General features: G+C 43.0%; 2 non-coding genes across 2 annotated transcripts; both read left to right on the top strand.

The window, feature by feature from the left end:
* Window positions 1-125,102: 125,102 nt before the first annotated feature.
* Trnal-caa lies at window positions 125,103-125,177 on the top strand. The gene has a single exon. It is a non-coding gene; the product is annotated as a tRNA-Leu (tRNA).
* Window positions 125,178-125,704: 527 nt separating this feature from the next.
* Trnas-uga lies at window positions 125,705-125,779 on the top strand. Its single transcript has one exon. It is a non-coding gene; the product is annotated as a tRNA-Ser (tRNA).
* Window positions 125,780-144,179: the final 18,400 nt, after the last annotated feature.

Here is a 144,179-nt window from a genome sequence, read left to right as displayed (position 1 = left end):
AGTACTGCATCGGACGAGATTTGAAAACCTAACAGCTTAAGACAAGGTGATATGCACGACAGAGGTTCCTGCTAAAACATTGATCACAAGTTATTAAGAGTGAAAAGGTAAGCACATTGTACATAACAGAGGTGGGATGGGGCGGTGAAAAATAGATGGGAATGACAATGAAAGATGCAGGAAACTGAAACGGAGTGAAGCAAAGAGTAGTTACAGTGATAGAAAGCTGGATGGCGAGAACCAAGGACACGTTGTAGAGTTAGTTCTCACCTACGGAGTCCTGAGATATTGGTGTCTGGGGGAGGAATCCAGGTGGTGAAACAGGCGCTGGTGTCACGAATGTCACGTTGTAGACCATGCTCTGCAACAGGATATTGTGAGTTACCAGTATATACCCTCAGCCTATGCCCATTCATCCGTGATGGTAGTCATGCCTATGTAGAAGGCTAAATAGTGTTTACGCAGTAGCTGGAATATGACTTGTATCTTTTCGCAGCTGGCTCTCCCTTTGATAGAATATGTTTTGCCAGTTACAGGGCTATTATAGGAGGACACACTCTTGTTAACTCGAGATCAATGTTTTAGCAGTAATCTCTGTCTTGTATATTACCCTATCTTCCACCTTTAAGCTCCCTGAATGCGGTCCCCAACATTCCTTCTAACCTTGTACTGTAAGTCTCCTCTGACCCGCAGTTCTGGGTGACTTTCCCAAACTCTAACCCTTTTCCCCCTTTTCCTAGACCTGTCCAGTCCTTTTCCTTAACCCTTCTTTCTTCTGTTTCAACCCTTTTACCTGCAGAAGGAGCCACTGGCTCCGAAAGCTTGCCAATCACAACAGTTTCTATGTGTGTTCTGCCGCTGCTTCGTGAGTCGATTCTTTTATCTATCCTATTAAATAATTTTATCAATGATTGTTTGATTTCGTTGTTACAAAACTGACAGTTGATGTTAGTTGACTTCGTTTGGCCGTGAACATCCACTTTGAATGTTCGTCTCTACTCTTTATGTTCTCTTTCATTTTTCCATTATGAGTTAGTTTGTCCTTGGTTAAAATGGCTCTGAGCACTACAGGACTCAACTTCTGAGGTCATCAGTGTCCTAGAACTTAGAACTACTTAAACCTAACTAACCTAAGGACATGCCCGAGGCAGGATTCGAACCTGCGACCGTAGCAGTCTCGCGGTTCCAGACTGCACCGCCTAGAACCGCACGGCCACTTCAGCCGGCTACTTTGTCCTCAAGGTAGCAGAATTCTTTCAGTTCGTCTTGATCCTCGTCTACAATTCTTACAAGTTGAACACTGATCTGATTTCTGCTAGACACTATTAATTTAATCTTTCTTTGGTTTAGTCTTAATTCATAGAGTCTACCCATTAGATTGTTCATTCTACTCAACATCTCCTACTGTTACCTCTGACTTCCATTGAGAACAGCAATGACATCAGCTATTCCTGTCACTGATAACCTTTCAACATGAATTTTAATTCCATTTCTGAACCCCATTTTTAATTCCGTCATTGCTTCTTCGATGTACAGATTGAATCGTAGGGGCGATTAGATGTATGTCTTTTACCTTTCCTAATCTAATCTGTTTGTTACTGGTCTTCCTACTTTATCCTCTTGTTTGATGTACAAATTGCACGTAACCCTTCTTTCCCTAGAGGTTACACCCATTTTCCTTAGAGTTTCGGAAATCCTGCAACATTTTAAATTATCGTACGATTTTTGTCTAACTACAAATCCTACGGACATGCCCGATTTTCCTTAAGTCTCGCTTTAATCATCAATCGCCAACTGATAAGTTCTTCGCTGATGCCTTTATCTTTCCTAAAACAAAATTGATCGTCATCTAGCACTTCCTCAATCTACTTTCTCCTCTTATACACATATTCTTGTCAGCAATTTGATTGTGAGAGCTCTTTAGGTAATTGTGCGGATGTCCTCGCACTTATGTGCCCTTGAACATACAGAACTATGTGAATGATATTTTCAAGAGATACTAATTGTTTATCTGGAGAACCAATTTGAATTATAATTTGGCTTCCAAATTTTCGACATTCCTAAGAACTCTTCCATATGCCTTCCACATCATTTGATCGCGAATCTTCCTAACACCTGTTTGTTTCTGTGGGCTGCAGAGCTAGGCATCTCGACGACCGCTGCTTCCCGTGAAGTCTCACGAGGCCACCTGAGGACAGAGCAGCGTCGACCTGACCCCCACAGGCAAAAGCGACTCCCGCCGCTGAACACCACAGACCGCCCTACACTATGCTGCGTGTGGTGTGGTGTCAGTGGTAGCCACAGATCTCAACCCAGGTCACATCGGTCTGTCTGTGATGGCTGGTGAACTTCTCAGCACTCTGTTGTCTCCACCCCAACCCGTGGCTATACATTCTGCAGTCGTTGCCCTACAGCCAGATGCCAGTGTAATGTGTCGGTACGATGCTCTCAAGTCCATCATGCCGATGATTCGTTTTTTTTACAAAGTCATTAAGATGCACTTTCTTTGGACTTTCTCTTTTGCGATTTGCGCTGAGTAATTCCAATAGCATTAGGAACAGAACAAACATCGTGTACACACATCATTCTCCATCTGTAGCAATGTCTTTTTTGTACTGAAAATAGGCTCGCATAAGAACGAAATGCCAAAAATCTGGCACAGGCATAAAAATAATGCAGTATTTTTCTTAAAGACGTTGTGTCTGCCATTAACTGTAACATTATTTGTTTTCACGACTACATTTTCGATCCTATGCCCTTTATACAGTATACAGCAATAACCGAAAAGTGAAGTGCAGATGGCATGTATAGAACGCCACTATTCTCCCATACATGAGGCAGTTATATTACAAAAAATGCTAAAAACAGCACATCACTTGCTTCGGGCCACTGAAGGTGTCAAAATTTACAAATCTTCTGACGTGTGTATATCTCACTGTTGTCTCTGTATGTTGAGTCTCCTAACTGCGAGTGTACATCAACTTTAGATGAGCGTAAGGATCATACTTATGGCATAAGGTAAATTTATTGTTCCTGATGTTAACTTCACTAACATGAATCTCCTCAAATCACTGTTCATGTTGTTTCTACGACAACTGAGGCGGTTGGTGGGGAACATATTCACATGTCGTTTCTTCTTTGCCCTTAGCAGTGATTGTACATGCCACAGTAAACGTTTTATACCAGAGTATCTTAATATCGTGTTTACATTTGTTAACAAAATTTGGCATTCTGTTTCTGATACAAGCATTTGGTGTAAAGAAATAAGATAAGACATTTCTTTATTGTGATAGTGCGTAATTGTACGTATGGTATCCATCGTCAAAGGCTTACAGTAGCTTGGCTGCTCATAAAACATGGCAGTAATAATCATATATATATATATATATATATATATATATATATATATATATATATATATATAATTTTACATGTGTATTCTTTTTACCACATTAACATCACAAAAGTATAAATCGCATTCACAACAACTTTCGTACATGAATTGATCCGGTGGACAAATAAAAAGAAAAAGGAGTACAAAACGTGAGATAAAAACATGTGATGGGATACTTGTCACAAATTACAGAACATTATGTGTATAATCATGTAATTGTAAAATGTACTGTTAATATGTAAGGTACTGTACCAGTACAAATGTAGTCATACATTTCCATGGTCCTTAGAACGTTTAGGCCGAGAATGGCTTTTTCAGCTACACTTGCAAAACACCTTATTCATTTTTTTACTGAATTATTCAAATATATTACTTACATTAAAATAAATACACCCTAATTATAAAAACGTGTATGAGTGGACATAGTTCTTCCTCATTTCCATACATATCATACAACTCACGGGGAACATCGTAAAGGCTACTCATATTATAAAACCAGCATAGACACGATCCTGTGCAAACCGTTACGTCCTATGCTTGTCAGTAAGTCAAAGTCAAATAGCCAAACTATGCATTCTCATTTATGTTACTTTCTATTATTAGCACGTAAAACTGACTGGAATTTATCTCGAGGTCTCTTATTTCTTAAATCTGTCTTATTGTTGGGCAAGCTGTGTGGGTGATTTTTGAAATAGTTGTATATTTCCACTTCTTCAGGTGTTTTGATACTTCTACCATTAGGTTAATTTTTATTACTGGATCTACGTTAGGTGATGGTACTCCTCTCTCTTTGCTTGATGTGCTCTTTAAATTTGTCGCTGGAATATGAGCTTTGTAACGTCCGGTCAAGATGTCCGTGCTGTAACTCATATGATTACTGACATTGTATATTGATCTAGTTTCAAAAGGTAAATGCTACCTGCATACACTGTGTGGGGGCAGAAAGTGAAAGCTGTGCTTCTACAGAAATCTGATCCACTGGCTTGTTCACCAGTCCATCGTCTCCCGTCTTGTGCAGAACTGCAGGCCCAGGCGGCTGTTTTCCGGGAACGACTCTCCAGCTACTGGCGGGACTTGGCGCAGCTGCTCTCACTCGGTGCGACGCACGCCTCACAGCTGTTGGTTCCCCTCGCATTCGAACGTATGGTAAGTGGAGTTTTTTCCTCCTCTTATAATCTGTATTATACGTACAGGGGGTCAGAAAATGACACACACCACCTGGTCAGTTCTTGGAGACTGTTTCCCAGTTTACCATCTTCACACTGTAGCTATCTTTGGCTCTCCATTTCTAATACTAACCATCTGGAAGAGTTCTGCACCAACCTCTACTTCTGTGAGCCTTGTGGAGCTATGATACAGGGAGGCTAAGCTCGGAATAGCTGGAGATCGTAGAAAATCGTCTGTATCTTTCTTTTCTCGTATTTGCTAGCTACTTCTTTAACACATTCAGATAACTTTGCATCCAATCCTGTTTTACAAGCTGAAGCATGTTAGCTTCATACTTGGTGGAGAGTGGTCTAGAGTCTCAGTGTCGCATTTCAAGTCTCCATCAGCATCTTTTCTTCCTAAGAATCTCTACTCCATATGGAAGGCCTATAAAATTACTTCTCTCAACATGGAGGTTCGTCAGCTTCAAATCTCGTAATGAACCCGTATACGTACCACATAATTTATACAGTTCGTTACAACTGCTCAAACTCTTCCCACCTTAAAATTCACGTGACCATTTCCCACGACTCCATGACAAGACGATAGCGCAGCTGACACTTGTGGCTCGACGCCATTGGTGGCCCCCTGTGCTCACCACTGCCAGCCAGCACTGTCCGTGTGACACGGCAATGTCCGAGCCGCCGCAGCCACAGAGGACGCGCGTCAATAACGAAAACCTGCAGTTGGGGTCCACCAGTTAGCGCGTGTTGCGTCTGCGAGTGGCTTTGTTAAAGGCACTATGCTACTACAGTCACAAGCGGAATATCAGGTGAATGCGTCAAGGCCAATGAAAATCTGTGCCAGACTAACCTGAAACCGGATGCTGCTTTCTGAGAGCATTCATCTCAGTCGTTAGCCTTTCTGCACGTGTCTCGTGGCCTAACTCGAACCATTATCGAGTCTGAATTCTCTGTCTATGATTTATGAACACTACCACCAGTGATTTTCCCACTACCGAGAATAACAGTTATGTGGTCTCAACACATACACTGGACTCGCATTCGGGAGGACGACGGTTCAATCCCGTGTCCGGCCATTCTGATTTAGGGCACGGCCGACTTCCTTCCCCATCCTTCCCTAATCCGATGAGACCGATGACCTCGCTGTCTGGTCTCCTTCCCCAAACAACCCAACCTTAACACATAGAATGGCCACTGTGCATTATGACTGTTTGGATTGTGACAGTAGTATACATGGAAAGCAAAAGGACGCAGTATGATCTGTGTCTTTGTGTAACTTTTTGTGACGTATGTAGCAACGTGCCAATCCCTAAAGTATCGTGTGAGCCTCATTTTGGATCCTTTGAGAAGAGAATTAGGGGATACCTGTTTTAGTGACCTGAGAAGGTTCTGGGTAGATTAAATCTTTTTTCTATAAATATTACGGATGTTTGCGGGATGGTAATTTCAACGATTGATGGTAGCGGGTTCCGTATTTAAGAATGGTTTCTGCCGACATCGTATCATGTCCTGTCATTGCATCTTGTTTTCGTTACCATAATCCAAGCATTTCACTGCAGCAAAGGCAATTTACCTGATACGTATCCAATATTTTGTAGAGTTAGTACCTCACAGCTTCCGAGAATGTTTAAAGGACGACTTCTTTATTACATTTGCGGTGCAGCTACGCTTCGTTGATCATACACTGCACGTGCTTAGGAAAAATGTAATTGCGAAAAGTTATTCCGTGAAACCAATGTTGTACAGATAGTTCCGATTTAAAGACACACTTTGCTTTCTGAATGAAACTTAAGTCTTCAGACAGCTGCAGCAGTCTTGAGGTATTCGTATTCGAGATAATTCCTCTCGTGGTTCTTCACTACAGCCCTGCAGAGTAGTACGGCAAAGCGTGCTGTGGCCCAGGTAGCGACGCAGCTTACGATTTTGACCCTGTGCCCCTGGTAACTGGGCTCTCACATAATACTGTGTACAAATATGTATGTATGTATGTATGTTCAGAATAGTTCAAATGGCTCTGAGCACTAAACTTCTGAGGTCATCAGTCCCCTAGAACTTAGAACTACTTAAACCTAACTAACCTAAGGACATCACACTCATCCATGCCAGAGGCAGGATTCGAACCTGCGACCGTAGCAGTCGCGCGGTTCCAGACTGAAGCGCTTAGAACTGCTCGGCCACACCAGCCGGCATAGATTAGGTCTAGATGGCAGAAAGCGCAATGGCGCCATGGCAAGGACGACGGATTCAACGTATTGGAAGGTGCCGATTCAAAAGTGTGCACCACCTTCCAATTCACTGCTCCTGCACAACGAGGGAAATTCTGAATTTTATTTTTCGTTTTCTATACTGCTTATCGACGTACGGGTAAGAGCCGACTGCAGCCACGTGTCACCACTGCAGTGAGTATGGGTTTGTCCGTACGCCGGGCCACCTACTGTGTGGACTCGGCCCGTGTCGCTCGCTGGCCTCCCTCGCCCTGTGTTGTTGTGACGCCCACAGCCGGGCTGTCGGAAGTGGGAAGCGGCTCAGACCACAAATGGGATGTTAGCTGTCCGCTGACCGCTAACCGCACGCTGTCACAGCGAGGACGTGACGCACGTTCCACACACACACACACACACACGTAAACGCGTGCAGTATTCCTGGCGCACATCCGCAAAGCTCTACTTACGCAAATACGAATTGGAGGCGATAAATCGCGATCCCGCCTAGAACCGGTCGGCCATGTATGTATGTACGTAAATTTAAAAAATATTGTATTCGAAAAGGATTTCTTTTTTCTCTGGCTCCTGCCATCAATATAAAACTGATAAAGGAGGTATTTCATTCAAAAAATATGAAAAAGAAGAACAACTGTATTGTGAAAACAACTGAAAGCTTTTTAATTTCCATTTTTTCTCGTATTTGGTATATAAGTAACAGTTTTGTTATTTCGTAATTGATTCATTACAATATACACATTCTTTTGTGAATAAGGTAATTTTTTAATTTCCAATGTCTATTAAACACTTATTAGTAACTCAGAGAGAGACAGAGACAGAGACAGAGAGAGAGAGAGAGAGAGAGAGAGAGAGAGAAGTTTTCAGTGTGTACATACTTAGAACAGCAAAAGCAATGGCAGCTCAAAAACAATATATACACACACACACACACACACACACACACACACACACACACACACACGCACCATAAACATATAAAATACTTTCTTTACACGGATGCATATTGTACATGTTCCACACGAAATATATGTCTCTCTCTCTCTCTCTCTCTCTTTCTCTCTCTCTCTCTCTCTCACACACACACACGCACACACACATGGACGCACGCAGTGTGCAATGAAACATTCATAATCTCAAACATGCAGTCAGAACTGTGACAAACAGCTCATCAAACTATTCCACACACACCCAGTCAAGTGGAACACCTTTTTACCTTTTCACTAACAAATAAACCCACCCAGACACATCAGTAAATAGTCTGGGTGCAGCAGATTTCCACACCTATGCCCCCCGATGAACCACTTGTGATCGTGATCGGACACCCCTGCTTCCAGCTGGAATTGCAGTATATACCTCAGTATATAACCTCGGTCGAAAGGTCTCCTGATAAGCATTTGTGGCGCATCGCCAATGCCCTAGAGGAGGCACCTGTTGAAGTCCCTCAACGTGAAAGTCTTTCAGGCTGTGCAAATCACCGTGTTTGTCATGCAGACTTGTGGGATAGTCCAGCTCTACCTCTAGGACATATCCCTCAACAGCATCAGCAGCCACATATTTGATCTCTTTCCTCAGTCTGGTGATTTCCCCTTTGGACATCGATGAGAGCCCTTGAAAAGGGAGACTTTGTTGCATGGTTTGCCTGTAGAGACAGTTTACATCCAGGTAAAGGATAAAACTGAAATCGTCAGACAACCTGTACTCCCCCTCGATTATTTGCAAGTTATTTGCCTTGGCATACCTGCGCACACATTGGCAAAGTCACTCGTGGACCGCATGTTCCAGGAAGACATGCATCTCAACGTTGGTCAAGAAGTGGCTGCTGGCTTGTGTCTTTCTTAACATGGTATCCCACGAAATCTCAGCCATATGCTACAAAACTTCTCGAAGATGTTGCCGGTCAGATGTACATTCGTGTTCATCATTTTACATGTTCTGATAAATCAAAGATGCCGAAGTCCTGCTGTTCATTCACCAATTGCCCGTTCTTTCCATTCATTATGGAAATGCCTCTTAGTTTACTAGAGAATCCAGATATTCGTATGGAAAGACCCCTTCTCCGTCACAAGTTGAAACTCTTGAAACTCAACATCATCGAGATAAGTGGCTCCCTTTGCTAAGAATATCTCCAGGACGCGTTGGTTCAGCAAATTTCTGAAGCGACGTGAGCATGAAGCGTTGTGAATCCAGGATGTGGTGTGATCCTCTTTGAAGCGGCATGTATTTGTCAACGGTGTCAGCAATGACACTGATCTTATCATCCTACAACCCAGACTCGTCAAAGTGCTGAACTAGAAAGTGGGCATCATGCTCAATGAAATTGTGGAAAAGATGGCTGTGTGCTGTGGTAGTTAGTACTTGAAGTTACACGGGTTATCAGCTGCACTCTGGGACTTCCCCGTTACGTGGCAACTGTCTCTACAGGGAGCTTCCTCACCTCTGTCCAGTCACAGTCCCCAGATATAACGATCAGCTGCCTGCTTGTACAGTGCATCATGCTCCTTCACATTGGTCATGAGGACGTTTTCACTATAAATGTTATAAACATCCTATACAAGACTTTCAAGCTCAGTGAGCAACCATCTCGCACGATTCCCTTGACATAAGATTTTAATTTTAGAGTTATACGTGCACAGAACTTGATGGGTAGCCACATGTCACAATCATCATTTTGTGGCAGTGATACGGGAGGCAGAGGCACCACGTTCACACTGTACCACAGGAGCTAGGAGGCGCTCTAAATCGACGTAAATAACGAAGGGACAGAAGTGTTGGTGAGAGACATTCTTAAACTTCTAGAACCGTTTATCCTTGATAAGCATTTCCACACATATTGTTTCCTGGCTCTAGCAGTCAATCAGGTCTTTCAAGATACACGCTCTTGGTAAACGAGACATCCACAGCAAAAATGTCTTGCACCTTTTCTGTTTTCATTTCAGAGGAACCTAGGTGGGACATGCATTTGATCCAGACGCTGTGTTGCTTATCGCCTTCAGAGATTAGTAGCAGGTCTACACTTTTTGGATGTTTCTCAGCTAATATGGACAAGAAGAAGGGACCACCTAATTTACGCTTGACTTCTTTGTCGATGTGCCACACAGTGTGTTAATGTTTGTCTTCTCCTTATGGCTTTCGAACATCCGGCCATATACGAGAAATTAGATCGTCAGTGGATATCTGGTGTTTGTTGTGTATCTGTATGCCCTATATTTTTTGGTTAATTTCTATCACTAGTGAGAAGCAACCATGGAAAACAATTTAAATTCCTCTCGTCATGATTCTGGGCATTAGGACATGCTTTTGGTTAGCAGTATATACTTTTGAAGAGAGTTGTAACTGGACCCCACAATAAATTGATCAAAATCTTATGAACATAAATCAAGGCAGAGCATACAGCTGAGTGTCTTACGGGACTCCCTTTCCTGCACCTCAGAAAAGTGACTCAGTATGACCACTCTGGTATCGACTCATCCCATGATGTCACGACAGCTCTCCCCCTAACTTGGACAATGCTCTTCCCCTCAACAACATGTCGAACTCCTAATAACTCTGCACACAAGAAGGAGAAAGAGACGCAGTTGATAAGTATCTAAGGAAGGAGAAATAAAAATGCGTATTCGTACAATAATAATAATAATAAATTCTGAGTACTTACAGGCAAAACTGTTGTTGTGTTCATTACTGGAATACACTTCCAGCAACTCATCATCAGTGGGCATGTTTGTCATTCAGGGCATATCCCACATGGGTACTAGAGGAGCTGTATGACGTCGGTAGGTGAATGTGTCTGAAAGAATATGGACAAACCCAAACGAAAACACAGGTGCAAAAGAACTAGTAGCTGGTAGTTGTGTCAGAACACCGATATTCGCATTGAGAACATCTACAAATTAGAGCATCTCAAAAATAACAAACAAACCATTTAATACTGTAGAATAAGCGATATATGCCTCTGAACAAACGAAGTCGTTCCCCAGAGATCATCATCATCGTCATCATCATTATCAGCTGCTGGGTTCAGATCCCACAGCGAGTAACGCCTGCTCACACCTAGAAAAGAAGAAGTGGAACCCATAAGAATCACTTACACTACTAGCCATTAAAATTGCTACACCAAGAAGAAATGCAGATGATAAACAGGTATTCATTGGACAAATATATTATTCTAGAACTGACAGTGATTACATTTTCATGGAATTTCGGTGCGTAGATCCTGAGAAATCAGTACCCAGAACAACCACCTCTGGCCGTAATAACGGCCTTCATACGTTCTGGGCATTGAGTCAAACAGAGCTTTGATGGCGTGTACAGGTACAGCTGCCCATGCAGCCTCAACAATATACGACTGTTAATCAAGAGTAGTGACTGGCGTATTGTGAAGAGCCAGTTGCTCGGCCACCATTGACCAGACGTTTTCGATTGGTAGGAGATCTGGAGAATGTGCTGGCCAGGGCAGCAGTCGAACATTTTCTGTATCCAGAAAGGCCTGTATCCAGGACCTGCAACATGCGGTCAGGAATTGTCCTGCTGAAATGTAGGATTTCGCAGGAATCGAATGAAGGTAGAGCCACGGGTCGTAAGACATCTGCAATGTAACGTCCACTGTTCAAAGTGCCGTCATTGCGAACAAGAGGTGACCGAGACGTGTAACCAATGGCACCCCATACCATCACGCCGGGTGATACGCCAGTATGGCGATGACGAATACGCGCTTCCAATGTGCGTTCACCACGATGTCGCCAAACACGAATGCGACCATCATGATGCTGTAAGCAGAACCTGGATTCATCCGAAAAAATGACGTTTTGCCATTTGTGGACCCAGGTTCGTCGTTGACTACACCATAGCAGGCGCTCCTGTCTGTGATGCAGCGTCAAGAGTAACCGCAGCCACGGTCTCAGAGCTGATAGTCCATGCTGCTGCAAACGTCATCGAACTGTTCGTGCAGATGATTGTTGTCTTGCAAACGTCCCCATCTGGACATGGCTGCACGATCCATTACAGCCATGCGGATAAGATGCCTGTCATCTCGACTGCTAGTGATACGAGGCCGTTGGGATCCAGCACGGCGTTCCGTAGTACCTTCCTGAACCCAACGTTTCAATAGTCTGCTAACAGTCATTGGATCTCGACCAAAGCGAGCAGCAATGTCGCGATACGATAAACCGCAATCGCGATAGGCTACAATCGGACCATAATCAAAGTCGGAAACGTGATGGTGCGCATTTCTCCTCCTTACACGAGGCATCACAACAACGTTTCACCAGGCAACGCCGGTCAACTGCTGTTTGCGTATGAGAAATCGGTTGGAAACTTTCCTCATGTCAGCACGTTGTAGGTGTCGCCACCGGCGCCAACATTCTGTGAATGCTCTGAAAAGCTAATCATTTGCAATTCATCACGCTTCTTCTCTCCCCACTAACATTACTTACACATAGCGCAATGCGACACTGCCCAGCGTGTTGGTACACATTTGAACACGCCTCTCTCAACTTGCAACTGCTCTCATTACTTACCAAGCGTGGACGCAAGGCAGCACAAACGGGTTTATTTCTCGTAAGAAAAGAACATCCACATATTAAACGAGTGGGATTGTGCTGTGAGAGAAATGCGCGAAATGGAATATGCTGGCTGCAAGTAGCTGCTGATCGGGTACGTTTTGAGCGACACATTGCAGAAACTTGGGAAATCATCTCGACAGTTCTCCAAAAAGAGTGTAGATGTCACCTGGTAAATAAATACAGGTCACAAAAGAACTGTAAAAAATGAGCTCGGGAGTATCTAAACAAGTACAAAACTTTTATTAAGAAAATAATATTTGCACATATCTGCAACACAAGTAAATCCGTTTTTATCTCCACCACCGTACACTTGCCTAAGGTGTCTGACTGACATACAGTTGAATGATTCCAAATTCAGGATGGCAGTGTTCTTGAAAATATCCCACATTCATACCACCACCTCACGACCTTTGACTGCACGACGCTCTCTCTGTGATCACAGAGTGATGTCAGCATATCCTCATAGGTAATTCCTGTATCGTGGCGGCTACTGCGATAGTGGAATCGAGTCAATCACGCTACTGTCTTCCAAGACATGTCACACTTCGTTTTTCTGAGCAGCTCGGCAGAAGTGACATCTGTGTAGAAACTTGTCGAAACACAGACTGAGTCGATGCGTGTGACAACAGCTACATCTTTAATCATCTTTAAACATGAAGCGGCCGCACTCGTCGTGGAGGCCTCGCCCGTGAGCAACAATGTTGTACCAGGAGGCGGGCAGCTTGGACCCTGGCAAGCAGGTCTTCAGCTGTATGTACAGCTGTTTTGTACATAACCTCAGAGAATGAAGTCGAGGGTTGTAAGATCCAGCGATCGGAATGGCCATCAGAGAAGACCCCCCTTTCCAGTCCTACAATGAGCGTGAGTATTCTTCAGGTGCTTGGTGCTTGCAAACATTAACATCAAAGTGGAATGGTCTTGGATAATGCCCTAAAATACCTTGACTGAGAATCTTTGCTCTTGGCCTCCGATATGGGTGGCGTGGGTGTTGTCCTCATTCTAGATCTGCCTGTTTGGCTTTTGAAAACAACATCACGGATGAATGAGGCCTCATCCACAGACAATACAAACTGTATGAAATTGGACAGTACAGCGCCGTGAACGATACTGGATTGACACAAGCAGACACAGGGCTCAAAATCCGTTCGTCCCAGTGCTTGCACATTTCATCTTTGATTACTCATTGTGCACTGTATACACCAACACACCTCACCATGAACACGACACAAGCTATCTAATGCAATGGACAGCTGACAGCAGGGTCAGTGGTGTGCTTGCGGCACAGGTTAATGCGCCACTGCGATGCTTGAGTGCTACGAGCCTAGTTGTGCACAGTAGGTCCGTTTGGTGGTCAGGTGTGTACACTGTTTATCAGCTGCTACTGTTCGAGTGCACAACGGACACCCGAGATCTTTGCAAGGGTGTGAAGAACTGCAGGCATCATTGCAATACATGCATTCATTCAGACTGACAGTCGTTGCTTTCAAGAATTGCTATGAGCTACATTGTTGTTAGGTGGTGTATGCTGTGTATGCCCTTAACACAATAAATATGCACTTTCGAGTATTGGTTCCCTACCTCAATATAATCTATTGCGGAACCACTGTCACCTGTTTCAGTGTGACCCAAAAGGATTGGGGACCCCACGTACAGAGGACAAGAGTAGTTCCGTCCCACTTCCCTCAGACACTCCCGACGGCACCCATATCTGTGATGAGCACTCACCTTCCAGAACAACATACTGTATGATGCTAGGGTAGATAGAAGAAAGGAAAACAGAATGGGCAAGTGCGAGAGGGACTCACGCACTAAGGGTTCTGTACAAGCTCCCCATCCTGGGAATCGAGATTCCCAATGATTTTTGCCTGTTATCGACACTTTGTAACTTTACTGGCAAGATACTGGCCCCAGGAATACCAAGATCGATTCAGAAATTCTACTTTATTTCCTCAGCCCAAACAAACAAAAACAAGCAAGCAGAGGACTTTAGTTTACATATGTAGGGAGAGAAGATTTAATAACACATTTCTGTTTACGTACTAAATCATGAATACAACATACATTTTATGTTTGGATGCAGTAATGTTCGTATGTTATACTTTCAACAGGTCATGAATACAATGTATGTCCAAATCGAAAACGACATTTTTATGTGATATAATTAAAAGTTAACAAGTTTCAGATTTTTTGCTTTATTTGTACCGGAAAACTTAGTTGTTGCCAAATCTCGTGATTCCAAGTCAATGGAGGGCACCCTATAGGTTTCGATGAGTGAGTTTTCGATTATAAAACACGAGACAGAAACGGCCGTCCGTATCTGTTGACTGGAGTGAGTTATAAGCTTACAGTTTTTACGCCGCCAAGGGTCAATATACCTTTGTATGTGACATAATTTGAACATGATACCCAGAACGTATCCAGAGAAAAAGATTCCTAACAGATGGACAGACAAATAGACAAACTGATAAAAAATAATACGAAAAATATTTTCTAGAGTTATATACTTACCAATTACGGATTTTAAGATTTTTTTCCTTTATTTGCACTGTGAAATCTGGCTTCTTCCTAAATGTCATGATTCTAAATCAACAGGGAGCACCTTATAGATTTTTGTGAATGATTTTTCAAGTATGAAAATATGTAATTTAAATGGCCATATCTTTATTGCAGTGACTTAGAAGCCTACAATTTGTACAACGCCAAAGGAACATAGACGTTGATACGTGACACAAATGTGAACTTCGTACCCGAAAATGGTCCAGAGAAAATGATCTTAACACTCGGACAGTCAATACATTCCTTCAAATGTGCAATATTCGAGACGTGTTCAGATACAGACGACACCGTGTTAGATGACGAGCAACAAACGCAAATTTTCGGCAATAGCGATCAGCCAGGCAACAGACTAACGCTACAACATTTTGAGTCAAACTGACATTTCGTGTGTGCACCATTAACTCAGATAATGTTTCAGATATGGAGTGGCTAATGTCTATCGTTGCGTTTGTAGAAGGTCATAACATGTGTTCAGGATTCTCATAGCGTAGGTAACGAGTAGGATTTTGACGTATTTGTCAAGTGTGGCCATTCTATTTTCGAAAATCGTTCAATAGTTTGAATAGAATCTCCTCAGAGTTCCAGCCACACCATGTGGCTTTACACGTAGGAACTCGACGCTGCTGGCAGCTCCAGAACATTTCAGTTGGATACATCGTCAAGCGAGTATACATTCATACATTCAGACGTCTGTAATGTCAAATACCAAGAAATATCTGCACCTATCTTATCGGATGTCACAGTTTGAGAAATGTATTTATTTAATAAAACCCCACTAGGCATCTGCTGTGCATTAATGTTTTTATGCCTGTACAAAACTGAATGTACTAGACTCATTCGCTGGCAGTAATTTCAGTGTCATGTAATAGTGCTACATGTAACTTTATATTAAGACAGGCTGCTGCTTGTGGATGTTATGAAAGTAATTTGAACTATTTTCTGTGTGTCTCAGGGTAACCACGCAAGTGATCAGCAACTCCACGGTTGGATTAAGGACATGGAACGTGTGAAAGACATGCTGCGCACGAAATTAACCGGATGGGTACAGGACTTGCAATTAGCCAGCAAACAGGTGGAGCACTACGAGGTGGAAGAAGACAAGGACAGGCCAGGGCAATTGATACTCTGGTATAAACCAGTGTACACTCAAATTTCTGTCGTACTCACTATGGTTTTTTGGAGTTTATCTCACTTTTATCCATTAAAGTATTCATTAAAGTTATAGAAAACACAGGGATCATTTAATTCAGAATGGAGTATAGAACTAGCACTAATAGACAGTAGTGAAGGACATGGTTACAGAAACTTCGTGATTTACAAAGTTTTTTGACTCCGCTTAGCCTTCGATTTTTTGATTCGTATTGTGTCTTAAAATGTGCCACGTATTACGTAACAGACCAGCGGAGAAAACTGACACAATAAACGATGTTACTGCATTTACTAGAGGAAGTATTGATGGTTACAGACACTTCCGAAGTTTTCATAATTTGTGGAAACAATGATGTGGAACCTGACACGAAAAGTGAGCGTGTCCTCGTCTTATTCGGGACACACACAAAAAAAAAAAAAACACTTCGGGAGAAATTACGGTAATACCGTGTATTAGCGACTCTAGTCCAGATACTGGCATCCAGTCGGTGAGGAAAAGAGGCCACAAGTCATGTTCATCTCAATAGATGGAGGAAAAATTTAAGCAGCGATGAGGGAAGGAAGCGGATAGCCATCGTTCTTTTATTTTGTCCTGTGGTTGGTGTGTTTAAATCAGTCCGTAGCATAGAGCGTAAATACTGGAGGTTGCGAGCGGGAGGAAAGCGGAATAGTCTCTCGAGTGGTTGACATATGGGGCCGTGGAATGGAGTAGTGTAGGAGATATGTTGGCACTATGGAGGGTGACCAGGTGGCTTCCTGTGTGGGAATGGGTAAGCTCCCAGCAGACACCCCAGGTCTTGTGGCGGTGTTGTTGGACTCTTTCAGGTGGTTTATTGTGAGGTAGATATGGAGGTGGAGAACATGGATTAGGATGGACAATTAGACTCAGTCGTGATTACTATCAATAGGATGAAAGAGTTCTGCAGTTATATCTGCAGAGGTCGGTAGGATAGTCACTTTGGGATGAGTGTGTCTGGGAAATGGACTAGGTCTTCTGAAACAGAGGTGTTCAACCGACATCGACAGTTAAGTTCATCATGAGAATTGATGTGGGTAAACAGCTGTGGAGAGGCAGTGGTCAGTGTGAGGAACGAAATTATGTGCTATAGGATGATGACAGAGACAAGCAGTAGGACAGATCACGGTCAGGGTGGTAAAATACACACTGAGGATAAAGTATTATGCAGGATGATTGAACATGATTTGTAGCCACCTGGAGCTGTTTTTGAGGAACGGTATTGATACTCCACAATGTTTATTGTGTGGGGATTTTTGATTTGCTACTCCACATCTGTCATCAGAACTGTGAGTGGGTTACTGGTTGACTGTGTACGGACACATGCAGATAGTGTGACGGGATAAAAATATCGATATTGTGTCAGGCAGTGGGAATGAAGGTAACAGTGGTTGGGAAGGTGAACTGAAAATCGTAGATGGGTAGATTTCAAGACAGGGATGCACTACACAAAGGAAGCAGCTAATCGGATAGCAGAGTACTTGTGGAGTGCACGTGGGGGGTTTCAGACTAGCCAGTAGTTTGAGGTACTCTCATGAACACTCGCCAGTTGGTACACATTTAGGGAAATCAGATAGCTTTCAGAGTAAAGTCAGTTCCACTCTGAAACTTTTATCAGTCAACTGTCGAAGTATTTGTAACATAGTTCCCAAATTTACTCTCCTCCGTGAACGTTCTCAGCCTCAAATTATTCTTGAATTGAGACCCAAAATAAAAAAACTCTGAGATATTTAGCGAGTCTTGGAATGTTTATCGGAAAGACATATTCGACGCCGTAGGAGGGGAAGTGTTCATTGCAGTTGACAAAAAATATTGTCTTCACTGAAGTTGAATTTGAGTGCAATAGTGAAGTTACGTGGTCGCACATAACAGGACTAGGTGAAACCATATCAGTCATGTGGAGCCATTCAAAGAAGGTAAACAGTCAGCATTGCATAAATATCCAGATCACGCGACACTAGCTGGCGGTGACCTTAACCTACCGAGTATAGACTGGGACGTCTATGGATTCACTGCAGGTCGTGCAGACAGACAGTCTTGTGAAGGACTTTTGAACACGTTTTCCCAAAACTGTGTTGAGCAGCTAGTTCGTCAGCCAGCACAAACAGGCAGGACCTTATCGATGGTGTCAGCATAGAGATGGGGATTAGTGATCATGATGTCATCATAGCGACTATGGATACGAAAGTCAGTAAATCAGTCGAGAACGCTAGGAGAGTTGATATGCAGTTGTCAGCGTCTCACTTAGACAGTAAAATACAATCATTTAATTCCAGAATTATGTCCATAGAGGAATTATGGCCAAAGTTTAAAAAGATTGTAAATCGTGATCCGGAAAAGTATGCGCCTACTAAGTGGATCAAGGGCGGAAAAGACTCATCGTGCTTTAATAACAAAATTCGGAAAATGCTGAAGAACGAAAGCCTGTTACATTCTGGGTTCAAAAGAGAACGCGCAAATGAGGACAGCAAGATTTGTACAGATTCGTGCGTCTGTGAAAAGATCTGTGCGCGAAGCACAGCTACCATCGGAGAACCGGAAAAAGTTTTGCTCCTCTGCAAAATCGTTAAGCGGATCTAACGCTTCTATTCAGTCACACGTTGACCAGTCTGCTTTGGCGGTAGAATATTCCAAAAGGAAGGCCGAAGTTAAAAATTCCTCTTTGAAGAAATCGTTCACGCAGGAGAATGGTACAAACGTGCTGTCGCTTGACCGTCGAACAGAGTCCCGTGTGGAAATCATAGTAATGAGTATCGCTGGCGTAGAGAAACAGCTGAAACAGTTGAAAATAAATAAGTGGCAATGCCTAGGTGGAATGCTTGCATTTACCGCGAATCTTGCGATCAGCGCTAAGAACCAAGCGAATGGAAAAATGTGCAAGTGACTCTAGTGTATAATGAAGGTAAAAGAACGGACCCACAAAATTACAAATCAATATCCCTAACACTTGTTTGCTGCAGAATGCTTGAACATATTCTCAGTTCGATCAACTTTCTTCAGACTAAGGAGCTTATGTGCACAAATCAACACGGTTTTCGTAAGCATCGCTTCTGTGAAGCTCACCTTTTCCGTTTCTCGCATGATGCACTGAGAGCTATGGATGAAGGGCAACAGGCAGATTCCATATTTCTAGATTTCTCGAAAGCATTTGTCACGGTGTCCCATTGCGGGGTGATAACGGAAGAACGAGCATATGGAATAAGTTGAGTGACTGCAGGTTGACACAAGATGACAAAATTTCTAGTTGGTGTGATGAATGGCAGGTGGCTCTTGCTGTAGATGAAAGCGGATGAGTAGCAAAAACGAACCCGTAATATCCGGATACGGCAGTCCAAGTGTCCTGCTTACCACAGTCACTTCGTTGAAATATCTGGACGTAATGTTGCGAAGCGAGATGAAATTGATAAACGTGTGAGGATTCTGGTAGGAAAGGCGAACGGTCTACTTGGGTTTATTGGGAGAGTTTTGTGAAAGTGTGGTTCGTATGTAAGGGAGACCCTGTGTAGGACGCCAGAGCGACTTCTTGTTCAGCATTGCTCGAGTGTTTGGGATCTGCACCAGGTCGGATTGAAAGAAGACATCGAAACCATTCAGAGGAAGCAGGTAGATTTCTTACCGGAGTTTCGATCAGCATGCAAGTGTCACGTATATGCTTCGGGAGCTCAGCAAGGAATTGTTGGAGGGAAGAAGACACTCATTTGGAAGAAAACAGCTGAGAAAGTTTAGAGAATCGGCACTTGAACCTGGCTGCAGAACGATCCTAATGACGCCAGCATACATTTCTGGTAGGGACCACGAAGACAAGATACGGGGAACTACTTAAACCTAACTAACCTAAGGACATCACACACATCCATGCCAGAGGCAGGATTCGAACCTGCGACCGTAGCAGCTGCGCGGTTCCAGACTGAGGCGCCTAGAACCGCTCGGCCACACCGGCAGTATGTTCACCTCCTTGCTCCACTTAAATACTTTCTTTGGTCGCCTTATGAAATGAACGGTTCCATTGCGCTAAAAACAGCCCTTTCCCGAAATTCTTTGCCAAAAAAATCTCAGTATAATGATTATTCAGATCATTGTTAGTATGCATCTACTTCCTGGACCTGTGGCATGCAAACGATAAACATTATCACGGCACGGGTCCTGAGTCCCAGCTTGTCAGTGGAGTAGGTGTGGTACTGTAGCTCCAAGCAGAACAGCGTGCTGGTGTACGTAGCGTGGAAATGATTTGCGAGCCTTAGCACCATGGCACCACTTGTCTTACGGGAGGGACAGCTTTCCGGTCAAACTGGGGACCCAGACATCGCACGGAACTCGTTATGATGCAGCTTCATGCTTTAATTGCAACGTCGTTGTCAAGTAATAGTGATAACCAAGGACCATACTACAAGGAGTACAGGGAGTACGGATTGTTCTACATTCTATCTGTCAGTATGGAAACTTTTCATCGTTGATGGGCTATAGGGAATGCAGTCGTAGATTAATCACGAAAAAAATTGTCTCATACCCGATTCTGAGGGCTCCATTCTCATCATAAGGTGTACCTGACACAGATGCATCGAATCGATGTACGGAACACTGATATTAGGACAAAGTTTTACGGCCAACAATTTCTGTATGATAATCTCCACTGCCAAACGAGAGACCCGCGCCAACCAATCACGAAGCGAGACGGAGCGAATGCTTCAGAGCCAAGTAAGCAAACATTTTTATGCAATATTACGTCAGCAGACATGTACTTCCGCACGTCAAGCATACTAGTGTGAGATGGTGGGATGCACACTGCCGGATGTAAGCAGAAACATTATAAAAATGCCACAACTGATAAGGGTATAATGAGTAAAACGAAAGACCTATTGTGAAATAAAAACAGATGTTTGGTATTTGCAAACACGGATTTGAAATAGCTTTAGTCATCGTATCGCGCTGTCCTTAGCCGTTGGATTAGGTGAAAGGGACTGAATAAGTGGACCTGCTTGGCGGTACATTCACGTTTGTCCACTGAACTCATCTTCCTGTGTCATACTGTCTTTACGGAAAATTATCGCAGATGTCACATCACCTAATGCAGATAGGAAACTCGCTGGCAGGTCAGAGCCGTGTGTCGGATCCCCGACGTTTCAAGTGACTGCACTCTCCACTGCAGAGTGAGGATTCGCCCAGGAAGCAACTCCCGAGGCCTCTGGTCACTGCAGTGCCCATCCTTCCGGGAGCGCTGGTCCCGCCAGCCGTGCAGGGGAGCTTCTGTGACGGCTGGAAGGCAGCGGCTGAGGCACTGGCGGAAGTAAGGCTGTGACGCCGGCTCTCGGTTCCTGCCTGCCTAGCTCGATGTCTATTTTTATAAGGATGTCATATTCGCTATTGACTATAAAAATTGTTTTACAATTGCAGTTTCGGCGTTTTGAGCCATTTTCAAGTGGTAATGTGGAAGATTTTGCTTCAGCTCATGACAGACATGTCTACATGTCAGCGTCTAAAATCATCTATAATTAATTTGAACAAGTCATTCATATCCTTAACATAAATATCACATGTTCACTCTCTTGCAATGCATACAAAATTCTTCTTTAAAGAAAAGAGGTATTCTGCGGCAAGCGCTGCAGTTCTGCTGTTTGATGTGTCTGAAACCACTGAAAACGATATAGCAGCACAGAACAGAGTGGATGACCTGCAAGAAATAGTTATAATCGGTGTCTCACTCAAGTGCTCTGAAATCTAAAGATGAAATCTCGATGCGCTAAAATGCTAAAAAGACCAATGGATTTGCGATTGTTTGCTGTGTTACAATGCATCCTTTAAAGGATGAGAAAGTTCCAGGTTTGTGTCCCAGTCTGGCACACAGTACTTATCTGCCAGGAAGTTTCTAATCCACTGCTGAGTGGAAATCCGTTCTGGATACTTTTAGCCGCGCGGGATTTATCCGAGCGGTCTCAGGCGCTGCAGTCATGGGGTGCGCGGCTGGTCCCGGCGGAGGTTCGAGCCCTCCATCGGGCATGGGTGTGTGTGTGTGTGTGTGTCCTTAGCATAATGTAGGTGAAGTAGTGTGTAAGCTTAGGGACTGATGACCTTAGCAGTTAAGTCCCGTAAGATTTCACACACATTTTTGGATACTTGTACGCTCTTGCATAAACTATACATTATAGGTTTTTAACTTTTAACCTGGCAGCTTGTGTGCTACAGGCGGCCGCTGTTGAGTGAACGCCTGCTGCGCTATCAGCCGTGGGGCCTCTCCTCTGACGACGACTTCAGTGCGCTGTGCAAGGAGCGGCAGCCAGAGGCCTCGCAAATGTTCAGCCTCGCTGACGAACTGTACGTCCTTTATCGTGTCTCCTGGTACACTACAGCTGAGTACATCGATTCATTCTACGATTACTATTTCAAGATTGTAGGTAAGTTTAATACTGGGACCTGGCCACTTCACGGTTATGCGCTGACAACTGTTCAGTTCTTCGAGGAATGAGATTCAAATATCTTTCTGAATTTGTAGTTTTAGATCTTGCGTGATTTTGTACGCCACGCAAGATAATCTCTGGTGCTCTTTCCAAAGGCAGTTTTTAGATTCCTCGGCAACTCTCCGTCTGGATCTATGACAAGCTAACTACTTCATTTTGATGTATTATTGACTTCTTCATTATGCAGGGACTAAAAAAAGACTACGTACACAAAATTTTGGATTTTTTACAGAAGATTAAAAAGAACAAATTTTATGTGACACAAATGCCACAGGTGTGATGTTTTAGAGACGTTACTGAATTGCCAGCTGGGCGCTAACACACTCGAAACAAGTGGGCGTCTCACAAATAATGTTTGCAGCCTCAGCCTAACAGGCAACCACCTCGCCTGGGGTGTCTGCCAGTGTCTGTACACTGAACAACTCGTCTCCCTCCCGTAGGAGGCCCGCAACACCTCTAAAACAGTGCCCATCCCACAGCACTTTGAACAGCGTCTCTGAACGCCAGTGCGGATAAGACCTTCATACGTGTGCGACACGTGCCTCATATAAAAAAGTGTTCCTTTTTATCTTCTATAAACACTCTAAAATTCTGCACATGTAGTTTTCTTTTCAGACCTAGTCTAAGGCTTTTTAAAAATGGCGAATGGTCTCTGCAACATAACGGCTACAGAGGAGCTAATTTTCTGTCAATACTGTAACTCGTGTAGTGATCTAAATTTCTCATGTGTGATCCTAGCACGATACTGTTCGTATTTACTAATTTTCTTTGACGAACAATATTTCTATTTGTAACTGAACAGTTAATTGTATGAGGTACATTGTTAATATTATCCTTAGATGTGTTAATACTATGAACTGTAGTAGGACTGAGGAAACACAGCTATCGCACCTGTCTGCTAAACAACTCTATTTGTTCGAATCACTATATTTTTTTAATTTATTATTTTATTCTCGTTGCTGGACTTTATCTCTTACTCGATCATCTATCTATGGTGCACCAGACATGAAACGAGTTGTAATCGTTCATTTCTCTCTTTGTAACTGCCTGATAGCTTCTTGTTCGGCAGGGAGTAACTCCATTTAAATGAGAGGAAAGGAGGACGGTGGGCTTGTGCTCTCTCGGCGGAAAAATTATTTATGCCTGCCGTTGTGACTCTTCACCGCTTCAGGCAATCGAACTTGCAGGGTTTTCATTGGTAGTAAGCCAACAAATTAAGAAACTAAGGTGGTCGAAAAGGGTTACAACAGATAAGGAAGTAAGTTATCATAAGAATATCCGTATATTAGAACCAGGAACTGTAATACTGAGAAAAAAGGCCTTTCCAAAATTTCGGCTGTCGCCGATAATTAACTGCAGATAACCATAACAATAATACTTGCACATAAAAGGAAATACGCATTGTTACCAAGTTACCAAACAAGCAGATTCTTACCCCATCTGTTGCTAGACTGAGCTGCACTCTGCAGCATGTCTATAATCATGACTGAAACTGTTATGGACACTGAGAACAAACGTGTGAGCTGTAGTTGATGTTTCAATTCCTCACGAGTGGCGACAAGAATGAGCAGCGACATTACAGAGTTGTGGACCACTAGCTGTTTGTCTGGAAGCTAACTTTAAGCCCGACATTGAAGATATCTTCAGAGGCCGGCCGTTGTGGCCGTACGGTTCTAGGCGCTTCAGTCTGGAACCGCGTGACCGCTACGGTCGCAGGTTCGAATCCTGCCTCGGGCATGGATGTGTGTGATGTCCTTAGGTTAGTTAGGTTTAAGTAGTTCTAACTTCTAGGGGACTGATGACCTCAGATATTAAGTCCCATCGTGCTCAGAGCCATTTTATCTTCAGGGGAAAGTGGTCGTGATAATCCAGAGAGATCGGAGAGGTCGTGGCAGTTCGGTCGAGATAGGGGGGGGAGGGGGAGGGAAAGAAGAAACTGGTGCGAATCTCTTCTGAGCACGTCGCGATGTTGGAGGTGGCTTGCGACATCCAGCAGGCTGCTACAACGGCCCTGTCTGAAAGAGTTGCCATCGCCACTATTAAAACCGTGGTGCTTTACTGTCGGCTGTTTTACGCATCACTGTCCAGCAGAACTAGATGCTTGCCCACAACAGACCAACGTATCAGGAACTGAGCCCTGATCTGTTGCCGCTGCCATTGTGTAAAATCACCTAAATCGCAAATCCAAGCCCACAGATCTCACAAATACTTCCAGTGTGACGACTATCTGACCCACTATCGCAGAACCACCTGACCTATCCCAGTTACAAACAAGACCACCCATCAGTAGGACGAAAAACCCGTCCAAGTTGCAAATTTTTATTTTTTATTCGATCGATGACTTGTTTCGGACCGAGACCCATTTTCAAATCACCATAACATAGCCGAAAATGGCATTTACGAAGATGTCAATAACGTGCAATGAATATTTACAGCGCATACAGATAACTCATCGAATGAACAAAAACTTGGAACGTTTTTTCGTTCACTGATTACCAGGAGTTGCTGACCCAAACTACTGCATCATACTCGGAGTTCGTAAAACCACCCATGTTAACTGTGCCCAAATGTGCAATCCTTACACAACTGCATCATCTACACAGCCTCAACTCGAATGATCTCATAAGTATAAAGTAAACGCATTATTCACGACACTAAACTTACATTCCGCATCCCAACAACTACATGCATTGCATCCTCACCATCAAAGATATTGAGTTCAGATCCACAGTTTTCTAACCGTCAGTCGAGCTCACCGTCATCATCCCAACAGTTTCTTGTGTCGCATCCCTAATATGAAAGACATCCAGTTTGGAACCACAGTTTTCCACAACATTGAATCTTTTTCAACGTCCACATATCGTCCAACAGATGACGATAACAGTCACAGTCACCTTCCATTTTAACATCCAAGTCACCTATTCCAAAAAGCAATCCAACTTTATCTTCAGCCACACCAAAACATCAGCTTAAAACCTATACCTAACCTTGTTTCGCGACATAAGACATCAAGACAAAGCAGCAGCATAGCATTCAATCCATATGTCTGTTCCATCAGCTCCAACGAGATCTTCATCACTGACATCTTATCTCAACGCTACAACTATACTTTAATGAAAATTGTTACAGTCACGTAACACAGTCCCAGTCATTCTACACTCTACAAGGCACAGATAATTGATACAACATACAATCAGATGGTACTACCAATGGGTGCTTGTGAGACATCCTGATACCAGCACCTCAGTCTGCAGATCAGAAACCCTGGGATTGGTGTTACACATGAACAAAAACACTGCCACATTTTCCATAAACTGAACAATCTAGTGAAAAAGGATTCGTTCTCCTCTCATCCATAACAACCACACGTTACCAAACAACCTCAACAAGCCAGACTCAGTGCTTCATATCTTAAAGATATACTCACTGTATCTAATGACTGCTCGACAATTCGGGACATACAATGTCACATAAATATGACCACCATATCTTTTGGTATCAGTTTAAAATACCTTTCTATAACGCCACAAAACGAATTAAATATAGCATTTACAACACAAGACTATAAAGCCACACATTTTGTGAGCGTGCGGGTTGGTGTTATTCTGTCATTCTGCGCAACAGATTAATCTTAGATGTACCCTTTACCCTTTGGCCCCTGCGAGATGCAATTTCCACCCCCACACTACTACAGAAGTCAGACAGACACTCCTAACGTTCTAGGGCGCTGAAGACCTTGCTGTCGTGCGCCCACCAAACCCTTCTACTACAACTACCCTAACGTTCTAAAGAGAAATGCCTGAAAAACTTTCAGCAATAAATACCTTCTGGAATCGTCCACTGTAAGGAAATGACACAAAAATTCACAAAATTTCATACGTAACTAGTGGGATACTTGGGTACTGGAGTAGTGCTAGTTAGTGTAAGAAAAACATGAAAGTGACGAAAACTATTATTTATTTTGCAAAAATTCTGAGATATCACAATAGCACTTTTAGTTATGAATTGAACACGTTATTTGCAGGTTCTTTTCAGAATGTGAAGTTACCTCTTAAGGATAGGATTCGCTAATGAAATTTCTATACAAAGTTTAAGATTGTTATTGACTTGGCAAAATGGCTGAGAGCCGCACCTACTCAACTTGAATAATTATCGGTTAGAATGTTGCTAGGTACAGTCGAGGCTGTCACGTGTGATACGCAGTGAAGGGTACTGTTGTGGAGGAAATGTGGGGGTCGCAAGAGCTGTAGCTGTGATGACTGCTGTCTGCGCCGCTCGCTGCCGACAAATAAGATAACTCTAGTTCTATCTGGATTGACCTTCGCCAATCAAACTATCCCTACGCCTTGATGAAGTCAAGGACTCCTATTCGCCCCTAGCCTAACTATTGACGTGGTACACCGGTCAGATAACCAGTCCACTGCAATGCCACTCAAAAATTCGCTCGTAGGCGTTTAACTATTACTCAGTCCATTCATACCGCACAATAAGTGTGGCAGCCAACACAGTGAACAACGCTTAATCGCAAGGACTCAATATACAGTTGCACTTCGATTCGCTCTCGACAGAGGTGCTCTCCCAGTGAAGTACTGTGGAGAGACTTGTTCCTCGCTCTTTGAGTACATGTAAGAGCGCGCACGCTCTCGTTACGTGTTCTCGCTCCAAGAGCGACAACAGAACGGCCCCTCTGCACGCCAGACGTGAAGCGGTATATCTTTCGATCTCTTCCATTACTCCTTCAGCTCAAGGCGTCAGAAATATCGTCTGCCAATGAGCATTGCTCTTCTAAAACGGAAATCTGTAGTATCGGTGTTTGGCGTTTGCTGTCTCACTGTGAAAATCTCTGAAACTGCGTCCTATGTGTAAAGAATGCGTAGGCTAACCGCTCCCACATAATGTAGCGGAATTTGCTTTTAAGCCAAAGACGGGGTCGTCCTTTCACTCGGGCAAACGCTGTCTGCTCTACAGGCGGTCACCGGCTGACGTAGATAGCTTGGGACCGGCCTCCTGGGGTGCAGTTGCCTCTCTCGAGCTAAAAGCTCCTGTGACCGTCGTGTCTAGAATGTATGTGTGTACGCCTGCCTCGAGTATTTCAACCACGGTGCGCACTTGCGATTTATTAGTTATTTGCATATCGTTTACATGAATTCATACAATACTGACTTTATCTTATCGAGTTTGGGCTCGAATGAAGCGTCTTGATGTGCAGAATATGATTGTGAGGGCGGTATATATAAGCAATGAAGGAGACCACGACGTCTTACAATTTCAGGAAATTGTTATGAGAGGCTGCTCATGACTCCATTACTTTCGACCTTCTTAAAAAAAAAAAGAAAGCTCTTATTTCCTACTACCTATAGTCAGTTTGTGTGATATCATACTGTATGCAAGTTTATTTTCCACAGCTCACCTATGATTTAAGGGTAGTGTCTTTGTATACTAATCAAAACGTCATGGAACCCAGGTTCGAACCTCGCTACTGCTTAAATTTAGAATAAAAGATAATCAGTAATGATGGATGGGCGGATAGAGCTTCAAGGCACTTTTTTCCCCTGCTCCTAAAACCCTGAAGAGTCAGCAGTGCTCAAAGGCATGACAATGCAGAAGGTAATGGGAACCACTGGTGTCTGTCCACAGGACATGTGGCCTATAATTGAAAAGTGGTATGATGACTGCTCCATTAGCGAAATATTCCGCACTAGTCGCACATTCGGATCTCTGGGAGGAAACTGGCAAGTGCCAGGTGTCCCAATGAATAATGTTTCCTGTATAGCTCCTTGTCTGGCACACCATGCTTCTTTTGTTACTGTAAATCTTACTCAACAGCATATCTCCATCTGCCTCGATAACTTAACTTCTTGGTGTAGCCTCTGCTATATCAAAAAAACTTTTGTTAAAAACCCAATATTATTACAATAAATACCACCAACCATTTCTCTCTCCCTAACTTCCACCATGGTACACATAAACATGACTGTGTGGTGGTACTCTCTTCAAAGGTCAGCTGGTTCGAATCCAGGTGATGGAAGAAATTTGCATTGCTGGTATTTCCCCAGTAATGGAAGGCGGAATTGAAGCATAAAGTTTCTCATCACCAGACCTCGTTTCAGTGTTCTACTTTACATTACCTCTCCTCAGTGTATCGTGATACACTGATGACGCCTGTGACACTGTTGAAAGTGACATGTGGTGTCGACGATAATCGCCTGCAGCAAATCGTCAATCGATCGCAGAGATGCTGTAGACCTAAGTAGCACCGCCTCCGCCTATCAGAAAGAAGTAGTAAGCCACTCCTCCTGTAGCTTCGAGGCGCCACACACGACAAGTATTTCCAGCTCTGCCAGTGCCTGGTACGAGCTCTGCCAGAGTCCATCCTGAGTTCTGTTCTGTCTACGAGGGTATCAACAGTTCCATGACGACTGCAGAGAAGCGACGAATTTCTGCCTTCAGAGTGCAGTGTCGGCGTAACGTCACTCAGTCAAGCCTAGGCCAAGCATGCACGTACAGAGAGTCGATGGCCAACAACAGACACATATTTGGCACAACTGTAGTAAATGTTCAGTGCTCATCATGTGCAGACTTGGACTGTAATGCCGCTCAGTGTTTTCAGCAGCTCCTGTGTATCTGAACCCCAATTAATACCACACGTGCTCCAGCAGTCACAGTCGCGAGGAGCTAAAAATAAGTTTATCGCTTTCCAAGCATTGACTGTTTCATTTATGTACTTGTAAATTTATTAAAAGCATGACACAACAACATGTGTGTCGGATGTGGACGTTAAGTTCCTAACGCATCCATTACAGTCATGTACATTCAATAGATAACTTCGAGTCACAGTTCTCTCACAATGCAAGGACAGTGCCCAATTACGTGCGGTAAGATAAGCGCTCGCAGTACGGCCGCGGATCTGTTGCTCCATTTCTCTCTGCTGACATGGGCAGAGGACTCTCACTTTCTTATACCTTGGAATAATCACGGAACCCCAGCCTACAACAAACTCAAATTAAGAAAACAGCAAACTCGACAATGTGGGGATTCCATCATCCAGCCACTGAACGAGGCGATGCTGTGGTAAGCTGGTGGCTACAAACTTGATTTACGACCACATTTAGTTTCTCCGTGATGTCCCTACACAGCGTAAGGTGAATGACACGACGGTTCCTATGGATGGATGCAGCTGTCCTGCTTCCCTGTTCTTCCCTATTCTGGGTTATGCTCTAATAGCTGTTTCACCAACAGGACGTTAACCCCTGATCTTGTTTCTTCCTTCGTCTTTCCAAAAACCTTAATTTCCCCAGTGTTACTTCCGCCAATATAGCTTGGATCTCAGCACTCTCAAAAATTTAACATTCGTTACCGTCTTAGAACACCTTGCACTCTGTATCATCTTTCCCGTCTCAGACGCAACCTCTACCAGCTGATTAGATTGCCCTCTCTTCTGAGGTTCCTCAAACTTTGTCACAAATTGCAAACGTTCCATAAACGTGGGAAACAAAAGCAATTTTTCTCACCTATCCTCTGGATACCTAGGCTTCTGGTGCGCCTATACCAAAATGTCATACCCATCCTTCACTTGCCCGCCCCTTCTGTATCCTATTCGAGCGGAACTTCAGCTGGCTGGTTCTTCCTGTTCCAGAATAGTATGTAGACACTTACTCCTCCAACCAGCTATAATCCTATAGTCTACGCCTCTTCAATATGTAGATGATCCCGCTTCCAGCCTCCTGACCACTGTCATCCCTCCCTCACACCTCCCACTACCCTCATCAACTTGTCAATCATACTTCCCAGCCCACTCCAACACCTTGAATACCTACACCCTTTCTTTCCGGCACCTGCATCATACTGTATTACCCTCGTAGTAGTTATTGGGAACTGACTGCCAGTGACTTGCCAGAAGCACGAGCCTTATCTTCACCATAGCACCACCATCAGCTTCAATGTACATGTGTTTATGTAGAGACGCTATGGCTTTTATTTTTTTGAAACCTATCATTTTATTCATTCTCCCCAAAAAGCAGCAAAGTGTCCGAACCTTGCGCACCACACGATAATGTGGTGGGAATAGAATGAATAACAAAGAAAATGGAGTGTTTACGACAAAGTCGTGCATTCGGCTTTTCACGGAATGTGCCTGTGTATAAGAATCTTTCAGAACTTATTCGTCTTACTCGGTGTACATTTGCGCTCAACACTCCAATGGGGTATACATTGGATGACGTGTAGCATATCAGTATCACTCCTTTGATTTGTACTCTGAACAGGAATAGTGCTCGAGGACAACGACCATCAGGACTTCTCAGAGTGCAGTAGGTAAAGCCGTCATCAAGCTGAAGCCTGGTTTGGTCACCACAGTGCTTCGCGAGCCACTGTCATACTGCAGGTTGTCGTCACTCGCCGTCTTCCTACTTCTGAACTAACTTACCCAGTTAATAATTGTGGGACACAGTTAATTATTGGGTCTCTGAACAATTCTACAGTTCCATCATTTTCGTTTTCCATAAATCAATGTCAGAGGTGAAAGAAGGGATAAGTGACAGAAGGAATCTCGGGAGCAATGCCTGAACCCCAAATCTCTGGAGTTGTAATCCCACATTCATCCACTCAGCAGCTGAGGCATATATGTCCCAATTGCATTTATTGCTGCATTATTATCATTGCACTAGGTACAAGTGAGACGAAGTAATTACATTTTTCTGCGTGTTTTTGAATGTATGCAAACAGAGTATTAACAGTAAATCATTCATTGTGGTAAAGGTACTTCCAAAATCGTCAGTCACTGTATTTTGCTGTGCTTTTTCTCGACAATCTCGTGCTAACGAAACAAACTGGTGACAAATATGCTCCATCACTTTTTTTTACGCTGCGTGATGGGGTCACTAACTTCACAGAGGAAAGTGAAATATCACAAAGACGAGAATTCAGCCTGCATCCTATTTCTTTGTACAGGACGCCTATGGAGTTATGTCGAAAGAGTATATTCTATATGGACGTAGTTAGATATATAAAAAAATAATACGTATCCAACGGATCAGTGTATGGATGATCACACCTTCCTCAGGTATCTATGTCTCTCGCTGTCCCCCTTGCTTTATTGCGGATCGTTCTAGTAATTCTGCTTAGAAAGACTTCCTCAACACTTGTGTCAATTTTCCATTAACCTTTTAACGTTGAGCCAAATGAGGCTTAATTATTCTTCATATTCAGTTATTTGCGTGGTAAGATCAAAAGTTGGTCATGATTTCAAAAGGTTGTTGAGGTGGTAATGTTGGGATTTCGTGATAACCATTTTAATGTGGCTTTGAATGCTGAAGAAACAAATACAATCCGAGAATAAGTTGTTCATTAAGAAACCCACACATCTGAACAACAAAACGAGACTCAAGCTCCTTCCTTCTACAACCACACAAGATCCGTAATTGCCTTGTCATGGAGCTGAGATACTGAAAACTTCTGTTGTACAGAGAACTGGAAGTTCCCATTCATGTAAGCTTCAAAAGAATGTGATCCTAACAGGTATTCTGATCACACAATGGCCCACATAATGTGAGGTAGGTTCCTTTCCAACTCTTGCTGATAATGGGTACTTTCCTTAGACAAGAAAACAATTTTTTCCTGATCAAACAGTGGTATATGGCACATTTATACGTAAACAACACTCTTGAGCGAGACATGGCAGAAGTCGCCACAACAAAGTACGGTAGGTTACAAATCGTTGCTCCACACCATTGTCAGATGATTCAGTAACAAACATGGGCCTAAATCCTTTCGTATTCATTTTTTTTTTCGATATGGTCGTGCATTGTTGAACAAGATGCTTGAAGTCGAACTGCTCTTTTGCAAATGGTTTTCATTGGAGACTACTCATCTGATTGAGAGTGGGTGACACACGTTCCTGTCACTTTTTATTGCTTCCAATATGTGGTCTGAGGCAGCCTGAAAATACAGGACATTTATCTCAATTAGGCATGGCTACTTTACGAGGGGGACTGAGGCAAATGGTCTCATCATGCGTTACATAGTTCTTCCTATCTGCGGATGTTCGTGCACCCACGAATCGGCCACTAAACTCTCCTTTACAAGACGGATTCGGAACTATTCTTCAGTGCAGTACTATCAATAAAACCTATTTACTTCCTCATTTTTACTATGTCAAGACCGATACAAGGACTTCTTGGACACCCTGTAGATGAAATAGACGTGCATAGTAACATGATATCTGTCTTTGTTAATACTCTTACTTTGTGTTGACATGCCGCCCTACATAGTTCTGGGTAACTGAACCTGGGTAATGTGGGTAAACAACGCCCAGGCTCCTCATCCAGAGAAGACTTTGGATTCAGCTGCCTGCAGTGTACGGCCACCACCTACTTGCTGTCGTTTTCTTGCAGACGAGGAGTGGCAGCTGGAGGACAGAAGCCACGATACGCTCTCCGTGAACACTGACTGCGTGCAGCTGTTGGTGAACGCCCTGGACCACCCCACGTGTCCGCTGGAAGACCTGCCACTGGAAGCCGTGAAGCAGCGCGAGCAGTGCCGCGAGCAGCTGTGGGACGACGTGGTGCAGAGGTCGCCCCACATACCCGTCACCAGCTACCTGGCCTACACGCAGAGGATAAACGTCAACCTCTGTCTGCTGGCCTGGATGGCGGTCAACTCGTACGGCATTTGTCAGGACGTCCCGTTTAGTATGATACAGTCCGTACACGATGCTCGCTGCTATTTCGATAGTCCTGATGATCAATCATGTCTGCAGTCGAACGCTACAGACGCCATCTGCTCTGTTTCCAGAGCTATTCTGTTGCTAAAGTGTCGCAACTTTTCCTCCATCAGGACTTCCCATGATTGTACTTCCGCAGTGGGATTAAACCGTAATAGTAGCAATGGACTGTATCAAAAGCTAACAGAAGAAACACTGAACTACAAAAACAGTTTAACCAACGCCACATTGAAATACAAGGATTTCAAAATAGACGGCTTGAAGCCTTTAGAAATCTCATTTATACTGCAAAATATCATTTTCCGTTTTTCGACAGCCGGAGTATACTTGTACCTTCCCCAGTTACGTAACTTGCCTGGAAAGATATTCTTGTCCTTTCAGATCACGTGCATAATTCAGATCCTGTGTTCTGAGGTCGTGTATCGTATGGCAGGCGTCCCTGACTTACCTACAGCAGTGCTGATAGACAGCGCCCTCACACTTCTCAGCTGTATCTGGCTGAACTCATTCTGCTACCACATGTATGCTTGTGTTCGCCATCTCAGGCTTCCTGACCAGCTGCTACCTGCTGAAGTAAGACAGTTATTCCGTCGTGAGGTGCTGTGTGTGTTTATACCGTGGAGTATATTATGTGTGGCAGCTGTTGCTTTGGAAAAGACGAGTAAACATTACCTGATCAACAGTCGTATAGTATTCCTTGCAGGGATATCAGTGTCTGTGGCATTCAACTTGGTTTGTCTCGGACTGATTGGATACATGTACCTACGTAATCGGTGCTCCATGCGGCAACTCAAAATTGTTGATAACAAGAAATTTGCCTCAAAGAAGCAATGCCTTTTTATGTCAGTTAAAGCCATTATTTTAAGCGGAATAGGAATTATTATTAGAATTGGGTTCCACCAAGCTCAGGGAATAGCGCAGTTAGTGTACTATATACATCTAGCTACGATGGTGCAAGGACCAGTGCTCTTCGTATGTTTCGTTTGCAATGGAACGACGCTCCCCATACTAAAGAACAGGATACTTCTTTGGTGGAACCCAACCAACATCCCTGCAGGTCTAGAGCTGTGTTCGGCAGCCGAGAGGAATCTGGCCAGGAGAAACAATGAACAGTCTCCCTTTTCAGAATCCTCGCTGTAGCCTCCTTCAGTATTTTTCGCAAATAACTGTCTCCACACCACACTGCATTAAACCCAGCAATAAAAATGTACTCTACCTGGTATGACAATATCAAATGTCATTAAATCTGATATCGTACAGCCAGTACTTCTCTTTCCTAACGTCTCCTTCATTTATAACTGTGTGGTTATTTGTGAGTGGTAGCCCCTGTCTACCTATTCTAATGCACTGAGACTACTTACTAAAATTGTTGGGAATTGCTTTGTGTATACAATAGGCTGCGTCAATCACACGGCCTGTGATATATAGAAGGAAAACGCAGCACGTTGTCGGAGGAATTCCCGTTCGTCAGTGTCATCTACCGTGGCGATGGTGCATTTCTGGACACATGTTCGTAGGACGTTTTTTCTCCGTTTTCCTTCGAGGATCTGTGTTTGCAGTTTGTCGGTTTTATTAATGTATAATGTATGATATTAGTATATAACATTATGTCTGAAACGAGGAAATTTTCCATATGTGTGTGAAAGATGTACTTTTACACGATTTGTAATTCATGTACCATGACAAGAGACATTCAGATACTTATACAATCAAAAGAGAGGGGCCAATGACTGAAGTGGTGTGTGCATGAAAGTGTAAATGGGTTTGTTGAGCATATTAGTGGTTCGATTACATAGAGTGGCTCAAACAGGTATAGTAATAAAGTAACACATGACTTGTTGTGTGAAATGTGGCTTGAAGTGAACGCAAAGTGTCGAATGGCAGAGTTATATGATATTAGTTTTATTGGGTTTGTGAGACAAGACGGTGATTTGTTAAGCTAGTGGTTTGTAAGGGTACTATGGCAGATGTTAAACGTTAATGTTCCATGTGCCACTCTTGAGCAAGGAAGGACATTACTTAAAGGCGTATTTACAGAAACAGTACTGTGGAAGGATAAACTTGCGCCAGTACTGTGAGTCCTGGAAAACATGTGCCATAGTAGCTTCACTAGAAGCACACAGTACGCCGAAATTGTTGTGATTCGTAATCAATAGACCTCCCATTTGTTCAAATAAAACCTGAGTGAGCAAAGTAAAGGAGTGTCTGTTTGAATTTAGTATCCAGCCCATCTGAAAATCCTGTGATAAATAGTACTACGTGGAGTGATTTTCGTGAATTTTGCACTTAGCAGGCACCCGCAGTGTTAACCGCGATTTTCGTACTGGACGCAGTGGAACCAGAGGCCGCAGCGCCACGAGGGAGGCAGGTGCCGGGTGCAGCCCGCCAGGCCGCAGGGGGGCGCCGGCAGCTCAATATTTTGTAAAACCGTTTGACGAAGATTTGCAGGCCGTGCGCCTCGATTCTGTCAGCGCAGCGCCAAGCCAACCCTGGCCCGCTTTGCGTGACGTCACGAGAGCGCGCCGCGGCCTCCTCTTTAGGTGGTGGTGGCCAGAGCCAACACGGGGCGCACTGGGGGCGCTTAGCGGCCCACCCAGACAAGCGTCCTGCACCACCGGTACACGCGTAAAGTCGGTCCGACACAGTGGTCGCCAGCCGAGCCTCGACCCGCTGGAAAGTATCGAACCTCATCGCTCGAAAGCCAGTAGTTAACGGCCCTCATGCTACCTACTTACCCCCAGGCAGGATCCCGAGTTCCGACCGCAGTACTGGGAACATTCACAGCCAGGTCCAGGAAATTACTTTCGACTGGCTGCACGAAATACACAGTTCAAACTCAACAGGAAGATGGTCACTCAAAAAACATTACTCCCAGATTTGGATAACAAACAGAGATTATCGCTATCCAATTACCCCAACCAAGTCAGTCACTTTGAGTCGGAGCACCACTGCCACTTAGCTAACATCACAGAGTTTTCACTGAGCTACAATTCGCCGTAAACGCCCACACTAATTACTATGCAACATTCGCAGATAACGGCAGGAAAGTTCTTAAGCGGTAATGGATGCGCGCAAACGAGAACGCGTTTGGAAACTCGAGAACACTGTGCATCGGGACACAGAACTCCGCTCCAGAGAGCCCGCGACCCGCCACGTCGGTCACACGGGTGCCGACGGCCAGCTTTCGATTCCCCAAACTCCGAGCCTCTCCACGAAATCCTTCTACACGTGGGCCTTTCAGTCAATCAGGAGCAGCAGAGGGCTGGAAGCCCCACCACTGGCCACTCCCTGCTGCTGCTTACAGCCGCTGCTGTCACGTTCTGGTCTTCAAAAAGGCGAAGTAGCGAGGTGATATGGGTGGTCAGGGAATCACCTGTTACAACCCTTTCACTCCTGGGGTATCAAGCATTAACTTCTGCAACCGATATACCTATTAAGGGCTCTCCTCTGATATATCTGGAGACAAGCATTCTCGCAGCCGAAACTGCTTGAACTGTTGTTACATGTACGTAGATGTTCGACAGCACACGTGTTACTCAGACAATGTTCCCTGCAAAGTGCATCATGCGTAACTCGCGCCACTGTCGTCAAACGCAGCATTGTCAAAGCGATTCAGACTTGGGATCGGCAGTCTGCACAACCGCCACACTTTGAGACAGGGACGACCAACTCGCATCTGCCGAGGCTAAAGGCACAGAACTCAACGCTGACTGCGAGCGTTCTCAAGCAGGGCGTGGGGACTATGGATCGTCCTGTTTCCGATATGCAACAACAGTTTTCAGCGCACCAGACTGAAGTAGAGAACTCTGTTTCCACCAGATCTCCAGAAACGCAACGCTACGCGAACTAGCCGAAAACCCGGACAAGAAACCCCAAGTAAACAGCCAAAGCCGCCACAAACACGATACGCCAATTACAAAAAGTTTACACTCATCCAAATACATCTCACGAAGAACAAGGTTTACAACTGGTTGGATGCAGATGGAATTAAAGCACATCTAACACAACTTATGGCACTTTAGCAAACCCTGCAATAAACTATACACTAAGAAGGTGGCAATGAAACCGCCAAATCGTTGTAACCTGCACTAAAACAGTTGCCTGGTTCACCAAGTCGTTCACAAAAAAAATCCGAAAAAATCTGCCAACATCACAACACACCCATCAGATTTCGAAACCCAAGAGAACAGTTTGAGTTACTTACCGATCTGAAGCAACAGTAACAGAAATCACACTGCACGCCAAATACTAAGCAAAAGAGAACCCACACAGACTCACGCTCGCCTTTGTGATAACCAATTTTGACCGTGATACAACAAACGAAAAAACTGAAGGGGACCTAAAGGTACCGGGAAACTAAATCAAAGTTCCCTGCTATTCCTTCCAGTCATCTATAGTTACAAAGAACCAACTAACAAGCTACTTGTTCACCATTTCAGAATGCACTGTGTACCTCACAAGCCTGGACTATTTAAACACTACCTCCTCAATAACAGCAACGTCCATATCGCAAAACTTTCCAACAAGCCACGGAAAGATGCGATACAAATTGAAATGAGAAGAACGGAGTCGAGCACATCCAATTTTTAATTGCAAAATAGACCCGAAACAAGAAGCACCAAAATGCAGGAGCTGCAACACTGATAACGTTAATAGTGATGAGAGTTGCAAAGAAAGACCAAAACAGCCTATCTCAGCAAACAAAACTGAAAACATTAAGCGCATTCATGAAACTATCACGGTCTTCGTCCAAGAATGTCACGAAAACAATCAAACGGAAAACATACTCCGAGTCTTCACTACAGCGCTTCCCAACCTGATATTTGTAGGAAGGGAAATAATAACAGCAGCTTCTAAAAAGCTCCTACTACGTTCTTTGGCGAACACGGATGCACGTCTATATCGCCATATTGATAGACAAGGAGGCCTATGCCCAACCTAGCCTGAGACACCAGGAAACAAGAATTAATCTTCACATTCAAGCCTAAGAAAGATATTGCCACTATCTGCATTGTCAACACACTGCGTTTCTGCTCTAAAAACAAACTCCCTAAAGGCATAGTAAGAGAAGAAGAAGTTGGTATTATAGTCGCAGCACATACCTCATGAGCAGGTAGAGAAATCAATCTAGATAACTGTATCTGTCACGCAAACCAGACCATAGTAGAAGCTGAGATAGATGCTTCAGAGGCTTTCATATAAAACACCACAACGATGTATCCTGCCGCGGTACTGCCAACTGATCTCGTGAATTATATACTCTCATTTTGCCCAGCTAAAGGAACAGGAGACTCAGTGCTAGATCTGCGATATTTGCTGAAAAATTGAACAAGAAAGATATTAAACTTGTAGCCATTTTGAATCACGCAAGACTCAGAAATGATCGCCGCCTTTTATCAATCACTATCGCACTTCTATCTTAGAACATATATTACGTATAACATAGCCACCCAGATTCTGAAGCTACACTGAATTTGGCGACTGCATAGCTAACGAATACCTCACATTTATTCTGCTGTGAACCACAAAAACTAGGAAAAAACTTAAAACGATCATAAACTCACGAAATCGGATAGTCGAAAAATTCAGATTGATACGTTTTAACACAAAACCTAACGAATCAACTATTCAAACCACTCCTTAACACTCCTGACGTACATAAGAAACAAACTTAAACAGTAGGGAAATTCTGTAGACCATACAGAACTAACCAAATGGGTATGCTACGATTGGCTTCAACGTTTTCAATGACCTAATAAGAAGAGAAACCCACCAAATGATGCGCGAGGTAATCACAAGAATTAGGTCCCACAATAGCAGCAGTTTTTGGAAAAAAGTTCCAACAGGTCATAGCACACCATTTGCGAACAGCCATCCTTAATAGCTGATGAGAATGTCATTCATTACTGACGACGTCAAAAAAGTTCCTCAAAGTGCTACAAAAACATTCACGGTCATCCACGGTATCCAAAATTCGATGAAACCGACGAAGAAATAATACTCGAAAATCCGAATGCAACCGCTTAACATCCACTACTTTATAAGATTGACGAATATGAAATGGAAAGAAAGCAGCTCAGAGACTGGAGGCACTGGAAGATAACAAAATAAATCACTCCTTTCACAAGACACCTGCCTCAAACACATCAGACGTTTCTTCATCGCGGCCATAAAACTGAAAATAGTCTCTCTAAAATAGAAGCAAGATAAAATCAAGATGATTTCCCAACCCGAAAGGCCAAAAAACAACACCAAATCATAGGTTACCGTGCTCTCAGTGACAGGGAAAGCTTTCGAGACAGACCAAAGTTATTCAAGGAATAGAGCAACATAATCGCACAAGAACAAGCCGGATTCAGCGGCAACCACAGCACAGGTGACCCGGTCCCAGGACTGAGCAGCAGAGCGACGCAGGCTGAAAGTAACACGGCGGGCGCGACGCCAGCACGCTTTCTCGTGGACGGCGAACGCGCCTTCCATTGGTTGTGGCATGCTGGGCTGCTCTTTGAAACGTTACTTTTGAACTTCCAATGCCAAAGTGTGCAGCTTACTAAAAACGTTGCTGGAAACAGGTAAGTACAAGCGCTGCTTGGTGATCACCATTCGACAAATATTATGCCAGCCGCAGAGACGCCACGTGGGACAGTCACGTCTCCACTGCTACACATCAACAACACGGCTGACATCGCTAAAGATCGAGGAACGAAAGAAGAGCCCTGTACACAGATGACACTGCCTACTGTTGTCAGGGCCCGACATGTGGCAGAATTAACGAGCAGGTCAGCCCCTTCACAAACAAGCAGGAATCATCGATAAGCAAGTCGAGTAGATTAAAATACAGTGGATCCACGAAATCTATCCTTCATCGCCAACCTGTGATTTTCAACTTCCCCTACTTTAAATAAATATGCATTCCTCACGTTATCTTCAGAGGTACTCTGACAGTCAGTTATAAACAATGAAGAAATACGCCAACTGGAAAATAAGATGTTATAACACAGAGAGATGTTGTTGCGCCCCTCAGTGTCAAGACTGGTATTAAAAATAGCTCTCCATTCTACTGTATAACTTGTAGGCCTCTTCATCTCCAAGTACATACTGCAGCCCTCATCCCTCCCAATCTCCTTACTGTATTCACCACTTGGTCTACGATTTTCACCCACACTTCACTTCAAAACTAAATTGGTTACCTGTCGACGTCTCGGAACGTGTCCTACCAACCGCCCCTCCATTTGGTCAGGTTGCGCCTCGCATGTTCCCACGTTTCTCGGGAATCAAAACTTATCTTCCCTGAGGTCAGCGTCTACCAGTTTTTTCATTCTTCCGTAAAGAATTTGTGTTAGTATTTTAGAACGATGAGTTATTAAATCGATAGTTCAGTAATTTTCACACCTACCAGCAACTGCTTTCTTTGGAATTGATAACATTACATTCTTCTTAAGGTCTGTGGGTACTTCGCCTGTCTCATACGCCGGGCACAACAGGTGGGAGAGCACCGCCGTGGCCGGCTCTCCCGAGGCTGCCTGTAATCCTGCCACAAGACTGTTTACTCCTTGGGCCTCTTTTCGACTTAGAATTTTCAGAACACTGTCAAATTTTATCTCGCACAGTTACATCTTCCACCTCATTTACATCCATGACCACTTCCCTATCTGTAATATTACCTTCAGTATGATATATATATCTGACATAACTACATTAGCAAAAAAACAAACCTATCTGATGTCATGACAGCATAAATTCTAAATATGATGTAGCTATGCTATTGACTATACAAAGACATAGACCACTACACCATTCAGAAGGACTCCAGTTTCTTCTATATAACATGGCACTTACCTCTGACTTACACGGTTATGTTACAAATCCCTTCGTATCATACTAGAGATTAGTTCCTAAGCATTAGTCTTAAAGACTACTAGTACAATGTAACAGGACACAAAATGCCATAACGATCGACAAACAATCGCAGGTGATGCTTTTTTAAAGGAAGGTTTTAACCCACTCATAAGGCGAATGCCAGGACTCAGCTGTAAGAATAACATCGTCCTCCAATCCACCAGGATTACACGCTGCGTCCAAACCAAATAAGAGCCTCAGATTAAAGATGAACACTGTCACCACATCATTAAGCACATTTCCGTTCAAAGAGTAACACGTTTGCTAGGGCACATTGCTGCTTGTACTAAACTTAAATATTTTCATTTTCACCTCTCCCCTGTCAACAGTGACTGTAATTTGGATCAGCAACTCAGAAACAGACATTCTTTAACAAAGTCAGTCTGAAGTAGTCGACGAATGATCTTGACATTAATCACATTTTATTAAGACCTGACTTATCAGGAGCTGCATTAAGTGATCTTATGTATTTCTAAAACATTAAAACTTAATTACGAAACCTTTTAATTTTCTTGATCGCAAAAACACATTGCTTTACCATTCATTACACGTTTTGGTTGCCAATCAACCATTGTTAGCTTGTAAAAGAAACAATAAACAGGGAATTGCCTTAGATTTAACCAAATTTAAGGAAGTTACGTAGAATTGCGTAATGATATGCCAATCATGGTAAATGCAATGTGGCTATGAATTCTGTAGGCTTGAACGCCATCATCTAATAGCATATCTTGGAACTGTGTAAGTAATTGGAAAGTACCTATCGGGTGAATGTGAATAGTAAACTGTTTTCAGATATTAAAGAAATAAGCAAATAGAAATAATGAAAACATACCATGCTGACTAATGAACCACATTTTCCATAGACTGTTGGTTACACCAACGAAGTTACAGAGTGCAACTCTCAACATATAGTAACAATCGAAACACACTCTTTCGTTAAGAATAAAGGCGCTAGCCCAGCTTAAGAAGCGAAAGTAATTTAAGAAAGAGACACTGTATCTAGTTACTTATATCGGAAATGAGTATGAGCAGAAATTAGTAAGTGTAGCTGCCTTTTTGGCCCTATCAGCTGTTCTCGACCCTGCTTGGTGAGAAGCACTTCTTTAGAAATTCACGATTGTGTCGTCAATTTAAGGACTTACTTAACAACATGCTCAGCAATAGAGCATTTCATATCCATTCTCACAATGACAGATGCAGGGTACGTAAACCAAATGATAGTTTACTTCAAATGTCTGTTCTGAGTCCACTACCACTTTGGTCTGTACATGCACAGCTTACCAAAAGTCTTCAAAAAAATTGATTTATGTTGATGGCATTTGCTTGGTGGCTCAGAGCCTCAACGTTTCTGATACTGAAACCTCTTTAGCCACAGATATGGAAGTCTTAGATGTATACATCAAGAAATAGTGGCTCCACCTAAATCCACAGAAAATAATTGTATCTACATTACATCTATGCAGAAGACAGTCAGAGTGCACACCAGAAGACAGATTCAGAGACCAAGTCTCGTTGTACTGCATTACACCATAATACACAGGAACAGCGCTAGATAGAACTCTTGACTTACAAGTAGCACCTAAAGTCAAAACGAGAAAGAACAGTCTTCAAAAATTTGGTGGTATCTTATGGGGAGCTAATGCTCGTGTTTTGAGATCCTTAGCTCTAACCCTATCATAAGTGCTCTGTTGCTGAAGATTACTGTTCGACCAGGATCAATAGTGCTCATACTAACAAGATAGATGTCCAACTGAATCAGGTATTATGGGATGTATTCAGAGTACAATCGCTCTAAGACTTCCTGTTCTCAGCATCATCCTACCCCCAGCTCTAAGAAACCAGCTCTCCTAAAGGTCTGGAAGAACATTCTGAAGAATCCTCAGCTGGCCAGTCATCGAGATGCTCCACAGGCAGAACATCAACAATTGAAATCAAGGAAACCCTCATCATGCACAGCAGAGAACCTCGTTGTGTCCTCTTTGATTGTCAACCATTTACGGAAAATTCAGTGGAATCCGTCATCAATAGTCAACAAGCATCTAGTCAAGGACCCATTCATGCAGACAGGATTCGATCTCCCCAGACATCAGTAGAGGATCTTGAAATGGATTAGCAGTGGAGAAGGCTGATGTGCTTATCTCAAGCATGGGGTGAATGTTCTATTTACAGACAATTCAATGACGCTTTCTAAATATTCCAGTTTCAATGGCCTCAGTATTATGATAACAGAAACAGGGTCACATGTTGCAGCACGCTTGAGGCAGCTGCATGTCCTGCCCGCTGCTGTGACGTCACATGATGATCAAATCTAATGCTAATTCCAGAGATCTCTTTATCCTCACACGTGCTGATTCGATTATGTGCATGCTTAATCATCAGGATATGTAATTACCCAGGGGCTGTCTTCTGGATCCTGAGGTGTATGTCATAATTTCATCAAATAATTACAAATGATTTATCAGTTATGCTTCTCCCATGGTCTTGGTCTCTGTATCCTGAAGTGAACTGGACTGTGGATACTGAAATAGTACTTACCGACGAGAGTCGTGGCACAGTGTCATTTTCACTATGTCTTCACTGCTTAGAAAGTGTGTTAACTGCCCTGTCGTCGTGCTATGTAATTTTTGTATGTTATTGCACTAAGTCTTGGGATTTCGAGGTCATCTATACAGCTCTATGATATTATCAGTTCATTTCAGAATGCTACTATTTACCAGTACATACATGTTAGCTTATTGTAAAGGATGAGCCAGGCAATAGGAGATTTTACTTTATTATATGAGCCTCCAACCAGTAACTTCATTTTTCCATTGCGGCCAAGCCACGGCCGGCAGCGTTAGCTGCCTGTAAATTCTTTCGTCCCACGGTTTAGTAACAGGAAGTCAGCACCGATGAAGGGCACCTTGTTCACGCGCCTCTCTCATGTGCTGACGAGGTAACGCCGCCCCAGGCGTCGCTTAGCCGGCAACGCTCTGGAAAGTTCCATGCCGCCCGCACGGTTTGCTCGGTCCTGACCAATCACGGTGGAGGAAGCCGCGTGGTGCGTCGAATATACCCGGCCGCCCGTCGCCGGGCCCGCTCTCTTGTATTCTTGCTCACCCGCGAGTCGGATGCGCGCCCTGTAGCATTGAACATCTCCCGCTTCTCCCGGTGCTGCGGCACTGTGGACTTAGTTTTGGCAGACAACCACTTTCGGTAGCTTCGCGAACAATGTTCGCCAAATTGCAAGCTCTGGCTCACCCTCACCTCCCTAGGCCTATGTAGCCCCTTTCATCATGCTTTAGCCAATAAATGGCCTTTCTCTAAAAATTACTCTATTATTCCATAACGCCCACCGCCTGCCCATACCCGCCATCCTGTACAACTGGTGTCAGAAGTGGGATCCGTTCCCGTAGTGACTTTGTCGCTACACTAAATTTCTCCCGGCAAGACGCCGTACACTTCGCGCATGGAATGCGCCAACCGGCCGCCACGTTTGCTCCACGTGGGCCGTGGCTGCTCCACTAAACACGCACAGGGCGCGCGCTGCATCGAGGCAGCCCACGCTAGTCAGCCACGTGCGCTGGACGCCGCCGCGCTGCCCGCTGCTTGAGTTGGAGGGGCCTGCGCTGCGCTGCGCGACAGGGCCGGGGCACCGTCATCCGCCGTCGCCGCGCCGCCCACCGTCGCCCGCCGCTGTCAACGACGCGCCAGGGGCCTGCCGCCATCGCCGACCGGCCGAGCCAGCGCCGTCCGCCGCCAACACATTTGCCGCCGCCCACGGGTCCGGACGCCGTCGCCGCCGCCCGCCGACCACCGCTCGCCGCCACTGCACCATGCCGTCGCCGCCACCAATGCGTCGCACCATCGCCATCACCATGTAAGTCGCCGCGATGCTTACAACTATATCTTCGACGATCTTCCGCCACTGGATGGAGAATCTTTGTGGCCGTCCTTTTTTTGTAACAATCATTACTTTTTTCTGGTCACTAGCGTCCCATAAAATTGTAAACATGCCGATAGGGACACGAGCGACGGAACGGGATACCCCCGTAGATGCATCTGTCTCGCAAGACCCGCTCGAGGCCATAAATGCACAAATGCGCCAGTTATTCGCACAAAATCAGGAGCTACTTGAGCAAAACCGCGTCTTGAAACAGACGCTGGAAGCTAGTGCGCGAACTTCCATACCTGTGGCTAGCTCCACCCCTGTAACAGATGCTCAAACAGAGGCAACTAACACTAATTCTGTCTCTAATACAAACGCCACAATTTCTGCTAACATGGCGACTGTAAGCAATTTTCCTGCGGCTGATTTCATTCCCACCTTTTCTGGGAAGTCCCACGAAAATGTAGCTATGTTCTTACAAAATATTCGTGATGTGGGTCGCACGTGTGCCTGGCCGGATGATCTATTGGTCAATGTAGCCAGACTCAAGTTGACAGGGGAAGCCCGAATGTTCATAGAAACAGTGGACGAATTGCGTGACACGCACGAATTTGAAGTATTGGCCCGCGGATTGACTACGCGTTATTCCGATACCAGAGGTACCGCATATTACAGAGATCAATTATCAACCCTTAGGCAGAAGCCTAATGAGGATTTTGATGCCTTTGCAGATCGCATACGAGCAGTGTCTTGTCGTACCTACAAGCTAGGTGAAAATGCCAGTGAAAACAGAATTTTGCGCTCAGAAGCCGAAGCGCGTGCAATTGATGCATTTGTCCGCGGTATTGACCCCCGCATCGGAGGAGAAGTCAAAGCAGCCTCCCCCACTTCTCTGTTTGAAGCTGTTCGTTTGGCAATGCTTCGCGAAGAGGTGTTGCGTTTTTGCGCTGCCGCCCCGCGCCCATCGGACCCAGTACCGGTCCCAGCAAAAGAAGTATTTTGTCAGCGTTGTGGGAAGCCTAACCATACGGCAATGCGCTGTCGCGCGCCGTATTGCACTATTTGCCAGACAGTAGGTCATGCTAATAATGTTTGCTCCACAAAGTCACCATTTTCAAATCAGATGCGCGGCCACCGCCGCAACGCGGGGTCGAATCAGGGAAACGCTTGGGGGGCAGGTTCCGCCACCCACCCGCGCCCCCGACAAAAATAATACACCCGGTTAGGACCGAAAAATGTAAAGAGGTGGAACACGTTAGTCTATTTGGCGTACTCAGGAACAAATCAGTTAGAATTTTAGTTGATACTGGTGCTCAAGTTAGTGTATTGTTTGTGGAGAAAAATGATCGAAGGGTGTTACAGCCACCCCGGTACAATATCAGTGGCCTTGGAGAGGAAGTAATTGTCCCTGCAGGTTCGTGTGTAGTGAATCTGCAAATAGACGGTGGTAAATACAGTCAGAGGATGGAGGTAGTGAGGCTAAAGAAGGGTGAATTTGACATCATACTAGGGAATGACTTCCTGCACCGTTATCAGGGGATAGTGGATTATCGAACGCGAACTGTGCAGTTCGGCGAAGCAATTCACCGATTTGGCAGTGCGCACCCCCGTCAGACGCGAGGGAGCTGCGAAAGGCGCCGTTCACAGTCTCCCATAAAACCGCAGATGTGGGCGATAAAAACCACTGACCCTGTGAGGATAAAAGGCGGAAGTGGAAAGATTCTCTGGATAGATGTCAAAAATCAAGAACAGCCTAATACAGACATTCTGGTTGACCCGCTCACCCAGAATGATGTTTTAGATCGTCAGTCAGTACATATAAAGAGAAGTATCTGCCGACCGGAAAGGAGACAGAAGGGTTTTGCGATACCAGTAAGTATAGATAATTTTGGTGTAGAAGATGTTGTGATACCGAAGGGTACTATTGTTGCCAGTGGTCAGGAAATTTTTGAGGAAATAACAGGAGCTGAGAAGCAGCGAAATAAAGATAAGAAAGGAAGGAAAGGAAAGAAATGTTCAGTTAGAGAAGTGCGATATGTCGCGTCGACGATAAGGAGTCAGTTAGCAGAGAAGTTAGGTCATTTAAACAGTGAGGAGAAAAGGATGTTGCAGCCGGTATTAGAGGAATTTTCGTGGTTGTTTGAAGAGAGGCAGTTTCTACCGGCTACGGATTTGGTTCAGCACGAAATTCCGACCGGAGAAGCTCGGCCAATTGCACAAAAACCTTACCGTATACCATATCATTTGCAGTCTGTAGTTGAAGATACGATTCAGCAGCAATTAGCTGCAGGAATCATACAACCCTCCTCGAGTGCGTGGGCGTCTCCCGTGGTCGTTGTGCCAAAGAAATCAGTAAATGGGGAGAAAGCCTATCGCCTATGTGTCGATATGCGGGCAGTAAATCGGGTAACGACACCAGACACATATCCGTTACCGCGCATTGATGAAACATTGGACCGATTGGGCAACTGTAAGTATTTTACCACCCTTGATTTGCGTTCTGGGTACCATCAGATCCCTGTTGCACCCCAGGACCGCCATAAAACTGCTTTTGTTGTACCTACAGGATTGTATGAATTTGTAAGGATGCCATTTGGATTGAGAAACGCCCCTGCCACTTTTCAAAGATTTGCAGACTTGCTGCTGCGTGGGTTGAAACCTACAACCTGCTTGGTGTATTTAGATGACATTATTATTTTTTCTAAAACGATAAAAGAACATGCAGAAACACTGAGGGACGTTTTGCAAAGGTTAAAAGGAGCTCATTTGAGTGTAAAATTAGAAAAGTGTGCTTTCGCCCAGTCACAAGTACAATATTTAGGTCATATAATAAGTGGAGAAGGTGTCAAACCGGACCCCCGTTTGACCACCGCAGTAAAGGAATTCCCAACACCGACAAATGTCAAAGAACTACAGTCATTTTTAGGCCTTGCAAACTACTACAGACGTTTCGTGAATAATTATGCCACCCTTGCTAAGCCCCTGACTAATTTATTGAAAAAAGGAGTTAGTTTTATTTGGACCAAAGAATGTGATAAAGCTATGCAACAAATTCAACATGTTTTAACTAGAGCCCCTGTACTAGCGTACCCGGATTTTGAAAAACCATTCATACTGTCAGTGGACGCCTCAGATTATGCTGTAGGAGCCATCCTGTCACAAGAGATAGATGGCGAAGAACGACCAATTGGTTATGCGTCTCGACAGCTTAATAAAGCAGAGTCAAATTACAGCACAACTGAGAAGGAACTACTAGCACTCATGTTTGGTGTAACTTATTTCCGATGTTATTTGTATGGGAGAAAATTCACTGTCATCACTGATCACGCCGCGTTACAGTGGATGTTGAGCTTAAAAGACCCTAGTAGTAGGCTAACTCGTTGGGCTTTGAAATTGAGCGAATTTGAGTATGAGGTGAAACACAAACCGGGCAAGTTACATCAGAACGCCGACGCATTAAGCCGAAAGGTCAGAGTGATCGTAGCTAATGACGTTTCTATTGAAGAATTAAGGGAGGCACAGCAAAGAGACGTCGAATGTCAGAAATATGTGGCTTTGCCTGAATTTTCCGTTGAAGATGGAATTTTATATCGAAAGACCCACTTGGGTAAACAGACAGTAATCCCGAAAGAATTACGTTCCAAGATTATCGCACAGTGTCACGATAGCCTGCAGGCATGTCATAACGGCCTTCGCGCCACAAACTGCCGAATAGCCGCCCGTTATTTCTGGGCAGGAAGACGGAAAGACGTGCAAAAGTACATACAAAATTGTCTACCTTGTGTTAAGAGGTCCTTACCACCTCGAACGAAAGTGCCTTTACAGCAGGTACCAGAAGCCACTTATCCCTGGGCAGTAGTAGCAGCAGATATTGTCGGTCATTTCCCTGTGAGCCCCCAAAATAATCGGTATATTCTGTCCCTTATAGATCATTTCTCTAGGTTCTTGATTCTCATTCCTATACCAGATATGTCCGCTGAAACAGTAGCGCGTGCTTTTGTCACCCATTTAGTGTTACCATACGGAAGCCCTGAAGCTGTACTCACAGACCAGGGTACGAATTTCATGTCTGCGGTATTTACCGAAGTTTGTCGGTTACTGCGAATTAAAAAGTGGCGAACGACACCGTTCCACCCAAAAGCAAACGGTCGCCTGGAACGAGTCCACCGCACCGTTATGCGCATGCTGTCTTACTATGTTAATAAACATCACTCTGACTGGGACAAGTATGTTCAATACGTCACGTCAGCATATAACAGCCGTGTCCATGAAGCTACAGGGTACTCACCTTATGAAGCAGTATATGGCCGCCCTATGAATTCGCCTTTTGAAATTGACAAACTGCCCCCTGGAATTAAATCCAAAGATGTGAAAGGTCTAGCTCGACGTCTAAAATCCATTTGGAAAAAAGTAAGAGGGAACAATGCCCGAGCCACCGCCCAACAGTTAAAGAGAAGTAATCAAAAAGCAACAATGCCTGAGTACAAGGTAGGAGACCTAGTTATGTTGAGCAATCCAGTAGTAAAAAAGGGAAGAACCAAAAAGTTTACACCTACTTATGAAGGACCGTACCGTATCATCCGGCTTACTTCACCAGTAAATGCGGAAATTCAGTTAGCGGAACGCACAGTGATCGTTCATTCTGACAGATTGAAACAGTATAAAGGACCCGAGCCACCCCCACCTAACAGTGAAACTGGGCCTATTACGCCAGTAGTTCCACCCAAAAAAGCAAGAAAGAAGGTAATACAACCGCCTAGACAGCAACGTAGATATGCTCTAAGGTCAAACCCCTATGATTTGCGTTCCTGAAAGTAGGTCTGGAATGGTATGTAAACAGTTGGCAAAGTCCTGCATGCAGCAAGAGAATTAATTGACGGAAAACACCGTAGTTACTATACATTTAATTAAATTGTGCATGTTAGTTATAAGTAGACATAAGAATTGGCAACTGTTGGTAACTGGTAATAGAATTTATGACGTCACATGTTAATGGAAGTGACTGAAGTTATGTGATCATTTTGTCTTGTCATTTAACGTCTCCAGTCATGTTATCGTAGCGGTCGAGAATTAAAACCACAAACATTCTTTAATCATGGAATTAAGGGGAAAGTTGTTCTTGTCAAAAGAACACGTAGAGAAAGACTCAGTTAATCTTGTATATTTCAAAGGGATTCACATTTCACTTGTTAATTTAGTGAATAGTGCACGAACACAGGTATTAAAGCTTTACCATAAAAACATGATACTAATACGCCTTCGTAACTGCCAGTAGATCAGTGACTACATGCAGCCGTCTACCTGTACTTTGAAAGACGCCCTATTACCTGTATGTTTTGCTAAATGATCACACAACGATAATAACAAGAATAAATACGTCCAAGTTAAACAACAAATAGGCTACTCTAAAGTAAAAGGAGTCTTCCTGAAGTGCTATTTTATTGATTTCATGATGCGATGTTGAACAGACAACGAGGTAAGTTTTTTGGTACCATGTATTTCTGTATATTAAATGCCACGGAAGGAGTGCGTAAATACCTCCACTGTGGTCTACAGCTGTTCACATGCGCCGAGTCCCGCCCCTCCCTGTCAGCTGGCGACGCGGCCCCCTCCCCTCCCCATCCACCGGCCTGCCGAGAGAGCGGCCATTGCAGATCCCCCTTCCCCACCCACCGCCTCTGTCCTTGGTGCGTGCAGCATCTGCACCTCTCCCCTCGCCCCACCTCACCCCAATACCTACGCCCTGCAGGCCACGTGCCTCAGCCACGCTACACATTCGTACATTCGTACGTTGCAGTTTAAACAGCAAACCTAAAGGGATAGTTATAGAAATAAAATCACCAGCTTAATATTGCCCTACAGATTTTATTAGTCTTATCTAAAGACGGGAATCTATGTGTATTGTCTATTTAAATTTTCAGTATGGAACAAAAATCGTGAGAGAGAACTTTTCCTGGTACGCATTGTCTAAGCCATCAGGATTAGAAAACATCGGAATTTCAGATCGATCTCCGGCTATGTTGTATGACCACCACGGTTAATAAACGGATCTATATGGCGTCAAGAAAGCCGGCACTTGCCGCTATATCTGTCCTGTAAACGACCGCTGTGTGGGAAACGCGTTAGCCAAGGAGTTGGGTTTGGAATGCCATCGCAAAATACAGTTTATCTAGAAGCCTAACACCTGCCAGTTACCTAAATTTTAGAAGAACAGAGTGTTTAAGTAAAAGAATTGGAACCCGGTAGTTTTGTGACCTCTAGCGATTGAAGTTATTAGAGTCCCTTAGAAAAGAACATCCTCCATGCATAACTGTCGTGAACAACATAAGATAACTCTGGAAGGAAATTTTGTGACTGTACCGAGAGGTTAACTCCACGCGTAGTAAGAGGACGGACCCAGCATGAACGCCAGTTATGCTGCCGAGCCAGTGAAACCGGACGCAGCCGTAGTATCAGCTGTGCTGTCAGCAACTTACAATCTCACGAGCGCGACGCGTGTCGCACCTTAGCACCTCAAGCTGCACTGAATCTCAACACAGAAATTCTTAACCATTATATAACGAACCCTTTGAATAACCTTGCGCACATTTTCAATAGTAAGGAACATACTTTGCTCCCTACACACTCTTTATATGACAGATGAACTCTAATTTTATTAAAAACCAAAGCACCGACAGGTAAGTCATATCGACGTCTTCGAGATGCAACTAGCTTCGTCGAGCCGCCAATATTGATTATATGGAAGCAGGTAAGTGAGAGAATGAACAAAAGGAACAACCAATACACACCGGAACGATTGGTTGGGTGACTGATGATCGTCAATATTTGCAAATACAAATCAACACAGGAAACGGTTTATCGCACGTTTAATAATTTTTGGGCTGTTCATTGAAGGAGACATAAAATCATTTTTCATCAGAATCTTGTTACAGGAAGTATTAACGTGACATTACACTATTCCACAGCATTACACATAACATTGCCATGACTTAACGACAGTTTTCTTCTAGGTAAAAGTACCAAACACTATTAGTTGGTATGAAGACACAAACGAGAGCATAAAGGAATACCAAGGGATGCTTACATTCATTTTGCTACGAAATGTAACTGGAGAGTAAGGAAGTTTTGTTTGAAGGAAATAATATTTTAAACTTTTGCTTTTGTTACGGTTTTGCCACCGCTTATATCACTATGACGAGTTGCCAATTACTTATGTCAAATTGCTTGTGTCTAATTGATTACGTCCAATTACATATGTCTAATTACTTGTGTCCAATTACTTAAGTCCATGTATTATCTTATTGTTGTTCATTTTGACTGTTTTATTACTAACTATTTAGAGAATTTTGCTAAAGTTTTGCCAGCACCAGTAATTTAGTATTTGTATCAGCCTAGTGTTTCCATGTGTCGCTGTGTTACTATACTGATGAGGATAATAATTTTGTAGGATTTCAAGCATGCTAGAGTAAGTTCCCGAGTACTGCCAATTATCTGGTTAATAATAATGATGTCTTAGGTGGTAAATTGTTTTAGAAGAGTAGTTTAGGATGTAACCATGCCTTATTTTGATTTGTATTTGAATGTTTATCTGGAGGGACATACCACATGCACCACCCGCAAGGGCACGTACCTTACGTGACGCGGCTGGCACCCGCGCGGTCCCTTAGCTGTCTGTGTCGTTCCTTCACTTTTCCGTTTCGCGGCACAGTCCATCCTACTCACTTTGATCTGTCAACTTTCAACAGACACAATACTATTCAGCCCAGACTTTGATCTTCCATCTCGAAGAAGAGTTCACGAGAACAGTGTTCCGTGCTCTCTGACGACAGCTGATCAGGCAACATCAGACGCTTACTGCGTCTAGCCCGCAGCTAAACGCCAGTAAGCGGAAATCTCTGTTCAAAACCTTGAGCCTTCTTTGTTTCCCCATTTTATTTTCCGAAGGAATACCGACTATTGAAGTAGTAGCATTTAACTGTATGACGTGTCCCAGGACACTGCGATACAAGCAAGGATAGACGGAGTTTTAAGCAACCAGCTGGGCCCGAGGAGGCCAGCACTACGGAGTTACGAAGACGACGAATTTGGTCGCCAGTAAAGTTTTTTTTATGTGAGAGAAGTCGAGTTTGAAGAAGAAGAAGAAGTATGAAGTAGCTATCTTGGAGTCGCAGAATTGTCATTTACACAGTTAAGGAGGCGATAACGTCGTGTCAACGATGCGCCGCGCACTATACCTTCATGAAGGAAAAGTCCTTCAGAAATTACGCTCAACTTAGTTGATTCTAATTTAAATCCTTACACTTTCTGTTCCCACTACGGAAATCTCTAAATTCTCGTCGAGTTTTGTTCTTCTCGCCTCATTAGAAACAGCGATGACATCCAACGACACAATCTACGCCCCACCTGCACAAAACTGGTGTCACTTTTCTTTGTCAATCTTACTTGATATGTTCAGCAAAAATGTTGATGCATGAGAAACTTCTCATAATGTGAACGTTATTATACGTAGAGAGTCAGCCCAAAGAGGCACTTACTTTGTTTAGCGATATGGAATATGCAGCAAAATAACATGATATTTGAGTGCTTCGTTTTTATATTTTCATGTTTGAGTAAGAATTATGTTTGGGCTCAAATGGATTTCATAGGAACTTGGTTACGAACCAACTTACTGATGCATAATGTAATTTTAAACAGAACCCACTGTAACAGCTCATCTAGCTTTATGTCACGCGTAATCCCACTTCTATTTTGTTGCATTTGACAGTCGGCATTTGACAGTCATAGACCCCTCAGCTGCCGCGTGCAGCCCTGACGACGCGCTGGCTTTTGAAGTTATCTGCCGAGCGCCTTTCTGACGTAGCCTCCGCGCAGGTCTTTAGCAAACGGTTCCCGTTGGAACACCACTTATAACCTTTCATGCCACCACGCCTTACTTAGTATTCGCACCCCTTTAATTATGTTTTTTATACCTGAAAGCTCATTCATGATTCCCTTGTCAGCTAACGTTCAAGTTTTACCTAAAAAATCAAATAATCACATCCTAACGTCAATTGATGATTTGCTAAAACATGAAAAAGGACAAATTTCTTACGTTCGCCTGTTGGCACTTAAATGAATGGTAAACAGCCACAAACTAAACTCAACAATAAAGAGAAAACAAGAACCTATCAGGCATGTGCCCTCCCTTAGTTTTAAGAGTGCAATACTAATATTGGAGAAACTAGTGTAGTGTAGTGAAGTGTTCCCTTAGTGATAACTCCCTTTTCAACATGTGTTTTGAAACATGTGGACCTCCCCTCATACCCCCCTGCGCTGAGTTCCAGTGCACGGACCTGGCCACGGCCACGCCCCCTACCCGCCGGCAGCCTGTGCGCTGCCCGCTGAGGACAACACCCCACGCCGCCTCGTGCCACTCGCCCTCGCCGTGACTCATCAGTGGTGATGTGTTTATATTTTCAACTTATTCCAACAAAAGAAAAAAAAGACATTTTTACTTCAACTTAGCAACAAGAACACTTGACATGTTTGTCTAATTCACACTGCTATGTTTTGTTCTAATTTTGTTTTGATATTTTATGATGTTTTGATATTCTATGATGATTTGATGTCTTATGATGATTCTTGCATGCACACAATATTGTTGATGTAAGTCCCCTTGCGACCCTTAGGAGGTCTTTAGAGTCTCTATACCCTCCCATAGACTAAGACCCCTGCCGTCTTCCGTGAGGGCCATTCTTAATCAAGTAATGTTTACTTTGCTTTACAAGCTAAATTTGTTTACATTCAAATAATAATTACATTGAGCGAATTCACATACGTTCTCCGCTCCCACGGAAGGGGGAGAAATGTAAAGGATGAGCCAGACAATAGGAGATTTTACTTTATTATATGAGCCTCCAACTAGTAACTTCATTACTCCATTACGGCCAAGCCACGGCCGGCAGTGTTAGCGGCCTGTAAATTCTTTCGTCCCACGGTCTAGTAACAGGAAGTCAGCACCGAGAAAGGGCACCTTGTTCACGCGCCTCTCTCGTGTGCTGACGAGGTAACGCCGTCCCAGGCGTCGCTTAGCAGGCAACGCTCTGGAAAGTTCCATGCCGCCCGCACGGTTTGCTCGGTCCTGACCAATCAGGGTGGAGGAAGCCGCGTGGTGCGTCGAATATACCCGGCCGCTCGTCGCCGGGCCCGCTCTCTTGCATTCTTGCTCACCCGCGAGTCGGATGCGCGCCCTGTGGCACTGAACATCTCCCGCTTCTCCCGGTGCTGCGGCACTGTGGACTTAGTTTTGGCAGACAACCACTTTCGGTAGCTTCGCGAACAATGTTCGCCAAATTGTAAGCTCTGGCTCACCCTCACCTCCCTAGGCCTATGTAGCCCCTTTCATCATGCTTTAGCCAATAAATGGCCTTTCTCTAAAAATTACTCTATTATTCCATAACGCCCACCGCCTGCCCATACCCGCCATCCTGTACAGACGAAATTGTTCTGGAGGGCAATGTCTATTAATGTAATTAGATCACTCCTCGAGAAAGGAATTGGGAAGATTTTGATTTGCCATATGGTGAGTAGAGTCTACTGTTGCATTGTGGTGTTGTAAGGAAATATCACTCTCTTCTGACTAACAAGTGACATTTTCAGATTCATACAGTAGCAATGTGTACTGGAGCGATGCTGAGCCCACAACAATGAATGTGATGAGCAGGAACAAGAAGACGCTGGTTGTGCTGTTGAGAAGCATGGAGGCTGACTCATCACTGAGTGTAGACTTTGTCCCAGATCAGGGGTTGTATGAGATGTGAGGATAATCCAGTCTCAGTATTAAGAGCTGTCCACAATACAGTTTGCTTTGTCTGCTTGTAAATGTGAAAATGACTAAACACATGAACTGTTGGCCAGTATGAACCTTCACTTGGATAGTAAGTGTTTCTATATATGGTTATGGGCAGTTCTGATTTTGTCTCCTTGAAGGCAGTTTCTGATCAGAAGTTCAAAACTTTATCCTTATCTTGAGTGAATTTGTTTTGTTATCTGGCAGTAGCAAACTCTTTTCACTGACTTGGGCAGCTGCCTGAATACTACTTTACCACTTTGAATTCAGACTTAACAGGATCTAACATCGTAGAACCAGAACACCTTCATTTTGTCCTCTTTATAGAGCATACAAGAACACGTTCTCAGAGATGCAGAGGTGTTTTGTGACGTTCTCAATTTTCTACCAGTTAATAAATTTAGACTTGTTTCAGGGACTGGTATTAATGATGGCAGTGTATTACTACAGGTTGCAATAGAAACTCCTAATCTAGAGGTTCTAAATGTTCCTCAAAGCTGTAATTAATTCAGCCTGGTGTGAAATTACCAGTTTACATTATATACTTTCTAAACTGTCCTCTCAATGTAACTTGTATCTTAGATGTTGCTCACTCAGCATTGTAAAATTTTCCCCTACATAATGCTACACTATTAGTGATTTGCATTCTTTTGATTACTAGTTATGTCAGAGGTATGAATCAACAGGATTTGTATTATTGCCAGGACATTCCTTTTTGGAAAGGACACACACAGCATTAAAGTTGTTAATGTATTTTATGTGCTTGCTGTGACAATGTTATAGTGCTCTCAATCATAAGTGCAATAATGGCCTAACATACTAGTCTGCTATAAATGTCCATTTGGATTTATATGCTTGGCAATGACACAGGCAACTTAAAACCTTACTAGCTTTATGTTTGTTCTGCAGATTGCAACCGGAGTGTGTGATGGTTTTTTTTAGCCTGTATTCTTACCTCTGGGGTTTGTGCAATTGTTTCAAATACAGCAACTGTGGCTTTACTATACCAGTTTGCCCCCTACAGTGTAAAAATACGTAGCACTTGGTGTATAGTACTCACTAAAATAGCAATGCTGTTGTTTGTTCATGTACAACACATGAGAATAAAACCTAACACTCAGCTGTAGGTTTAGAGATGATGTGCCCTCATCTGGCATTTCGTGTTTAAATAAACAGGCTACTTGTCCTTGATTAAAGTAAGATGTGTGAAATCCCATCTACAGTCCTCATCTGACTCAAAATTTAAAACTTAGGTTAGCAGTACACTGTTGAAGCCCAACACACTAACACTGCTCATTCATGAATGTCCTTACTTCAGAAGAGTGTGTGTCCATCAATCACTCCACATCACATGATTTAAGAGGGCTGATTAATAGACAGACTAATTTTGTTCACAGATGTTTATTACTCCATTCAAATGGTAGCATCTTTTCCAAAGTACTTCCCTCCTACTGAAATGCACTATTCATAGCATCTCTGCCAGTGCTCAAACACACAGTGCAGACCATTTTTTGTCAGGTCCTTGAGAATCCTCACTTCTTAAGCATTGCTCACTTCTTCAGAGCTGCTTAGAGTTCTGAAATAAAAAGTCTCAAAGTTTTGCCTTCAGTGAAAGGAATTAAAAAGAAAATCACAGGGTGCAAGACTGCGGCTATAATGTGGATGCAGCACACAGGTAATGTTGAACTGAACCAGAAACTGCAAGACTCGATCTGTGACATGAGGCTGCACATTGTCATGAAGTTGTCATCCAGTCTGAGAAACTTCTGGTCTTTTCTTGCAGTGTTCTCCATCAGTTCAGCCAATACTGATGTGCAGTATGCTGCTGTAACAGTATTGTGATGGACCTGCATGCTGGTAAATCATTGCAGAACTTCCCTGCTATCTTTTGGTGTTCGAAAACTGAGCAATTTCCACAGTGCGCTGGCTCATTTCCCTTAAAGATCGTAATGATGCATCCAAAATATGACTCGTCACCAGTGATATTAGATTCCAAACACAGATCCTCTCCATCAGCAAAGAGATGCAGCACCTCATGGCCTACCTCTACTGACACAGCATTTTGTTTGAAGACATGACACCCAACAGGTACAAGCATGGGTCATAGGGATATGATCCTGCACAATTGTGAAGACACTGCTATATGAAATTTTTAACACTGCTTTGAGTTTACATAATGTTACCTGCTGATCCTTATGGGCAACTGCAGCAGAACCAAAAACATTGATCCCGGATTTTTTAACAAAGACAAGGTGGCCTTAAAGTTCTTCAACTATTTAAACACTACTTTGAAATATGGCACAACTTTGACTGCAACTGTTACACTACTCTGTGCATTTACACTGTAAGCTTTCTGGAGCTTGTGTATGTGTTGGTGGCTGTAGGTTTAAGCAAACACAGAATTTTATTGCTCCATGTTGCTCCTCCTTCATTGTTTGGTGTGTGTGAAATGCAAAGAGTGTCCACAAAATAGAGCATTACTACCAACTTCCTGTTGAGTGTGTGCTGCCACCTATGCGGCCTTATACATAAAACTCTGCTCTTTCCAATTCATGATACAGACTGAAAAGTCACAGAAGCAACAGGAAAGAACGTCTTTGTGTAACAGACCTTGTAGAAAAGTCATAACTGTTGTATGCCAAGTAGAGCAACTGATGTAGCACTCTGCATTAAAGGAAAATATAAAGTGCTGGAAGTCTCTAAAACCTATTTTGTGAACAGAGTGTTGCAGAACTGTCTTGTGTAGATTGACCATGATACTAAACTTCAGCTTGAACCCATTACCTGATTTGGGTTATGTGGTTTCATCCACACAAAGAGAAATTGTACAGATTCCTAATGATAGTTTTCCACCTGTATTTTGTGGAATGGAGGTATTGGTGAGCAATCTGTAGCATGTGCTATTGTATTGTTATTCAACTGTCTGTTTTGGTATATTTTGAAATGTAGATGCCAAATGATTTGGCAGGCAATGACTGAAAAAATTTGAAGCAGACTGCCTTAAATGATTTGTAGGTTTTAAAGTTTTTAGAGTTTACTAGCTTTTGGTGAGAATGCTGAACATGCTATAAAAATAAGAAATTGACTTTAATAACATGGACTGTCTGGTGTTCTGATGCAGGTAGATATTCATGGCATTTGGTTCATTTTCACATGTGGACATGGTCAAAATCCTGGTGGACAGTTCTGGACAGCAGGCCCACGTGCTGAGGGAAGTGTCGGGGCCCTACGTGTCTCTGTGGTAAGACAGCAGCCTGGACCGAGTCTTTGTGGCAGATATGGGGATGAACACCATAGGAAGTCTTGCCTCTGATTGTAATAATTGCTAAACTGTTATTTTAGCTGCATATATTACTCATGAAACTATTCTGCATGTGCAAAATGTTTTCCACTACTTACAGCATTCGGTTGCAGTGACCAGTATGTAGAACGGTAATAGACTTGGATGCTGTGTTGAAATTACTGGTTATTTGTTCATCAGTGAGGTTTGTTTTGCCTAATTCAAAGCATCTTCAGATTTTCTGATATGTTTTAAGTTATGGATACCAGTAAAACATCACCATGAAGAAAATTTATTTTTGTTGATTTTGTATCATACATATCTTGCTTATCAACATCAGCCAATCTGAAAATGCCTGGAATTAAGCAAGCTGTGAGTCACTGATGAATAAAGAAACAGTAATTTCAGCATCACAGCCAAGACTGCTTTCTTCTCTTGTTCTACTGTGTAAAACTGAGCATATCTTAACTGTAAATTTTGTGCATTGAGTCTAGGTGTTTTTGTGACTGAACTTCAGTCACATCTACACCCATGCTCTGCAAACCATTGCTAGTAAATGCAGGGTAGAAAGTATGCCTAATTGTTCAACTTTAGCTACTTCCTGTAGCATTTTGATGCAGTGTTTGGATGGATGATTACTTAAGCACCTCTGCACATATTGTAATAAATAATCCAGTTCTTGTGGCCATCATTGGAGAAATACGTAGAGGACTGTGATGCATTCTTCAATTTGTCAGCACTCATTCTTGAAATTTCTTAATCAGGGTTTGTGGGATAGCTGGCTTCTCAAAGATCTTCCAGTTTTTCATCATCTTTGAGATGCTCTTGGGTGATAAAAGTAAACCTGTAACTGTTCATGCTGCCCTTCTTTGTGTTATGTTAATATCCTGCTAGTGCTGTTTAGTATGGGCCCCACACATTTGAACAATATCATAGAATGTTTCTCAAGTGTTCATAAGCAGTCATTTAAGGGACAGGGCCAGTTTCAAGATACAGGGAAAGCAGTGTGTGTTAATACTATTCCATGTCCAAAAAAGTATACTGTATACTGCAATGGTTAGATAAAAATGCTGTATATTCAGTGCTGTATATCTAGTGCTTTTGATACTTGTGTCTCTCATTGTTATGCTTGACAAGGTTGGAAAAAATCTGTTACTCTGAAAGTCGTACACTGTGATGCGATTGTTAGTGTTGCCTTAATGTTGCACTGAGTAGAACTTAACTGTTCCTCATAATGAGATGTTTGATATGGCAATGTCTGGGCATATGGTGTTCATTTTAATGCAGCTGGAGAGACAATCCATTGGCCTTAAAATTGTTGCATGCAGAAACTCTTGTACATGAATAGTGAAGTCTGCTGCTGTAATGGTGACCCATGGCTCCCTTGTCTTTGACCTGAGGTGTCAACAATGTTTCCACCATATCCGAAAAAATGTTTTCTTAATGTAGACTTAAAAAGTCAAAGTATAGTGACATCCTGGTCCATATAATATGAAATGAGTTCCTTTGTGACCCTTGCACATAATGAAGGTTGTTCTTGGGTATGGAAATGTCATTTCTTCTGTATGAGCTGCAACAGGTCACACACCTGTCAGAAAATAACACTATGGAGCAATGCACAGATTTTGTACATTATTCCAATAAAGCACTGAAGGCTGCAACTTGCTGCTCTCAGGTAATTAAAACACATTTCCGTATCATTAAACTTTCAAATATTTATTGTCACTTGCATTGTTAACCTCAGTACTGGTTCAGCTGACATATTACAGATACATTTCATTGACAACTGCTATCACTGCTCAAGCAACTGAGCAGTTGTTTGCTCTCCCATGTCTGGCACGTGAGTTGTTTGACACTGCCTGAAACAAAGGCAGGTTTATCCAAATGGAGTAGGGGTTTTTTCATGTGGTCCTACTAAAGGAGTATCTATAAGCATCTCTCAGTTGCCCTTTCTGTAAGAACTGATGCACTCACACTCATGGCATTCCTAAAGAATGTTACTGTATCGGCTCAGTGTAAATGTGTTGGGTTCATAACTGAAACAGTGAAATAACCCACATTGCAATAAAGCCAAAAATGCTTCTCCTAGACTTCAGTGTGGATATACCTGTGAAAGAACTATTTACTTGCACATTTGTAAAATTTCAGTAGTGGACAGGGACTTAAGATATGCTTAAATTGATGTCATGTAAGTCATATGTATTGTAGTGGCTGGGAAGGTTTGTGTGCACTTTCCATGTGACAACAGGTGGACGGCTGCAGTAAAGAACCAGTAGTATCAGGCTCTGGGACTGTGGTTCATCTGTCTAAAGACTTCTCAAGGGCCTACATGCAGTGAGCACAAGCTTTCTGATACCAGGGAACTTGGACCCTTCATACAAAGAAAGCTGTGCTCAGACCTGCACCATTTACTAATGTTAACTTAGTGCTGTGTTCCTAACAAAAATAGGACGTGCCTAAAGATCCTGTTACTTGAAGTATCACTCACTGCTGCACATGTGGATTAGCCTTTTAGTATTGCCTATTCTTGGCATGCCTGTTTTCATCCTTACTTTGATGTAATTTTTGTAATTCCATATATGTAGCAGAGGTCCCACAACTGAAATAAACATCAGAGTAGATCGCAAAAAAGTTAATTAAGCAGTGGTGTCAAAACTGTATGGAAGGCTCTTTCTCTGATGTCCTACAGGAAGTATATCACCTCGATGTTGGTTACATTTGAAAGTTCTCAAAATTTCCTGATGTTCTTGCCCTTCTAGCAGTGGGCTTGCAATGTCACAGGGCCATTTCTTAATGTACAAAATATTCATATATTTCATGTAGGATTTGAAATTTTTCATTTGAAATTAGCCTTTGCTTCATTGTCTCTAATGCTCTGACAAAATTGTTTCCTGTTAATTTAGGAAGTCATTTTTCTTGATAATCTTCTAGAAACCAACGAAATGTTTTTGAAATGCTCTTCTGAAATAACTTTCTCTGACTCCTTCATTTGAGCACCTGGCATTTCCTTAAATTGTTCAATGGCTTCTATTGACCTCATAATTGGCCTATATTATGGAATACAGCAATGTCCTTTCAGAGGTACTGAGAAAATACTAATCTACAAAAAACACCAGAAAGAAGTGCATTGTTGCACAGAAACTTGGGGTTTTATAGTGTTTTCTGCAAGCTGTTTAACTCTTCCCCCATACTTCATTTTTACTCACCTCACTTGAACATCTGTTCAAATTTATTCATAGTGACATTTTCAAACTACTGATAATGCTACATTTGAATTTAAATTATTTTTGATATACTGTGAAAAATTTTCCACATTGCTAGATTTCTTGTTTTTAGATTCTTATAGTGCATTGAGAAGCAATAATTTTCCTATGTTCAATAATTGCTTTTCCCAAAAACTACATAGTCATAATTTTTATCTACAGTGTTCAAATACTAAAATGCAGTTATTTCCACAATCCATTAAAACAGTTTTGGAGGCTTTGTTTTTATGTTTATTAAATGCATACTTCTATTTAACTAACCAAGTTTAAAGCATACTTTCTCTAAACTTTCTGGGTGATTTTCAGAATTGTGCACACTGTTCTCCCATAAAACAGTACCTACATTTCTTAGTTGTACAGTTCGGAGTTAAACTTCTTTACCTACAGTATCTTGGACCCTCTAAGTCTGTTATCTTCTATTTAATAGCTAAAATGTAGTAGACGAGTATTTTGCATATTTATAGTTTTTGTAATTCTTGCACCTATAAATAAGGATCATGCAGAAAGTATAAGTCACCACACAGTTGTCAATATACAAATCTATCAGAGTTGGGACCTAACAATGAACTTACATACAATCTGTTTCTTCCTGTAATTTGTCAGTGCCCTAGAATGAAATAGCAAACATTTAGTGTTCAGAGAGTTTTAAGCTGGTATTCACTATGCAATCTATCTAAGCCTTATAATGCCTGTGTCAACACTTTAAAAACCATGTTAAGCATCTCAGATCATGTGAAGTGCTGATCTTTGGTATTTTAGCTGGAAAGTACTCTACACAATCCAGTCTTAGGATTAAAGCGCTGATGAATGAAAGTGGACTTGTGATAAGCCACTGGATGGTCAACAAACCTCTCAAGTAACTAAAAAGTTTCAAGATTAACAACAAGAACTACAAAATGTGAAAAGTTAGCGATATTACAACATGAAGCAGAAACATTCTGCAGTATCCATGAATTTTAAGAAATTATCTTACTAGGATCATTTTGTATAATTTTCCAGAACACTGAAACTTATGCATGTACATTCCTCTTACCTGTAATATTCAACACAGAGTAGTTTCCACTTTTCCAGTATGTAGACAGATGATAGTGTCCTGTGTAGTGTCATAGATGCATTTAAACATTTGCTAAGTCTCAGCCAAGTTGTTATATCAAAGTCCACTGTTAATTTTTAAAGTTATCCTTAGAATCAACACTTTGTGTTTAGTGTACTTAAAAAAACTGCCTGGGCTCATGGCTTTTGCCTGTTAGTGGCTACTACACTTTGCACACTTGCTAAATGCTGCAACTTCTCCTGGAAATCCCCATAAAAATGAAGCAAAACATATACCACATGTGTAAATTTCCAGTATAAAGAAAGCACAAAACTGTATTTCTGTGATGAAAACCATAGCTGATACAACAAGTAACTATAAAACCTGCAACTCAATGATATTTGTATTAAAAATGTAAACAAAATGTATTTTATTATCAAATTTCATTAAAATTAGAAAAGGAATTGGTTCAAAGACTGTCTACTACTTTTGGACCTTCTGTTTAAGAATTAAGTCGCTTAGCTGTTGCGACATGCTAGGTATTTGACGTACATATTTGCTTCTGTAATATATGGTCAAAAGTGAATTTCTTCTGTTCCTGTTCAAAATCTCTCACTCTCTGTGGAAATATTTAAGTGAAAAATGATTTAAAGTAAAGTCTGTAGAAGATTGCCCATCTGGCTTTCTTTTGTTGTAATGGTGCACAAGCAGCCATTGCTAAATATTTAATTAGATATTAAAAATTGGATTCACCCTAAAGTTAACATTATAAATACTTTAAATATTGATAATTTTCAAGCATAAATGTAAACGATATTTGTGAGCATGCAGAATATATGAATATATATGTAATAAATATCCTTTATGTTTTTCCCCAACAATCCTGACCACATTTTACATTAAAATCAAAACATCTTAATATGAAAGAGGGGGCAAATAATAAGCCTCTGTTTTATGATGGGATTTATGGAACAGTGTTAAAGTAAATGAATGGAATGAATACTGCACAAGCTCCAGTAAGTAACATGATCGACGAAAATTCATGACAACTCACTGCTTCCTGACACTAATGTTGCATTCTCTAATACTGTAATCTAACTTCACTCTTACCTGATATTTAAGCTATAAGAAGACATCAGTAAAATAAAAACATTTCCTGCTTCTGTACACTGATATTACATCCTTAACTACGGAACATTAAATGTCAGGTGTTAGTCATCTACAATGATATTTTGCAGTAAGTAGTTGAGATATTTATTTTTAGTCATTGTGTCTTCCATTTGCCGTATTTACAATCTGATTAACAGCTTTAATCATTATTCATGGCATGGAAGGATGGGATGAGTATTGTTTCAATTTTCTTGTCAGTAAAGAGGTAGTTACTGAAGCAAACAGATCTGTTTACTTCTGTGATTCTGTGTGTAACTTCCCTGTTTTCAGTCCTGATGTATTACTTTTTAAGTGATAAGTGTATAAAATGTCCTCATGATTGAAAGGTGTCATTTTTCAGTATGAAACAGTATAGCATATGATTTCAGTGAGTTAGTCTCAGCTGCAGAAAACTGATGGCACAGTTCAAAGAATGTGAAACTGGTAACAGTACACTTGCACCATATACAAACTGTACCACCCAAACAGGTGGTGTTGAAGATACAAGCTAATCATATTAAATAATTCCTTGATATTTAGAGTCTCAAAATATCTGCATATCCCATTCGTTTCAACAACAGTACACACATAATTTCTGACAAAATGTGAGTGGGTGTGCAAAGACAACAAGCTGGAGTGTTCAGTGTGGAAAGACATGCAGAATGTAAGAATGAGTAAATCTTAGGAAGTGTCCATCTCTAAAGAGTAGTGTATTTTGGTTGGTCCAATCTGTGGAAGTAAACAAGCTCAGTTGACACCACTGATTAAATTCATAAACATAGGAATTCCAAAGTCCATTTAACTGCATTAAGACAAAGAAAAAAGAATGTTGTAAAGGACCTTGTAGCTGAACAGCAGAAAGAAATTTTTTAAGAGTACAAGAAATGTTTCACACAGCACATTTTGTAGCTAAAGTTTTAACCATGTTTGGTCTTCCAAAACCTTGTAGATTTGCAAATTGAAAATAGTCTCCAAGTGGGAAAAGCACTATTGGCTCCACAGTTTACTATGCAGAGACTGCATTGCAGAAACTGAGGAGGAAGTTCTGTTCACAATATCAAAGAATTCCAATATGTGACAATGTACATAATTCCCTGAACTTCAGAAAAGATAGGCAGAAAGAATAGACCCTGAACTTCTAAAATTTCTCTCTAAGTATGGTTTCTCTTTCAGGTATTTCAATGACAACTGGAGCATGTAGTGATGGTTTTAGCGTAATGCTAGACAAAAATTTTAGTGTTTCATAATTATTTAAGCACAAGTACAACAAGCTATTCAAATGGCATTGTGCCAGTCCATTGAATTGATTAAAACAAGAAATTTCCTGTAAATATTGTGTACGTGTTATTGACAAAATCAGAAAAGGAAAAATTAAATTGTTGCCAAAAGTGCCATAAAAAATAGTAAGATGGTCCCACCTTGCTCTTACAGTTTCTGTTAACAGCATGTGACATCTGCACGAGTATAAAAACTTACATTATGAAACCCAAATAGGAATGCATAATTGACATGGAAATTACACAGACTTAGCAGCATTCTGGTTGTGAATTGCATGATTCATCCTTCATTTGCCATTGCTGTTAAGCACAAACATTAAAAAACAAATGTGTGGATTTACACAAAAAATAAATCTAATAATCTTTAGTTTCCTCGAGATTCTCTGAAAGATTTTATCAACTATGCATAGTTTTGTACAGTAAATCCTTCTGATCTTAGTTGAATTGTCTCAAAGGGTGATGCTGTAAGGCAGCATAGAGTGAAAGTTTGCTATCAGTCAGATTTCTGGCCCAAGGAATATTTAGTGGGGAAGGGCACAAGTTCCACTCGTAGAAGCACATTATAGTGGAGTGTGAACATCTGCAGGTCTTCAAGAAGCTCTCAAGGTCAATGACATCAGTAACTGCTTTGGGGCAGGATCTGTTGTGGGCTATCCATGGCAAGTGCAGCTTGTATAGGGACAACAAATTCGATGGTGCTTCCAAAGTGGAGAAGATTGACCTTAGTAAGTGTGCCATGTAGTGGATGCCGGTGTAACATTTTATCTTGCCATGGCTGTAACAAGTTTCATTGACACAGACATAGTAGTTCCAGAGAAAAATGTATTTAAAGCTAAAAGGGTCATACTTTTGGATAAAATGGGTTTAAAATTTCTGATAAAATACGTTCAGCCTACATTCAAAGTTGAAACTTGCCAGGTCAATAGCTGTCACTGTTGTGGATTTCTGTATCACCGGCCACTGTGGTTGAGCAGTTCTAGGCACTTCAGTCCGGAACCACTCTGCTCCTACGGTTGCAGATTCGAATTCTGCCTCGGGCACGGATGTGTGTGATATCCTTGGGTTAGTTAGGTTTAAGTAGTTCTAAGTCTAGGGGACTGATGACCTCAGATGTTAATTCCCGTAGTGCTTAAAGCCATTACAACCATTTCTGTATCCTCCAGCTTAAATTTGGAGATATTCTTCAAAATTCTGGTTTTAGCATTTTGAGGGCACTTTCCTCAGCTTCCTGCACCTTCAGCTGATCAAATGACATATGCATTTGTGATGTTCACCCCAGGTTCTATGCCCATACTTGCGAAACCTTTCAGCTTGCTGTCTAACCCCATTGTTGAAACACATCACTGCAGCCATGATACCAGATTTTTTGGGTCTGAGGCCCACAAACACTGTTACAGGCAAGCATTCCCAGACACAGTTATTGAAACTTTCATTGGGAATGAGTTCTCCCACACTTACTATTATCAAGCAAGTTTTTGTTAGCCACGTATCTATGATAGGTTTTATAACATTTGCTATTGACACTGGTTAGTGGGTGTTTCTGTCCGTATTCACTGGCAGTTACGCTAGTTCTCTTATACGTGGCAACTAGGGGCCTCTGGACAGAGAGAATGACAGAGGTCCTCTGTTAACAGCAGCAGGAACTGCTGTAAACTTCAGTTAGCATGAAATATGGGCCCCTCACAAGACTTCATGCATGTGTATGATTTACAAAAACACTACATTCTTGGTACAATTTATTGTAATAATAATTATAATAACTAAACATCATATGACTTATTGATGGCTAAGCATGGAATATACTTCTGTTAAAACTTGCAGTACCCTGTTTCAGGATAACAGTGCACTGAAAAATTCAGAAATGTCATGATTATTGCTAAATGTCATTAATAATATATCAATTTAAGCATTCAAAAGGTGCTATGATAACACAGGAAACTAATATCACATGATGAGGTGCTAACATAATGCATAATGTTGTATTCATGAAGTTGATGTAGGTTCTTTTCCCGTTACATGAAAATATTTTATTCTTCGAGTTAAAACGTTCTGGGCCTTTATTAGGAATGTACTAAAGTATGTTCTGCAATATTAAATGTTATTTGTCTGTCCATCTTATTTGAGAAAAGGTGATGAAATAAATATTTGGCAATTTCAGAGTGTGGGGTTAGGTTGGAACCTCAGGACAAAAATGACACTGAGCACTACGGGACTTAATATCTGAGGTCATCAGTCCCCTAGACTTAGAACTACCTAAACCTACTAATCTAAGGACATCACACACATCCATGCCCGATTCAGGATTCAAACCTGTGATGGTAGCAGCAGCGCGGTTCTGGACTGAAGCACCTAAAACTGCCCGGCCACAATGGCCTGCACCTGAGCACAGTTTAAATTGGAGCGAGTGAAGAAGAATACAAGTTTTATTGCTTTTTCTTAGTTAATATGAAGTAGATCAGAGCTCCTGCAGTTGTCAGTATTGAGTGTGATGTCATATTTGCAGAAAGTCTTTTGAAACGAGTGCTACCTTATTTCGAATCCTAAGAGTAAAACAAAATCAGTGCTGTAATGCTTCTCAGGTGTTATCTACACTCACTTAGCACCAGGGTGACCAACTTGCAAAGCAGGGCTCAAGGAACAGACATTCACATATTCTGGTTCAGGAATGAATGGGGTATAACTAAACATGATGAATAAATTTATTTTTTCAGTTTTCTATTTTATGGATCCCTTAATTGTGGTTATTTTCACATAAAGTTCGGTGGATGCTATTCTTGAAACTGTCATCTTGTTTGCACAACTCATTTATCTGGCATATTCAAAGATGAAATCCCATACAAACAATTTTACTGTATCCTCACTGGTCAGTGAGTATTTATGAAAAACTGTAGAGTTATAGATTTGTATTGTTTCTAACTGCATAGAAACTGTAATCTTGCTTCCTCAGTGGCGTTAATAGTGTACAACCTACTTTTTGGCAGAGTTGTTGCTTCCATTTTTGGGCACAACACTTTGATGGTTTCTGGGAGATTGGTTGTTTTGTGTACTTGCCACCTGGACTCCAACTAGACTGAACTATTGAACAGACGATACAGTCAAAAGCAAGAATACCTGAGAAAGAAGAGACAGAGACTGTGAAGTTCAAATTAAATTTCCCAGAAACTTTACTTGGTGTAAGAAGAACACAATAAACAGATGTATGTTGGCTCATCTGTAGATACCTGAAAATATCTGAGAAAATGACAGTTGTAGACGTAATTTAGATGTCATTAAGCACACTTGTCTGAGCCACAGTAGTGACACAGTAGCGAGTACTGCAGCCTGTTTTGCACCCTGTGATCAAAATCAGATTTTTTTCTTTACTTCTTCATTTCTCCCCATGTCCATGAGATGTTCCCAAATGTGATAACCATTTGCGTAGTAAAAGAGTTACATTAATTGTAAAATTACAACTGGGTTTGTGTCACGAATTTATTATACAGGGTGCTCATTATAAGTGATGACATTGAAATATCTCGAACTACATATTGGATCAAAAAAGTTACAATTCCAGTTTGTTTGAGAAGGAACATCCATCAATACCACACTTGATCTGCCACCCTTTGGCATGTGGGTGGCAGGGACCAACTTTGCAATAAACTGGGGTTCCCACTGAATATTTCAGATTAAGATTCTAAAGCAAAATCTACATACATTTTGTTTCAAGCAATTTCTTCATTTTCCCACTGACAGTGATATAACTGAACGGATAAAAATGTGTACAGCCACAATTTATATCATGCTACTCAGTGGCCCTTGGATTTTCGATGGCTCATAGGGCTCGACCTTGATGCTGTAGGTTTAGGAGACTTCTAATTGGAAACCCCATTCTCAGCATTGTATTCCTCAGACATAATGAACAAAGGACTACTTGATGCACCTCCATGGCTGTGTAGCAAACTAAGACATATTGTAACAGGCAGTAACAACCAGTTACTCAGTTTTCACTGAGAAGTTTCAAACAATTTTCTTCTTCCTCAAATTCATTCACCAGACAAACATGGCCAATGCTGTTTCAGTATACACTGAAACATATTTGTGGAGTAAACTTATGTGGGTGAGAGTAGATAAATAGAAAACAAAACTACAAGTAAGTGGGGTTTCAAACATAGGGCACAAAGTGTGAAGCTGTGATGCTAGCCACTGTGCCACCGCTTCAGTTGTATTACTTATGCACTAAAAGGCACATAAAGTTCCTGAAACTTTGACTGTTGTTTACTCGAAACAGTAGAGTGTCTACAGGTAAGTAAAGTGTTCGCTTATTTTGACCCCTCTTCAACTGAATGAAGTTTCTGGGAAATCTGGGCATGGCACTTGCTATGTTCCCCTCATTAGGTAGAAGCTATCCTTTGTAATAGTGATGAACTAGGTCTTCAAAATCTGGATGCATATTACATTTCATGTGAATGTTGCATCTCATAGCTGTGGCAGACTGCCTGAACAGGTAAGGAAAGGTGCGAGGAACACCAGTGATATATCTGACTAAAACAGAGCAAAACAGCTGTCACCAGGCACTGCCTCAAATATAATTGTGAAATGAAATATGAAACTAGTATGCTGGTGTGAACAGTCATAAGAACAGCATACTTTATATATTGAAATAAAGACATCAGAAAACCTATTACACTAGACAGGGAGATCCATTTAAATAATGCTTGGTATATGGCAATCAGTGCCCATAACATTTTCCAGAGTTATAAATTCTGAATTTGCAGTTGACAGGATTAAAAAAAAACATATCCATCAAATGGTATAGTATGGTTCAGGAGTGTAACTCGGCTACAAGTAAGTGAGAGACTAAACAATACTTCAGTCTGGTTCAAGCAGTGAGAACACAACAGCAAAACTCTGAGCACCTGAAAGACAACTAGGTCTATCAATGAAATACTGTGCGCAAAATGGAAGCACAATTAATCATAAAAAATTGGTACCTAGAAACATATTTGCTCAATTTTGTTTTGCTTACTTTGTTTTACTCACATTTTGTCAGTTGTGGCTTCCTCTTACCAACAAATTTAATGACACTGTCATCACAGGTGCTCACTGAGCAAGTTTTGGCATTGCTCGCTGTGCTTTTACTGTGTCAAATGGAATGTGGCTGTCTGTAAGTGTTCCAGTTCCAGCTATGCCCAGGTTCATGGTTTGCTTTGTTGAGTAATACATTAGAGCTAATTATACTTAATTGTCCGAATGATACGCAGAAATTATTTTCATGTCTCCCCTTTTTGTTTGGAAGTGCACTTGGCTGTGATAATAAAACTTGTGGCTTTCTTGATTAACACATGCTATACTGATATCAAAATATCAGGTTGAAAACTCTATCAGGATTGATACACTTCCACCAACAAAAATAATGTTCAATTCTGAAAGTTGGTGAGGTGGAACTAAAGTCTTACAAACTTAACCAGCCCTGTGTTCTTGTTTGAATCTAGGGTTTCCAAAGTAAAATGTTGGTTTGAAAGTCTTATCAGGAAGACAAATGCAGAAATCCAATTATCGTATAAACAGATAGATAAAAAATTGACTCACCAAGCAGTGGCAGGGGAACACACACACACAAGGATTTACTTTTACAAGCTTTTGGAGCCAGTGGCTCCTTCTTCAGGCAGAAGGGTTGAAGGGGAAGGAAGAAGGGTGAAGGAAAAGTACTGGAGAGGTTTATAGAAGGGGTATAGTTCAGAAAAGTCACCCAGTACCCAAGGTGAGGGGAGATACATTGGACAGGATGAAAAGGAAATACTTAATGTTGGGGACTGCAACGGACAAGACTCGAAAACCTGAGAGCTTAAAGATGGAAGACAGGGTAATATGCAGACAGATTACTGCTTAATCATCATCCATGACTTAATAAGACTAAAAAGTCAACTGCAATGTACGTAACAGAGGTGGAGAGGGCAGTGAAAAAATGACGGGTCAGACAACGAAAGGTGTAGAAAACTAAAATGGAGTGAAGCAAAGAGCAGTTACAGTGAAAAAATGCTGAGACAGAAGAAATTAACATAAATTAAGGCCCGGCAGGTGATGAGAACCAAGTACATCTGCAGAGTTCTGAGAAACTGATGTCTGGAGGAAGAATTCAGATGGTGCGTGTGGTGAAGCAGGTCCCCAGATCACGAATGTCATGTTGTAGAGCATGCTCTGCAACAGGATATTGTAAGTTGCCAGTATACACCTATGCCCATTCATCGTAATTGATAATTTGGTGGTAGTCTTGCTGATGTAGAAGACATTGTTTACTTAACAGCTGGTATATGACATGTTTCTCAGGTGGCTCTCCCTTTGATAGTGTATGCTTTGCCTTGCCTTGTCTTGAGAAGAAAAGGCTTTCTGATTACGAGATGTGCTGATGTTGTATGCTTGGCTAAACCAGTGTAACGAGTTCTATATGGGGGGTACGCTTAATAACAGGTGGGTCACTCAGGCTCATGCACTCTCAGTGCTCCGTGACGTGTGATCCAGTAGCCAGTACTGAGAGAGAATTGCAGACAGAAAAACAATTTCTCACATCTCTCATTTTGTTCAATTCTAAGTATCTTATTTGCAGGGAACAAGATGTTTTGCAAGAATTAGTAACTGAAATATTCGAAAGGAAAACATGAATCACTAATATCACTGACAACAACATTTTTAATACACAAACATAACTGTACTGTTTGTAACTCATAGTTATTGCTTAAGCATGTGGCTACAGTGCATATTTTGCACACTACTCTAGGTCACACATACTGAGATAATATAGTGAGGCCAGTGACGAAAGTTAACTTAGGATGCTGATACAGGAAACTTCACTCAAAGTTGCTATACGGGGGTCACTCCAAAAGAAATGCACCCCATTTTTTTAATATCCATCTTTTATTCTACATGTTTGAAAGTTTTACATTGTGTAGATACATCCTTTAGCAACAATATTTTCTTTTCTCCACATTATTTCCATCCCTATCAACTGCCTTGCACCATCTTGGAACCAGCACCTGTATACCCGCACAGTTAAATTCTGGACCAACCTGTTAGAGCCACTGTTTGGCAGCGTGCATGAGGGAGTCATCATCTTCAAACCTTGTTCCATGAAGAGAGTCTTCCACTTTCCCAAAGACATGATAGTCACATGGAGCCAGATCAGGACTGTAAGGCAGGTGTTTCAGTGTTTTCCCTCCCAGTTTTGTGATCACTTCCACAGTTTTTTGACTGACGTGGTCGTGCATTGTTGTGCAACAGCAAAACATGCTGCTTTTGCCGATGTGGTCAAACATGACTCAATCAAGCTTGAAGTTTCTTTAGTGTCATCACATATGCACCAAAATTTATGGTGGTTCCACTCGGCATGATGTCCACAAGCAAGAGTCCTTTGGAATCGAGAAATACCATAGCCATAATTTTTCCAGCAGAAGGTGTGGTTTTGAATTTTTTTTTCTTAGTTGAATTTGCATGATGCCACTCCATTGATTGCCTCTTCATCTCTGGTGAAAAATGATGGAGTCATGTTTCATCACCTGTCACAATTCTTCCAAGAAATTCATCTCCACCATTCTCGTACTGTTCCAAAAGTTCACTGCATACCATTTTTCTTGTTTCTTTGTGATCCACTGTCAATGTCCTGGGAACCCACCTGGCACAAACCTTTTTTAACGCCAACACTTTCAGTATTCTGCAAACACTTCCTTCCCCTATCCCAACATAGCATGACAATTCGTTCACTGTGATGTGTCTGTCAGCAGTCGCCAATTCATTAATTCTCTGCACACTGTCTGGAGTGTGTGTAGTACGAGGCCTGCCGCTGCGAGGACAATCCTCAATATTGCTGTGCCCGCTTTCATCACGGCTAACTGTACTGCGATTGACAGCAGCATCTCTGTACGCCTTTTTCAACCTCTTGTGGATGTTTCCCACTGTCTCGTTTTCACAGCACAGGAATTCTATGACAGCACGTTTCTTCTGACGTACGTCAAGTGTAGCAGCCATCTTGAAGACATTCTGTGACGGCGCCACTCACGGGAACAGGTTGAACTGAGTTTGAAAACAAGCAAGAAACTTTCACACATGCAGAATGAAAACTGTAATTTTACAAAAATAGTGTGCATTTCTTTTGGAGTGACCCTTGTAGCTGGCACAGTCCAGAGATTTCTTTTATCCAAGCACACTTCATAACACTGTACTCGGCTAATTTATCCAAAAATCTAATGTAGTTGAATGTTTTCATTCTGACATGCATATATTTTCTTTTTGATTTTCCAAAATCTTTGTTGTATGTGAGCTGCAAAGGATGCCATTTTGCATTCACAATGTGAAGTATTTTCTGCACAAAAAGAAGCAAAAATAATTTATAACTCTGAGACTATAGCAAATCTCTCTGGTGACAAAAGTAAGTCCGTTTGTCAATAGTACACTGCTAATTTTGCATCAATGCGACATATCCCTGCTGTAATTCCTAACACAATTTCAGTGTTTTAGAAATTGAGTGAGCTGCATCATTGTAGGTGTTTTGAGGCATTATGAGTAACATCTTGGACAAACCTTGCTTCAGGATTGTGATCTTACTGATTCGGCAAGTATTCTTCATATGAACTATCATCACCAAATCATTTCCTTTTCCAAAATTCACGTGAAATAAAATTCTCAATTTCTCCCACAGCTTTTTATCCAATGGAAGCACCAAGGGTCAGGAGTATATTTTTCACATTGCCAGTCAGCAGACGTGGATAAAGCTGCACACATTGCAAGAGAGTTTTACAGGTCAATTAAGTTCTTCAGAAACATGTTGTTGTTGTGGTGGTCTTCAGTGCAGAAACTGGTTTGATGCAGCTTTCCATGCTACTCTATCCTGTGCAAGCTTCTTCATCTTCAAGTAATTAGTGCAACCTACATCATTCTGAATCTGCTTAGCCTATTCATCTCTTGGTCCCTCTCTATGATTTTCACCCTTGATGCTCAGATTGTGTCCTATCAATAGAGTTCTTCTCCTAATCAAGTTGTGCCACAAATTCCTCTTCTCCCCAAGTCCGTTCAGTCCCTCCCTGTTAGTTACATGATCTACCCATCCAATCTTCATCATTCTTCTGTAGCACCACATGTCAAAAGCTCTTCTTGTCCACAGTATTTATCATCCATGTTTAATTTTCACACATGGCTACACTCCATACAAAAACTTTCAGAAATGACTTCCTGACATTTAAATATATACTCAATGTTAACAAATTTCTCTTCTTCAGAAACAGTTTCCTTGACATAGCGGGTTTACATATTATACCCTCTCTACTTTGACTATCATCAGTTATTTTGCTCCCCAAATAGCAAAACTTGCCTACTACTTTAAGTTTCTCATTTCCTACTTTAATTCCCTCAGCATCACCTCATTTAATTCAACTACATTCCATTATCCTCGTTTTGCTTTTGTTGATGTTCACCTTATATCCTCCTGTGAAGCCACTGTCCATTCCATTCAACTGCTCTTCCAAGTGCTTTGCCATCCCTGACAGAATTACAATGTCATCAGCAAACCTCAGTTTTTATTTATTCTCCATAGATTTTAATTCCTACTCCAAATTTTTCTTTTGTTTCCTTTAGTACTTGCTCAATATACAGACTAAATAACATCAGATATAGGCTACAACCCTGTCTCACTCAATTCTCAACCTCTGCTTCCCTTTCATGTTCCTTGACTCTTATAACTGCCATTTGGTTTCTGTGCAAACTGTAAATAGCCTTTTGCTCCCTGTATTTTACCCCTGCCGCCTCCAAAATTTGAAAGAGAGTACTCCAGTCAACATTGTCGAAAGCTATCTCAAAGTCTACAAATGACAGAAGCATAGGTAGGATCAGTATTGCCTCACATGTTCTATCATTTGTACCAAATCCAGACTGATCTTCCCCGAGGTCAGCTTCTACGAGTTTTTCCATTCGTCTGTAATGAATTCACGTCAGTATTTTGCAGTTGTGACCTATTAAACTGATAGTTCAGTAATTTTCACGCCTGTCAACACCTGCTCTTATTGGGATTGGAATTTTTATATTCTTCTGAAAATCTGTGGGATTTCACCTGTCTCATACATCTTGCTCACCAGATGGTAGAGTTTTGTCACGGACCACTGTCTATTCCCAGGGTCTTGTTTTAACTTAGATCTTTCAGTGCTCTGACAAATTCTTCATGTAGTATCATATCCCCCACTTCATCTTCACCTACATCCTCTTCATCTTCCATAATATTGTCCTCAAGTACATCACCCTTTTATAGACCCTCTACATACTCTTACCACCTTTCAGCTTTCCATTCTTTGCTTAGGACTGGTTTTCCATCTGAGCTCTTGATATTCATACAGGTGGTTCTCTTTCCTCCGAAAATCTCTTTATTTTTTCTGTAGGCAGTATCTATCTCAGCCCCTAGTGATATATATTTCCACATCCTTGCATTTGTCCTTTAGCCATCCCTGCTTAGCCATTTGGCACTGTATCTCATTTTTGAGTCGTTTGCATTCCTTTTTACCTGCTTCATTTACTGCATTTTTATATTTTCTTCTTTCATCAATTAACTTCAATATCTCCTCTGTTACCCGAGGATTTCTACTAGCCCTCACCTTTTTACCTCATTGATCCTCTGCAGCCTTCACTATTTCTTCTCTCAAAGCTACCCATTCTTCTTCTACTGTATTTCTTTGCCCTGTTTTTGTCAATTGTTCCAATGCTCTCCCTGAAACTCTCTCCAACCTCTGGTTCTTTCAGCTTACTGAGGTCCCATCTCCTTAAGTTCTTATCTTTTTGCAGTTTCTTAGTTTTAATCTACAGTTCATAACCAATAAATTGTGGTCAGTCCACATCTGCCCCTGGAAATGTCTTACAGTTTAAAATGTGGTTCCTAAATCTCTGTCTTGCCATTCGATAATCTATCTGAAACCTGTCAGTATCTCCACACCTCTTCCATGTATACAACATTCTTTCAAGGTTCTTAAACCAAGTGTTAGCAATGATTAAGTTATGCTTTGTGCAAAATTCTACCAGGCAACTTCCTCTTTCAGTCCCATACTTCACCCCCCCCCCCCCTCCTCCCCAAGTCTATATTCACCTACTACTTTCCCTTCTCTTACTTTTCCTTCTATTGAATGACTCCCCCATGACTATTAAATGTTTGACTCCTCTCACTATGTGAATAATCTCTTTTATCTCATCATACATTTCTTCAATCTCTTTGTCATCAACAGAGCTAGTTGGCACATAAACTTGTACTACTGTGGTAGGCGTGGGCTTCATACCTATCTTGGCTTGAATAATGCATTCACTATGCTGTTTGTAGTAGCTTGTGCATGCTCCTATTTTTTTCTTCATTATTAAATCTACTCCTGCATTACCTCTATTTGATTTTGTATTTATAACCGTGTATCTACCTGACCAAAAGTCTTGTGCCTCCTGTCACCTAACTTCACTAATTCCCACTATACATCACAGTAACCTATCCATTTCCCTTTTTAAATATTCTAATCTACCTGCCCTATTAAGAAATCTGACATTCCATGCTCTGATCCATAGAACACGAGTTTTCTTTCTCCTGATGACATCCTCCTGAGTAGTCCCCTCCCGGAGGTCCAAATGGGGGACTATTTTACCTCTGGAATATTTTACCCAATAGGACACCATCATACAGTAAAGCTGCATGCACTTGGGAATAATTATGGCTGTAGTTTCCCCTTGCTTTCAGCCATTCACAGTACCAGCACAGTGAGGCTGTTTTGGTTGATGTTACAAGGCCAGATCAGTCAATCATACAGACTGTTTCCCCTGCAACTACTGAAAAAACTGCTGCCTATCTTCGGGAACCACATGTTTGTCTGACCTCTCAACAGATACCCCTACATGGTGGTTGCACCTACGGAATGGCTATCAGTATCGCTGAGGCACACAAGCCTCCCCACCAATGGTCAGGTCCATGGTTCATGGGGGGCAGGAACAGATATATACCATGAATGTATGGCATTAAAGATAAAAATAGTAATACAGTTTTTCCAAGTACAGCTGATGTGGAACTCTGGGTGAAGTAGGCCTACTTTGAGGACATTTTAAATGTTAAAGCTGGAAGTACAGTAATGGATCGACAACATAAATTACAAAATGTAGATTCCTTAGATCCACAACTACAATGGAGGAGACGTCAGATGTGATGAAAATATTAGAAACAACCAAGCTCCAGAAGGGAGGAGATTCACTTGTGAAGCAAATACACAAACTTGTGACCAACAATTTTAATGAAGAAAGAATGCCAGCTCCGTTGAAAGAAGGGGTCATAGTATCACTCCATAAAAAGGTCAATAAACAAAAATGGACACATTATAGATGAATCTTATTAATTATTACAGCTTAAAAAGTGTTCCTCAAAATTCTGCAGAAAATACTGCAACCATATTTAAAAGAGGTAACAGATGACACACAAGTGGGACTTCGAGAAGATCGATCCACCACTGATCGCATATTTATAACATAAGAGTCCATATGAAAATATTGAATTCTTGAAGTCAACTGAAATGATTGCAGCCTCATTGCCACGGAAAGAGGTAGCATAACCAGTACTATCATTGTTTGCAAGAACCGCATCATACACGTTCGTTCCAGGAACAGCACAGTTTTGGTAAGGACTAACGGCAATCTCCATAAATCCGCTTCAAGCGCCTGGAATAGCAGCGACCTGAAATTGTGTACTCTGCATTTAATGAGGTGATAGGCCGCCAGGTGGCGCTCCTAACAGTAGCTGTTCCTTCTGGTATTAATACAACAAGGAGACTCCAGTAGCTCTTAACAAACACCGATGCCCTCGTGCAGCTAGTTGGCTATCGCAGCAAAAGTGCCTTTTAAAATATCAAAGAACTTCACATAAAAGTGTCGTAGCCCAGAGACTTGCCCCTAGGGCTAGCTTTAATCACGTCGGACACACCGTCCACTGTAAACAATTGATTCAAAAGTAATCTCCCGTTCCTCGTTAATTCACGTGTAATTTCTCGTAAAAAGGAGTGAAGGGCAGCGTCATGCAGAGGCCTGCGCTGAAAAAGCGTCGGAAAGTGGTGGAAAAATTCTGTCTGGAAGTCCTGTTTATTTCTCGTTTTACGCCGGCGTTCGTAATCCATTCCTTTACAGAAAGTTTGCCGCTCCGTAATCGCTCCCATTTTAAATGATACATGGATAGTGGCTCAGTCAGCGTAGGATCGAAACGCCTGCTACGTATCATTCAACGGCAGGCCGCTGTGGCCGAGAGGTCCTAGGCACTTCAGTCTGGAACCGCGCTGCTGCTATGGTCGCAGGTTCGAATCCTGCCCAGTGTATGGAAGTATGTGAAGTCCTTAGGTTAGTTAGGTTTAACTAGTTCTTAGTCTAGGGGTCTGATGACCTCATATGTTGAGTCCCATAGTGCTTTGAACCATTTGAACTTTCCGACACAATGTGTTCAAAATTTTTCACTTAATTCGTCGTAAGGCCGGGAGGAGTTCTGGACGGTCGGTAACTTTGAAAGTGAAATGTTTTAAAAAGTATTGATAAAATGCAACCGTCGACTTTTACCAGTGGCCTCTGTCACGACTGTAACTGATTAAAAGATTCCGTACGGCAGGTCTGGCACGGGAGAGCCACCATTCAAGTTCAGAAGGCGCTTGTAAACGGCCCTGCCGCAGTTCTTGCCAAGTTGAACGCGCGTGTTCCACGAGGCATGTGTCGCCTGTAATGCTTGTGTTTAACTTCCATATCGAATGTTTGCGTTTAGGACGTGCATACGGGACGTGTAAGGTACACAAATAGCCACAATGATTCGAAAAGATGGTCCGAATGATTTCCGCCTGGACGTTTTGAGCCATTAATTCCGTTGAAATGTAAATTCTATCCAGTCTACTGTGTCCACCATGATAAAATTGCGTCAACCCTCTGTCGTTTGGATGAAAAACACTCCACATATCGATAAGGCGATAAATGTCAAAGTTTGCAGTTCAGAACACTTATTGGTTCGTGGTTCCTGATCTTCATCACGTAACACGCAGTTACAATCACCGCTAACGATCATTTTACGGCACTTTCTATAGAATAGTTGACACAGGTCACCACTAAAAAAAGAACTCCTCAAAACGTTTGCTCTCCGTTCCAGAAGGAGCCAAACATCCATGAACAGCGCCTATTACGCGGAGGGGGTCCGACAGCCGATCAGTTCCAGTCATTCCACCAGGAAGGAGGTACATAGTTAGTGTTGTCTGTAGTTCAACCATGCCTAGACGGCCAATACCGCTGTTCGATCGCGTGCGCATTGTTTCTTTGTGCCTGGAAGGCCTCTCAACAAGGGAAGTGTCCAGGTGTCTCAGAGTGAACCAAAGCGACGTTGTTTGGACACGGAGGAGGTACAGAGAGACGGGAACTGTAGATGGCGCCACGCTCACGCCGCCCGAGGGCTGCTACTGCAGTGAATGACCGCTACCTACGGATTATGGCTCGGAGGAACCCTGACAGCAACGCTAGCATCCTGAATAATACTTTTCGTGCAGCCACAGGACGTCGTGTTACGACTCAAACTGTGCGCAATAGGCCGCATGGTGCGCCACTTCACTCCCGACGTCCACGGCGAGATCCATCTTTGCAACCACGACACCACGCAGCGCGCGACAGATTGGCCGAGGACATGCCGAATGGATCTCTCAGGATTGGCATCACGTTCTCTTCACCGATGAGTGTCACCTTCAACCATACAATCGTCGGAGACGTGTTTGGAGGCATCCCGGTCAGGCTGAACGTCTTAGACGCACTGTCCAGCGAGTGCACCAAGCTGGAGGTTCCCTGCTGTTTTGGGGTGGCATTATGTGGGGCCGACGTACGCCGCTGGTGGTCCTGGAAGGTGCTATAACGGCTGTACGACACGTGAACGCCATCCTTCGACCGATATTGAAACCGTATCGGCAGTATATTGGCGAGGCATTCGTCTTCACGGACGACAATTCGCGCCCCCATCGTGCACATCTTGTGAATGACTTCCTTCAGGATAACGACATCGCTCGACTAGAGTGGCCCTATATAACATGCCTGGGATAAACTGAAAATGGCTTGTTATGGACGACCTGACCCACCAACCACTCTGAGGGATCTACGCCAAATCGCCGTTGAGGAGTGGGACAATCTGGACCAACAGTGCCTTAATGCACTTGTGAATAATATGCCACGACAAATACAGGCATGCATCAATGCAAGAGGACGTGCTACTGGGTATTAGAGGTACCGGCGTGTACAGCAAACTGGACCACCACCTCTGAAGGGCTCGCTGTATGGTGGTACAACATGCAATGTCTGGTTATCATGAGCAACAAAAAGGGCGAAAATGATGTTTATGTTGATTTGTATTCCAATTTTCTGTACGGGTTCCGGAGATCTCGGAACTGAGGTGAGGCAAAACTTTTTCTGATGTGTGTGTGTATATACATGTTGAACAATTAACAATGATGGACATACTGCACATTCATCTATCTACACTCCCAATCTTGTGTAAGGTACTCGCAAAGTAGTGCAGGGGTGGTTCAATGGTGACACAGAAACTGGGAAGCAGGCTGCTGCCTTATTGAAATCATGCAAAAACCTGTAAAACTGGTTGCACTATCAACTGTGGTGATTATTACAGCAAATCGACAGCGTCTTTTCTATCCAATCCCTCCAATTGTGCACTATTCATTACCACATGATGATTGACTGACATCACTTGTTTGAGATAGAGCGAGAGTCTTAGTGGGAGCAGCAGCCTGTGATCACGTACATGACATCAGTATGACGCATCAACTGAAATGGGACACCTAGACATCTGCTGCCACATCACTGTGAAAGATGGCTTTAAATGTAGAGGTCATCAGTCAGTCAGCTGTTTGGAAATGCTCCATAATGCCACAAAACAAAATAGGCGATGTCTTCCACATATTTTTTTGTCAATAAGAAACACCGCCTCTGTCTTTTATTTCAATCATCCTGAGTGTATTGTGGAAGCAGCAGAAGCACAATTTACACCATGCGATGTCCAGTTTTCTGCGGGAGCCGATGGATCGAGATGTGTTAATGTCAGTTTAGCATCTACCATAGACATGGAAATTGTGGTGGAAAAAAACAAAGTGATGGCTGTGTATGTAGCTGTATTCATCCATGGCTTGGATGTGATACAGCGGGGAAAAACCAACGACACAGGGACCCTGTCTTGTGATTGGCAGTCCGAGGGACACGGTCCCCCTGCAGTACAGGTGACGAAACTTTACACATAACCTCGGTCATGAGCCACCTGCTACAATGAGCCAACACCTGTATGTTTAGTAGGATCGCCACGTATGATCAGTGCCAGCACCAGAAGACGGGGACAAGGTGTAAGAGTCCACGACTAAGGAGTTTATTGCTAGCGCACTCTAGCAGATGTAATTTTGATGGACTGCTCACGCGCTGCCTGCGATATGTAAGCTGTAAGAGAATCTCAGAGCAGAGGGCAGTGTGGGCAGTATGGGTGAGTGGCAGCCGGCAGTCGTGTGTATCGAGTTGGTGGGACCGGTCGTGGGGGGCGATGGCAGTGCCTGAGCGATGTAGTATAAGGTAAAAGCAGCCGCATGCATTTGTCGTTTCTTACAAATAAATTTGTACTACTGTTATATCAAGTCCCATGTAAATGTTTTTAAAAATCTTTTAATAATAATCTTTCTTATAAAATTAACTTTTGACAATCATTCATCTGAACTTAAAGAATTTACTAATTTCTCCAAACCATGGTCATCCCGATTATCGTAAAGAAAAATCAGTTGTTTCTTTTTGTACATGACAAATCTAGCGGCCAGCATTGCACTGGGCTGTGCCAGAAAAATTTATTATAGGAGCAGATATATACGCGTTATCCGGCGACTTCGTTGAGGTAAGAATTTTCAATTTATTCAGAATGATTTTTCAGGGTCATGACGCAGCATTGCTGACGTTCGGATTTACCAGTTTATGTTCACAGTCAGTTGATTAATGACAGGTATATAAGAGCCATAATTATATTGAGAGGTTAGTCATCTTTATTATTGGTAGGTTATGGAACTTGTGTATGGGGAGGTTACACTGAATTGTGAATGTTATAACTATATTTTAACTGTTGGGAGGTTACAGCGGTAATATATAATCGAGTTCTCTAATGATTGACATTAGTGGAGTTTTTATAGGTCATAGTTTTTCTGTTGGATGGTACATAATAATGAGGTGGAAGACAATGTGTGCGTGACAGACATGAATGCACCCTCAGAGATTATTTATTTATTTATTGTCAAATTATAGACCTGTTACCTGATGTTTAAAACAGGTCGTACATCTTACAATTTTTGTTCTTCATCTTTTTACAGTTTTCTCTCCTTTTGTTTTATCTACAACATTTACAAAGAATGATACTTTTCAAAATAACAATAATTTAAGGTTGAAATATAAATAAAATTTTGTTGTTTTTTAAGAAGAATATAAAAAGAAGATAGAATAGATGAGAGATTTGGTAGTACCATCACCGAATGTGACTGACGGTGAATACCTCGGAATGGTTCTTCGAGCCGTTGACCGCCAGTCACACACACACACACACACACACACACACAAACAAATGGTTATTAGTAGAGAAATAATGTTGCTTATCCTTATTTATTACTAATCCTATGTATTAACTACCTTAGGTGCCCATCCATGTACAGCATTTAGTGTTTTCTTGGCTAGATTGCCAGCACTTTTGCTTATTAACTGTCACATTTCAGCTTCCTCCTCCTGTTCCTCCTCGTTGTCACTATTTTCGTTGTCACTGTGGGTATCGCTGTCCATCCTCTGGGGATTGCTGTTACGCTGCACACAGGCATGTCTGTGATGTCGTGTCTGCATATACTCTTCATGTGTTGTTTTTGAAATACTGTTTGTCAGTGCGTTTAATTGTGCCCACTGTTCTTCGTCTCTTATTGCTGTGTATATATCTATGTCTGTATCTGTGTAATCTAAGTGTAGTGTATGTCTATTGTTCGCGTATTGCCCGCAGAAAAAGACAGTGTGTTCTGGGGAACCTTCTTCCCCGTATGTGCATATAGGTGTCTGCCTCAGACTCACGCGGTTTAAGTGCGTGGGATAAGGTCCGTGTGCGGTTAAGAAATGTACCACACCGCGGCTGGAATCGATATGTCTCATTCTCAACCGCTCCTTTATGTCAGGGAGAAAGTCGTGCAGTCTACGTCCCTTATCACTTGCATCCCATTCACCTTGCCATGTATCCAAACGGCAACTTCTAAGGTGATGTATCGTCTCTATGGGCACACCGGTTATTGTGTGTACCTTACCTGGTCTCCCCACCTTTACCCAGTACCTCGCAGCTCTGTATTTGATCTATGGGGCATATTCCGAGCACCACACACAGTGAATCCGCTGAGGTGGTACCGAAGGCTCCAGACAGCCTAAGTAGGACACTTCTCTGCCCTCGTCTGACGGATGCTTTATTGATGACCACGTTCAGCCTATGTGCCCACGTGCTAGCTGCAAAGCTGAGTACTGATTCGAAGAGTGCACGGTGGTATGTACGTATGACTGGTAGAGGTAGTCTGTACTGTTTTGAATTTAGCCTCGCCAGTTTGTGTAGTATTTTTTCTGCTTTGTCTGTTGTTAGCCTTATGTGTTCATGCAAATTCAATTTTTCATGTATGTGTACCCCAAGATAGCGCGTAATGCGTGCTCATTTGATGTTTGTGTCCCCAATTTTAAGCGAAGAATTCCTTTGGAGTGATCCTTTCAGTAAAGTATATGTTGTTTTGTTTTCGGCTATCCTGAGTTTGTTGTTGTGACACCACTGAGTAATTGTTTGTAGTATTCCACTGGCTTTCTCTTCTAACTGGGCTCTGTTGTATGCAGTGACTACAACTAATACGTCATCTGCATAGGCGACAATTCCGTCTGAGCTGTCATCCCCATCCAGAAGTTGTAGGATGGGCTCGATTGTTATGTCCCAGAAGATGGGGCCGCAGCTCGACCCTTGAGGAGAGCCTTCGGTAATTCTTTTAATTTCTTTCCGGCTGTCCATCTGGCATTCGACCACTCGGTCTTTACAGTAGTCTACAGTGATAGCGGTACCTCCAAATGTCTTAGCCTCTGAAACAGTGCTGGCCACCAAAGATTATCAAATGCTCTGGCAATGTCAATCATTATTGCCATGGCGTATTTCTGTTTTGTGGTGTTAACTATGTGCAGCACCTGGTCGATGGCATCATCTATTGATCTGCCAGATCTGAAGTCGAATACCCCTGGGAGCTCTGTGTGTTTGCAAGCGCTTACACAGTAGCTTCTTCTGAATCAGGCATATTGGCCTGTAAGTCTTTGGATCTGAAGGATCCCTGTCCGCTGATTTCTTAATAATGACTGCTTTGGAGGTTTTCCATACTGTGGGTACCCTGCCCAGCCGTAAGGCACCGTTCAGTAACGTTGTTAGGTAAGTGGTGATCTGCGGTGCTAGTTTTTTCAGTGTTTCCGAGTGGATACCATCTGGTCCAGGTGCTTTTTTGTTTTTGAGCTCTGAGATTGCTAGCGCAACCTCTTCTTGCGCAAAAGGACAGGTGACAGTTGCAGCATAGTATGGCGTGTGTAGGTTTTCTCTTAGTGTTGCATGGTATTGTGTGTCTGTATCGATAACGTCGTAAGGGAGCAGTTTATACAGCAGAAACTCCGCTGTATTCCTCCATCCCCTCGTCATCGTGCCGTCATCCTGCCGTAGCGTTCCCAGAACTAGTGGCGTTTTTATCTTCTCTGTCAGTATTTTGTATGGTTCCCGCCATATATTTTGCTCTGTTTGTGTTGTTACAAATAGCTCCCATTGTTGTCAACGCGTGTCGTATAGGGTCAGTTTCCGTTACCAACTTTAAGCCCATATAAACAAGTACTCGTCAGCATTCAATTTCTTCTTCCTTCTAGTAGTCAATACAAATGGCATACTGGGAACAAGTGTACCATATGGAACTTTAGCTAAGAGTCCTATTGTCTCAGCTATACTCCATGTTTTCCAGGCTAATATATTAGCATCTGGAAACGCTTCAAGGCCACCATAATCACAGTGATTGCCCCACACTACAGCAAGTGTACACGTACTACCTCCAAACTGAGCTTGTACATCACATGTGAAGTTCAGGCGGAGTCCTCGAAACACATTCGGACCTCCAATCAGTTGTTGCTTATGAACTGTCCAGACAAGTCAATATCAATTGCCTTCAATGCACGACACACAGGAACGCTGTGCCGCAAGCGACGTCGCCATGCACGTCGCCGAGGCATTGCTGTGGCACGTTAATACAAGTGAACGTAGCAAGCCAACGCCCAGTGAGACCCAGAGCTATGCGTCCGCGCTCCTCGACGTTCGCAGAGCGAATGACGCTCCGCACTGCGGCACAGCTGCAGCCGGCGCGCAGACGCCGGAAGTCGCGATAAGGCGCGCCGACTTATCAGTTATGGCGCAACCGACCGGAAGTGAGTTTTCAAGCAACACGCTCCTAGTAATACTAGGAAGCGTGTTGCGCGGATTTGAATGCCCGCCACGATTCGTACTGCGCGCCACAGGCTACCCAGTCAATCAGAAGCCGCGAGGCAGCCGGCGGCCAAGTCTGCTTCAAGTCATGCCTATATGCTTCAAGTCTTATTCGTCTGTCCCTATCTGCTATCGCCCTTTGATATAATTTTCGTTTGCGTCTTGCATCTTGTTTGAGTCTCGTGAGTTCGTTGGTCCATGGTACTGGTGAGCAATTTGTGTTCTTTGCTGTCGGTATTGAAGTGTTTTGTGCATGTTGTATTACCTGTGTCAACTTGTGTGCTCTATAATCGATACTTCCATTGATGTTTTCTAGATCGTGTCGTTGGATAATTTCCGTTAATTTGTTCCAGTCTGCTTTGTGCAACAGCAAGTGTCTGGTGTGTGATTTTGTCATTGTGTTCTGAGTGTGAGTTAGTGTGTATGTTATGACATTATGATCACTACTGGTTATGTTGTCGTGTGCAGTCCAGTTTGTTACGTATGTCATTGCTGCATTATTTGCCAGCGTGAAGTCGATATTACTGCTCGTACCATCGAACCCCGATAGATGTACATCTCCTGCAGATTGCAGTATCTGTATGTAGTTTGGAGACACACCTCAATGCACTGGCAAAATCCTTGTCCTTCTTCCACACCCTGTATGATGTGGAGTCTTCCTAATTTTCCCACCATGGAGCACCACCGTAACTGCTCGTACTATCTCTCTTACCGTCTCGTGTTGCAGAGGCAAGCTTCCTTTGGCGCTGGCCTTACACATTGTACCTGGCCGGTGCAGCTACCCCAACATCCTTGCTTTTCCACCGAGTGGTCAGAACGCACACATTGACGCAGCTCTCCGTGTTTCTGCAGGGGATGCAGAAGGTCTTCAATATAGCGCTGTCCAGCTTCCATTTGGACGATCAGTTGGATGAAGCTGCAGACACTGAGGAGCAGCTACAGGAGGCAGAGGGGCTGTCTGGGAAACGGCGCTGGGGGTCCTCCTTAGCAGAAGGGTTCGGAAAAGGTGACTCATTTCCAGATATGAGAGTGGCACGACTATGATCCACCACTGACTGTAATCATTAAAGGGATGCAAAGCAAGTATGTGGTCGGCTCATTCCAAATCGCAGTCAGCATTTCTACCAGAAGGCTCAACGCTGTCAGCGACTCCTGTGTGTGCTTGTAGACCGAGGACCGCTTTCTGTGCAGCGTGACGGTAACGTAGTCATTGTGACCGTGTTTTCAACGGCACAGTCCTTACACGAAATGTGTGTTCTGGGCTGTAGAGTCCCTCTGTGGTCAGCTTCATACCTCGCTTCTCAGTAGTGTTCCTCAGAAAGAGCACCGCCTTCCCTCCACGGATTCCCATTTGACCTACCTGCTGAGTGTAATCCGACTGCTGAAAAAAATATTACTCGCCATGAAAAGTGACTCTCATGCTCAATTTAACTAGGTAGCCTATCAATTTTATATCAGTGACATGCTGCCTATTGAGTAGAAGAGAAGGCTAGGGCATCATCGAATGATCATTGATGGGCGTTTATTTTTTACGTTGTGGCAAAACCTTTTGTTCAAATGTTTGTGAAATCTTACGGGACTTAATTGCTAAGGTCATCAGTCCCTAAGCTTACACACTACTTAACCTAAATTATCCTAAGGACAAACACACGCACCCATGCCCGAGGGAGGACTCGAACCTCCGCCGGGACAAGCCGCACAGTCCATGACTACAGCGCCCGAGACCGCTCGGCTAATCTCGCGCTCAATGCCTTTTAATGAAAATTGAATCTACCACCTACAAAGGACGAGACAAGCTCTCGCAATTTGTTTCGTAAATGGTAGTATGACGTACTCTCGCACTGGTAAAACTGGAGTTGCCATAGTGTGCAAAACATCTACAACCTCTTGAATTATAGCTTCTTGTTCTCGAACATAAAATGATGGTTTTTTTTTCGACATGTGAGCCAATATTGTGAAAGATTGTACTCTCTGACGTGTCTAAAATGTCTCTGCGCATCTGATCAAGAGCAGACGGCCGGGACACTTCGCTTCAGCTTCGCACCTCAGGGCAAAGTTATGTATTACTCTTGTTGCTAAAGTAAAGGTGATTTTAATTCACACTGCAGCACCGAGAGATTTTCACCTTTTCCTGCGCCTACCCGCACGTACAAGCATCAGTTTGTTTACATTGGAAAATGTCGAACACAGACAACGATGCGCTTGCTGTTACAGCCCTTTTGCTTGTTTTACGGAAAAAAACAAAAGAGGAAACGCGATATGTGGAGTAAAGAGTGGCTTGAGAAACGAAACTCGTGTTCTCATACAAATTTACCGAGTGAATTGGAGGTGTATCCTCGTGATTGGCACAATCACCTCAGGATGAATGAGGAAACGTATTTGAATCGTTTGTCCCTCGCCTTTGATTAAGATGCAGGACACAGTCATGAGGGAGGCTATAACACCACACGAAAGGCTAACAGCAAAATTACGATTTCTCGCGACAGGAAGGAGTTATGGAGGCCTCAAATACACGTCTGTAATTTCACCACAAGCACCAAGTGTGATAGTGCCTGAAACCTGCCGTGCTATTCATGAGGTGTTCAAAAGTAATTTCTTAAAGGTTAGTGAAACACTCGTTTTCTCATTATGAAGTTTTTCTCTGACCACTGAACGTATTTTTGATTTATGTACTTCAACTTCTTGGAGGCAATACCTTATTGAGCCCAAAGTGTTTACAGTCCCTACTCTATAAATATTGTAGTACTTATTCACGCCAAATTACTGCACATGTTTTGGACTTGAAAACATTTCATATGCTAGAAAACTGTTTTCCATTAGTACATTCGTGGCAACAATATATCAGTTAGCTATCTCCGTACCTCTTGCTTTTGTTTCGAATGGTTGTTGCCGTACCATACAGCATAGTTTTATTTTATGGGCGTTCGACGACAGTGCAGCTGTTCTCTGTACCTCTTGCTTCACTTTGAAATGGTTGTTGTAGTAGCGAACTGCATTACTTCATTTGGTAGGCCTTTGATGACAGTGAATTCAACTGGAAAGTTGCAGATCATTCACTGCAAATATCTTGGCATTTCAAAGCGAAACTCGAATACTGAAATAATACTGTACGTCATTACTTATTACTAACGCTCGTTTTTCTTTTGACACTGCCTGCAGTTACGCAAATCGTTACATATAGGAAAAATAATGTTTTAAGGCTGGGTTATAGCTAATCAGAAGGACAACGTAACTTTCTAAAATTGTTAAAATTTACATTTTACTCTAAAAGCACAGATGAACTTCAATTCAATGAATGGTATTTTATTTTAATTTTTTCTAGTACAAAATGAATAACTTTACATATTAAATGTCACTGGCATTACTGACAAATGATGGAAGTGACTCTGAACCGCTTCCGCCCACTGTCGCACAGTAATCGCTGCACGGCAGAAAGTGGAGTCTGCGCTCGCCACGCTGGCTGGGCGGCCGGGCTTCAACTGGCCCATTTCAGCCGCGAACAGCGAACCATTTGTAATTTTTTTTCTGCCACCAGTCTTTGTTTGTGGTCCAATACGTCCCTCACTTTAGCAGCAACCGATTTCCCAAGAACTTCATCGCGGTCCTCATCTTTCTTTTCTTTTTGTCTTTGGAAATGTTCGCTAATAACTCCCAGAACAAGGTACCCCTTGTTTTACTATTTGGTCTACTCTGTTTACTTTTTGAAAGAAAAACTTCTGGTGACCCTCCATTACTAGTAGATGGGACAGTGAAAATTTCATGTCGCTGTGAGTGAGGTAGAGGCTCTACTTGCACTTCCAACTCTTCCTCCATGTGCTGTCATATGGGGAGTGGTACTGTTGTAATTTCATTCTGCAAATAATACTGAACACTCATGAACATTGAAAATGGAAAGAAGTAGCTACATTACACAAAATAATCTTTTCTATAAAACAGTAAGGAACAATGCATGCAGTGTTGGAAATCAAACGAGATTACAGCTATAATGTAAATATAGTAATAGGGGCAAATATTACCTTCATGTATACAAGTATGTTTCATGTGAGGGTAGGTGAGGGTGGGGGAGAGGTCACGCAGATGTCTTTATGGTCACAAAAAAATTTAACAGATGTAAGAATACTATACAGTACTTTTCATAATAATGTAATTTTAAGCTAACATGTTTAAAATTGGGGTTTTACATTTTTCCGGTTCCTGAAAGAGTGGATCAACGGGCCAGTATTGCAAAGGATTTTGAAAGAAGGTGGAATTTTCCACATTGTCTTGGAAGTGTAGATGGAAAGCGTGTAGAGATTGTACCTCCAGCAGGAAGTGGATCATTTTATTTCATTTACAAACATACACACAGTATGGTCCTACTTGCAATAGCAGATGTAAATTAGAGATTTATTCCATTCGATTTTGGCACAAATGGCTGAATATCTGATGGCGGTGTTCTTCGGAATACTGAATTTTTTAGGAGACTACAAACTAACACCCTCAAAATTCCAAAAGAGAAAAAAAGTTGCGAACAGTTCACGAAAACTACCATATGTATTTGTAGGGGATGATGCATTTCCTTTCAGGCTCATATGCTGAAACCATTCCAGCAGAGTGACTTTAACTGCACGGAAAAGAAAATTTACAACTACAGATTATGCAAAGCTCGGCCCATTGTTGAGAATGTATTTGGGATCTTGGCAGCACGCTTTAGGATTTTCCACACAGCTATTAATTTGGAAGTCGGGCGTGTCGATAAGGTGGTAATAGCAACTGTTGCTTTACATAATTATTTAATGACTACTGTGATTCACACTTATGTCCCATGTGATTCTCTTGATTTGGAGGATTAGATTAGGTTAGATTAGTACTTGTTCCATAGATCATGAATACGTCACTTTGTAATGATGTGGAACATTTCAGATTAATAAAAGGTGTCTATACAAGATATTACATTAGACAAAATATTACATGACACTCAATATTTTTAATTTTTTTGTGGGGGTTGGGGAAATTACCCACTTACTATATCCAAAAACTCATCTAATGAGTATAAGGATTTGCCATTAATAAATGCTTTTAATTTCCTTTTAAATGCTATATGGCTATCTGTCAGACTTTTGATGCTATTAGGTAAGTGGCCAAAGACTTTTGTGGCAGCACAATTTACCCCCTTCTGAGCCAAAGTTAGATTTAACCTTGAGTAGTGAAGATCATCCTATCTCCTAGTGTTGTAGCCATGTACACTGCTATTACTTATGAATTTGTTCAGATTGTTAACAACAAATTTCATAAGTGAATATATATATTTTGAGGCTACAGTGAAGATCTCTAGCTCTTTAAATAAGTGTCTGCAGGATGATCTCCAGCAATTATTCTGATTGCACGCTTTTGTGAAATGAACACTCTTTTACTCAATGATGAGTTACCCCAGAATATGATGCCATATGAAAGCAGAGAATGAAAATAGGCGTGGTAAGCCAATTTACTCAGATCTCCAAAATTTGCAATGACCCTAACAGCATAAGTAGCTGCACTCAAACGTTGCAGCAGATCGTCAGTGTGTTTTTTCCAGTTCAACCCCTCATCAGTATATACACCTAGAAAGTTTTAATATTGTACCTTAGCTACCGATTTCTGATCGAAGTCTACATTTATTAATGGGATCATTCCATGTAGTGTGTGGAACTGTATATGCTGTGTTTTGTCAAAGTTAAATGAGAGCCCATTTGCAGAGAACCACTTAATGATTTTCTGAAAAACGTCGTTTACAATTTAACCAGTTAATTCTTGTCTGTTAGGTTTGATAGCTATACTTGTATCATCGGCAAAAAGTACCAGCTTTGCATTTTCGTGAATATAGAATGGCAAGTCATTAATATATATTAGGAACAGCAGAGGACCCAAGACCGAACCTTGCAGCACCCCATTCTCGATTGTTCCCCAGTTTAAGAAATCACCAGTTTTTTTGCATATTAAGCGAACTGTTTATTTCAACTTTCTACACTCTTCCAGTTAGGTATGATTTAAACCATTTGAGCACTGTCCCATTCGTAACACAGTACTTGAGCTTATCTAGAAGTATTCCATGATTTACACAATCAAAAGCCTTTGATAGATCATAAAAAATCCCAACGAGTGACTTCCGGTTACTAAGAGCATTTAATATTTCATTAGTGAAAGTATATATAGCATTTTACATTGAAAAACCAAACTGACATTTTGTTGAAACTTTATTTTTACAAAGGTGTGAAGCTAATCTACAATACATTACTTTTTCAAGAATTTTGGATAAGGCAGTCAGAAGAGAGATTGGGCAGTATTTGTTGACATCAGATGTATCCCCTTTCTTTGCAGTGGTTTAACAATGGCACACTACAGTCTATCTGGGAAAATACCCTGCTTCAGAGAGCTATAACATATGTGGCTAAGAATCCCACTTATTTCTCGGGAACAAGCTTTTATTATCCTGCTGGAAATGTCATCAATTCCACGTGAGCTTTTATTCTTGAGAGAGTTTATCATCTTCCTAATTTCAGAAGGAGAGATGGGTGGAATTTTAATTGTATCAAATGGTGTGGGTAAGGTCTGTTCCATTAACTGCCTTGCTTCTTCTAATGAACATTTAGATCCTATTTTCTCTACAACATTTAAAAACGTTCATAACGTTTTCGACTTCCAGCTTGTTTATCATGTTTCCATTGGCTAAGATGGTGATGCCGTCATCCTGTACTCTAGGTTGCCCTGTCTCCCTTGTAATAATATTCCAAATTGTTTTGATTTTGTTATCAGAGGTATTAATCTCAGACATGATGCACATGCTTCTGGACTTTTTAATAACCTTTCTTAATGTAGCACAGTAGTTTTTATATTTGGTTGTTTCTAGGTGATTACTCTTTCTTGTTGTTAGATACAGTTCCCTTTTGTGGTTACAAGATATTTTTATTCGTTTAGTAAGCCAAAGTTTTTTGCATGGTTTCTTATAATTAGATTTAACTACTTTCTTGGGGAAACAGTTTTCAAATTCTCTTACAAGTGTATCATGAAATAAGTTATATTTTAAATTAGCATCGGGTTCCTTGCACACCTCAGGACATAGAACATGGCTTGTTCCATAATGGCTTCAGATGAGAGGAATCCAGTATGCTACCGTTGCAAAGGTCTACTGTGGGATACATTCCACTTGATGCGAAATATGTGAGAGTGAAATTTATGAACTACTTTGTGAATGAGGGTCAAGTTGCTTGGCAACATAATTTTGTGCATTAGCAGTAAAGAAAAATGTAAAAGAAAACAATGAGTATTGCAGTACAGTGCAAAGAAATAAAAGCATAGGCATAAATCTTAATTGTAACAGTGCTACCGTAACTAAATACCACTACCAACAAGCTGTGCGTGGCTCGTGTTCGCGCCATATCTCACTTGACCTGTTTTTCCTGTACTACCGCCTCGTTATGTTAATTTCAGTTACTGGCGTGACTGAGTTGCCGCCTTGCCTGACCGCGAGCGGCAGCAGCGGCGCTTACCGACACAAGCCCTGGCGTATTATCTCGGCTGGCTGCCGTTACTTGCCGGGGCTAGTTGGGGTCTGCCGGCGAGTTGGGGGGCGCCAGCTGCGCAGTCGGGAGCTGGCAGTCTGCGACTCGGGAGCTGGGTGGGGGCGCGACAGCAGGCAGGTGCGGCCAGCCGTGACCCCAGGACCCGAGTGCGGACCGCCCGGGCCGGCCATCGGTCGGTCGGTCGGTCCCCTCGTCGGACGACGTGTCCGACGACCGGCGGTCGGTTACGGGTTGGCTGTGTGTGCCGACCCGTGATTGGTCCTCGTCCTTGCACTGCCACTGCTGGTAGCACTGTCTAGTTCTGTGATTCTAGCCGATTTTTAAATTAACGTTGTTGGCACATAACACCTTCAGCATTTTGAAAGTTTTAATGCTGTCGAATGTTAGGTGTTGGGCCTTCAGCCGATTTTGAGTTTGAGTTGTTTTGCTTTTAAGGCATTCAGCCTAGTTGAAAAATCTACTTCACATAAGGCCTTGGTAAAAATAATTTTTTTTAAGTTTTATCGAATTTTAAGTGTTGGGCCTTCAGCCATTTGAATTTAACTTGTTTGGTCTTGAAGTCTCTTGATTCTTTGGGCCTTCAGCCTAACTAAAGAACCTTTACTATTACTCTTGCCCTTTAAATTTCTCTTTCAGTTGAGTTGCCCAATTTAGATATTAAAAAAACAATTCCTTAGCCTCAAGTGTTGGGCTTTCAGCCCACTTGAAGTCAAATTGTTTCAGCTGAAAATCTCAAATTCGTTGGGCCTTCAGCCTGAATAAACTATTGTAACATGAGGCTTGCCTTTTAAATTTATGATCATGTTAGCGTTTTAAGTTATTGCCCTTCAGCTGTTTTTGAAATTAAAACGGCTGTCAGCCGGTACTTGACTCCCAAAATTTACAGCTGTGTGTGTTAAGAAAATTTTTTGTTGTGCTCTTGTAATGTTTGATCAAACAACAATAAAGTTGCATGTTCGAGTGTAGCTGACAGCCGCTTCTTTTGGCCCCTTTCCACAACTGGAACCACCTGTCCTGTGCTGCGGGTTAAGCAGAGCGTTCCACAGCCTGTCTCACTCATCTCTATTCCTCGTAAATTACTCGAAGGGCATCTCGGTGTCTCTTGTTCATTTAAGGAGCTGGAAAGATCAAAGTACCACAGGACAGGCCCGTAGACGTGGTCTGCTGTAGCCCCTCATTTGTAAGTGCTGCCACGTTTCCTTTCTTCTCGTCTGTAATTCGTTCGTAATGTATTAATCTTCTTAACAACAGTATCTTCAGTTGCTGATGGCTCTGTTTCTTTGTACTTTGTGAGAAGCACCTCGTATGTCGCGTCTCTCTTCGTTTTATTGTGATGTTCTTTACTTCTTATATTCCATAAACGTGAGTGTCTTTCGTGGCACCTAATAAATTCCTCCGTCATTTCCCGCACTGACATCAGAATGAAGAAGAAAACGACGCAAAATCTAAATAAACGCGCGCTCTCCACAGCCTGGGTCCGAATGACAGACGCGTGCATGCCCAACCCTCCCTACTCTCGGCACACACGAGCAACCACGGACACGCTTGCAGGCTCACACAACCACGCGTAATCGAAATTCGGTCAAGCGTCAAGCTGCTTGTGCAAGCCCGACGCTTGCGCTAATTTCCCCTGCACACGGCCAAGTTAGCTTGCCCCGAGTGTGGTTGTCAAACATGCAGTAGCGTGCGTGGGGGGGGGGGGGCTCTACAGAGACGCTCGACAGACCCGAGCATTTTACGGCAAGAGTCGGAAGACATACCACTTCACCCCCTCACACGTCTCGCCAAATGAGCACACCGAAAAATTCGAGGAGTTAAGAGCCAATACTACCGACCATCATTATTCCAGCAACCCTTCTGTAATTTTGTAATCATACAGTGAACGATATTCCTGTATATGTATTCGCAATACGTTACAGTTTTTCGTGTTGAGGGTCCGCTGCGACTCCCTGCACCAAACTCTGGATCCTGTGCAGGCCCTCCTGCATCCTGCTAAGGTTTTCTACTGTCGCCACAACAGCAAAAGCCTGACGGAACTTCTGACGTCATCTACTACGTCATATATATACAGGGTGGTCTATTGACAGTGACCGGACCAAATATCTCACGAAATACGCCTCAAACGAAAAAACTACAAACAACGAAACACGTCTACCTTGAAGGGGCAAACCAGATGACGCTATGGTTGGCCTGGTAGATGGCGCTGCCATAGGTCAAACGGATGTCAACTGCGTCTTTTTTTTAAATAGGAACCCCCATTTTTATTACATATTCGTGCAGTACGTAAAGAAATGTGAATGTTTTAGTTGGACCACTTTTTTCGCTTTGTGGTAGATAGCACTGTAATAGTCACAAACATATGGCTCACAATTTTAGATGAACAATTGGTAACAGGTACGTTTTTTAAATTAAAATACAGAACGCAGGTACGTTTCAACATTTCATTTCCGTTGTTCCAATGTGATACATGTTCCTTTGTAAACTTATCATTTCAGAGAACACATGCTGTTACAGCGTGATTACCTGTAAATACCACATTAATGCAATAAATGCTCAAAATGGTGTCCGTCAACCTCAATGCATTTCGCAATACGTGTAACGACATTCCTCTCAACAGCGAGTAGTTCGCCTTCTTAATGTTAGCACATGCATTGACAATTCGCTGACACAAGTTCTCAGGCGTTGTCGGTGGATCACGATAGCAAATATCCTTCAACTTTCCCCACAAAAAGAAATGCGGGGACGTCAGATCCGCTGAACGTGCGGGCCATGGTATGGTGCTTCGACGACCAATCCACCTGTCGTGAAATATATATCCTATTCAATACCGCTTCAACCACACGCGAGGTATGGAATGCCTTTCGTAAGACAACGAAAAATTTTGGATGAAAAGTAGATACTTTTGTCCCATAGTGGGCAATGATTTTGGAAGAAGGCTTAGAGATGCGAATCGCGCCGATTTCTGGAACAACTTTATGATGTCCACTAGTTAAATAAGGCGGATGGCTCAGTTTTGAAGAGGAGATACGGATTACAATTCTTTATTCGTTTCACATAGTGATCAAGAAAACTAACAAGGGAATGTTCCAATAAGACAAGTCGAAACCTAGCCCTCACATTTTTTACACAGGAAGAAGGCAACGAAAGAAATGCACTTTGAAAATATTAGCTGCTAAGAGGCACTGCAAATATTTAGAAAAATCGTTGAAAATCGCCAAATGCGTTGCGCGCCAGGCAGCGATAGAAATGTACACCCATACTGATGCTGTAGCAGCTGCGCATGCGCAACACAGCCGACATCGGCGGTACATTTATAAACAGGAAACACGACACAACCCGACTGTAATTTGTAAAGGACATCTCAGGTAACCTTTCCTTGATAGTTTTTCAGACACTATAGTACACTGTTACTATTCTCTGGAATTAGCCAGTCAAGAAAAATTTATTACAAATTATCAGTTCCACTTTGCAGTATTGGGAGCTACTGACAATACAGATGAAGCTGATTTAATATTTAGTGCGCTTTCGTAAGGCATGCCTACTAACGGAACGTTTTTTTCTTCCTGTTTCACAATAATGTGGATTCGAATTAACGTTCTCCATTTAGCAATGATGAAATATGAACAACGTGGCTTCCAGCCGAAATCACCTACTTCTCCTGAGGATGTGCATATTTGTCATTTGCTAGTTGATTTCCTTGACATTCATTCGAATGATGTCGACATTTCGTTTGAAACTGTGGATACGTCAGAAGAAATACGAAATAACGGTGACGATTCCGTGAACTGTGGTTGGGACGACGTCTGCAGTGCCAGTAACAGTTGTGAAGGAGAATACCTCCCAAGTCTGAAAACAACACACGTACTGCAACAGCTTTCAGCGACAAAGAGAAAGCAGCGAAGTATAGATTAGACGAAGGACGGGGAAACGCTCGAAGTTACTCAGTGTGCGAAGGCGTTTCCGTTTCGTACAATCGCAGTGTGAACGGTAGAAGTGGAAGAAGGAATTACAGGAAGTGAGGAATGTGCGCCAAACGGAGGCCCGAAACCAGCTGAGTGGAAAAACTGTCGGGGAGATGGAGGACTGGCCGTGGGAGGCTGTGCGCCGTCAGCGACGGAGGTGTGCGGGGCTGCAGCCGGCTCTGGGCCTTTGTCCGGCCGGCTACGCAGCTTCCACACAAAGGATGGGGCCCCTCCACGCCCACACCAACGTGGTGACCAAACCAAAAGTTCTACTGTCACCTCTGTAAACATGTTAGTTTTTGAATCAGGCGTCACAGGATGCGGGCTGCGATGTTATCCATGCGTCTGAGTAAGGCTACTCATTAACATGGTCCTTCAGGAGATAGAAGTGGTCGAAAAGGGTAGCGGTTGTAAGGGCAGAGGAAAAAAAGTGTCAAGGCAAGAGCCAAGGGAAAAAAACCTCTGCGACAGTAGGACGGGTAGTAAGGGCAGTAGCGGCTTGCTAGCTGCGACAGAGCATGCAAGGTGCGGTTATGTTAGTTCGACGCAGCTTCCTGAAGTCGCACAGAACAGGAGGCCGCAGAGCCGCCGAGTTTACGTCACGTGACCGTGTGGAGCAGCTGCCAGTGGCGGGCAGTGCTGCACTGGAATTCGCGGCTGACTTGGAGGCAAAACCTGCCGCCGTCGCCGCAACTGGCGTTTATAGCGCTGATCAGTCGGGTTTGGTGAGAGAACTGCGTGCGCCCCGCTGTTTATCGTGTCGGGGTGGAAAAGAGATGGAGGCGGCTGCCCACTCAGTGAATGCAGTGACACATTCTTGTGCGATAATGCCGGTGGTAAGTGCGGGTGGTTTACTGTGTCTGCAGCTGTACATCTGTCTGCGAGAACCGCAACACAAATTAGGGACCAAAAATAGAAAATGAACTGTCAAGTGGGAAAGATCTTGTGTTCAATGCATCAAAATCTGTAAAGATGGGAAAGAATAATTTTCAACATTTCGTTCGAAACGTATTCCTCCCAGCTGCAGAAACCAATTCATTGCTTTTGCTGGATTCATGGTCTGGACATAACGACGCCTCTGTTTTTGTGCAGGGCGACGAAAAATCTGTGGATGTGATGTGGATTCCGCCTGGAACCACTAGTGCGATTCGACCTCTCGATAAAGGATGTTTTCGACAGTGGAAAGTATTTTATCAGGAAATTACCAGACAACATCATTTCCGATACCTCTCTCTCGTTTCAGGTTTATCAGCGGAAGAGTATTCTTAAGCTACCGTCATTTGTCCATCGCCAGTTGTCTTGGCCACACTTTACGAATTAGATCAGTCACACCTGGAATGAAGCGCAATATGCAGAACAATGCCCGGGACCACTTCTGACTCCATCCCAGTCCTGTCTAAATAATACTAGTGGTCGCTGCATCAATGTTTCCTTTGTGCGGTGTCCCTGGTTCAAGAAAAAGGTTTGCTCTTGTCATTCAACAGACAGTCTGTATTTTTGTGACGACTACAAAGAATAAACAAATAACTGTTCCACTCATAGTCGCCAGCCGGTGTGGCTGTGCTGTCTAGGCGCTTCAGTATGGAAAAGCGTGACCGCTGCGGTCGCAGGTTCGAATCCTGCCTCGGGCATGGATGTGTGTTATGTCCTTAGGTTAGTTAGGCTTAAGTAGTTCTAAGTTCTAGGGGACTGATGAGCACAGATGTTAAGTCCCATAGTGCTGAGAGCCATTCGAACCATTTCACTGATAGTCAAATGTACAACATTCGATCATGATTGCAAGGAATGGCCTATAGGAAATGTTATAAAATGTGGTACTGCAAGACACATTTCAGTGCAAGTTACAAGTCCTCATTGATGGAAGTCGCCTGCCACATCAGACACTGCCATGATTTTATTGTCTCTGCTAGCCACTGATACACGTCCAGGAATGCAACAGTCGGTATGAAGTTATTCAGACAGTTGTCTGCACAGTTCAAAGCAGGTTTCCACAGTGGTAGACGGGCTGACGAGCACGAGCGGGAGAGAACCCGCCCGGCAGGCCTCTTGCAGGTCTCTCTGGTGGCCGCACTGCAGCTGCTGGCGCTTCCCTGGCCCTCCACTGTCACCAGATCGCAAAGTGGACACCTGCGGTTTGACGTGGAATCCCAACCACGTGTCTTTCGTGGCCACTCCAACGTCTGAGGAAGTGCATGCTCGGTTAAAAATCACAGTGGAAGCAGTTGTGCTCCGAACGGGATTTGATGCCGCTCTCTCTTGATCATGAAGCGGGCAGTTTCCCACTACAGCATTTATGTTTTAGAGAAAAAAAGGAACAAAAAGGAATATGACCATTAGACGTCACAAACCTCAGTGGAAACGCTAGCTGTGTCGCCCGCTCTTCAGATGATGCTCGATGTCGGTAATTGGCGTTCTGTTTATAAATTTTCCCTCAGTGGTAGTGAGAAGCCGGGGAAAGACGGCAGCCGACATACGAGGAAAATTTTGGACCAGTGCTAACGAGAGATGGAGATGCAATTCCGTTGCAAAGTGCATGATCTCCGCGCGTGTCACGCTTCCGTACAAATTGAGACACTTAAATTCCTGCTTTCCCGCGCCATTCTGGATACTCCGTCAAGAACAGTGTGCTTGACACGCAAAATAATCCTCACTGAATTGCAAAGTTACACGTCGTGGCTGTAGCAGGACGGAGCTGTATCCTGTGTGCCGAGTATTAGCTCCGGAGAGTAGAAACCAGTGAAACAGCGTTCATAGGCAGTTCTCCTCCGTACAGACGATTCCAGCCGTATACAAGAGAACGGCCTCCCTCCAGGACGACAACGCGCCAGCAGCGGGCCCCGCATGGAGGCGGCGTCGGCGCCGCCCCCGACTGGAGGCGGACCACGGCTTCGGCGGCAGCTGCCTCTGCGTAGCACAGACTTACAGACTTGATGGTCTCTTATGAAGGAGACTGACTATTCTGAATGCCGCCCGTTGCATGCGACACATACCTATGTTGAGTAATAGTAATTGTGTTTTGCAACGAAACTCATTCCTATGAGTTAGTTGTTTGTCTCTTTGTCTAGCGAACCGAGTATGTAGGATTCCTAGACAGAACGTGAGCCAGGCTTCAGGTGTAGAGATGGGGGATCCGCTCTTGAACTAATTCATAGAGTTGAATCTTTCAAAGGAGTGAACAGTCAGTGATTCATAAAAAAAGAACGGTAGCTCCAAACGTTTCCCACAGCAGAGAGAGAGAGAGAGAGAGAGAGAGAGAGAGAGAGAGAGAGAGAGAGAGAGCATATCAGCAGCGCCTCTGCTGGTCAGAGCACAGTGCACGCCACACAACACAGCCAGCGCCGGCCTCTGCCCTGCTTCTACCTTGGCTGCCTGCATTGTGCAGTGCCCCATTGGATTTTGTGTTTCACATATGCCGTGCCGTCTCTGTGCGTCGTCTGGCGCAGCTTAACTTCGCATCGCACTCTGTCGGCGATCGTTTCAGTCGCACGTCCTGCCCTCTGGGCAGTTGATGCAAGCAACAGGACAGAGAGCCACCTAGCGGATAACATAGGAACTACTTGCAACAACCTGCTCGCAAGGGAACGGACGATTTGTCTCGGAGCGGGTGAGTTCACCGCTCCCCCCACCCTCGGAACTCGCCCGCTCAACACTCACCCCACCATCTCGACTCTAGCCAGAGCATTGAGCTAAGCGACTCAGGTGTCACTCTGGTCTCTGCGGTCTCAGCTCACGCAGTAATACAGCTCGCGGCTCGACCTGCTCGACTCAGCGCCTCTGCATCGGAGTTGGTCCCTACTGGATATTGTTCTTCGTAGTAATACCGCTATGTATATTACATTATTATGTTATATATACATCAATTGTTTTTATTTTATTTTTATTTGTTTAAACTGATTAGATTAGGTTCCTGATGACTCCTCTTACTATAGGATTTTTATTATGGACACTCGAATTTACGCTTTAATTACGAGCAAACCGATAAATGTATCGCAAAATGTGATACACCAATATTTTCCTTGTTTTATTCTGCGTAAGGCTATATGCAGCACTTTCGTTTTACAGTCAAATTTATATATTTTTTTTCTTATTCTGGTATGGATTTTGCGATTTTAGGCGTCTTCGGAAGGAAACGTTCACTTTAAAAATATATGGCTTGCGATGTATTTGTATGAGGTTAATGAAATTTTAATACATTATAGCCAAATATATTGTTAATGTAAATCTCAAGTTACAACATTTTCCGATCACCCAAAAAACCACGATAGTGCAAAATAAATCAATAATCAAAAACTTTGTCATATCGTGGAAATTTCAATAAACAATACAAAATTCTTACCCATTATCTGTGTTACTTCAAAATAGGATCAAATAATATCAAGATACAGGTATAGTACTGGAATAAACCAAGTTTAAAGGGCAATGTGCCTTCCATTTATTTTCTATTGTAAATGAGTGGTGAGTCATGAAAAAGAGCTGATTCATTTCAGGGAGAAAACAGTTCTGATCCAATCTCTGAAAAGAACAGTTTTGCCCATCTCTATTCAGGTGCTTAAAATTGGTGTCTGTTAACTCCGGACAATCCCGCTGCGCGGCGCTGCATGTCTGATTCTGGGAATCGCGCGCTAGGCGGGCAGGGCTGTACAAACCGCTGTCATAAGCCGCTCTCGGCGCGGCAAAAATGTGTGCACCGTAACTCCAACATTTTTTTTACAAAATACTTGCAGTGCTCCTCAGCAGTTAAAAGTTTGGCAATCCATTTCTTTCGTTGTTTTCTTCCTCTGTAAAAACTTTCAGAGTAGATTTCGACATGACTTACTGGACTACTCCATTGTATGTGACAGTTTTAATATACACCCTGAACACGGAGCAGACTGCAGCAGAATTTCGAGATGGAAGACGTTACAGCAGTGGTGACCTGCAGCCGGAACACGTCACGTGACCGGCCTGTCGAGGCAGGAACAGAGCGGGAAAAAAAGTACACGTTTGGCGCTTCTAACCCGGAGCGTAAGAAACGGTCTGACAGGTGTGCGTCAATTGTGTGTCTTCAACTATATTATAACAAAAGGTAGACACAATAGAATCGAAAAGTCTTTGTTTCGTCATAAAAGGGTGAATCTTTCAGGGTACTAAATGTATTATATAGGTGAGAAGAACAGGAGGACAAGCTCGGAGATAAACTCTTCACGGTTGTCCGTGTTGTGACGTCACCAAAGTCTGTCGTGGAGAGAGCACTTCCGCTATCCGTACTTACTGGTACAACGTCGCAAAAAACCTGCAGAAATACTCAATAAGTCTTTCAAAAGATTTTTCTCTACAGGGTGCACGGCAGCAAAACATTTTCGTAATGCTATCAGAAAGATGGTGACTGAAATTTCGGATAACATCTCATCGCACGGAAAAGCGCCATTGTTTTAATCTCTGCCACCCCATCTGCGGTATCGTATCCGTGACACTCCCCCACTACTTCGCGATAGTGAAGAAGAACTCTGAAAATGACCAACTGTTGCTCGATATAGTCTGGAGTTGGTTATTACAACGTTTACAATCTCCCTGCCGCACGGTTACACAAGAATATGTCAGTAGGATTGCAAAAGATGGGAGGTAAACTACACAGTGATCTAAAACGGCGTGTCGAGATTCCAGAAGCACTACGGCTGGTCCCGTGTAGCGAAATGACGAGAAGAAGGCATCAGAACCGCACAACGCACAAGGCGGGGTCCTCAAACAAAACTTATTTTCTCATCTGAGGGGAAAATGAAAAATTTCCGCAGCAGGTATTGCGAGCTACGTAAGTGAACAAGGAGGTTGGAATGCACACTAGCACGCAACCAAACCGACAGCGGAAACTGGTGTAATGAAAAGAAGTGTTACAAGCTCACCGCCTCACACCTAGCTGTTTTGTGCCCAAAAAGCCACACTGATGCGGTATCTGACTGCCAAGTAGCAAATTTAAGGCATTTGGAGAAGACGGTAGGAAGGCGAATGACGTGTGAAAAAGTTTCATTGGTGAGGTATTTGATTTTTTAAAACGGGCTCCTTCAAACCACGCACTTAGTATAGGACATTTCGTGAACAGAAAGTACTAGGAAGACAAGGGACGCGTCAAACGGTTTATCTTTTCAGAGCCTAAGCTGTTTTGCGCATAAAAGGATGCGTCGGTGTGATATTTAGCCGGCCGTTGTGGCCGAGCGGTTCTAGGCGCTCTAGTTCGGAGTCGCGCGACTGCTGTGGTCGCAGGTTCGATTTCTGCATCGGCCATGGATGTATGTGATGTCCTTAGGTTAGTTAGGGTTAAGTACTCTACGGAACTGATGACCTCAGATGTTAAGTCCCATAGTGCTCACAGCCATTTTTTTAACTTAATGCAAACAGGTGTGACGTCACACTCCTCGGCAGCAGTTTATTGTTATGAGGTACTCCACAGTCTTCGTCCTAAAGCCTTTGACACATTTTGTCGTTTATCAGTTCTTACCAGTCAAACTTACGAAAGTTTGACTGCAGACTAAAACAATGAAAAATTCGCGGCATTTAAAATATTCCAGATTTTTCCTAGTTTTCTTCCGATACAAAAAATTCCCGGGTTTCTCCCGGATTTCCCACTTGTCCCTGATCGCATACACCGTGAAGACGCAATCGATACCTTCAGTGCGCGATAACAATGGGATCTTTTTGATACAGCGCCACGAAGGCAGAGTTACCAAACCGTTTTCCGAATTTCTTTCACAGGAGAAGACGAAGTAAACATTCCAGAACTCGAATCGAGGACAACTGCCAATATGAGTAATTCAGAAGCAGAAATTCTTGGTGCAGCAAAACAGCTTAAAACACAAGGAAGTCAATGCCTCCGGTCCAGATTGTATACCAATCTGTTACTCTCACAGTATGCTGATACAACAGCTCCACACTTAGCAACCATATACAACCGCTCGCTGGCAGAAAGCCCTCCGTACCCAGCAGAATGCAAAGTTGCGCAAGTCACATCAATAGCCAAGGAACGGGATAAGAGTAATCCACTGAATAACAGACCCACATCGCTAACCTCGGTTTGCAGTAGTGTTTTGGAACATATACTGCGCTCGAACACCATGAACCACCTCGATTTATTGACAAATAGCCAGCACGGAATAAGAAGATAACGCTCTTGTAAAACAAAACCAGCTCTTCATTCCCACGAACTAATGAGTCCTATTGACAAGAGACGTCAATTTGATTACATAGTTTTTAGGTTTCCATATCGCTTCTGACACCGTCCCTTCTAGTTAAATTGCGCACCTGTGGAGTTGTGTGACTGGATTCGTGATTTGACGTTAGAAAAGTCACAATTGGTAGAAACCGCCGGAAGGTCATCGAGTGAAACAGAAGTAACGCCTGGTGTTGCCCAAAGTAAGTGTTAAGAGGCCCTCTGCTGTTGCTGGTCTCTGTACACCACTTACGAGACAATCTGAGCAGTGCTCTTAGATAGTGTCTAGCTGGTGCAGCCACTTACCGTTATGCAATGTCATCAGATGACCAAAACGAATTGCAAAATGATTTACACAAGATATCAGAATGGTGCAAGAAGTGGCAATTGACTATGAATCATGGAAAGTGTGAAGTCGTCCACATGAGCATGACAAAGAAACCACAAACACGATAAATCACAAAAATCTGAGGGATATAAATTCAGCTAAATACTTAGGGATTAAAGTTGTTAATACCTTAAATTGCAACGATGACATGGATAATGTTGCGCAGATAGCAAGCTAGAGACTACGATTTACTGACAGAAGAAGTAGAGGACGTGGCAGGTACACTAAAGAGACCGCCTACACTACACTTGTACGCCCTCTTCTCGAGTACTGTTGTGCAGTGTGGGACCCGCCTCAGACAGGATTCACAGAAGCGATCGAAAAAGTTCAAAGAAGGGCAGGTCGTATTACCGCGAAATGGGTGAGACAGCGCTACGGATACGATACAGCAATTAAAGTGACAGCCGTCAAAACGAAGCCGTTTCTTGCTACGGTAGAACCTTCCCATGCAATTTCAATCGCCAGCTTTCTCCTCAGAGTATGGTAATATTTTTTTGGCGCCCACCTACACCGGTAGAAGTGATCTTCATAATGAATTAGGACAAGTCAGAGCTCGCACAGGGAAATGTAAGTGTTTGTTTCTCCCACAACTGTTCGAGAGTGAAACGGTAGGGGAGTAGCTTAAAGGTGGTTCTATCAACCCTCCGCCAGTCACCTAAGTGTGAATTGCAGAGTAATCATGTAGATGTAGATTTCGAATGAGCGGATATGGATCTGCACGGCCCCCCTTACACTGGAAATGAGCCACACTCTCAGAAAGAATGTTACCACGCGCTTGTCGCTACTTCACACGCACTTCAGCTGCCACCTTTCTGTTTAGGAGCGCGCAGTCTGTTTTCCGACTAATCGTCCAGTCACCTATGTTTATTGCTTACGTTATTCGCAGTCTGCTCCGAAGTATTTAACGGGTTCGTCTGCCGTCATCTGAGCACATTTATCGAAATGAAAGATATCGCATCCTCCAGCCACGCCACAGCAACCTCTAATGTAACAAATACGAGTCACAGACCGGGGACATCGAGTACATCAATTACCACGTTATGTGTTTTACGGCGAAGCCTTCCAAGCTTAGGAGTCTACTGCAAGTAGCGGAAACCGGTAAATACACCTGTTGGACATGAATAATAGTGGTAAATGAAATGAATGGTACTTATTCTCAGTAATTCCTGTCGTTCCCATCGCTAGTGGAACCAACACGACAATATCAGTCAGCTTTTAGAGTAATTTACCCGAGATTTTGGGGGCAAAGCGTGCCGAAGTCAGGTTCCTGATACAGAGAATAATGTTTACCCGATGTCTTACTCACATTGTGGGAAAGTGTATTTGCTGCTTCTTAACGGTCACGCATTTTCTTTGGCCTCCAGGATTCTCACCTGTTTTTTTTGTTTTGTTTTGTGTTTTTACTCCTAATTCAGGGTCTATACACGTACAAGGAAAAAAATTCCCGGATATTTCAGATATCCCGTTTAATAAAATATACTTCTTCCAGAGCGAAAATACGCTTTTTCCGTGCTAAGTGACTGTAGGTTTCCCGTAGATTTTCCCTCAGAACTGTAAAACTTATCAATCCTTTGAATGATTTACGTTTTATCACTGGCGTGGAACTTCCTGGAAAAAATGGAACGGGGAGAGAAGTTTTTTCACGGCCTTTCATTTGCGGCAACATGTAGGCCTACGCTGCATATTTTCGTATTACGAAACTATAAATTCGAATTGCACCAAACACGGCACCCTAGTTTCTGGAGCTTTGAAATCGAGATTGCGATGTCATGGCACGTGACTTGGCCAGCCGATGACAGCAGACATTCAGAGCATAGGACACGTTATGTGGTAAGCCAACAGCAATCACTTACGTAGGGCGAACACACAAATAGGAAAAGTTAGGGGTTAACATTAAAATATGTAGTGTAGCAACAAGAAAAGCCAAGCTTTCACATACAATATCGACGTTAATTGCGTGTGTTATACTTAAGGTACGTCGCACAAATTTGCCAGTAAATTTAAAATACTGACGTAAATGTCTGGTCTTCAGGGCTCGAAATTCTTCTACGTGGTTGGTCCTGAAAGTGTTCAGTTTTAAGCGAGAGTCAAACGCTCTGTGATTTAAGGAATTCAGCCCACTTTCCCACACGCAACATAATTCATCCTGCATAGAAGCATATTTACTTTGAAAGTAACACTTTTCAAACCACCATTGGCAAAACTATCCCCAGACTGTCACAAACATCTTCGGCTTAGCAGTAGCCAGAGAGCGCCAGAAAACAGGCATTACTGCGCGTGCGCAGCTGCAGTGACGTAGGAAGGCAGCATGTTTGTGTGTATAATGCATAAAGAGGTGTTACATTACGCCACAAAAGAAACAGGACGTCAGAGGATACTCCGAGTGCATCGGAATTTCGTAAACTTTACTAACGTGAATACTTCGGTCTGAAGTGCACACTGTCCAGATTCGCAATTAAGTAGGTCCCACCTGACATTAAGCTTTTCGGTGTGGTTTTTGCGGCGTAAGTTTTTTTTGAGTAGCAGTACTGTAGCATCTCATCTTTTTTTTCTTTATGACATCATGCCATACATGGCAGAACATGAAAACGTGCACTTTACATTCAACGAACAGCTGTGGAACGAAACACTTCGTTTCAAATAAATTGACTGCCTCAGCGAGAATAGTAACGCCAAATTTCTCTAGCAAACTGGCAACAATAACTTCATCGTTCTGCAGAGGGATTAATGCTTGACTGCCAAAAACTTTGAAATAAAATCCAGAAAACTGAAACTAATAATGTATTTTTGCCTTCACTAAATATGTGAATGTATTTTAATACGCTTGATAGCTCCTGGCCACAGAAATACGTTTTGTGTTACATTAGACGTGGGAGCTGTATATGAAGAGGAAGCAGCCAAATCACTGAACGCAAACACGGGTCACGTGGACAGAATTCCCCCCTTTCTCTACAACTCGGATAGCTCTGCGCATGAGCGAATGCGGCAGCCAAGGCGCGCGATACAGCTAACGGCCGGAGCAGTCCGAGCAGCGGTGGGCGGTGGAAGGTACTGCTCGCAGGCGAGTCAACTGCGCATGCGCAACAGCCCGCTGGCGACTGCTCAGATGATCCTGACGTGACGTCACGCTCACAGAAAGGAGTGTATTGTTACGAAGTATCACATCGTCTTCGCCCTAAGGCCTTTGACATATTTTTATCTGTATTTTCTTGTTGTAAATGGTGCATTTCCTCTGCAACTGCAGATTTATTTTTTTCTCCCCTCCCGTTTATGTTTCATTGCTGCAGTATTACTCTCCAATAGCGGGATAAAGTAGCATTCTTTGCCACAGAATCAGTTCCTACCAGCCAAAATTACAAAACTTTATCTGAAAACTGAAACGATGAAACAATTCCCGGGTTTTTCTCAGATTTCCGGTTGTCCTGGGTCGTATACACCCTGTAATTTTTCAACTTCCGTTCTTTGTACAAATATTTGCTTCTTACTTTTCTTCCAAACGTTTTTTTACGCACAAGACCCCCATTTGGTACCAAATCTCCGTACATGTTTCTGAATGTAGCCACGACTCCGAAGAAAGCAATAAACACACCGTAACTTCCCACCCAAGACTGCTACAGTTGACTATTTCCTGTACGGTGTTAGTGAGCCGACGCACCGCAATCCCTCCTGATTGTTCTCCGTACGTCTCTCGCTGATATAGCCACTTGGGCAGTTCTTGCAGCAGAACGGATAGCTATTTAGATGCAAGCAGACGATCTGTGTGTGTAATTTGGTGGTGAGAGTAGTTAACACATTTGTAGTGAATTCCAAGACGCCATCACAGTACATTTATTAAAGAATGCAGTAAAACAGTTAGCATTTAAATAGGTGAAACGGTTCACCACATGAAGTTACTAAAAATCGAGACGTGTGTGTGTGTGTGTGTGTGTGTGTGTGTGTGTGTGTCGGAGGAGTTTAAAGTCTGACATGTGCCGAGATGAAATCTTGCTCAGAGCCCAAAGGCGACATTGCAGTCGTGAAAATAACTGTTACAGTAAATGGCAAATATATACATATATCATTGAAAAACAGGTTCCCTTTTATGCAGAAAGACTAATATCTCTTGTTACCTAAACATGTTTCGGCACCTGTGTGCCATCCTGAGTGGGATCTGGTTATTGCAAGCTGTAGAAAGTGAGCATATTTTATGTTTTAATTGATCTAACAAAGTGAACCGTAAAGAAAATTTTTGTTCGTTTCTCTTGTTACCGTAATTTTTACATTACACAGTTTTCAAAGACTATCTGTATGGTGTCCTGGAATGATTGCTTGTCATCTGCAAACGCTGGAAATGTGAAATTTACCAGCAAGCCAACACATCTCTTGATTATTAAACGACATGATTTTGGCGTGTCAAAATATTTTGCTTACGTATTTGTTATTAATCAGGTTTTACTGGGACATTCTTCTTGCGTTCTGAGGGCACTGCACACACACACACACACACACACACACACACACACACACACACACACGACATTCTTCTTTTGCGTTCTGAGGGCACTGCACACACACACACACACACACACACACACACACACACACACACACACACATATTGTTGTTTGCTAACACCGTTTGCGTTCATTTGTTGTAGAGAGTATTTGGCGACGGATTTGAATTTTGTTTACACTCTCTCTCTCTCTCTCTCTCTCTCTCTCTCTCCCTCCCTCCCTCCCCTCCCTGTGTGTGCGTGTGTATGTGTTCCTTTTATCTCTACTAATTTGCTGGTTTAATTTCTCGATCATATGGGACTTGCCACTATTTTCCTCTCCTATATGTTTTATTGTGTGTAGCTGCTTTGTGTGATGGTGTTTGCTTACGGATGTTCCGTTCAGTCTGTGGAGTCCGAATCTGAAGTTCGTGCGCCACCGGGTGATTCGGCAGTTTGTGAACGGCGATGCTTCGTGGTTGTCGGTTTCCCAAATATTGTGAAGCCATGTGTGGTGTTTCTCTTTCGAACGGCGAGATTCAGAAAATTTAGTGTGTTTTCTGTTTCCGATCATAACCTGGTGTGAATGTGTGGGTGTGGCGGTTCCACACGTGACCACCTGCTGCGCCACAGGTGGGCCCTGGCGGCCGATGCTGGCTGAGGAGAAGTTGCAGGTCCGCCTCGCAGCCGAGTGCTGGAGGCTGGCGGGCGCGAGTCTCTCTGGCGGCCCCACGGCTGTCACTCGCCGCCAGCGCTGCTGTATTCTGCACTGTCTCCTTAGCTGCAGCGTCCCATTGAAACCTAAAATCTGGAAAAATAAGTTGTTGCTGTCGACAGGGAATGGAACCTTCCACGCTCAATCCACCCACTTCACTTTCGACGTCAACATTTTATGAGTCTTTCACATCACTTGACACTTTATATAAGAACCTCTTCTGTGCACACTGGACATGTATCTCTTCCCTCTGTGTAGCCACAAGCGATTCGCTTCAGTGTAGCACTGTTGTCAGAGAAACCGTCTTTTAAAAGCGAGTTGTAGTGTGTTTTGTTTTTGACATCCCCACTGTTCGTTCCGTCATTTTTATTAAAGGTCGTAGACTCAGGTGACGAAAGTTAGGAAATAACGACACGCTCATATACAGATGGCGACAGTATGGTAAACTGTATAATTTACATTGGCAGTCACATCTACATTTGAATTAACGTAACAGCAAGTCACTCATTAGAATCTCACCACCAGTTGGAAGCAGTTACTCGATTTGTGGGCCAAAGTAGAGAATTTTATTTTAGTTTTCGTGATAGTGTCAACTCTACGAATCTGCCTTATGTGTGACACGTTCCGTGTGCAGTGTTGTCAAGTATGTGGTGTAACTCTTGCTACCAATGTGAGGCTGCAATTAAAGGCGGCGCAAGTATTTGCGTACTGCAGATACGCAGGTACATTCAGCGTGAGATTGGAACTGAAGACACATTCTGACTGAACGACTTGTGTGCCAGTAATTCATGAGTATGGTGGAGTATATGCTGGTGTAACATAGCACCACGCATGCTAGTAGCATACAGTTTCCAGTAATGGGGTAATGTAGTGGACTGGTTCGAACAACGAACATTAATGCAGTTGTGTGATTGTGGTAGACAACCAACAATATTGCGCCATTCATGTCTTCAAACAGTTTGATTGGTAAAGTTTTGAAATGCAGGCGGTCGTGATAGAGGTCGGCTGTGTTCTTGCAAGTTGCTTGCATATGTTGTACCCCATGAGGAAGACAATCTTGGGGGAGACAAGCGGTGTTTAGTAATAGTGGAGTGTTTTTCAGTTGTTACTCAGCTCTTGCAAAAACTGATCATGAAGTATTTTACAGGCTAAATCGTCAAAAGAAGGGCTCCTCACATTAGTTTACAGGTATCTCTAGTCAGTGTCATGGTGTTACCGGAGTTGTCATGAACAGCACAAAATGGTATGTACAAATAAATGAACAAAGGATTCATTTTTGTATTCTTTATTTGAAAGACCAACACATATTATGTAACTGATCGTGCTTCCTGAATGCCGTATGTCAGCGTTGTCTCAGCTTATCCACCAGCTCCTGGTTTCCATTCAGCCTGGCGATGTCCAGGGGGGTCCAGCCAAACACATCCCGGGCCCCCCTGTCCGCCCCCGCCAGGAGGAGCTCAGCCGCCGCCTCTGCGTGGCCCACCACTGCCGCGCAGTGCAGCGGCGTCTGCCCGCACACATCCCTGGCGTTGAGGTCGGCAGAGGCGCCGACCAGCAGCCGCACCACACCAGCGTGGCCGTACTCTGCAGCCAAGTGCAGGGGCGTCCACTGCCCCCAGCTCTCCCTGGCGTCGACCTCCGCGCCGGCGCCGACGAGGCAGCTGGCCGCCGCCACGTGACCCCCGCGTGCTGCCCAGTGCAGGGCGGTCCAGCTGCTCCCCAACCCCTCCCCCCTCGACCCCACGTCCGCCCCCGCCGCCAGCAACTCGCGCAGCTGCTCCGCCGCGCCCTGCACGGCCGCCTCTATCAGCCTCCTCCCTCTCTCCTGTTGAGAGAGGCTCCTGCACAAAACATCGACTCTCTCACTCTACTACACAGACACAGACACACACACACACACACACACACACACACACACACACACACACATCGAACGAAAGAAACCGTCACTGCATCTCGTTACCAGCTGTTTTAACTTTTCCTCCTAATTCACTCCAAGGAGTGACCTCCTGTGAGCTCAGCATTCTGTTGGTAACCAATCGCTGACCTTCAGAGAAACACACCTCTAATGCTAGATTGTCTTTAGAGCAACCCCTTCCGACACTTGCGAAGAAAACACAGGCAACTAATCAGAACTCTAAGTACAGAAACACAACTTCCTCGTCTGTTAACAAAATGTAGGCCGCAACACGGACAGTATTAGTGAAAGCGAGAGCGGTGAATATTGGATCCATTGCTGGGTTTATGTATTACTCTAAATCAATTTTGTCTTCATCAAAATATTTTCCACTACATGTGAATACATTTATTCCAGTGTTTGTTCCGCTGTGTCAAACAATTGTGGAGCTTTCGTTGTGATACCCTGTAGTTCTCTCAGCGATGCATTTCAAATCTGTGTGAAAAAGACAGCCCTTTAAGGTTCGTCTTAATTTTTAGGAACAAAATGTCACATCGGGTGATCGTGCAGCCAAGGGCGTCACCACAGTATTGTTTATAGCCAAACACTCACGAGCACGCAACGAATTCTAAGCAGATGCGTTATCGCAGTGCAGAAATCATCAACTGTTCCGCCACAAATCTGGAGGTTTTTTTTTTTTTTTTTTTTTCGGATTGCGTCATGCCGCTGGCGTTGAGCTTGTAGGTTTTACTGCTTGCTGACTGTTTCACCTTGTCACAGGAATTTGTGGTGCACCAAACTGTTGAAATCTAAGAAATATTTACACCAGTCGTAAAGACTTCCCGTACTGATAGTAGATTCGACGAAATCAAAATCTAATGTCTCTGAAAGTTTGATGAATTTGACTCCGTTCGCATAGGCAAATGTAATACAAACACGATAATCCGCTTTTACATTAAACAAATAATCGCCAATTCTGCTAACACACCAATAACGTTTCCAAGATGTGACCACAGACTGAATATCCCATTTCCCTGGTCGACACATACTTTTCAGGCACGTTTACCATCACAACGACAAAAAAGTCTTGCGAATCTCAGTTACAAAAAACGCAAAATGGTGAATTCCCCGTTACTTTTGAGTACTACTCGTGTCGCAAGAGTTGTCGCGTTTCTGAGCACCCCATCGAAGCAAAGGCTTAAATTGTCCAGTACAGCTCCACTATGTTTTGTTTAAAAATCGTATCGGACGGAATGTATGCGCCAATTGTGGATGAAGTTGTACACGAACACGCATTCACACGAACAGGCATCCGCTTTCATATTTCTAACAGATACGGGAACACTGACATTTGATTCCTGTTCCCGTGTTAATGCAATTTACTCCGTAATGTGCTGTTTTTCTGGACGGGGCAGTCGCTGAGCTGGGAATGAGCGCCGCCAGGCTGTGTGGACAGACTGGGTCGCCGGGACAGCACTGTGGAGCGGAGAGGGCGCACGACTTGACGGACACACTGTACCGCGTCCAGGGCAGAGGGCGGCCAGGACAGGCTGCGCCGTCTGCAGGCGGCCCTCGCAAGCGACGCCCCCTACCGCCTGCCAGCGACTGTCCAACACATTTCAGTATGTGCTCAAAGTATTTAGTTCGTGGGTGGGAAGCCGTCAGTTACTTTGAACAAAATGTTTACTCTATTTAAAGTGTATTCCGTCTACGTACAATTGCGAGTAGTTTGTAATTTCGACCTGAGACCAGGTGTTTCACCGTCAGGAAGCAACCGCGTGCCTTCCAGCAGAGACCAGGTTGAATGTTGGACGTGCGACAGCCGTGTCTGCACATGCAGGCGGCTGCGGCGTGGCGCACGCGAGCTGCAGGAAGAGCCGAGCGTCGGCCGGGCTGCCCCCTGTACTTGGCTGACTCGCCTGCAAGGGCTGCCGCCGTCTTCTCCGATGGCCGCACGGCCGCAATTGACACACTTCGGCTGCGGAACGGCAGTCAGCGCTACACCAGGATTGTCGGTATTTTTAAAAATATGGAGTATCCAATACATCGATATTTATTAAAATCTCGATACGGACTCTCGATATCTTGAAAAAGTGTGTATCGGCGTACAAAATATCGGGACACTCCTAGGTATAAAAATAGCAGCTGCACATTGTATATAGACTGCTGGTTTTAGAGTTGTAGAAGTATCGACTTATTATTACATCTTCTGTACATCAACAAGCTAACAGGGTGTGAAACTTCCTGGAAGATTAAAACCGTGTGCCCGACCGAGACTCAAACTCGGGACCTTTGCACCTGGTAGAGCACTTGCCCGCGAAAGGCAAAGGTCCCGAGTTCGAGTCTCGGTCGGGCACAAGGTTTAATCTGCCAGGAAGTTTCATATAAACGCACACTCCGCTGCAGAGTGAAATTGTCATTCTGGTAACAGGGTCTGTACGTCGACAAGGAAAAAACTTGCCGAAATTTTCCCGGATTCCCCACTTAAAAATACACTTTTTTCCGCATCAAAATACACTTTTTCCGTGTTAAGCGACACTATACTCTTCCTCGCCACTGTAAAACTCATCAATTCTCTGATTGTTATACCAACGTAGAATTTCCTGGCCCTTTAGAAAACTAAACTCAGCGGCGAAAAAAACGTTTTGCAAGTCCTTTGATGTCGCGCATATGTTCCTATTATGGAGGTATAAAATCGGATACCACCAAACACCGCACGTCACTTTCCGATGCATTGAAATCGAGATTGCAGTGAGCTTTTGTAAGCCAGCCATAGCTCATGTCACGTGATCTCGCCAGCTGATGACGGCACACGATACGCGATGTAGTCAGCCAACAGCAACATCACTCTTAAGTAGCGCCAGGACACAAATAAGGAAAGTTGATAGTTTAAATTAATATACACATCGTTCACATTTAACATTGGTCTCAAAGAGTAACAAGCTGCAAGAGAAGCTAAGACCGCACATATAATGTTGATGATCTGTGCGCGTGTTACACTTTAAGACACATCACACTAAAGTGATAATAAAACTTTTAATAACGACCTAAATGTCTCATCTTCTGGACTCGAAATTCCTCTAAATGGCCCGTCACCGAAGAGTTGATTTTTAAATGAGAGTCAAACGCTGTATGATTTAATAAATTCATCGTACATTCTCGCACATAGTTCATCTTGCGTAAAAGCAAATTTACACTGTACGTTTTTGAAACCACCACTCGCAGTATTTTCCCACGACCTGTTAGAAATATGAGGTTCGCTTCAGCAGTTGACAGAGAGCGCCAGATGGAAGGAGTCACCACGCTTGCGCAGCTACGATGACGCAGGAGGCCCTCATGTTCGTACGTGTAAAACACTGAAAGATCTTACATCATGTCTCGAAAGAAACAAGACATCACATGATTACTGTAAGAGCACCCGGAATTCGTGCACCACACTAAAATGCACAATTCGCCTTAAAGCGCGCATTCCTAAGTCGAGATTCCGATGTAAATTTTCTTGCAGCACCAGTACTGCATTACAAATGTTCAAATGGCTCTGAGCACTATGGGACTCAACTGCTGAGGTCATTAGTCCCCTAGAACTTAGAACTAGTTAAACCTAACTAACCTAAGGACATCACAAACATCCATGCCCGAGGCAGGATTCGAACCTGCGACCGTAGCGGTCTTGCGGTTCCAGACTGCAGCGTCTTTAACTGCACGGCCACTTCGGCCGGCTACTGCATTACATCATCTTTGGTTCTTTATTATGGTATAATACCATAAGTGCACTCGATGTGCAGCGAACAGTTGAAACTAGGCAATAGTGTGAAATAAAACACTTTGTTTCAAATAAATTGACTGCCTGAGCGGAAAAGATTATTAAAAGCTAAATCTCTTTAGTGAAACTTGAAAAATAACTTCACTCTTCTGGAAATCGATTACTGCTTGACTGTCAGAAAGGTGGAAATAAAATATGAAACTAGTAACATATTTTAGCCCTCGGTAATTGTGCGAAAGTACAGGGTTATTACAAATGATTGAAGCGATTTCACAGCTCTACAATAACTTTATTATTTGAGATATTTTCACAATGCTTTGCACACACATACAAAAACTCAAAAAGTTTTTTTAGGCATTCACAAATGTTCGATATGTGCCCCTTTAGTGATTCGGCAGACATCAAGCCGATAATCAAGTTCCTCCCACACTCGGCGCAGCATGTCCCCATCAATGAGTTCAAAAGCATCGTTGATGCGAGCTCGCAGTTCTGGCACGTTTCTTGGTAGAGGAGGTTTAAACACTGAATTTTTCACACAACCCCACAGAAAGAAATCGCATGGGGTTAAGTCGGGAGAGCGTGGAGGCCATGACATGAATTGCTGATCATGATTTCCACCACGACCGATCCATCAGTTTTCCAATCTCCTGTTAAAGAAATGCCGAACATCATGATGGAAGTGCGGTGGAGCACCATCCTGTTGAAAGATGAAGTCAGCGCTGTCGGTCTCCAGTTGTGGCATGAGCCAATTTTCCGCGGGCTACGCGTGAAACTTGCCCGCACGCGTTCAACCGTTTCTTCGCTCACTGCAGGCCGACCCGTTGATTTCCCCTTACAGAGGCATCCAGAAGCTTTAAACTGCGCATACCATCGCCGAATGGAGTTAGCAGTTGGTGGATCTTTGTTGAACTTCGTCCTGAAGTGTCGTTGCACTGTTATGACTGACTGATGTGAGTGCATTTCAATCACGACATACGCATTCTCGGCTCCTGTCACCATTTTGTCTCACTGCGCTCTCGAGCGCTCTGGCGGCAGAAACCTGAAGTGCGGCTTCAGCCGAACAAAACTGAGTTTTTCTACGTATCTGCAGTGTGTCATGACCATATGTCAATGAATGGAGCTACAGTGAATTTATGAAATCGCTTCAATCATTTGTAATAGCCCTGTATTTTAATTCATTTGACAGCTCCAGGTCACAAAAATCCGTTTTGTTTTAATTTAACGTGAGAGCAATAAACGAAGAGGAAACAGTAAAACCTCTGAACGTATAGACAGGCCACGTGGAGGCGACCCACCTGCCCACCACAGCTCGGGCTGCTCTCTGCACCAGCCCCGGATCCACCACATTTCCCAAGGGCGGCGACGTCAGATGGCGGCTCCCAGCCACACTTCTGTAACCACAACAGGGAGGAGGGACTGCTCACACGCCACTCAACTGCGCATGCGCGAGAGGCAGCACGCAACTCTTCAAACGAATCCAATTCAAACAGTTGTCACGTGACGCTCATCGGAGGCAATTTGTTGTAATCGAGCACTGCACAGTCTTCCTAAAGCCTCCGACATACTTTGCTGTTGGCAGACGCTTGTATGAGCACTGTGTTTTGTTGTTGTATGTGGCGCATTTCCTTCGAAACTAAAGTTTTATTTTCGTTTCTTTTCTGTCGTTCGTGTTTTGTTGCTGCAGTATTATTCTGCAGTAGCGGGATACAGTTTTATCCTTAGTTAGAATATTAGTTCTTACCAACAAAAATCTCAAAAATTTAACTCAAAACTAAAACAATGAAAATTTCCCGCAATTCTAAACAAGTCCCGGGTTTTTCCCGGTTTCCTCACAGATAAAAAAATTCCCGGGTTTTTCGCGGATCTCCCGGGTCGCATACACCCTGAGCTAGCAGCCTGCATATCCCCTTTAGAGCAAAAATTTAAAGCAGAACGTTGGACGTTCAGGCATACCGATAAACACTTTGCTAAAAACGGTAGATGCACGCAGGTGGCACAATGAAAGGGGCCTGATGGGTCCATAGTCCGCTTCAGTCACACATCCGGTTTGTCCGGAACACTTCATGCCGGCTTCCCTGTTCTTCCATTTCTGCAAACCCCAGCGACCTACCAGCTGCATTCTCTTCACCGTGAACCACTATCACCTAGTCGATTAGATCTGAGGTCATTCATCCAAACATACTCAACAGAAACTTCCTGGCAGATTAAAATTGTGTGCCGGACCGAGACTCGAACTCGGGACATATGCCTTTCGCGGGCAAGTGCTCTACCGACTGAGCTACCCAAGCACGACTCACGCCCCGTTCTCACAGCTTTAATTCCGCCAGTACCTCGTCTCGTACCTTCCAAACTTTACAGAAGCTCTCCTGCAAACCTTGCAGAACTAGCACTCCTGAAAGAAAGGATACTGCGGGGACATGGCTTAGCCACAGCCTGGGGGTTGTTTCCAGAATGAATTCTATATACTGAACTTTTGCTATTACTGGTGACTGGCCACTGATGTAGAATTACTACACAAGACGAACGAGTGCTATATCGGAATAATGATGATGTACTTTTCACTGCGGTTCGACTTGGGTTTATTCGTATTTGGATCATAGTGGTGAAATATTGCATTAGTTTCCTTCAGCGTAGTTGTATATGCTTCACGGTCATCAGGCGTGTAGTCTTCGAATGCTACGTTTTTTTCGGGTTAGCAGTTTCATGAATTCATTGCTGGCACTGAAGACTGCTACCTTTGACAGAAATAGTGTCATTGTTAAACGTTACTTCGGAACCGCCCATGCATTGCTTTCGACTGTCAAATCTTAAGCCAAATACTGTACGATGAGACCGCGCAAGTATTTTGATACTTTCAGCCCAACATAAGGTGTTTAGTTTCTAACAGCCTTCATCTCCTCCCGGTCTTCTTCCTCAATTTGCTGCAACGCGGGCTCAAGCCTCTTACGTGTCTTTCGCGTGATCCGATCATCATCGACAAATAAACTTCTTTCGAAAGGTTATTCCTCAGTTGTAGGCGGAATAGGACTCACCTTGTCATAATTCCCTTCCGAAGGAACTAGCTCTTTCAAACTCTCCATTTTTCGCTACAGCACCAGTAACTTCTTTCTCTAAAGCACTCAGTTTATCTGTCACAGGCTGGACGCCTTTCTTATACTCCTCGTATTCTGTTATCGGCTTCGCCTTCCACTCATGGAACTAACTTTTCAGCTGTTCAAACGTCCTGTTCTTCACTTGTTTAACAAGCTTTTAATCGTACTCTGCAAATATATTTAAGGAGAAATTTTAAAAAGAAACAGGTCTCACGTTTCCTGTGAATCTTATCGTCGATAAACCGTAAGAATTTATCGGAATTCGATATCGTGAACGTCACAGCCATTGACATTCTTTTAACCTTTATATATCTTAAGTGTGCCTTTCAGCGTTTCATATTCCTCGTAATTCGGCACATTGTTGTATCTACCTCCTGAAAGAATCTTACACTCGCAATCGAGCTCTAGGTATGTTTTATATCAATTTATTGTATTTACGTGCTAGCATTTGTAATTTTGTACAAATGTCCTCCTTAGTCGCCAAGTTATATGATTCACTGGCGACATTATAGAATTAGATGGACAGAATAATCTCTCGTTCGAGGCGAAAGATGTATGTGAATTTCTCGAGTATGCAAATTCTAGACACGCCTTGAAAGATAATGTTAGAGAAAAAGATACCTCACAATAAAAAAATTGTAGTGTAGCTGCAAGCGACAAATTTTGTCAATGAAACCGGACTCTACATGTTAGTGCTGAAGTCAACAATGTCTCTCACTGTTAAATTTAGTGATTGGGTGTTTGACGAAGTCTTGCCTTCCATTAGGGCGGGCGCACAAGGGAGAACTTTTGTCGTGCAACTGCCTCGTCTTTTGCACAGAGTCTGTACAATCATATGTAAGACCACACACACAGCGACTCCCCAGAGACAACTTTTCAGTAGCTCCGGCCGCCGACAGAATGGCGAACCAACTGCCTCCGTCCTGTCCCCCCCGCAGGATACACGAGCGCGTGTGCACGGCAGACAATGCAGTTGCCATCTCTGCTGCCTGCAGTTGGAAACTTGCGAGTTTGTACACTGGCTGTTGTAAGGGACGAAGACATCGATAGTGAACTGATCGTAAATGAAGTAAAAAACAGACCTGCACTGTTCAATATAGAAACTTTGAAAGATTATTCTGACGCTAATTTGAAAAGCAAAGTGTGGGAAGAACTGTGTGTAAATGAGTACAATCTGAGGACATCCTCCACAAAAGAACGCCAAGCAGACAAGTTTTTATTTTACAGAGTTGCTTTTATTGACATACTTTCAACATTATCATCATCTTACGCTTCTTAAAAATGTTTTGTGGATAGAACAAATAAGTTTTTCAATATTGTTGAATCGTAGTGAAATCAGAGTCTATTGCACTGCCATGGAACAGATCCTCCATGGGACATATAATAGATTTTAAAATAGCTGCGTATATTGACAGCAGGTATAACTCGAGCATGGTCTATAAACTGCTGTGGACATTTGATGAGAAAATGAAGTCAACTTTACTCACTTAACCAAGTGCAAATTTTTCCAATTGGTACCTTAGTATCTAGGTATTTTGTATCAATAAGAAAAAACTAAAAATAGGCCCCCTTATTCATAATACTCTGCTAACTTGAAGCATTGCTAATTCTCACTCTGTCTTCTTCTATTGGCCTAAGTCAGAATGAAAAATAACACTCTGTAGCAGCTGTTTTAAGTTAGCTGACCATTATGAATAAGGGGGTTGATCTTAAAAGTAAGTAATTTGGCCATGGGGGTCTGAGGTAACAGTTCATTTTGGAAAAAGGGTCACTTGACCAAAACAGTTTGGGGATCCCTCTTTTATACAAAATGTAATGATTACTGTTACTAACTGGATTGCTGGATTTAGTAAATATCAAGCTAAATAAAAATGTGTAATTTAATGCAACCTACCGTAACTTAACACTGAGCCCCTCTTCGGGTGGAATCACCTGTCGTGTATTTGTATTTTGGTAGGAGGCGTGTATTTGTATTTCGGTAGGCGATGGCAGGCCCCAGATTTGGGACTAGCTCGTCAAATGACGTTACACTCGTGTGGAACTGAAGGATTTCTCTGGGTAACATCTTAGCTGTTGAAATATTAAAGTGAATTTCCCTTCCTTTAGTCTTTCAGACGTAAGTTGGCGAATCCAGTAATTCCTTTTCCGTTTTGACCTTTGTCGAATGATGACAGCACAAACCACTGCAGTCCCAAAACAATCCCTCCCTGAGCACTGCTCGGCTACACTACAGAAACCCTTGAAAACGGGTCCGCTGTCAGGAAACAGTTGCTCATCGTGTGCGAGCTCTCAAAAGCAGAAGCAACAATAAAGCAACAAAGACGGAATGGTTGCGCGACAGTAAGTCTTCCGTGTACGCCTGCCCTTAGAAAACACAGTGAGTGCAGAGTTAAAGAGATGTATTGAGGCCACATAATTCACTTCGAAAGTTTGAACAGTATTAGTGACGAGCACATTCAGAATTTACATCAATTACTACCTCATCTTGTCCCTAAAAATGAAAATTTGAAACATGTTCATACTCTCGAAATTATTTGACGATGACTGCGATTACACTTACCGGGTCATCAGAGTGCAGAGAAGAAATTTGCAAAAGCATCACGGTCAAACACCCAAATAGTGAAGAAATGCCGAGGGTCGAGTACAATGCAAATTCGATAAATTTGTACCAAAGAATGAAGGAAAACTTGATCATCGACTACCACATGAACTATTTCAATATCGAGGATGATGACTACACCAGAGACGAACTGGATAACATCAAATATCTCCGTGAGGCTAAGTTGTTAGCAGAATTTTTTAATGTGTCGAGAGCCATTAAAATTGTTGATGCAAAAAGGGCGAAACCTTCGGTGCCACGTGAAGGAAACCCCGTAGGGATTTTTTTCTTTTTCTCTCGACGATCCGCGACGTGATGGGAGCTGCTCCTTCTTGCACCTGTCGCCCGTCTTTAACTGGGGGGGGGGGGGGGGGGGCAGAACACAGGAACAGTGGCGACTCGCTAGCCTGAGGCAGACCAGGGAGCGAGGCCAAGCATTTGAAGCTTGTACGTACGGTTGGTGCGGCAATGCAGCACTTTCTGAAAGCACCTACAGTCACCTTATTTCTCGCACGAAATGTGTGGTTTTTGCCAGATAGTTGCAGCTCGTTTGAAGAGACTAAACAAAAACTTCACTTCTCTCTAATTTTCTGCTGGCATGACCGTCCCATCTGCATTTCCGTAACGAGTAAAGCAAAACATGTACTGCAGTAATTTACACGGTGCAAACGTCGGCGACATGTGTTGACGGAAGAGACCAGCTGCTGACAACGCCGCGACATCCTGCTTCCCTTAGTGTGCCACAGATTAGAACAGGGAATGCTTCGCAGCGGTTCGTGCACACAAACAGTGTCACGAAAACTAAATTAGCAGAAACACGGATTAAAAAAATATATAATGTGTAACAAAATTTTCAACACTACTATTAAACATGGAAGGAGCAACACTTTGTAACCATTTGGGAGAGTATGACAGTGGTTTTAGAAAGGGCAGAGTTTGCTCAGAACAGATTTTCAACCTACAGTCAGTAATTCGTCACAGATTTACAAAGTCCAAAGATATAGTTGTAACATTTGTATATTTTAAAAATGCATTTGACTCGATTGATAGGGCAACGCTTGATGAAGAGTGAACAGAGAATTTGCCATCAAATCTAAATCAGCAAACCTTATTCGTTGAAACGCTCACAAACACCACATCAAAAGTAAATTTTCGGGATGATATATCGAAGGCATTCGACATAAAAACAGGTGGAAGGCAAGGTAATGGCTTGTTTCCACTCTCCTTAACTGTGCACTAGAGAAAACAGTAAGAGAGTGGAAACAAAAACTGAAAGAGCAGAAGCCATCACCGATCAGACTGGGAACTAAAACCAAAGGCATTGAAATTCATTGCTTAGCATTTGCGAATGATTTTGCCATCCTTTTTGAAAATCTAACAAATTCTGGAATACAAATCAGTCTCTTGGAAGAAATAGCAAACAAAGCAGGTTGAATATCTAGAAAAACTTTATGACAAATATAAAAAATGCTCTGGAATCCCTAGCAGCAGATAAAGATGGTAAATAAATTTAAATATTTGAGAAATTATGCAACAAAATGGCTTAGAAAAATTTGTTTTAGAAGAAAGAGTACATAAAATGGAGAGCACTTGTGAAATAACAAGCAATATCTGCAACAAAAGGTGCCTGTCTAAAAATTTAAAGATACGGCACTACAATACTATAGTAAAACCAGAGTTTCTTTATGGAAATGAATGTTTAGTACTGAACTACAAAGTATACAAAATTGAAGTCCTAGAAAGAAATTCGAAAAATATTTGGGCACCAAAAAATACAGAGGTATGGAAATTAAGAAGTAATGAAGAAGTTTATCGCAACATTGGAAACATAAATGGAACACTACAAAAGAGGCGACTGCTATTTTTTGGACACTTACAGAGAATGAACAGCAACAGGTTAACCAAACAGATTTTTAGATATCTTTGGGACAAGAAGTCAACAATAGCCTGGACTCAAGAAGTTAGGATAGATATGGAAAGAAACAACATGAGTGAGAAAGACTCAAAGAAAGGTAATCCCGTGTAACAAATGAAAGCTGTCAGAAAGGCTATACACGCAGCTATAAATGCAGTAAGAAAATTGCCCAATTACAAGTAAGGGGACAAAATGAAAACAGTTGCTGAAAATGATTTTAATCATGCAATTTCATCGAAAAGGAGTTTAAAAGGCAACGCTTCACAGCTCTTGACCAGATTGAAATAATAATAACATCCAATGATCCAATGAAAATGTAAACACAAACACCAAATTTTACTTTGAGGTCTACGAAATAGGTCGAGGTAAAGGTTCAAAGGGAAACAAAAATAGTAAATATTACTAAAGATATAATTGGCAAGACAAGTATAAACAAAATAACCAACAACGATAGCCTGTGCGGTCCTCGAGCAATGATCACTAGAAACACACTTGTGCGAGGAACTGACATATAATGACGCTCTCTACACTAGGAAAGGGAGAGCTCCGCAGGAAGAATTAGCAAAAGAGTTGTGAGCGAGACTCAAAGAACTTTGAAGGTTAGGTTTCAGTCTTGACGATATCGACGATGCAGCAGCTTTTTTTGAATGTTCAGGTTAAAGTTGTTTCAGCTGTCAATTTTAACACAGTTATGCATTCCTCTGGCGGCGAAAAGGGAGCAACACTATTTGTGCTTAAATAATGACCACCACAATGGCATCAAAAATATGAAGAGTTTTTTAGGCAGAATGTCTATTGCAAGACGTGTGATGAATCCTGCAATCAGAAGGACAAATACTTCTGCAAAAAAGATAAAGGAAATGTGTGCAACTTGCGTGGTAAGACCAAAGCATGAACGTAAACAGCCAAGGATTTAATGCAGAAAGTGCAAGACACACAGTAGTCTCGATAGTTCAAGGTAAACGGGACCGGAACCACCTCGAACTATCAAAAACTCTGACGATCGAAATTTAAATGGGAGAAAGAAATATTATAATATTGTAAGTAATACAACTCAACAGAATGAGATTTTCACTCTGCAGCGGAGTGTGCGGAGTGTTTCGCAGGAAAGCTTCTGTAAAGTTTGGAAGGTAGGAGACGAGGTACTGGCAGAAGTAAAGCTGTGAGTACCGGGCATGAGTCGTGCTTCGGTAGCTCAGTTGGTAGAGCACTTGCCCGCAAAAGGCAAAGGTCCCGAGTTCGAGTCTCGGTCGGGCACACAGTTTTAATCTGCCAGGAAGTTTCATATCAGCGCACACTCCGCTGCAGCGTGAAAATCTCATTCTGGAAACATCCCCCAGGCTGTGGCTAAGCCATGTCTCCGCAATATCCTTTCTTTCAGGAGTGTTAGTTCTGCAAGTTTCGCAGGAGAGCTTCTGTCAAGTTTGGAAGGTAGGAGACGAGGTACGGGCAGAAGTAAAGCTGTGAGTACCGGGCGTGAGTCGTGCTTCGGTAGCTCAGTTGGTAGAGCACTTGCCTGCGAAAGGCAAAGGTCCCGAGTTCGAGTCTCGGTCGGGCACACAGTTTTAATCTGCCAGGAAGTTTCATATCAGCGCACACTCCGCTGCAGAGTGAAAATCTCATTCTGGAAACATCCCCCAGGCTGTGGCTAAGCCATGTCTCCGCAATATCCTTTCTTTCAGGAGTGCTAGTTCTGCAAGTTTCGCAGGAGAGCTTCTGTAAAGTTTGGAAGGTAGGAGACGAGGTACTGGCAGAAGTAAAGCTGTGAGTACCGGGCGTGAGTCGTGCTTCGGTAGCTCAGTTGGTAGAGCACTTGCCCGTGAAAGGCAAAGGTCCCGAGTTCGAGTCTCGGTCGGGCACACAGTTTTAATCTGCCAGGAAGTTTCAATACAACTCAAATTTGAACTTAATTAAAATCAAATATTTACACACGTATTTGCATTGGCAGAATAACAATAATTATTTATTTAGCCAAGTAATAGTGAAGTGTCTGCGACGTTTGCTCGCGGCAGTGTGACACCATCGGTGTCGCCTCAGGCTGCTGTTCCATGTAGCATATGGCGGCCTCGAGGGCAGCGCAGCCATCGATGTGACTCACCACCGGTGCAGCCGCTGCCTCGTCACCCTCGCACTGCCGTCGAATGTTAGCCGTGTCAATTACAGAAGAGTGTCACTTCCAACCGTTGGTCCGAATTTAACCACTCGCCTCCTTCCACCTCTTCTGCCTCTTCACACCCTGGCAATCCACTGATTAAATTACACAATGGTTGATCGTCCTCATCTGCTGAATTTTCAGTTTCTGTGTCTAGCATACTTTCCTATAGAATTTTCCTCTACAACTTATAAATTGTGTGACTATTTCGCTCCAAGATTCGCTAATCCAGTACACGACATCCTTCAAAGTCACTTTCTTCAAAGCTCCTACAATGCTTTCGTTGTCTTCGGAATGCAGCATTGACTGTAGCAATCGCAGTCGATACTTTTTTTTAGACATTCCAGAACGCCCTGATCCGTGGGCTGAATGGGGCAGGTGACGTTTGGTGGGAAAAACAAGGCGCGGATATCGTCGCACTGCAGTTCTCCTGCACTCGGATATGAGGACGCAGTATCCATGAGCGAAATTGCTTTTCATGGCAGTCCCCTTCCTTTTAAAAAATTCTTGCAGTGAGGTACAAATGAGTTAAAAAACCAGTTCTTGAAGATTTCCTGATTCATCCAGGCATTACTCAACCGGAAGAGCCGAGATGGATACAGTCTTGGATACTCTTGGCTTGGCAAACTTCCCAATCACAACTAGTTTCAGTTTGTGGTTTTCAGTTGCATTTGAAGCTGCCATAACTGTGAGCCGCTCTTTGCTTTTTTTGTGCCCAGGAGCTACGAGAAGCAAGTGTTCTCGCTGGTAACATTTTAAAATTTAGCCCAGTTTCGTCAGTTATGATTTTTTTAAACTCTACGATAAATTTTGGAACGGCCTGAGCGTCACCGGAGAGTTTTTCCTCCACATACGTCTAGTTGACGCACTCCATACCTTTTCTTCCACTTGTCGAGCCAACCCACACTAGCAGCGAACTTATCTCCTTCTTGCAGCTGATTTCTGATAAACAAACCTTTTTCTTGCAAGATTGGGCCGGAAATCAGAGGACCCTTCTGTCTCTGTTGGGTAAACCTCATGAACAATGACACACTTGTTTTTTTGCAGTGACATCTTTATACTTCGACTGAGATTCATGTGAGCACTTCTGTGAAGAAAACTGCTCCTATTTAAGTCTTTCTTGGCCGGTCAGCAACCATTAACTTCAGCTACCCCATATCCGAGAGCAAGTTTTTTTATTGTTTCTCCTTAGTGCTTCTAATCTTAGATGCAAAGGCACAAATTTCCTCTTTTTTGCTATAGCACTCATCTTTGTAAAGTGTACAACGGAACACACTGTACAGTACAGGTACTGGGAACTACAGCGGCGTATGAACTCTCCAGTTTTGATCGATAGCAGCCGGGGTATTTCGTGCCATACTGACGACAGATGTTCGTGCAACAGGTCAGCGAGCTAATCGTCGGTGTTGGTTGCTTTGTCGTCTGCTTTGTCACTGACCTGTACTCTCCCTTTCATTATTTATCATGTCAGTAAAGAAAAGAAAGATCATTGCAACCTATTTTTTTTCTTTTTTATTAAAGAGGCTCGGATTATTGGGAACTCGCACTATCGAGACTACTGTATTGTTTTGGTAAAGAGTGTATGGGTAATCACAAGTGAGCATGTGAAAAGATTTTCGAGTGCGAAAAATGTAAAAAAAATAAGGCAGAAGCAGACTCGGCAGACAACTCTGGCTTCTCTGATTGCCAAAATTGCGCTGATGAGCATGTGAAGTTAAGTGAAAACAAATGCTACATGCAAAGGAGAAAAAGACGTGGTGGTTACTGCAATAACAAATATACTTGCAATGGGAGTGGCACTAAAAAATTTAAAAATGCACTTACAAAGAGAGGTACTACTTTCCCGATTTCGAAGCAGAACAAGATACAGGCATACACAAGCCAAACTTTGTGGCTGTGCACGACTTCAAAGGAAACATACGAATTTAGGAACAATGAACTTTGCGAATGGTTGCTGTCACAGAGTAACAGGGGCTATACGTGAATAGCACACAATACACAAACTTATGATACGTACTTTATTTTACAGTATTGTGTAAATAACGGAATTAATATCAAAACAATTTACTAAGGAACGAAAATTATAGTGCTAAAAATACCTTCCCTAAGGCTCAGAATAACTGACAGCATAAACCTTACCGTATTCACTTGAAACTAATCTAAGCCGCACTCGAAAAATGAGACTAAATAAACAAAAAAAAAAAAATTCTGAATCTAAGCTGCACCTGAAATTTGAGGTTCTAAATTCAAGGGGAGAGAAAAGTCTTAGACCACTCTAACGTGAGAGACAATTTAGGTCGAATGGATGAAGATACAGCTACAGTAGTTTGGTCCGAGTCGTAAGCTTAACAATTAAACTTTATCAAGTAGCCATTTATATGTCAATTAATCAAAATGACAGTCACATTATTTATTTTGTCGCCAACCGCAATGGGGTCATCTTCAGGGCAATTTACACTGTAAAGCTATATCAGTAAGTAATCATGTACAAGCAATCGCTGCTATCTCCAGGCAACTATGTTCTATAAACATTCATTGCTGTGTGTCAGGCATTACACGGGTACCCTTCCTTTCTCACGTGCTTCGTCTGGTTTCAATCGATTGCTTATTTTTCTTTGATCTGATGAGTACTGTTCTCTTTGTTATAAGTGTTTAAGTCACTCTAAGCTGAAAATGCATTACTGTACTGTGTCATGCATTGTTTGTCGCATACTGACAATGAGTGTTTACAACCAGTCGCCACTTGCAGCATGGCTTGCTTTTATACGCGCTACCGTGGCTTACAATTTAAAGAAAAAAGAGAGAGAGGAATTGTCTCATAAGGGAAACACTGGCAAGGGACTGCTATTTGCTGTCAATTACACTGCTGCTTTGTTTGATAATGACCAACAAGAACCAAATAATAGACAGCGTATGAGAGATGATGTTCTGAACTAGAGTCTAGCGAAAATTTTTCTCCGTCTGAAAATCTTTGCACACGCCTCTTTAGTGCATCACATTCTGCACAGAAATTAAAGTCATCTTAGATTTAAAAATCTAGTCAGTTGCTGTGCTTCATTTCTCATTATCACTATTCAACGTAAGAATAATACGAATATAAACATGACATGATATGTATATTCTTCCGCATTTGCTGTTGTCTCACTCGAGTTTCGTAGTTTATTAGGCAGACAAAATTTAAATGAGACAGCAGCAAACACAAAAGAATACATCGCATAATTTTTACATTCTTCTACCTTTTCTTTTAATTTATTTACGGACGCACAGGTTTTGGCGCCAGTATTCATCTTTGTGCCTGCACAGCATGCCTGTGTAGCGCTACATATATTTGACGGCAGAAGTTAGTTGTGGCGGCACCTACAAATATTTTTCACAACTTCCGCTTACTTTGCACTCGATTCTAAGCCGCAGGCGGTTTTTTGAATTACAAAAACCGGAAAAAAGTACGGGTTAGATCCCAGTAAATATGGTATCCAAGGAAATCGCGACGTTTTCCAAGACATTCAGTCTGAAAGAGCTGAAAAAAGGTTACTTTCCACACTTCTTCAATAATCAAATCAAAATTATGTAGGGCGACTTCCAGCAAACAAGTACTACGGTGTTGACATTGTGATATGTAAGGCTAGAAAAGCATTCTTAGAATGGCACGCTCAGGAAGTGGGTGAAAATTACGTTTGACTTCCAGAAGGGATTTTCCGAATATTTCCATCCTGACGACATATTGCGCCGCAGCTGCCTTGAATTTAGGAGATATTTCCTGGAAATCAGAAACATTGATCCTTTCCAGTACATAATAATGTCTGGTGTTTGTATGGCTATTTGCAGGTCATAATACATTGAACCTACTTGCTGCAGTCAAACATCAAAAGAAGGAAATGTTCAGCAAAGAGTAAATTGTGTGGTTAAATTCGTTTTCTAATGTACAAAATGCATTGAACGGTGGAGAAGTTACAAAATGTGGCGCAAATGTTGACAGCTAGAACGCAAACACAAAAACAGTTTACCAGTATCACAATTGCTTCTGGCACGGCTGTCCAGTGTGTTATTCGCCCAATACTATCGACAACGGTCAACAATGAAACCATGGATCTCTTAGACCTCACACAAAAGTCAAGGAACGCCGGTTGTAACTGTGTCGAAATATGGAGCTGTAAGTGGAATAATTCAAAAGAGAACGTAAATGTCATAGAACCCCTGAACCCTAGAGATGTCTTTTTCGGCGCAAGAACAAACGCTGCTAAATTCAAGGTTTCAGGCAAGAAGCTGCGATATATAGACATGGGCAGGCTATATCCGACAGCGATGTTTTACGACGATTATCTGTTGGTCATCCCGTACAGATACTGAGGCCACAAAAATATGACGACGAATGATTTCGTTTCGTTAAATGCAAAGTGCTTGTGCTTCACGGCTTGTACCACTCTGTGCTTCCTGTTGAGCAGGAAAGCTTTTGTTTGCTCTACATTTGAAAAGTGTAGAAGAAAAGCCTGATAGTAGTTGCAACCGTAGTGACTATGAGCGAGCATTTGTACGAACTTTGACAACTTTAGAGCTCAACAAAGCCATACAGGAAATTTACGAGATGTGGCACTTTGAATGGGAAAGTAATTGACTGTTCACAAACTACGTAAAAACCTTCATGAAGGTCAAACTGGAAACTAGTCCTTGGGAAGGTAATTAGAAGTCTAAAGAAGAATACGGTCGAACTATCGAGGGCAAGCAAGACATCATGCACGACATTAACAATACTGAACCGAACGATGGCAAGCGGGCTGTGGCCAAAATATACAATTCCCTCTGGGGAAAATTCGGACAGAGACAGAACTTGTCACAAACAGAATTTATAGACAACATTGAGCAATGGTACGAGCTCTTACACAAAATAAAAGGGAGACAACTAACATCATACCGATCAACGAAGATATAACACAGGTCTGAAAAAAAATATTTTTTGGAAGTTGCTTGAAATTTGATAACTGACAGATGTACTTTTCAACGACAATTTAAAAAATGCAATCCAATTTTTTTCAATCAAGTCAGATTTTCTCACAAAAAAGGAGTATTTTTAGGTATAGCAACAATAAAATTTTATTTTATTTATAAATAAGTTCTGAACTATATTTCCCGCACACTTCCACTTCTCTTTAATCTCACAAGTCATTATAATAATGCTTTCGCTTTCTGTCAAAGCTCCTCTTATTGCTTCTCCAGCTGTGGGCTCATTGAGGATCATTTACTTTTTATCATCCAGTAGTAGTCCGCTATCATGTTGACGTTCAGTCTTCCTTGATATATTCTTTCCATTCCTTGGATGTCTTGATGGAATCTCTTCGCCCTACTCTTCACTTACATCACCAAGGTTTGCAGGGTAGTAGTCAAGATGCAAGTGGAGAAAATGAACTTTAAAGCTCACGTTACAGCCCGCTTCTTAAAGTAATGTCTGCGACTATTGTCTTTTAGTTTGGATCTCTCATGTTTCATAGGAAACCTGTAACACCTAATTTAAAAGATGTCCATGCTGTCTTTTCTTATGTTTCCATTTTGTCCACAAACTTGGGATCTGTCATTAGTTTCCTAATGTCTGGTCTGACAGAGATTCCTTCCTTTAGCTTTGCCTCGGATGAGCCAGGAAACTCTCCACAAAGCTATCTGAAGCATTCCCCTTCTTTTGGCAATGTCTTAAATTGTTTCATCAGTCCCAACTTAATGTTAAGTGGTGGAAGTAACACCTTTTTGGGATCCACAAGGCTTTTCCTATCAGCGTTCTTAACCCTTACTTGTAAGGTTTTTCTGAAGGGCCAACCTTTTTTGATGTAGTATTGCTTTCTATCTCTACTTTCCCATTCAAAGAGAAAGCAAGGGAACTTTGTATAGCCCTTTGCTGACCAAACGGCATTGAAATCACTTTTAAATCAGCACGTAATGTCCATTTGTGGTCTGAATAGCAGTGTTTGCTTGAAGCCAGTTCAAGGCCTGCGTAACATTGTTTTAAGTAAACCGAGTGTCCAACTGGTATAGAAGCGTACTTATTGCCGTTGTGTGGAAGTACTGCTTTAAGGCTTTTTTTTGTTTTGAAGAATCAATAAAAAGTCTCCACTCATCAGGAGCATATTCTATTTTGAAACGTGCCATAAGTCCAGGGGGAACATCACTGCAAAACACCATGTCACCTTCTTGAGGGAAGAAAGATACAAACTCTTTTTCCCTCGATCGATACGAAGAAAAGGATCTACCTGGTGCCAATATATGTTTATCTTTCAATCTAGATCCTAAAACGTCTGCCGATTTTATAGAAAGGCCTAGGTCTAAATCGTTCAGCTCAGTTTGTGAGAACGGAATGGGATCGGTTGTGCCAGAATCATTGCAATCTCTGTCTTCTTGCATTGCAACAACAAAAATAGCAGTCTTCACTATGATTTTTGGGCTCCTCCAAACCATTGGTATTCCATAATGTACCAACTGCTTTTTACGTTGAAACCATTGCCTCAGTTCTTCAACACACACTGGACAAACTGTGTGGGGCCCAAGGCTTATCTTGATCACCTAACTTTATACCGAAATAGGCGAAATATACCTTTTCAACAAAATCGGAAATGTTTGTTTGTTGCTTTTTAACGGTATAGTTACCACAAATGTAGCACAAGCGATGTGCCGAATTTATATATCCTCTGGTAGCCACTGTCCATAGAACAACTTCACAGCACAAGGAAACAGTCACTAGTTTAAAGCACCACCACCAACAACAACAACATCACGTGAACATCACAGAGTGAAGAGGTACTGTGAACTGGAGGACAACAGCAGAAGCTCACTGCTCGGTGATGGCGGGGGAAGGGGCAGTGCAGCAGACAGGCACTGACATGAAAATGCTGCTGGTTTCTCCTGATTACTCTTTTATTTTGCGTACATCTAGTATAAAAATGGCTAAGTAACAGTTTACGGAGATCCTAAAAACCAAAATTCAAACTCACTAGAGTGCTGAGATATCGAAAAAAGCTCAAACTAGAGAAGCTGTTTCTGAAACAACTGTACCTGATGGAATTTTTTTCACTAATTTTCCTGAAATCATACCTGTGTAATCCAAGTTATATATCAGTACAATGTCTAAGATCGTACAAGTACCAACCTATTTGTGTCCACCTTCACCACTTCCAACACTAGAATGAGGCCGTACGATATGCTCGATAGATTAGGTGATAAAATTGTGTCCTACGACACAGACACTCTTGTTTATATCGACGATGGTACGAATACTGTAGAAACAGGTTGCACGCTTTGTGAATCGACTGACGAGTTTGGTAAAGATGATTACGGTATTGAATGGACAGGAACAGGACCAAAAAGTTGTGCATACAAAACGTACAGAGGTAAACAGACTACCAAAATTACAAGGCTTCACTCTTAACTACCGTGGTGCTAAAGGTTTTGAATATGGAAACAATGGCCGAGCTGGTACATGGTTCACAAGACAAAGTCATAATAACCAACGATATGATAACAACACACAAGAAAACAAAGAACTTTGTAAGTACAGCTGTAGGTAAGGAATTTAACTGTAACTACGATACGCTTATGGCTTTAGAAGAGAATACACAATAACCGATACACTTCCCTGGGTGTTATTTAATAATGAAATAAAATCTACATGTATAAATAGAATACAGCTATGCTTTCCGCGAGATTACAGAATGCATTGATGATACTGATTGTTGGTACAGATTGTTGCTGGATGATAAAATAGAGATAACTGAAGAGACACCTATCAACCAGTAAATAATTGAGGTGACTTGTAAGCACATCAGAACTGTCTGATTTTCAAGGGTGGACACCCTCTAAAATTTTGACGTGTCGTTGCAGAAAGTCGTTGCAAAAATGCGCTCGCAAGAAAGTGGTAGCTAAACAGCGACCACGAAAAAGTGCCAGCCGAGCGACGACTGAGCGCTGCCTGGAAATCTCAAGAAGTGGCCACAAAAAAGTGGACGCAAAATGTCGTTGCAGAAAGGTGGCTGCCGTCTTTCCGTCTAAAAGATGCGGGTTTGTGCCATACCGCTGCCCTTAAAGTTGCCAAGGTTTCCCAAAAAAGTGGCTGCCAAACAGGGGCTGCCATCTTCTGCTCTGCGCAAAAAGACTTGTTCAAAGGGACGACCACTTTTACGCAAAATGTTTTAAAATGTGCAGTGGGAAGATGCGGAAAATTCTCATGCAGAAACTAAGTAAATATTTTTACGAGTAAAACATGTGGAAATGATGAAAATAGTCTTGTCGATACAGTTTTCGTTAAGACCAACAGCGAATTTTTAAAAAGAAAATTGGAAATATTTAACAGAAAATTTACGTGGAAATTTTATAAGACAAAAATATTTTTACAAAAAAATATGTGGAAACGTTTTTTCAGAAAAAACCACGTCGCAATATTTCTCCAGAAAAAAACCACGTCGAAATATTTCTCCAGAAAAAAAACCACGTCGAAATATTTCTCCAGAAAAAAAACCACGTCGAAATATTTCTCCAGAAAAAAAAAAAAAACACATCGAAATATTTCTCCAGAAAAAAAAACCACGTCGAAATATTTCTCCAGGAAAAAAAAACCACGTCGAAATATTTCTCCAGAAAAAAACCCACGTCGAAATATTTCTCCAGAAAAAAAACCACGTCGAAATATTTCTCCAGAAAAAAACCACGTCGAAATATTTCTCCAGAAAAAAAACTACGTCGAAATATTTTCAAGTCAAAAACACGTCGAAATATTTTGTCAGAAAAAAAAAAACGTCGAAATATTTTCAAGTCAAAAACACGCCGAAATATTTTCAAGTCAAAAACACGCCGAAATATTTTCAAGTCAAAAACACGCCGAAATATTTTCAAGTCAAAAACACGCCGAAATATTTTCAAGTCAAAAACACGCCGAAATATTTTCAAGTCAAAAACATGTGGTGTCCCATACCAACGCCTATACTAATGGCATAGTTTGAAAGAGTGCTACGAAACGGAAAGAAATCAGGTAACGAAATTTCAAATAAAGCGTTAACTCGACAATGCACAGTGAACTGCAGGTTTGTAGATGAGACAAACTTGTCCCATCATTCAGTAAGGAATTTGTTTTTAACATCAACCATCCGCGATCTGAAGATAAAGTGGTTAAAAGAGGGGATAAGAGGGAATTGTAAGTTCCAGGAGAGGTATATCAAGATTAACTACTATCAGTGCAGATTAAAACTGCGTGCCGGACCGAGACTAACTTGGGAACTTTTCCTTTCACTGAGAACTGCTCTACCATGAGCTACCCAAACACGACTCGCACCTCATCCTCACAGCTTTACTTCCGCCAGTACCTCGACCTCGTCTCCTACCTTCCAAATTCTGCACACTCCTCTGCAGAGTGAAAATCTCACTCTGGTAGTATCAATGCCTTAACGCAGCAGTACACAATTATGTCGAGTGAGTCTGGTCGGTAAATTGGTTGCAAATCTATTTATTGTGCTGCGAGAAGTTGGAGGAGCTCTGCCCCCCTACGATTCTTTCTCGTGTGCGCCATCTTGCAAGGGCACTAGGTAATAGTTACCTCAAAGCAAACGAGAGCAGGAAAATAGGCATAAGAGAACTACAGCTGTAGTATGAGCACTGCTTCTGACCAATGGCTGGTTAAAGCAAGTTTCTTTGGTCGTTCCTGGTCTGCGTATAAAAATCATACTCCCTCAGAGCAAACTATCCCTCCTGAAAGGAGTGCGACATTGTGATTTATATCATTGGAAAATTCAGCCTCTAGATGTTTTGTTTGTTCTGTGCCTATAAAACGTATTATCGCATTATCTGAACGTGCACCTCGAAGGAAGACCAGTTCCACGGTAAGGTCCACGACAGTGTTCACCTTCGATCTTGATGGTGCAAACCTATGTGACCACTGGGACGCGCTGTTTTTCATTTGGTGCTCGTTGTTCAAGTTAATTATCTGTCCTGAACATTTCTCTAATGTCGACGATGTGTATTTTGTTAAGTGTAATACGTGTGTCTCATAGGAGGTTTATATCTGTACGTCTTTGACACTCACTTTCTGTAGCCCTCCTCATGAAGATCATCAAATATTAGCAGCTAATATTTATCCCCATCACAACTGTTAATACTATCCAATGAGCCTCACTGAAGACTGAATTTGTGATCTCGTACTCAAGAGGTTCCGTGTGAGAACTTCGACACAGCTGTATACTCATTCACGTGACGTGTAGGTTTCGTTGAATAGCAATGCACTGACACCGTGGCTCCGAACCCACTTCCTTCGGAACTAATTTCTAAGATACGTAAACACCATCAACAGCAGCAGTTACATTAAACACACCTATTAAATGAAGAAATAATTTTTCCTGACAACTGTAAGCTCAGCTTTAGCGGAAATTTCAAAAATGCTTAAATTAGATGTTTTTAGTGTAACATTTGGTTGACGCGGCACCGAGTGTACAAGTCGGCAGCACTCACCGCAGGCGAGAGACGGCCGCGTCGTCTGGAGGCGGCGGAGTGTGGCCGGCAGCCGCGGCAGGAGAGCGTCCGGGGTCGCCGAGTGGCCGAGTGGCGGTGCTGGGACTGCTGGAGCCACAGCCCGCGCTGCAAACAGGGGGCGGCTGTTCAGAGTGGGGCGCAAACCACAGCCCGAACGTAGGGGACAGCGACTGTGCTGCACTGACAGCACGACTGCCGGGCAGAGTTTTGGAAGCAGTTGAAGTCAGCTAGCTGTGACTCGCTTCTGAGGTTATTTGGAACATAATGTATGGAAGTGGAATATCACTAACAGGGGGGTGAGGGGGGGGGGGGGACATAGGGGAAACAATCCGTCAAGTTCAGTTTTCAACTTACGAGGGTCGTTCATTAAGTAATGCCCCACTTTCTTTTTCCTCATAATGTAAGAGTCAGAATTTGGTCACATACATCGACACGTCTTGCCCGTGTCCACTGTAAGACTGACACTCTCCTCCTCTTCAAAGTTTGTTCCCCGTAGAAAATCTTTAAGCGGCCCAAAGAGATGGAAGTCCGAGGGTGCCAGGTCCGGACTGTAGCGTGGATGGGGCAATGCATTCCCGGGCTCTCGGACTTGTGTGCGGGCGTGCATTATTGTAATAGAGCAAGATTTCTGCTGGATTCTTGTCCGATTGAACACGTCGGTAACGGTTCTCGTGTGAGTCTTCTGATATGGCCCTGAATTGATGGTTGACCCTCTTCCCATCACACCCACAGAAATGACGCCATCACAATCCCTGTCACCGTGACTTTTCTGGCAGAGGCGTTCGTCTCTAATTTCTTCTTTTCTCACGAATGAGGGCGATTCCACTCCATGGACTGCCTTTTTGTTTCTGCCACAAAGTGGTGCTCCCAGCTTTCGTCCCCCGTAACAATCCGTGTGAGAGAAAGCCGTCTCCGCCGGTCTCAAAACGCTCTAATAGTTAAGATGAAATGGCCCTTCTTTGAATCGTGTAGCCCGCTGTGAGCGTTAATCGAATCCATCAGGAGCACCACTATCTGAATAGCCGAGGGTCCTGATCATTGCAGACGACCTTCCAATTCTGACCGACAACTTTAGAGCCAATTGTCAAGTTTTGATGCACCGGTCAGCACGAATAATGGCATCCACACGATTCAGCATGTCTGGAGCAGCGGCTGTGGCAGGACGTCCCAAGTGTGGCTGATCGTGGAGCTTGTTTCTGCATTTCCTGAGTGTGCAACTTTCTTCACCCGTTGCCCAACTGTGCTATCAACTGCAGAACTGCAGCATTGCCACGCACTGAACACAAACGTTTATGGATGTTCACAACGGTTTCTTTTCCTGCGCACAAAAACTCAATAACAGCATACTGCTTGTAATGGAACTCATGTGTAGACGCCATTTTGACGCTGTACTACTGCTCTGCCATCTGCGAGAACGGTTTGAAACATCAAATGGGAGGGACCAACAGGGACATTTGTCTATGTATGTTAATAGCATTTTAAAAAATTTAAGGCATTACTTATTGAACGAACCTCGTGCAATGAAAAACACATGAAGCCTGTCACAGATACAGCTATACAAAACTTACAGAAGAGTTGTTTCAAAATTTGCTTCTGACTAAAGCAGACAGAACCATATACGCATGTGATGTCTCTTGATAGCAGAGGTGATGTACTTCTTCCTCAAACATCAATTTTCATGTTAAATTAAGCTGGACAAAACAGACAGAAGATTCCAGTACAGGCTACCACTAGAATAAAAAATGGATTACACAGGATAGGTAATATTGTTTCACGAACAATGTTTATAAATTGTTGTGTTACCAGTAGTGTAACACATTCAAGAAGAAGAAGAAGAAGAAGAAGAAGAAGAAGAAAAAAAAGAGAAAGAAAGACTTAATATGAAGCATTTGAATCTGAGAGACAGAGAGTAAGAAATAATACTTAGATCTAAGCGTCACACCAATACTGACGGTGTGGAACATGCTAGAGACCAAATTAGACAGATAGGAAATGTAATCTGCCACACCCTAGTGCAAGGAAACTCGTGCGATTCACTGGAGTGGCCCCCGATAATGCCGGAGAGAATTGCAGCCGTGGCAGAAGGGTAGACATTTGACACCTGCCCCTCCAGTATCCAGTACAGTGACGTAACTAGAGCACACCATACCTGTGTGTTTTGTAGAAAGGAAACCATGGCCCGTAATCTGGGTGATGGCTGAACAGAGACGAGAATGTGATTGTAAGGCCCAGCATTGTGTGACCACGGTACTGTGCTGACTGAATTACTGTCTCCGCTCACAGCATCTTCTGTACTGGATATCTGACTGGATGGTTATTGGTTGATTAGGGTTGAAGGGACCAAACAGCAAGGTCATCAGTCACTTGTTTCAAATGTGGTCCATTCAGACAGTTTGACATCTCATAAAAGTCAGAACAACAGAAGGGAAAAGGCTAAAAAGTGTAAAACAGCAGTCATGTCGTCAAAACAAAATGAGCAAAGTCAGCAAGAGAGCGACCCCCTGGCTATGCTAGAGGCAGGAAATATCGCACCTCTGAAGCAGTAGGGGCAAGACCACCTGCTATTTAAAAGCGTTCAACCGCTAGAATGTAGAAGTGCACATGGCAAAAGGAGACTAACAAATTCTAAAAAGTGAAAAAAAAACCAGAGTAAAAGGGGGAAGAAAAAAGGATCTTGGCCAAGGAGGGGAGCGGGAATCTCCAGACACAGCTTACAGTGGGAGATACCCCAGCCCTCACCGCCATGCCCCAACACCAAAGTGAGGTTAAAAACCTTAAAATTTAGAATAAAAACCACTTTCCTGGAGGAAACTGAGTACCAGTTCGACTATCCAGAAATCCTCAGCCAACATTAAAGGTAAAGTGCGGGGAAATCTGTACTTAGTACGCAGAGCCAAAAAGAGGGGGGCATTCCACCAAAATGTGGGTTACTCAGTGGAAGGCTACATGACCACGAAGTGAGGGTGGCTCATTACGCAAAAGAAAACCGTGTGTCAGTCTGGTATGGCCGATGCGGAGACAACACAGTGTGTGTGTGTGTGGGGGGGGGGGATCCCAGCTTCAAACAGGAGGCTATCAACTGGGCTAGTAGGGAAGGCACCAATGGCCAAAAGGATACTGCAATGGTGGACCGGATCCTGCAGGCACAGTGTGGAAGGAGCAGCCGAACCATAAACTTGACAACATAGTCCAAGCGAGACAGCACTAGAACACGATAAAGGCAGAGAAGGATGGAGCTTTCCACTCCCCAAGAGTTGTGGGCAAGGAAGCGAAGAACTGAGTTTACGGAAACATCCTACCTTCAGAAGTCTGATATGAGGCAGCCTAGTGAGCTTGTTGTCGAAAAGACTACCCGGGAAACGAAACTGTGGGACCACAGGTAATCGTTGTGCATCGAGATAGAGCTCCGGATGGGGTGGATCGTAGTACGGTGACAGAAGTGGACCACCCACGATTTTAAAGGAGAGAATTGAAACCTGTGTGAGAGGGTCCATGCAGAGGCATGCTGTATAGCTCCCTGGAGCTGCCGCTCTGAAGAGGCCATCGAAGAGGAACTAACCCAAATGCAGAAATCATACACATACAGAGCAGGGGCGACCTAAGGACCGACAGAGGCCACAAGTCTATCGATAGCAATGAGGAAAAGAAGTATACTCATTACAGAACCCTGTGGGATGCCAGTCTCCTGGGTCTGTGGAGAACCAAGAACAGTACCAACCCAAACACTAAACTACCAATACAACAGGAACAACAGTGGACCCCACTGATGAATTGTAAGGAAGATGTGATGGCGTCAAGCCGTGTCATAAGCCTTGCGAAGTTCAAAAAATACTGCAAACAAATGGCTAGCAGTGCGAACAATCGCGTCAGACACGTCACGTAGGACGTCGTCAATACAACGCGACAGAGGGAGAAAAAACAACCTGTGCAGTGTATCGATGCCAATCAGAGCGTTGGAAAGACCAACGAGGTAGCCTTCCCATCGGGGAGTGGGAAGGAAGTGAAAGAATCAATGGGAAATGGTCACAATCACAAAGGTCGTCGTGTGATGACCAGTGTAATGAAGGGAAGAGGGAGGGAGAAGGAAAAGAAAGATCGATGGCAGAAAAAGGTACCACGACTGGCACTGAAATGAATAGGGGAGCCATCATTAAGGAGGTACAAGTCGTGGTCTGCAAGAAACTGCTCTATGAGAAGACCTCGTCTGGATGGAAATGCACTGCCCCAAAAGGAGGAAGGGAGGAACAAGTTGCAGAAGAAGGGCTGTTATGTCAGCAGGTGTAGGTGACCTGTCAGGAGGGAAATAAAGATTGCAAACCGTGACCTGTGAGTCCAGGTGGAACCTAACAGCAACCGCTTCCAATGCAGTTTGAAGAGGAATCCACGTGCTAGCAACATCTGTACGGACCAATGTACAAACTCCACCAGTGGCCCACACGGGGCCGACCCGATTTCAACAGAAAACACGTAACCCACAGGGAATCAGTGAGTGATCATCAGTAAAATGATATTCCTGTAGAACCAAACAAGCTGCAGAGTAAGACGAAATAAGGCATTTCAACTCCGGTAGGTAATGGCAATACCCATTACAAATCCATTGGATAACCATAGAACAATGATTCAAATGGGGGTTGAACATGCTCAAGCCAGTCACCAACCGTCACCGACAAGGAGGGGGCGACATCCATGATCAACAAGTCAGAATTGGGTTGCGAAGCTAAAGATGGGACCTCTGGTGACACCTGAGGCTTCTTGTCCCGGGACTTCTTTTCTTCTTCTTTTCTGTTTGAGATCGAGGAGGGCTGTGTGGCATAAAGGAGCCAGCTGCAGCAAGATCGGGAACAGAAAGAGATCGGGCAAACTGGGGACCGACAGACCATGGTTCTCGCGGTCGTCGCGTGGCAGCAGAATTTTGGCCTGGAAGGTGCCAGAAAGGGATATCCCGGGAGGGGCGCCCTTGACCTGCAGACGGCGAAGAAGTGGGTCACTTCTCCGGCTGGGGAGGAGCAGCAGTGCCCGGAGGAGAGGGTGTGGCAGCCGCAGGGGAGTGGGGTAGGACAGGGGTTCGGGACTGGGGTAAGGAAGGGGGGACGGAGTGGTGAAGATGAAATTAAAGCGAACTAGTCATCGACCCAGGGTGAAGACATGCATACTTCTTACGAGCCTCAGTGTAGGTTAAGAGACCAAGGGACTTATACTCCTGTATCTTCTTTTCATTCTTATATACTGCGCAATCTGGTGAACGTGGAGAATGATTGCCGTGACAATTAACACGCACAGGAGAGGGAACGCACGATTGTCTTAGGACCCTTCTGAACACGCCGAACAAAGTGAACACCCTGCCTTCTGATATTGTCCCGAAGTTCCTCATCAGTTTGAAGGATGAGGTCCCTGTGAAAAATCACACCTTGTACCATATTTAGAGACTGGTGGGAGCTAATGGACACAGGAATTGTGCCAAGATGGTTACAGGCACGAAGGGCCGCAGACTGGGCAGCTGAAGCAGTTTTGTTCGGCAACGAACCCGACCGCATCTTGCTCAGGGAGTCCACTTCGCCAAACTTGTCTTCAATGTTCCACAAAAAATAAAGGTTTGGCATTGCTGAAAGTATCCCTATCAGTCCTGGTGCAAACCAGATAGCGGGGAAAAGATTTCACCCCTAGCCGACGGGCCTGACCCTCCTCCCAGGGTGTAGCCAAGGAAGGGAACGCCCAAGGGACAGGAGAAGCAGCACTAAAATAATCAGTTCCATGCGGAGAGACGGCCGCAGAAGAACGGCCTGAGTTCTGGACCCATATGTATTTCATTTGGATACTGTCCGCCCTGATACCACCCACTCCAATCAGGGGCTCTCCTCACATGCACCACCCAGCCACAGCAAGGGCTGTCTGGCACGGTGGCCATTCCCTGGAGTTCTGATTCTCCAGGACGACAAGCTACCACTGCTAGGCTTACCTGAGGTGGTCACAGCTCAGGTATCAGATGTGTGATCCCTGTGTGTTCAGGGAGCTCAAACAAAAGGGTACTAGCGACGCCACCACACGGGCTGGCTACCGTGCAGGCTATGCACCCTAGCATCAGAGGACGACATGAAAGAACAGGTGGAATGAACTAGGAGGGCACACATAGGAGACACTAGGTAAGGTGTTCTTACCCAAATGGCTCACACTACAGAATGGAGGTCAATCCCCAGGGGGTACCAGGGAATGCCAAAAGGATGAGGTGATTATGCAACAAAGCCAAATTACAAAACCAACATAACCAGGAGGATAGCGGGGCCAACAAACAAGGACACCAAGAGAGGGAGAGGAGAGGGCAAAGGGGAAGGAGCAAGGAGAGGAAAGGAGGGGAAGGGCAAGGAAATGCAGCCCTGGAAAGAAGATCGCTGCACTAGCTTGGCACCCCGTGCTCACCATGCACGTACTCACGAAAGAAATGTGAGCCCCCTGGGGGGTATCTGACTGGAAATCATACCCTGCTCTTTGGACTTCATGGTCTAGCTGTATCGTCTTTAATTAGCAATCAAAAATGTCCTCTGTGCTGGGTTCAAAGCCTGTCACCGCTTACATTTTGAATAAAAATCGTCAGCGTTGGCAGCCGAAGACTTCCAGCATAAGACGTCACCATTACTCAGTCAACAGCTTTGTCAAAAGTGGGTGGAGGAGCAGACAGGTTCAGGGAACTCTCTTACCATTGAGTTTGAAAGCTTCCACTTGAGGCAGATGAATCAGCAATGATCAAAGGCATGAGGATGCAGAAGACAGTGGAAACCACTGCATTAGACACACAAAGTGCATGTGGCCGGTAACTGACAAAATATCATGATGATCTTGGCAAGAGATTCCTGACTAGTGCATATTTGGATACCTGGGGGAGACTGCCACGAGTGACGTGACCGTGAGAAAAAGATTGAATAACCAACAAAAGGATGACATTATACGAGTCAAGACGTTGAACGTACGGAGTTTGAATGCAGTAGGAAAGCCAGATAATAAAAAAAGGGAAATGCTAAGGCTCAATCTGGAACGGTGGTGGTCACTAAAGTGAAATGTAAGGAAGGCAAGGACTTCTGGCCAGAAGAGAATAGGGTTATACCCACAGCAGCAGAAAATGGCAGAACAGGAGTAGGATTCATTATGAGTAGGAAGGTGGGGCAGACAGTGAGCTACTGTGAACAGTTCGGTGACAGGGTACTTCTCAACAGACAGGAAACCAACAACAGCACAGACAATGAGAATTCAGGTATACATGCCGACATCACAAGTTGACAATGAACATGTAGAAAAACTATATGATGATACTCAACACTTAATATACTATGTAAAGGGAGATGAAAATCTAATAGTCAGGGGGGGGGGGGGGACAAAAATGCAGTTGTAGGGGAAAGAGTAAAAGAAAGGGTTACAGGAGAAGACAGACTTTGTACTAGGAATGAGAGTGAAGAAAGACTAGTTGAGATGTACAATAAACTTCAGCTAGCAATAGCGAATACTCTCTTTGAGACTCACAAGAGGATGAGGTACACTTGGAAAAGGATGCAAGATATGTGAAGATTTCAGTTACATACCATCAACATCATCAGGCAGAGATTCAGAAATCAGATACTGGACTGTAAG

Source organism: Schistocerca americana, chromosome 11 (assembly GCF_021461395.2).
Source record: "Schistocerca americana isolate TAMUIC-IGC-003095 chromosome 11, iqSchAmer2.1, whole genome shotgun sequence".
Taxonomy (NCBI): Eukaryota; Metazoa; Arthropoda; class Insecta; order Orthoptera; family Acrididae; genus Schistocerca; species Schistocerca americana.
The sequence above is the reverse complement of the archived record's forward strand: the minus strand, read 5'-3'. Positions and strand labels throughout refer to the sequence as shown.